Consider the following 127,162-nt stretch of genomic DNA (forward strand, 5'->3'; position numbering starts at 1 on the left):
CCTCTGCCTTCAGAAAATTAAGCATTGCAGTGCAGATATGAATAGAAAATAAAACCATAACAAATTTTGGTCAAAATTGCTCACATGAAAAATCTCATTAAATCAGAAACCATCTCAAGATCACACTGAACCCCCATCTGGGTCACAGAGCTGCTGGAGCCTATCCCAGCTACTTTTGGGTGAAGGTGGGCTATATTCTGAACAGGTTGTGATTCTGTGGCAGGAAGACCTCATACCAATGAACCCATGACGAATGTTTTCCAGAGTTCCCAGTAGAAACCAAAACATGAATGGGGAGAACATAGAAACTTCACGCAGAAAGAACCCAACAGGGATTTGAACCAGGGCCTTCTTACTATGAGGTGAATTTTAACCACTACACCACCTAGCACCCACAATGAGATGCACTTTAATTTCAATACGTAAAATTGCAAAAAAATAATTAAATGTTTTGTATTTTAGAGACAAGTTTAGTTTTTTTAAGAACTGCGATTAAGAATAAAGTAGAGAAAATGTGGTGAATGAAGTTGAGGAGGACACGGGTATCAGTGACTCTGCGAGAAAAGAATCAGTCCTTCAGGTCTTCCTGGTGTAGTAGATGATGCTTTGTATTCTTTCCTTTCTCCTGCTTGGATGAAGGTGTGTTTGCAGCAGCAGTTCTGCAGGGTTCTGCTCTGAGACCGTCCTCTGGACTCTGGTTTGTTGCACCTGTAGAAAGGCTGTAGAGGTCTGGCTCAGACTCAATCTCCGCCCCACTGTCATCACCACCGCCAAGCACGTTGACCCACATGACTCTATCTGGGTCTTCAGAGTGCCTCAGGCATGAAACTGTGGTGTGATGGAGAGAAGGTGGAGCAGAACTGAGTCCAAGTCATCACTCAGGCGCTCCCGAACCTCCCTGTGGTTCTCTTCACCCCCCTCTGCCAGCACCACTCTTTCCTGTTTCTCACCATCATGTAGTCCTTTTCTCTGCATGACGCTGAACTGAACTCATCATCATTCCTTCATTTCTCCTTCCTTCTAAACACGTTCATCCTGAAAGAGAAAACTGATCTGAAACAGATTTGCCTTCATGAGACTTGGACTTTGACTTATGAGCTGCTGTTTTCCAAACAGAACTGTTCCTTCTCATTCTGCAGGAGAACAGTGAGTTCCTAAAATGCAAAAACCCGAACGTTTCCGCCGGGTTTTAATATTAGTCAGTAATCCAACTGATAAATTCAGAAACATAAAACTTGGTGAGACTCGTGTGTCTCTGTCATATGGATCAAGTCAGTAAAAGTGCAAGATCCAAAGTCTTCCTGCTTTTCTGAGTTAACGTACTGGGCTCTCTCGACTCACAGCAGATGTGTCCACGTCTGTGCTCCACGGCCAGCGCTCCACAGTGGTGTGCTGGTTTATTCTCTCGCTTCTCTGCGACAGGGTTCTGGTTCAAAGCCGGTTCTTTCTGTGTGGAGTTTGCATGCTCTCCTCATTCATGTGTGGGTTCTCTCCGGGAACTCTGGTTTCATGGGACTGGACCTTCATCCTCATAATTTATTGGAGAATTTACATTTTAAAATAGACATTTGTCAACTATTCTGACACCTAGGATCCTAAAATTCAAAGGTTTGTTGCTTCTAAGTTATTGTAATAAATCAGGATTTTTCCTCTGTATTTATGTCCATTTATTGAGCCTGATGGCAGCAGTGGCTCAGGGGGTTGAGCAGGTTGTCCATTTATCAAAAGGTTGGCGGTTCAATTCTCACTCCCCCCACTCAGTTGTTGTGTCCTTGGGCAGGACACTTCACCCAGTGTGGCTCCACTGTTGTGTCAATGTGCATGAATGTCCTGGTGATGGTCAGAGGGGCCGTCGTATGAACATCCATATTTACTACTGGATTTGATTTTTATTTCTTCTTTCTAAATGAGTCAATTTGGTTTAAAAAATCCTAAAAATGTCCAGATGTGCTGAGAAACCAAAGAAGACCATCTTAAATAAATAAAAGCATTTTTTATTAAGAATTATGTACAAGAATATTGCCGTTTTTTTCAGGATGAGGACAGAATCTGTTCACTGAGCAGACATGTAAACGTCTGATCTGATTATCAGAAAAACTTCAGACGCCAAAAGTAAAATGTCAAAGGAAACCTTCCGATCTAAAGCTTCTCAGTTTGAGAAAAAGGAACATGTCTGAGGTTGGTTCTGAACGGATCCAGAGCTGTAGTGGTGAAGTCACAGTATCTCCTGTTGTGCTCAGGCCTCCATCTTCTCCCTCTTCTTGAAAAGCTTCATCAGCTGGTGGAACCTGTGTGCAATCTGGAACACAGAGTCCTGGTGAGTGTGCAGCTGGACGAAGATGAGGAGGATGAAGGCTGCAGGTGAGTCTACCTGTCCCGACGGCTTCTGCAGCCTCTCCGACAGAGCGGAGAAGGTCTCCCGGGACGGGCCGCTGCTCTTCAGCTCCATCAGGATGGCTCGATCTTCATCTCTGCAGGAGAACAATGGCTAAAATGATTTCCAGCAGAGCCACACATTATCCACGCGGGCTTTGTTTCTCACTCCAGACCATTTTAATACACAAATCAATCTCATTATTGATCACAGCTTGGTGCCTCTGGCAGGATTTTCCATCTGAACTCATCTTGACCAAACATGCGCTTTATTAGCGCTACAATCATCCTCATCCTCGCTTTTCACGAGTTCAAATAAACTCACTTCTGTCTTTGAAACAAATAAAAAGGTTAAATTGTCAGTTGTAAAAAACAAACAATCTCACTTGTCCTTTTTTCATTCGACCCTTTCAAAATACTAGCCTAGTGAACTCTGACTTTCCAAAATAAAAGCATCAGGTGGAGGATTTCTGGATATGAAGTGAGTCTGAATTCTCCAAAAGGACGACTTCTTAAGTTCTTCTGTTATCAGACACGGTTGTGGTTTTTTTCTCCATAAACCTGACATGTTTCGAAAAACACACAACCGTGTCTGAAAACAGAAGAAGCTATCAGTCAATACAGACGCTATGACCTTTATTGAAGTTGTGCTCTGAAGATGCTGCTGACCTGCTCCACGTCATCACCACCTCGCCCTTCTTCTTGACGACGTTGCGGGCCGACAGCCCTGCGTTTGGCTGCTCGTCCTCCATGCTGGGAGGAGACGCCTCCTTGAAGACCTCCTCCTCCTCCTCGTTCCTGGGCTTCTTGTTTTTGGACTTGTCGGTGTGCTTCTTCCGCTTCTGACCTTTCTGGTGACCTTCCCGGGCTTTCTCTGGCGAGCTGCTGGTGTCTTCTGTGACGCTGGAACTCTGGTCTCGTTCGGACCGGTTGGTCTGGTTCCTCTCTGAACCAGAGCAGAGTTGTTGCCGTGGCGCCGGGTTCTCTAGGTTTGCGGGTGTACTTCCATGGCCTTCCCTGAGAAGCGCCTGATTGGCTGAGACATTACAGGTAGCAGTGACTCCATCTGGAAGCTTCTTCTCTTCTGACACTGTTGGTTGGAGAGCTGAACTTTCCTCTGGAGGGGGGGAATCTGTTCGAGTTGGACTTTTCTGAACCTGCGGGTCTTCGGTTAGCAGATTTTCCTCTGTCAGCGTTCGGCTGAAGGTCTCGTCGGCGGTCGGCGTGGCGCCGCAGTCTGCTTGTCGAATCTTCACGATGAAGTGGTCGTTGGATCTCTCCAGCACCAGCGCCTCCATCTGGACGTCGGGCTTGAAGAGGAAAGGCGCGGCGGCTGCTTCGGAGGCGACGCTGCTGTTGGAGGCGCAGGTGGAGTTGTCGGTGTCGAGGGCGAGATGGATGTCTTGCTCGGTGGCGTCCTCGCCGTCCAGCAGGGCGTCTTCGCTGATGTGAGCGCTGAGGACGCTGTCGGGCGTGGACACGATCTGCAGGAAGCTGAGGTGGCTGTCAGACTTGAGCGGCGACGGGATGGTGAGTGACACCGCCAGGTCTTCGGCCAGGATGGAGTACGACTTGAGTGGCGCCCGGCCCTGCGACGGAACCTCGAGGAGGCAGTTGTCGTCAAACAGCGCCGGGTTCAGTCCGGCTGGATCCTTGGCTCGAGGGGACAGGACCCTGCGGGGGGAGATACTCGACCACGTGGCGATGAGCTTGGAGGGCGTGTCAAACTTGGCGGGGGACAGCAGCTTGGATGGGGACTCAAATTTGGATGGCGTGCTGATGCTGAGGAACCTTTCGCCGTCCTTCCTTGGAGTACCCAGGGACCACGTGGCGGAGTCCCCGCCCACCCCGCTGCTCTCCAGCAGGTCCGACCCCTGCAGGAGACACCTGAAGATCTCCCCCATCTGAGAGTCTCTGACCAGGTTAAAGGTCAGGCTGGAAGCCTGCTGCTCCGTCAGCAGCTGGAAGTCGGGTCTGTCGTGGGCCGAGCTCAGGTTCTTCTCTGGGTTGGAGGGAAGATTTCGCCGTGGGAGGAGCTCCAACAAACGCCCGTCTGTTGGATCATCTGTTGGATGAACATTCTCCAGTGTGTCTCCTTGAGTGATCCGGATGTCTTTCCCTCTGCTTCCAAGACCGGTTCTGTATGGAACCACGGGGCAGGACTTTGCCTGATCCGGGCCCGGGTTGGAGGAGCGCAGCTCCTTCCGCTCGGCCTGTGGCGTCTGTACGCCAGGCCGCCGGGCCTCCCTTTTGCCGCCGTCCAGAGCTCTGGCGGGTTTGCAGAGGCTCTTCAGCGCCTCCTGGATGTCCTGCAGCAGATACTCCACCTGCACGTCCACAAAGTCCCACAGCTTCTGCTTCAGGTCCACCGCCTGCTGCTCAAAGATGCGCTTCACGATGCCGTTATTCACAACTTTCCTGAACACGGAGCCAATCAGGTTCTTCAGCCGGGACTTAAGCTCCTCCCCCTGACTGCACATGTCGCCAAAATTAGCTCGGTCCACAAACTCCAAGTAGGACTTCTGGAAGTTCTCCATTACACCGCAGAAGCTCTTCTTGGGGAACGTCTTATGGAGCTTCATGTACTTCTTTCGGATCTGAGCTCGGACCGACTTGAACATCTCCATGACTTCCTCTACGGTGGAAAAGGAGGCTTTGCTCATCACGGGGGAGACGGTTTTAAAGCGGTTCCGAGGGCTATGGACCGGCCCCCCTGCTGGTTGAGGAGCTTCTCTTGAAGCGGCCTTCTTTTCTTCCGGTTTTCTTCTGGAAGCGGGACTCGGTTTGTTGAGGACCGGCGCCGTCAGCTTCGGCCTCTTGGGGGGAGAAGCGGGGGAAGCTGAAGCCGCCTCGTCGCTTTCGCTGACTATCTCCCCCTCCTCCACGTCGCTGTCGGGGCGGCTTGCCGATGGCTTCTCCAGGGGGTCTGCTGGGGAACCTGGATGCTTGTTCTCCTTGTTGACATCCAGCTTCTCGGAGCTTCCGGCAGCCGTGGAGTCGGAGAAGTCTGGAGAGTGAAGAGGAAACAAAAGCTGGCGTGAAACCACCGTTCTTCATCAACATCAGCAGGAGAAACATGTTTTCAGGAATCTTTCTACACAAATCCTTTAATCTTTACCTACAAGATGTAACGGTGAAGAAAAAAACGACGGAAACGTCTTTCCGTTTGGATTGGATGCGTTTCTTCAGAGATGCAGATCCTGAACTCACCTTTCTGGAGGCTCTTCACCAGCCCCTGTCGGTTCTGCAGGTGGACCAGGTGCTTGGCGACGCGCACGGGGCTCCTGAGGGGGCTGATGGCGTCGGGGATCCTGCTCAGGTTCCTGAGCGTCCTCATCATGGAGTCCTCGTCGTGAGGGAGGGGGGCGGAGCTGCTGGGCTCCGCTGCGGGAGTGTAGATCTTCCTGGGCGTCGTCGGCGCCTCCTCTGTGGTGCTGCTGACTTTGGAGACCGCGATGCAGCCGGTGGAGGAGGAGGGCTCTGCTGCGGCGGAGGCTGGGGCGCTGTCTGCCTGCGTCAGGACAACAATGGCGTCCGTCAGACTCAGCCCCTCCTGGGGAAGGGAGTCCAGGCTGATGGTGCTGGACACGGCCTCGGCGTCTGCAGGAGCGTCCTTCTGCTGACAGACGCTGGTGGAGGAGGTGGGGCACGGCTCCTGCTGAGGACAAGCTGCTCCGTCTTCAGTCCCGCTGGCTTCTTCAGGTGGAGCAGAACTTTCTGTCTTTGGATGAGTTTGGCTGGAGTCCAGGAGAGCGGGTGGATCAGGGAGGAGGCTTTGGTGGTCAGGAACGGCAACAGATGTCAGGCAGGAGTCTGCAGGAGGTCCAGCCTCTGCAGCTCCCTGCTCTGCTCCCTCTGAACTCCTCTCGGCAGGTTTGGAACTGAGACCTTCTCTGGACTCGCTCTGATGTGAGGCAGTTTGGTCCGAACTGTCGGCGCTGCAGTTTTTGCCCTCGTCCTTGTCGGACCGCAGCCCCACGCTCTCTGAGCTGGAGGCAGGGAGGCAATCCGCTTCTCCGCAACTTCCCAACTCGCTGCTGTCCACTTCGTCAATGACGCACATGTCTGCAAGGTCGGGCTGGCAGTTCTCCGCGTCTGGGCAGGTGTCTGCACTAAGGCAGGTGTCTGCACTAAGGCCGGTGTCAGTACTAAGGCCGGTGTCTGCACTAAGGCAGGTGTCTGCACTAAGGCAGGTGTCCGCACTAAGGCCGGTGTCTGCACTAAGGCCGGTGTCCGCACTAAGTGCGCTCTTGGGTTTCTTCATTGGGGAAATGGTCAGGTTCAGGGTTTCCATGAAGCACAGCTTCCTGTTGGGACTGTTCTCCTCCAGGTTTGGTTCTGCAGACAGTCTCTCCACAGATTTGTGTCTCCTCTCCCGTCTTTGGGTTCGGTCTTTCGGCTTTTTGTGTCGCTGTGGCTCCCTGGCGGATTCTGATGGATTGCTCCTCCTGTGTTTCCTGTTCTCTTCTTGCTGTCCTCTGTCCTCCTTCCTCTGGTGATCTTTGCGTCGATCCTCTTCTCGGCCTTCGTGTCCGGCGTGGGAACTCAACCTTTTCCACTCATGTGTGTTGGAGCGTCTGTCCTGCGCCTCGCTGCTCTTGGTCTTTCTGTGCTTGCGGCTGCAGTCGGGTTTGGCGCCGTGTTCAGGAGGCGCGGTTTTTGGTTGGTCGTGTCTTCGCTCTCGAATGCTCCCTTTGCTGCTGTCAGAGGAAGAGGCCGGTCGGCTCCAGCCAGTCCTGGAGTCGTGCCTCCGCATGGACTCTCGGTCTGGTCTGTGAGGATCTCTGGAGTTCTTGTCAGGACCTGAAGCGTCTCTGTGCCTCCGGTCAGCCAACTCGGACAGCCGCAGACCCGAATGTTGGTCGTCTTTGTTTCTGGACTTGTGCGGTTCTGATTTAGATCCTTTTTCTGAAGTCTTGTTGTCTCTTTTCAAATGGCGATGAGGAGATCCGTTAGAAGACTTGCTCTGACTTTCTGTTTTGGAAGGTGGATCCCTCAGATGATACTCCTCCTTGGAGGGTGGAGGTGGAAGAGGAGGTGGAGGAGGAAGAGATGGAAGCGGTGGAGGAAGAGGAGGAGGAAGAGATGGAAGCGGTGGAGGAGGAGGAGGAGGTCTTATAGTAGCAGCTGTTGGGACCCGACAGGAGGGATCTGGATTTTTTAAGCGCGGCTGGCAAGAATGTCGACTCCACTCTGCCCTGAAAGACAAAACGTTTTAAGAAAATCCTGAAACGTCCTGCCGTCTGCTTGGTCACAGCGAATCAAATCTTTTTTTTACTTAATAAATAAAAGTTGTCATTGTGTTGTGTAACCATCCGTCCATCTCCATAACCCAAAATATCCCTTTTAGGGTTACAGGGTTGCCAGAGCCTGTCCCGGTAGGGGGAAGAGCGGCACACCCCGGACAGGTCGCCGGTCTGTTCCGGGCCGAAGTTTTATTGTGTTTTCCCATTGTGACGAAAAAACCAAAGCAGAATTGGAACCAACCACTGATTGAGTCTCTGGATCTCTGCGTCTTTCCGCATCACTTCCAGTCTGGCTGTTCGTAGGAGTGCTGAGATGTTCTTCTTCAGTCTGTTGTTCTCCGCGCTCAGACCTGAGTTCTGACAGAAACGCGGGGAGAACGTCAGGAACCTCCGTCCTCTCAGGATCCACACATTTCCCACAGTCAAACTGCCAGCTTCTACCTTTGTTCTGAACGCATTTGGGTTTTTTTCTACACCCCACTTCCCCTCAGAATGTTGCGGTGGTCCATGTCCACCAGGATCTGCTGGTTTCCCTCAGATAAAATGGAGAGGTGGTTTTTTTCCCTTTCCTCATCAGTTCAAAGGTCAAATTCAGGTGTTTCTGAAATTGTTTTTGGGTTGTTTTCCAGCTGATGTTCCGACTTTAAAAATACCTAGAACCCAAACCACGCCAAGGATTTCAGATCCCTGTGAACACGGTAAATACTTAGCAAAGTCTTTATCTTTCAACCGTTTGAACTCTAGTGAGGCGATTCCAGAAAAATGATGGGAAAAGCTCTGAACCTCCGCAGTTACAACTCAAACTTCTCTGCAAAGTTTAGCAGAAAACTGGCAGTCTGACGTGAACGTGAAGCAGAAACCAAACGATCAGAAGAAACCTGGATCTCCATCTGCTCCAGTCTCCGCAGCAGCTCTTTGATCTGGTTCTGGGCCGCTTGGAACCTGGACTTCAGCTGCAGGAAGACATGAAAGGGAAGAAGGTCTGAAGCATCTGCCGATGGGAGATCAGTTTGGTGTTACGGTGGACTCTCACCTCCTGGTACGACGACTCTCTGCTCTGCTGCTCCTCTTTCACCAGATCTTCATACAGATCCATGGACTCTTTCAGCTCAGAGCTTCCAGCATCCCAGTTCTCTGCGAGACGCCCGGAAAACGCAGCACACTGAAACAACCAGTCTTTTCCCAACACAAAAAGAAGACGTGTAGCTTACCTGTGGTGCTGCCAGGGCCGACGTCCAGACCATCGTAGATGTCCACAGAGTCGTCACTGGCTGCAGGGACCACGGCTGCAGAACGTTCACACGGATCAGCGTTTCAGCACTAACTTTTCGTTTTGACATGAAAAACTGAGCCTGGATTTACTCTGAGGACAAACCTGAACACCACAGTGAGAGGCAGGAATGAATGCTCTTACCAGCAGCTTCCAAACTTTTCTCCATCATTTTAGAACTTTCCTGGATTTCTCTTAACTCCTGCAAAAACTACAAGAGCAAAAAATGGACATCAAAACATTTTCACAACATTTTCTATCATTGATTGATGGCAGAAAGCATTATTTCCATTTTTCACTGAGGCTAGTAATAAAACACTAAAATAAAGTATGGAATCCATTGAGCGCCTTTCCTTATGATTGTGTCTTTGTTGTGGCACCACATTGTTATTTGATCTGTTAGAAAAACGCACAGAACTGTAGCCAAAAACGTCTGAGTCTCTCAAGCCAACAGTGTTCTGTTTCAGAACAAATAATATAATCATGAGAGAGTAAAAAAAAGAAATGCGCAAAAAAACCCCCCCACCAAAGCTCAACAAAGAGACAAAAACTGTTTAACAGGAAATCTCAGCATTGCAGTAAACCAGGCATGTCCAAAGTCCGACCAAAGCAAGGCAGCCTGCAGCTTCCTTTCATCCAATTAATAGTAAGTGGCCCGCAGCAGTTTCTAAAAACTCTGGTGTATAATAATTTCTTGATAGTGAGTTTTTCACATCATGAAGAGACGAGCAATCTACGGCAACTGATATTTGAACGGTGAGAAACACTGAAATGGATGGTGATTTATTTGAAAGCCTGTTCTATGTAAAGGCATAACAGTATGGCAAGATTTTATATTAACTGTTAAGTTAAATGTAATGTTATTAACAAAGTTCAAAGGCTGAATGGTCAATCCACCACACTAACCTGCAGTAAAACTATTCACTTCAACTCAAGGACATTACACTAAAGCTCATCGAGGGACCCACTAAAAACCCGCATATTTCACGTCACTGACTTTCAGGCTAACAATGAAGATAAAATTAGGAAATCAAGTGCTTAAGTTAACCCCTCCCAAAAACACCAAACCCTCAATATGCGACATTAATCTAACACTCAACAAGCATATTTTAGTTTAACTGTCTGTTATGACTAGACCCGCTTTAACTGCCCACACCTCCGTTTCTTTTCTGTTGTGTTCAAACCTGTTTTAGCAAAAGAAAAATAACATTAATAATTATCAGTCTCGAGTTTGGAAACTGGTGTTTAGTTTCATAAACTTAGAAAAATCCAAAACAATTTAAAAACATTAAAGTACATTGGCCGTAAAAAAACAGAATTACCTGGTTTCGAGTCTTTTTTGTTTACAACTGTCGAATCGCGCCAAGACTTCATCACACAGGAAGTAACGACATTTTCCCGCGGTCTGTCACTTCCGTTTTCCCGCAGGTTTGGAACAGAGCAAATAAACTCATCAGGCCAGAACCAAGCCGTCACTGGTACCGGTGGTTCTGAAGATTTCGAGCTTCTCTAGAAGCTCGCATCTTTACCCGACCAACCGGAAACAAAAAAACAGAGTAAACAAACAAGCAAACCCGAAGCGAGCGCTTGAGCGACTGGTCTCGCGCTGGCTAGCTTGCGCGGCTGTCCTCTACGTCATAAACAGGTGACGGGAAGGGGTGGGCAGGCTCGACCCGGAAACAGTTCGGCTTCACAAACACACGCGCACACGTGGATGAGAAACTTACCAGAACGTGCTGTTGAAGCTCGTGATGATAATATTAATTCTCCTGGCTGGTCCGCATATTTAGACGTGAGGCGCGCGCCGTCCGGTTTTTACTCGAGCTTAGTGGCGCGTGAGCCACAGGTTAGTGGAGGATGGAGAATCTGGAGGTGAGCCTGTCATGCCTGGGCTTCATCTGCAGACATGCCGACAAGAGCCAGCGTGAGCTCAAACACCTCCTGTCCAAGCAGGTAAAAAGCGCGAGCGTTCAACTACTAGCAGGTACTTTCATGTCAAGCTGTATCTGCACAGTTACCCAGTATTCAAAAACGTTTCAGCAATCAATCTGTTTTAATTATGTATTTAAAAGCCACATTAAAGTGGATTTAGATTACAAAAATAAAGAAAAAACACCTTAAACTTAAAGCAATTTATGTATATTCCTGAACTAAACACTCAAATTACACTGGGGACTGGAAAATGTAGATACTATGTGTATTAAAAGCTAAACTAAACATTTGTTTTTAAGTATTTAAAGTTTTGTTGCATTATGATTATTAGTCACACTCTGAAGTGATACTAATTTTCCAACAGTACACCGGAACGTTTACAAACCAAAAAAGTCACACTTACAATAGAATTCATCATTATCCCTGACAAATGTGAGTAAAATAGAAATAACAATATAAATATGAAAAAGAAGTCTAAAGAGGAAGAGTACTGAATTCAGAGATTATATTTTGACTGGTTAAGGCAAAGAAATGGGATTTAAGATGTGGAATAACTGAATTATCTTATGTTAAAAATGATTTTTGTCCTAATCACTAAAATCTACAATCCCAGTAATATTTTAGTGAGACTGAAATCTGTTTTAATCTGATAATCATCTCCATTCCAAGAACACAAGATTCTTTAAATTTTGTTCTTTCAGATTCTTTGTTAGCGGTGTTAAAAAATGTGATACTTTGAACAGATTTTAGTAACTTTTTGGTCTTTTTTTAATATATATTTTCTTATTTATTGTTTAATCTGCAAACGTTTGTGTGTACAGACTGGGCCAGCAACTGTTGACTTTCTGTACAATTTGGTCCAAAAAGAAAATTTTGGTTCACACTTTTGTTTGGGTTACGTATACAAGTTGTGTATTGCAAAACAACAGCAACAAAATAAAAATTCAGAAAAAAAACTTTTTCAATTTGCTGATAAAGCAAGTTGCAATGAAGACGAGCCTCTCAGTAAAAAAAAAACAAAAAGTAAATAAGAAATCTTTCCTAAATCAGTTTTCAGTTGTAAAAGGGTAGAGAACCTCTGCGAACAGGATGTTCATGTTTGGTGGAGGATAACAACTCCTTTGTCCCCCCCCCATTAGATATGGAACCACGACGACAGACGGTGTATTCTGGAGTGCTTGGCTCAGCTCCTCCTGGAGAAGGAGCACACTTTGCTGATTGCTCGCCACCTGAGACCTCTGGTTTTGGACCTGTTGGAGCGCAGCGCTCAGCAGGTCAGAGCCGGGGGCCGGATCAACCATGACCTCCATGAACGCCTCTGTGTGGCCCTCAGCAGACTGCTGGGTATCTGCCCTGACGCGCACCTGTAAGCCGACTCTCCTCTGTGATCTGCCTCGTTCCGGTTGACTGGAGTCTAACTGCTTTGTCTGTCAAGGTTTGCTTTGAGGTACTTCAGCAGCGCCCCCCCAGTGTTTCAGAGGCTCTTCTTCACCAACGAGGAGGCATCAGCTGTCCAGTATGGCCCCAGGAGGATGAAGCTGCGAGACCTGATGGGCGCCACTCTGCGTTTCCTTCAGAGCGACTGTGCTAGATTTGCATCGCTGTGGGACTGGAGTCCCTGTGTGTCCCAGCTTCAGACCAGCGACGCCATGGTTCGAGGGTACGCAGCTGTGGCGTACTCCTGACACGCTCTTTCAGGCTTTACATGCTTCTTTACACACTTTGTCAGGAAACATTTTCTGAAATCTGACTGTAAAGAGATGCTGCCGGTTCATACTCAGTTTTCCAGACATTCAGAAAGATTCAGTAAGAGTGCAAAACGGATCTTTTTGGGTTTGACTTGCTTTCAATCTGCAAACTGAAAGTGTTCTTGAAAATCAGTCAATGACACCGTTTTCTGGCACGCAAACATGCTTTTTACATGCGTCTTTAAATGCATCTTTACATCCTTTTTACATGCATCTTTATATTCGTATTTACATGCTTTTACATGCATCTTTAAATGCGTCTTTACATATCTTTACATGCTTTTTACATGCCTTTACTTCCATCTTTACATCCTTTTTACACGCATGTTTACATGCTTTTTACATGCATTTACACACGTCTTTACACGCATCTTTACATGCTTTTAACATTTTTTTTAAATGCTTTTACATGCCTTTACACACATCTTTAAATGCAACTTTACATGCTTGTTACATGTGTCTTTACATGGATCTTTACATGTCTTGTATATAATTTTCCACATAGCAATCTATTGTTTATTTGTGTGTATTATGCATTTTTTTTTCCAGGTACACTGCACAGTGTTTAGCACTCGTATGTCACATGACTGATAACCAAAAGATGATTTTCCTGAGGAAGCTGCTGACGAACGAGGAGATCCTGCACATGAAAATGCAGTAAGTGGTTCTTTTATCTCTTTCAGTTTATTATTTTATAAGCTGCTTACACTGTGGGGTGAGAGGAAAGTAAGTTCATCTGTGCTGTATGTCATGTGTATGCAGCATATTTCACAAAAAAGCAGACTCTGACTTTTTTTCGTATGAAATCCATCGTCGTGTGTAGCTGTGCTCTCAGCACCAAGCCCTCCTTTCCAGCAGATTTCTGAGTTCTTCTTGCTGACCTTTTGTTTTAGAGCTTTGGAGGAGAGTCGGCACATGGAGACAGAGAAGGCCCTGGTGCTGGCCAATCAGAGCTCTGTCTTGTGGCACCAGAATGCGGCCAATAAGTTCACCAGAGGTCAGGTGGTATCAGAGGACCTTTCCCCAAATGTGGTAGCAGTTTGTGGTGTCGTGCTTCCCACAGTCACCCCCAGACAGACCAATCAGGTGAGGCGTGTCACAAAAGCTCTGGTTTTGTGATTCTCTCCATGCTTGATGTTGTTGTTTGTTCCTTTCAGCCGAACCCAAAGAACCTGGTGCTGGTGGGCTCAACCTGCCGGGACCTGAGGAGACTGGCTCTGGCTGTGGCCTCGCAGAAACCGGTGCTCCTCGAGGGCCCCATCGGGTGCGGTAAAACTGCCTTGGTGGAGTTCCTGGCTGCCGCCACGGGACACTGGAAGGCTTCAGAGATCATGAAGGTGCAGCTTGGAGATCAGACGGACAGCAAGGTGAGCAGTGTGGCGGGAGCCAGACGGGAACCATGCAGAGTTTTAAAATTAACATATTTATTTAGTTTGAGAAAGAAGAGAAATACGGAGTCAGTCAGTGCTCTACGCAAATCGACTCACATTCAGTCCAGTTTAGACAAAACGACTTTTTAAAAGCAGTTTTTTTTTATGAAAGCAACGGTCTTGGAGACCATGTTGTGTTGTAGTGAAGCATTATATGTCTTTAAATGTCCAAAAAAACTGACCAGAGAGCTACATTTACTACAGTACAAAACCTTTTTGGCAACATTCATTGTGACATGACAAACATTTTGGCATATTTATGTTTTTCCGCTTCCTCAGTAAATCAGTAAAACACTTCTGCCTTTTAAAATAAAGTCAAACTAGACTCCTACTCTTTGTCTGCTCAACTGTTACGGCTTGTAAAGCACACATTTGATTTGTTGGGTGGTGCCACGTATGATGGCTTAATAAAGAGTGTTTGACTTCTGCATAAAAGCATTTACAAAAGGAAAAGGCTCCCAACATCAATCCCTGCAGATCTCCAGAAGTGACTCTGAAAGTCAAAATCCTTCAAACAATCCGGGTTTGTGGGACTCTGAGGTTTCTCTCGTCTGTTTTCCCGTTTCCCAGATGCTGCTGGGGATGTATCGCTGCACTGACGTTCCCGGGAAGTTTGTGTGGCAGCCCGGAACGTTGACGCAGGCTGTGGCCAAAGGCCAGTGGATTCTGCTGGAGGACATTGACCATGCACCTTTGGATGTTGTACGTTTCAGAGATCCTGGGCACTCTTTCTTTTAAAAAGATAACATTTTATTTGATCGTGTTTTAAAAAACGTTTGCAAAGGTTTCTGTGCTGCTGCCGTTGATGGAGAGTAAAAAGCTGCTGATTCCTGGACGAGATGACTGCATTGATGTTGCTCCTGGATTTCAGTTTTTTGCGACAAGAAGGTACAAATAAACGTCAACAGCAGAGTTTATACTTTTCTTTCACTACTAAAACTAAACATAACATGATTATAATGTTTATGTAGTCAACTTTAGTGTTTTAGTGTCTACAACAACCAGAGAAACTCGTTTTTAAAATAAAACATTTCTCCACTTTGTTCTTCAGACGCCTTTTCTTTTCATTACTAAAACGATAATAAATGTTTAAAATATAAAATTAAAACGTATTGCAGTTATACCTAACAAATCTACACGGATCATTTTTATTCTATTTTGAGTGCAGATTATGTAGGCGGAGCTTCACTGGAGCATCTTTGATCTGTAGAATTGTCCACCGTCTTCATCAAAGCTGCGTCCAGCTTTCCTCAAAGGTTTCCAACAGGAAGTCTTGCTCGTGTCCCACAGGTTGTGCTTCAGTGGAGGAAGCTGGCACAGGCCGCAGAACTCCCATGCTGCTTTGCTGGACAAGTACTGGACCAAGCTGCAGATGGGAAACATGACACGAGAGGAGCTGAAGAAAGTGAGGAGGGCTTCTGCCTCTAGCTTAGATTTGCTGCTTTTTATTTGTCATTTACTGCTGAATTGTTTCCAAAACCCTCTTGAGTCGACGTGGTTGTTCTGTGTTAAGGTTCTGGTCAGCAGGTATCCAGGACTGAGCGTGGTGTCAGATCGTCTGTTGGACATCTACTGTCAGCTGACCGGGGACAAACACTCTGACCCGAACACCAACGACCTCCTGAGTCCGGACGACGACGACCCTCCTGCAGAAGACAGAGTCTCGCCTCTGGAGGGGAGAGCTCTGTCCCTGAGGTCAGACTCTGCTCTACCAGACGGTTGACGTCCATTAACGTGAAATCCCATCCTGTGTCCTTCTTCTCAAGTTAATCCAGAGCAACAGACCCATCCAGGAGACTCTACATTTCTTCTTCCAGATTACAATCCTGATTTCTCCTCTTTTGTGGATGTTTTTTGCGCAGGGACCTTCTGAAGTGGTGCGAGCGCATCAGTGTCGGCTTTGACAACACATCCTCAGCTACAGCACAGCACGTCTTCCTGGAGGTTTGTGCCTTTCCTTCACTTAACAGACAGAAATTCATTTATGTTTCTAAAAACCAATCAAGAGCCTGAGGGTTGTCTGAGGTGTCCATCCTTTAACAATTGTGTTTGTTTATGTGTAGTTGTTAATTGATGGGTTCAAGTCTTTAAGGTGAAAGCTGTTTGTACACAGTAATTGTTGGTTTTTTCAACCCTTTATGCAAGAAATTAACCAGTTTGGTTTGATTTATTAACAATTTTCAATTTAAAAATAAATAAAATCGATTACTGACAGCCAAACAGAACAGTGTCATCTGCACAAAATACATTCACTTGTATCGTAAAAATTGACCAAAACCCTTTTCAAAGCAGTAAAATGATAGGAGTCCTAAAACTAAACCCTGAGATACTCCCTGATCTAATGACTGTAAGGTCAGTTTGACATTCACATAGAAATGTTTTGGACTGCTCACATTTAACTTAAAATGTTCCATGCATGTGATTGTTTAGTAAAACCCACCTGAACTCCAGATTCCCATTTGAAAGATGCAGCTGCATTTCACAGCAATTCTGTAGGAGTTCTGTCAGAATGAAGGCTGTGAGTCAAATATACACCTCATCCAAGTTTAGTTTCCATTCATAATTCTTCCAGTAGCAGGAAAAGTACTAAAAAGGTTCAAGTCCAGGTGACCTTTTGTGCTATGGAACCATTCTGGATTGATGAGGTTCTTTACAGATGCCAATATTCCAGTAGTTTTTTTTAAAGAATGCTCTTGTATATTTCCAGCATCTACCACTGACTTGTCCAAGAAACATAACCTGAACATGTTTTGATGCTTCACATATGCAGAGACATATACACAAATGCAGGATTCAGCTCATAGAAATATGATTTCCATCTGATCCGTTAGAACTCCACAAAATTAATGTTGCATTCCCCCACAATGCATCACAATCTATGCAATTTAACAGAAATACTATGTTTATGTTGAATAGTGCTAGTTTATTTTGAAATATCCTGCTGATCCGGAGTTATTTTTCCGTGTGAAACAGATTTCCCATGTTTGAAATGTGTCTCTTTGTTTCAACTATTCTCAGAATTTCAGCCTTTTTGATGCAACATGTTTTTCCTTCGTCAGGCTCTCGACTGCTTCACTGCCATGCTGTCTTCTTCCAGCAGCCGGCTGCGATTGGCTGAAATCATTGGAAGTAAACTCAACATCTCCAAAGAGAAGGTTGGAGAGTGTTCAGGCTTTCTTCTGCAGAAGATGCTTGGATCTTCCTGCTCTGACCGCTTGGTTTGCCCTGCAGGCGCAGCACTTCTGTCAGATGTACCGGCCCGACGTCCGCCTCGGCGAGCTGCAGGCCTGCGTGGGCAGGGCCACTCTGCAGAGAAAGCAGGCCGAGGCCGTGATGCTGACGCAGTAAGTGGGACGCCCTGTTCACCTCCGCCGTCAGCTCGATGCTGTCCCACTGACACCCCCTGATGAGCAAACACCCTATTGATTGTAATTGCAAACTAACTCGTCTAATGGCTCGGGTGTCCGGCCGCGTCCAAATATTCCCATTCATCCCCTGGAAGGCGAAATGACGAGGTGACGACCTTTGTCCTGGAAAACAGATGCTTTTCAGCCTCATGGAGCCACAGTTTAATGAAGCAGTATGTTCCTGTGGGTGGAATTGATCTGTTTTAGCGATTCAAGTGATTTCTGACAAACACAGACAGTGGGGAGGGGTGTCATTTGGGGTGTTCTTCATCCTTTTATTACTTTTTCTTTATTAGGGACTTCTCTGTAATTTAGCTGTTCATCATTATTTTGTGAACAAATGCACCTTCCAGGAGATTTTTTTATCTTTTTGTATTATTGTCTATTTGCTCACTTCTGTCAATTCTTTTAAATTATTCAGTCAGTTCATTATGTTGATGACAAATGTACCTGCATACATGTTTATGTTTGCACATAATTAGAAGAAAACGTTCAAAATTGTAGCAGTGAGCGGCGTTGTATGACCTGCAGTAACTACCCGCCCCACCCTCGCCGCCTTCTTTGACCCTCCCTCATTGGCTGAGCGGGTGCTGCACACCTCTTACCCCCCACCCTCCCGTCTCTGCCACCCTGGACATGTTGAAACTCTCTTCAATATAGCAGCTGGACTGTTGGTTTTATCTCCATAGCAACCATTGTATATTTGGTCGCCTGGGGTTGACCAACAGGTCTGTCATTTTTAGAAGAATTGGCAAAATAACATTTTTTGGTTTCTTGTTAACCACATTCCTAATATGGGCATATCGTTCCATTCACCGTGAGCCATCAATTCATATGTTACAAATGATGTTCTGGTAAAAATGTGTGAAATTTCCCAAAAATTGGCGTCAAGTCGTAGGTCCTGTTTCCATCCCATAATAATTTCAACTCTTTCTTTGAATGTCCCGGACACATTTGTTTTAGTCTCATTTTTTGAGCCCCAAAGAGATTAGGACCTCATTCTTTTTCTTTTCAACGTTTTCTCCTGCTGTGTTGTCGTCATTTTTTTGGGTAGGCATCATCTACTTTGCCCCGAATTTGTTTACACCGCGTTATGAGCAGTGTTGCCAGATTGGGCGGTTTTGGTTCTAAATTTGCGGGTAAAATCGGCTTTGGGCGGGTATGCATAATTTGGGCGGTTTTAGGGTCTGTTAGGCGGGTTTTTCCCCCTCATTAATATATAATAGCGGACTACGTTAGGCTGGGTGGCTGTTGAGGTCTTATGTTCTGAAGCTCCGTGAACGCACCAGGTAGAGACGCTTAATGGGTTCTGTCATCTAACCTGTTGTTGGGGGTTTGCCGCCCCGCCCCTCCTCTTAGAAATTGCATTCTTTAAAGCTGACACCCCGGTCGCGTGTGGGCGGAGCTACGAGCTAACGTTATGGTCTGATCGCTGCATGTCTGTGTTTATCAGTGCATGGTGGACACGCAGAATGTGGAGAGATCAGGTCTATTATTTTGAAGAGTTCTACTTGGTAATCATGTTTACAAGTTTGAGTTCAGAAAATCATCCCAGAGAAAGTCTCTGCTTCAACTCCCGCAGGGAAAGCTGCGTCTGAATCTGACGCCCGTGTTTTCACCTCTCTGACAGAGTTTGAAGCCAAAGCCCCTCCTCCGCCTCTCTACCTGCTTTTCCTCTCCACCTGTTCACCTGTTCACCTGTTCATATCCTCTTTAGCTCAGAGTTGTTTTCCCCCGCGCTCCTCCAGTGTGTCCAACACAGAGAGCGCTAAATACGGTCATCATAGCAGCAGGTTGACACGGTAGTAGTCGGGGCGCATTGGCGCAAGCGCAGCACAAGGATGGAAGAGGTTATACATAGGTTATAGCGGGTTAAGAAAATGAATGGAAGAAGGCCGGTCCGCTGAAGAAATATTCAATACTTTACTCCTTTTATTAACAGTCTGAACTATCTTTGATTTTGAAAAATGTTTTAGTTTGAATAATCACCCTATCGGGTACTTAATCAGTCCAGTAGGGGAAAAAAATCTACTAAAGCTGTATATTGTTGTTTCTCCCAGTCATAGATAGATAGATAGATAGATATGTTTGAGCTTTTTGACTGGACAGGTAGCTGTGAAAAAGCCAGTCGAGTAATATCCCCTCTCTACATCTGTGATTTGTGAATGTGTAATTCATTTGACTTGATCTTATTTGCCCCCCCCTGTGACTCTATCTGGCAACACTGGTTATGAGGTGTGTGTACATTTTGGGGCGTCTGTCGGTGTGTGTCGGGGTCACATTTTCACTCAAAGACGCAGTAAGAAAGCAGAATCATTTAAATGATTCGGTCCTTGCGGTCCTCTGCAGCTCCTTGCTTTGCAGCTTAGCAATTTTTTGAGCTTGGAGTTTGGTGACCAAAAGCTCCAGACTAACGTTGTCTTCCATCCTCTGAAGGCACAGAGAGACATTTGCTGCCACGCGGGGCTCCTCGGTTCTGCTGGAGCAGCTGGCGGTGTGTGTGGCCAAAGGAGAGCCCGTTCTCCTGGTGGGGGAGACTGGAACTGGGAAGACCTCCACCGTGCAGCACCTGGCTAGAATAACAGGCAGGAGCAGGAGTTTCTCCAGAGGAGATCCTGTGGAGAAACTTGCAACTTACGACTTCCTTTCCACACGCAGGTCACAGACTTCGAGTCGTCAACATGAACCAGCAAAGCGACACGGCCGACCTTCTAGGAGGGTGAGCTGCCCAAGTCGTCTGTGCAGAAAATGGATAAAAAGCTTCATTCTGAAAGCGAGTTGTTCTGCAGGTACAAGCCAGTGGACCACAAACAGCTCCTGCTCCCTCTGCGCGAGGCTTTCGAGGACCTGTTCTCTCAGACCTACTCCAGGAAGCAGAACCTGACCTTCCTGGGTCACGTGCAGACCTGCTTCAGAGGGAAGCGCTGGCAGGACCTGCTCAAGCTCATGGACCACGTCTGCAAGTCTGCTCTAACAAAAGGACTACAGGAGAAGTGCAACGGTATTCCGGAGGATTCTCAGAACGCCACTTCTGTTGCTGCAGAACAAACCCTGAGCTTTTCCTCTGCTCTGGCTTTTAGCTGCTTCCCTGCAGGAACAGTGGGAGGCGCTCTCTTCCAGACTTAGTCAGACCCAGCAGCAGATCCGAACCTGTGAGACCGCCATGGTGTTTGCTTTCGTGGAGGTAAGTTTCTCAGGAGGAACGGACCTTTGTGCCGCGCAGCAGTGCTGCAGGTATTACCTATGCGCGGTTCACAGGGAACGCTGGCTCAGGCGGTGAAGAAAGGCCACTGGATCCTGCTGGATGAGATCAACCTGGCAGCAGCAGAGACGCTGGAGTGTCTGAGTGGACTGTTGGAGGGCAGCGCCGGCTCTCTGGTGCTTCTGGACCGAGGAGACACAGGTGAGGACCAGCACCGGCCCGGACTGAAGACTGATCAGTTTGGATGTTCAACAAATGAATTCCAACATTTTCATCGTATTTCGATTTTTGCCTAAAAAACGGCATAACCATAATTAAAAGACCACTGGGAATTGGAGTGGGTCTATAAACCATCAGAGCTAAAAGTGTGAATATTTAGAGTATTTTTTGGGGGGGATTTTGTTATTAATATACCTTATTTCTGTTGAAACCAAGCCTGTTTTGTTTTTTTCTACAGAGCCTCTGGTTCGCCACCCGGACTTCCGGCTGTTTGGCTGCATGAACCCAGCGACTGATGTGGGAAAGAGGAACCTCCCTCTGGGTCTTAGAAACCGGTTAGAACAGCGAGACGCAGACATTGTTCTATTGTTCTTGATTGAATTTTATTTAAGATTTTTTAAATAATGAAATCTGACTGATAACTGTTTTTATACATTTAAAACTACTTTAACATTTCCAAAAATGTGACCTCCTCAGGCTCACTGAGTTCTATGTGGAGGAGCTGGAGAACGAAGGAGACCTGCGCATCCTGGTTTCAGATTACCTCAAAGGGCTGAACCCACCCAAGAATGTGGTCACCGGTGTCATCAGGTTGGCTGACTTCAGTCATATTCATTCAAAATATTCTCATTTGTTAAAAACAAATGTCTTGTTGCAATTAGTCATGGTGTTCCACAAGGCTTTGTTCTTGAACTGATTCTTTTTATGTTTTAATCCTCATTTAAGTAAATTCTCATTTTTTTTTGACTGACCTAGTTTTTTTTGTAGTGTTGATGACAAAGGAGCACTACATTTATGAAGTTTAAATGTTTTCTGTCCCTTTTCTCTTCCTCCTGTGTGTTCGCTGTAGTTCAATCCTTCAGACTCTGAACTTGTGTCTTTTCTCTGGCCATTTCTTTCTTTCTTTTTATTTATTTATTTTTTTTGCAGCTTTTACCTGAACGTGCGAAAGGAGGCCAACAGCAGTCTGGTGGATGGTACGGGTCACCGGCCTCACTACAGCCTCCGTACTCTGTGTAGGGCCCTGAAGTATGTGGCGGGAAACCCCTGTCAGAGCGTGCAGCGCTCGCTCTATGAGGTAACGTTGGAATCCACCTATGGAGACACCTTTACTTGATTAACTTCATACGTGTTTTATTTCCTTTTTTTAAAGCAGCTGTCTTGCATTTCCTATTAAGCAAAAATGTATTTTTGTTGTTTTGAGCCATTTCTTATTTTTCTCGGTTAATTAAGGATAATTAGTTGTAAAGCAGTTAGACATCACTTCAGTGTTTTAAATAAAGCGTCTTTTAGGCTCAACCTTTTTATTGTATTTTTCTTTTTTCATTTCTTTTCTGATGCTTCAGCTAAATGAGCACATAGCCCATAGTTAATGTTCGTTCTGTTATCAGGTTCTGCTTAATCGTTTTTTTTTTTGCTTGCATTCCAAACGAGAGAAGAGAAATTCCTCCCAGTGTTTGTGTATTTCTACAGAAGAGGCTCGATGGTTTTGTCATCTAGTTGCTTGTGTCTGTGTGACCATCAGGGTTTCTGCCTGAGCTTCCTGACCCAACTGGACAGAAGCTCCCACCCCAGGGTCCAGAAGCTGGTCTGTCAGCACATCCTGATGGGAAACACCAAATGCTTCAAACAGGTGAGACTGTCGTGGCCTCAAAGAAGGGTTTCCCTCCTTAAAGACGTTCAGTGATGAACAAAAGCTGAAAGGCAGCATTCATTTTGGTAAACCTACAGACATTTTTGAGTGACATGAACTGTTTCACATTTTGGCTAAAACTGAGACTTATGAAGCTGTTCATTAGAATGAGTGTGAAATGTAAAAACGTGTTTGATATTCCTCCAACTAAACAAAAAACCATAAGTTCAGATCTGAAATGGATGTCTTGCCTTGCTCAGCCCATCCCTGCCCCCGCCGGCCGGCCCAGCGTGCCCATCGAGGGTTACTGGGTGTCTCAGGGTGAAATGGAGCCAGCTCTGGACCCGAGCTACATCCTGACCGCCTCGGTGAAGCTCAACCTACGCGACCTGGCCCGAGTGGTCTCAGCGGGGTAAGAGTTACCCCCCCTCTGAGTGACCCATTCTTTCTTGCTAATCTGGATTATTGTGGAGGAGGAGGAGGAGGAAGAGGAGGAGTCTATCCTCATGCAGCCAAAATCAATGCTGAACTGCACTGAGTTCAGCCTGCAGAGTTATGGCGACGGTTCAGGTCAGACAGTCATGGTCAAGCCCAGAGGGCCGGCCCGCTCCTCTGTGGTTCAGGACAGTGAGTCATCTACATTCAAACATCCTTTCCAGCATGTTATAGCTGTAAGGAAGAGACCTGTAAGTATGTAACTAACGACGAAACCCGAGACGAGTGCAGGGTTTGACTCGTCTCAACAGGGAATCCACCTAAAAACAGAAAAACAATAAAAGAAGACTGATCTGAAGAAGAAAATTACCAGAATGTGGTCAAATGATCCGTCCATGCGCAAGTCATTTTTGCTTCACAAGAAATGGGAATAGATCAAAATCTAGAAAATAGGAGTTTTTTTTATATATTTTTTTTTTTAAACAAATCTTGACTAAAAGCTGAAGCACACACATAGATTTTTTTATTTTTTCTGGCTCCAACTGATGTAAAACGGCTGCTACCAAAATGTTGTGACGAATCGAAAAACGAATCAATGGATGAGTCCAGAGCCATTACATGTCCTCTAATGGTTTCACTTAAATAAACACTAAAACAGAAAAAAACAACATAAGGTTCAAATGGAAGTAACACCACTTTGGAAATTTCTCAAGGTTCCTCAAGGATATTTAATTTTTGACATTCATTTGCACAAAAATGAAGCTAAATTCAATTTTTTAGTTTGGATTTGGTTATTTTGAAAGGTTCAAAATATTACCTTTTTATTTTAGGCAGTTTTACAAGTTTTTTATGTATTTCTCTTTGAGTCACACTTTAATAGCAGATTATAAAACACAAATTTCAGAATTTTTACCGTTATCCAAGTACAGCCTGTTAATAGTCTTAGTTTAGCCTCTAAATGAACCCGGTGTAAATATTTATTCATACCAGTGGAGCAGCTTTGCCGCAGCCTCGGCTGCGTTGTGACTCGGCGGTCTGTGACTCGATAGCGCTGTAGGTCAGTCTGGTTACAGCATGGGGCGACATGGAGCCGATGGCTGATCAATGCCCTGCCCTGATCAACCCCTTCGACCTCGCAGGACCCACCCAGTCCTGATCCAGGGAGAGACTTCCGTGGGAAAGACCAGCCTCATCCGCTTCCTGGCCGCCGCCACGGGCAACCAATGCGTGAGGATCAACAACCACGAGCACACAGACATCCAGGAGTACATCGGCTGCTACTCTTCAGACAGCCGCGGCAAGCTGGTGTTCAAAGAAGGTACGAAAACACGGCGCACATTTGTGTTTCTTTATGCTCAAAGGAAATAAAGGAGAACATTTAAACCAGACATTTAGTTTGAAGACTTGAATCCTCTTTCTCTGTACAGGTCTTCTGATGTAAAAACTCAGAGAATCCAAAAGAAATACTAACAAATTATCGAAGGAAAAAAAATGTAAAAAGCCAGATTTTACCGCCAGCTCAATGATGTTGGAAAGACTTTAAAAATGAGGACGTTTATGTCAAAGGCAGTGTGAGATGGAAAAATGTTCTTTGTCCACCAACCCTGTTTTGGGCTCATTAGCTTTCATCTAGGTCTTTCTCTTTGGCCTAATGATCTGCTGCCGGTTCCCTTCAGGGGTTCTGATCGACGCCATGAGGAAAGGCTACTGGATCATCCTGGACGAGCTGAACCTCGCCCCCACCGATGTCCTGGAGGCACTGAACCGCCTGTTGGACGACAACAGGGAGCTCTTTGTGGCCGAGACCCAGGAGGTGGTGAAGGCCCACCCCAGGTTCATGCTGTTCGCGACTCAGAACCCGCCCGGTCTGTACGGCGGGAGGAAGGTAATGCACACCGTGACTTGAGGGCGGGACAGGAAGAGGAAAGGACGCAGTAGCTTGAGAAACCGTAAATCTGCTCCACCAGGTCCTCTCCCGGGCCTTCAGGAACCGCTTTGTGGAGCTTCACTTCGATGAGCTTCCCAGTGGGGAGCTGGAGAGCATCCTTCATCAGAGGTGCAGCCTGCCTCCATCCTACTGCTCCAAGCTGGTCAAAGTCATGCTGGACCTTCAGGTACCTGCAGTCTCTGTGAAGTCACCTCCTCTGACAGACCCCAACTCTAAATCCACTAAAACCCCCCTCAGTCTTTACGCAGAGGATCTTCTGTGTTTGCGGGAAAGCACGGCTTCATCACGCTCAGAGATCTGTTCCGCTGGGCCGACCGCTACAGGCTGGAAGAGCAGACGGAGGCCTCTCAGGACTGGCTGCAGCATCTGGCAGACGATGGTAGATCGTCTCCCTTTTGATTTCCTTACCTGCTCCAGTTGGAGGCTCTGACTGGATGTCCGCTCTGCTGTTAGGATTCATGCTGCTGGCAGGGCGAGTCAGAAAGCCGGAGGAGGAGGTCACCATCCTGTCCACCCTGGAGAAGCATTTCAAGAGAAAGGTGGACCCCGAAGCCCTGTTCTGTCAGAAACAGGTCGCCAGTCAGTTCAGTGAGTAGAAACACGCTGACTCAGCAGGGGAATTCCTTTACAATTCCTCTCAGATCGTCTTTTGATTTATTGGTGACGTGTTTTAATTATGATGGTGCCGTTTTTAAACCTGTGTTTTCTAGGACATAGTTTCTGCAGAGCGGCAGGAGTTTGTTAGAAATTCACCTCTAAGGACTGTTGGCACAGAGCAACCCCGCCCCCACCTCTTGTCATTCACTTGTTTACACACTGTTTTCATTGGAGTGGGCCTTCACAGGTGGTTACTGAAGGGTCATCCATCCGCCTTTCAGAACCTGTAACTTTAGATTCGTAAGCTGGACATTTCCTAAACTACTGCAGCACGAGTTTTTACGATAGTGTTATTGAAGTCAGATTTCTAAAACTTACTTCCAACCCAGTTCCAACAGTCTATAGAGGTTGAGGTTCTCATTCATCCAGGTGACGTAGTCTTGAAGTCGCCAAGTCATGCTGACTGATCATGAAACTCAAACTGATGAAGCCACTTGGATGAAAACGTTTCTTTCTTGAAACGTTTCCCCCATTCCTCCCAGAGGTTTTGTCAGTCTGAGTGGTGCTGGGATCAAGTCCCACATGTATCCTCCAGGTGCATCACCCACATTCCTGCAGGTGGCTCCTTAAGGGGAGCAAAGAAGAGAAACCATAGACTGTAGAGTGACGTCATCCACAGAAAAGGCTCCAGCAAAATGAAGCCAATTCAGTCGCCATTTTTCCACAATACAGGCACCGCCATTTGGAGCCAGATGACCGTGATTGGTCCCAGTATCATTTTCTCTGTCGTAAATCACGAGTGGGCTTGTTTGGAGTCCACCGAAAGGAGAATCTGTCAAACGTTCGAGGTGGGGGCCAGCGGGCACCCCATGCTTTTAAGGAGGCATCTGATTGGGCAGTTTATGACTTGAATAACTTGCGATAAAGAAAAATTATCATGAGAAAGAATTAGGATTAGCAAGTAGATGTTAAGAAAAAAGTATGGGAGCAAGAGTGGTTATTCTGACAAATATAAGGACTACCGTCTATAGGATTTTAGCTTCTGGAAACCAGCAGGTACTTCCTATTTGGAACGCGAGGGGGGAGGGGGTCACTCTGTCCAGTGATATACAGTCTATGAGTTTGTCTGGTTGAAGGTTCAGCTCCTTAGAGTCGACCCGAAACCTCAGAACCATTGTTTCAGTCTTTTCTCAGGGAAATATTCAGAAAACCCTTACAAGTTAGTAAATGTTTGCGTTTTGGAAGTTCTAGTGGGATCTTGACGTAGAAGCTGAGAGTGCAGGTTTGATTCTCCGTCTGCAGGTCCATCTGTCGGCAGCGCCCCGGAGGGGTTTGGTCACGTGGTCTGGACCGGGGGTATGAGGCGGCTGGCCGTGCTGGTGGGTCGGGCTCTGCGCTTCGGCGAGTCTGTCCTGCTTGTGGGAGAAACGGGGTACAAACCACTGGCTTAAAGCAAAGTTCGAACACTTTTGACAAAAAGCCTTGAACCTTGATGCTTTGATCTTTGGGCCTCAATAGATGTGGAAAAACCACCATCTGCCAGATGTTTGCTGCTCTGGCTGGACAGACGCTCTACTCTGTCAACTGTCATCTTCACATGGAGACGTCAGACTTCCTTGGAGGCCTTCGACCTGTCAGACACTCCCATCAGGTACTGATGTCAGTCAGTTTGGATGGATCTCTGCTCATCTTTAACTCCTAGGTCTCCCAGACTGGAGTTCAGGTTCTGCTGCTTCAAGCAGCTGTTGCATTTGATTGAACGTTCAGGTTTTTCAAACACACTTTTTTTTTTTTGTAATTTAAGAGAACAGAACTACAGGTTCAAAAAAATCAAACCATCTTCCCATAATAATAAATGTAAGTGAATAAACCGATGCAACTCAGATTTTTGTGAAAGTATTAAAGGAGTTCTTTTTCTTCTCATAGACGGATGCTGATGACAGCAGGCTGTTTCAGTGGCACGACGGCCCTTTGGTCATCGCCTTGAAGGAGGGAGGAGTCTTCCTCATGGATGAGATCTCACTGGCCGATGACTCTGTGCTGGAAAGACTCAACAGGTACTAAAGCCAGTGAGGCTTAGCTGAACTGCTCATCTGAGCATCTTCTTACAGTGATCCCATACAGCTATATGACTCTCCTTTTGTCCACTTAATGGTCTGTTTTACATTTCCCAGAAATGGATCTAATCTGCCTTAAATCTGTCTGTGTGACTGAAATGAAGCACAGATTTGGCACTATTAGTTTGAAATTTTTTTAGCCTTCACCTTCAGATGGAACCCTGAGACAGGACTGTTTTGATTCAGCAGTAGATAAACCGATTGAACTGTACGGAAAAAACACTAGTCCCTCATCAAGATGTTGAGTTTATTTTAAAAGTATGAAAGCAGTTTTGGAGCAGTTCTTCCCTTTATTAAGACATAAACGTCATTCTTGTTGAAGCCATAAACCAACCAGACCACAGCTTTACAGCTCACATTTTCAATTTAAAGTTTTTTTTTTTTTAATGGTGCTGAAAATCTTTGTCTGTTACAGTATGTTAAAAATATGAATAATTTGCCCATTTTCATTTTCAAGTGATAAAAGAATAAATTCCAGAGTCTAGGATGCATTTTTAGTTCCAGCTACAACACACGTCTTCACTGTCGAGTCTAGAGTGGATTTGAAGGGCATTTGTGTTTGTAGCGTTCTGGAGACAGAGAAGTGCCTCGTCCTGGCAGAGAAGGGCAGCGGCGATGACGACGACGTAGAGCTGATCAAAGCTGATCAAGCTTTCCGTCTGGTTGCCACCATGAACCCCGGAGGAGACTTTGGCAAAAAGGAGGTATTTGTTGTTGGAACAAAGCCGGCAGCCTGAACGGTGTCCGATGTATGAAGCGAAGCTCTGGATGAAGCTGAGAAGTGACCTGTGTGTGTTTGGGCAGCTGTCTCCTGCCCTCAGGAACCGCTTCACAGAGATCTGGTGCCCTCAGAGCAACAGACGCAGTGACCTGGTCCAGATCATCAACCATAATCTGCACTCAGGCCTTTCACTCAAAGGTAGAGCAGCATCAGGAAATAATCTTTCTATTTAAAGTCCTGCTGTTATCCTTCAGCCTCTGTTGACCTAAACACAGGAGGGGACATCGCAGAGCTGATGCTGGATTTCATCGAGTGGCTAACCCATCAGGACTTTGGTCGGCGCTGCATCCTCAGCGTTAGGGATGTCCTGTCCTGGGTCAACTTCCTCAATGCCGTGAGCAAGCGGGACGAGGATCGCCTCATGACCACAGAACCTGTGGGAGACGAGGGAACGGACCTCAAACTGGACTCTGTCACTGCTTTCATTCACGCTGCATGTTTGGTTTACATCGACAGCATTGGTTCAGGTGAGCCAGCGGTTTTTGAATTCTGCTGGTGTGTTCAGGGACATGTTTGAACAATGTTCTCTGTGTCTTTGCAGGAACCACGGCGTCCTGTGCAGACAACGCTCTCCTGGCTCGACGGTTGTGCCTCGGCTTCCTGGAGCAGAGGTTAAGCAAACTGACCGAACTAGATCAAAGAATGCTGGATGCACTGAGGGTCTATGACAGCCGCCTGCCACGGGAGCCTCTGTGGGGAGAAGACTTCTTTGGCATTGATCCCTTCTACATCGCCTTAGGTTTGAATTCTCAGAGCACATATGTCCAAGATATATTCTGCCCCTGATTCATAAACGTCTGCTGTTTGGTAGGGGTGTGATCCAGGGGACAAATTTAGGTTAACTTTGAGATTTCTTCAGAAGAGTTGTCTAAGGGGACCTGTCTTCTTCCTGAACTTCATGTCTCCAGGTCCTTGCACTGATGGCCGTGACCTGGTGGACTACGCCATCACAGCAGGCACAACAGCAGTAAACGCCCAGAGGCTCCTGCGAGCGCTGAAGCTCCGGAGGCCAGTGCTGTTGGAGGGCTCCCCTGGGGTGGGAAAGACCAGCCTTGTGGCGGCACTGGCTAAAGCATCCGGAAATCATCTGGTCAGAATCAACTTGTCTGAGCAAACGGTAAAGATCTGCTTTAGCCCCGTTTGAAGGTGTCGAGGCTTGAAGGTCTGGAGGGCTGTGAGGTTAATGGTGGACTCTTTGGCAGGACGTTACCGACCTTTTTGGGACAGATCTCCCCGTGGAGGGTGGAAAGGGGGGCGAGTTTGCATGGCGTGACGGCCCCCTCCTGGCTGCTCTGAAAGCGGGGCACTGGGTCGTCCTGGACGAGGTAGGAACAACATCACATTTAAAATCCTTTGTGACTTCTAAGAGGAAGTCTGACAAACCAGTGATCCTCCAGTGTAAACTGACATGTCCTCTTCTAACAGTTGAACCTGGCTTCCCAGTCGGTCCTTGAGGGCCTGAACGCCTGCTTTGATCATAGAGCTGAGATCTTCATTCCTGAACTGGGTTTGAGCTTCCAGGTTCAGCACGAAAAAACAAAGATCTTTGGCTGCCAGAACCCTTTCACTCAAGGCGGGGGGCGCAAAGGACTGCCCAAGTCCTTCCTGAACAGATTTACTCAGGTGAGAAACTTCTCTGTATGACACACCTGCTCTCCCCTGAATATGGAGCTGCTCCTCTCTATGACCCTCAACGGGGCCAGAGAGCCCAAAAACCTCCAGCATCTGCGTGAAGCTGTGCATGAATCACATCATCCTTATAGGAAATGGTGTTTAAGCTGTCAGTATTATCATTGTTAGAACATCTACATAATCTAAGATGTATTCCATTTCTCAAAACTCCATTTTGCAGGTTTTTGTGGACCAGCTCAGCAGTGAAGACATGGAGTTCATAGCAGACTCTATTTTCCCCAACATTGATAAGGAAATCCGGGTGAAAATGGTGGAGTTCAGTAACAAGGTAGGTGTTTTCTCTGTTCTGTAGACAGTCGGGGGGCTTTAAAATCGGTTTCCTGAGCTATTTCTGCAACCTCGCCCTGCAGCTCGTTCAGGAGGTGTGTGTGCAGAGGCACTGGGGCCAGCGGGGCAGTCCCTGGGAGTTTAACCTGCGCGACATGTTTCGCTGGTGCCAGCTGATGCAGAACGACCAGACGCCTGGACTTTACAACCCGGGCCAACATGTGGGCTTGGTTTATGCGGACAGAATGAGGAGTGAGGCTGATAAGGCTCAGGTACGCTGCTCCACACTGCCCCTTGACCTGCAGCACCAAGAGTTCAGCTCTCTGACCAAAGCGTGCCAGTTTATGGCATTAAAGTGTATCCCTTTTGACAGATTTTATGTGATTCTGTATGATTTGTCAAAGTTTGATCTCCTGTGTCGTTCAGGTGCTGGTGGTGTTCAGGGAGGTGTTTGGTGGGGACTCCGCTCCTTACTGTGGCTCCCGGCACTTCCACATCACTCCTCTCAGTTTGCAGGTTTGTCCTTTCTAACCCCATCAGTTGTGCAACCAGCCTTGCTGGTGGCTCATGGGTTTTTGCTTGGGCGAATGCAGGTGGGGCTCTCTGTGCTGCCTCGCATTGGAGGCTTCCCGCTGGCTCTGGACCCCCCTCTGTCCATCACACACAAGGCTCTGCGGCCGCTGGAATCCCTGATGAAGTGTGTGGAGATGGGCTGGATGGCCGTCTTGGTGGGCCCCACAGGCAGCGGAAAGACCAGCCTGGTGAGGCTGCTGGCGCTGCTGACAGGACGCCACCTCAGGGTCATGGCCATGAACAGCTCCATGGACACCACAGAGCTGCTGGGGGGCTTTGAGCAGGTACCAACGAACCCCTCATCTTTAAGTTTCTGGACAAAAGGGAGAAAAAAAAGTCACCCTTTTCTTTCCCATCATCTCCAGGTGGACATCATGCGGCTGTGGCAGCAGGTGCTGGAGACTGTGGAGCAAGGCGTTGCCATGGTAACAAGGCGTGGCCTGATGTCGCTTGAGGTGGGAATGCGGGACACAGAGTTCCTGCTGCACAGGTGGGGCCTATTCTGCCAGTGGCAGAAGCACAAAGATCTGCAGAGAATCGGAGGAACGGTCGGCTCAGAGGATCTGAACAAGCTGGAGGTCATCATCGTCCTCCTGCAGAAGCTCAACTCCAAGCTCAAAGTCTTTGCTGGTAACCAGCTAAAGATGGAAACCTGATTGTTGGCTCTAGCATTCCTGGTTGTAATGCCGGCCTTGATCTCCAGACATGTCCAAGCTGGAGAGGAACTTCACGCTGCTGAAGGAGCGCATGGCTCAGCAGGAGGACGGATGGACAAACGGAGGCTTCGAGTGGTTGGACGGCATGCTGGTCCAAGCTCTTCAAACGGGGGACTGGCTGCTCATGGACAATGCCAACTTCTGCAGGTTAAACAGCGGAAACGTTGACCATCATATGTGCTGTGAAGGCCATATTGATGTTTTCTTTGTGCTCAGTGCTTCAGTCCTGGACCGACTCAATGCTTTGCTGGAGCCCAACGGATCGCTGACTGTCAGTGAGCGAGGGGTTATAGACGGAAAGACCCCCAAAATCTCCCCACACCCAGACTTCAGGTCAGTACTATTGGTAGCTTGACAGCTGCTCCAGTTGTCGGAGGCTTTGAGATACTTTTGGTCCTCAGGTTGTTCCTGACCATGGACCCCGTTCATGGGGAGCTCTCCAGAGCGATGAGGAACAGGGGGGTGGAGCTGTTCATCCCAGAGGAGCATGAAGATGTGTTCTGGGACACACTAGACATGAAGACCTTACTCCACACTGCTGGGGTGACCGGAAAGTGTGTGTGCAACCTGCTGATTGAAATCCACAAAGGCGTCAAGTCTGCCATCTGGGGTGAGTTTGGAATGTGGGATTGTGGACGTAGACGGAAGGTCCGATGGAGTCCTCAGACCCTTGTGCTTCCGCCTCTCAGATTCTCCGGCCTCATCCACGACTTCGCTGCTCCACGCCGCTGCCCTGCTGTCTAGCCAGCTGCACAGAGGTCTCGATTTACCCAGCGCCCTGCAGAACGCCTGCAGAGAGGCGTACGCTGTGTGTCAACGAAGCTCCGCCAGCCAAAAGGTATCCCCCTACCTGACGATGGCACCCCTCAAGGATCAGCTTTGGAACCACTGTTGTTTACCATTGTTTGCCAGCTTCACGACCATCTTGAGAAACGTTTTGACGATCACTTCTACCTGTTCTGCAGCTGGCCCAGCAGGTGATTGAGCAGCACCTGGCGGTCCTGGACTCAGAAGTGTGGGGGGGTGAGCTGCTGTGTCCCGGAGTTTGGCCTGACGGGCTCCCCTCTGCCCTCCTCTGCGCTGAGGACTCCTGCTTCTCCACCGTCCTCAGAGACGGACAGGTCCTCCTGTTCTGCCTCAACTCTCTCAGCCTGCAGGGGAAACGGTGAGAGTTTCACACACACACACACACACACACACACACACACACACACACACACACACACACACACACACACCCCCAGATGTGAAGGGAAGCTTTTCTCATCCGACACATTTCAACAAAACGCACATTATTACCATTGTGATCATTCATCTTCTGACTAAACGTTGCCATAGCAACCATGCAGAGTAAATCAGTGAGAGTTATTTTTTCTGTTTGGGTGTAGAAAGAGGGAATATGGTTGTTAGAAGATTGAAATCTAAAAAAACCAGTCATGATTTTTTTAAACCCCTCCCTGAAAAGATGTTTTCTATGGAATTTTGTAGGTTTGCCCCTTGATTCTCAGGGATCGTCTTGCGTTTGCTGATGTGTGTTTTCAGCATTTCTATCAGTGAAGTGTGACGCCTCCCTGCTGCTCTTCTGAGCATCACATTTATTGTTTGTGTAGGAATCGTCCTCTCAGCTTACATGACCTGCAGCGAGCTCTGCAGGGCAGCGGCGTCCACGAAGGCCTGCATTTCTCCGGAGGAGGGGGGGGGCCGGAGGATCCTCTGAGGCTCCTCCCCACGGCGGTGCAGCTCGTCACAGAGAGAGCCTCTCATGGAGACTGGCTCCTCCGCAGCAGCTGGCTCTCACATCTGGTGAAGAGCTTCCAATATTCTCCAGGTTTGTTCTCGGTTTGAGCGTTCCAGGCCTTCGTCATTGTCATCATCGACAACGGGCCGTTTGGGAGAAGTTTGTTTGTGATGCTGTTGCTGTGTTTCAGGTCTGGTGCTGGTTCAGATAGAGGCGGGTAACAAGGCTCTGAAGACGGCGTTCAACAGCAAACTTGGTGCAAAGGGGAAGTCATTGGCAGGGTTTCTGCAGCCTCGTGACACAGGTGAGATTTCAAAAATAAAACCACAGTTTAGTCCAGGGGTGGGCAAATATTTTGACTGGCGGGCCACATAGGGTTCTAAAATTGGATAGAAGGGCCGGACCAGGAGAAGATGTGCGGAGTGAGAAAGAAATAACATGGAATCTGGATGAAATTATTTGGATTGAAAATGATATTTAAAAACAGAACATTTGAGAGTTTTTAGGTTAAATCATTTGTTCTCGTTTTAGAGCCAATTGATGTTCCTCCTGTAAAACTTGGAGAAATGCTGCATCCATGTGGTGTTTCAATGATTGGAAGAATGAAAAACAACAAATCTTCCAACACCACATGGATGCTAGAGCGGGGTCCCCAAACCTTTTCTTGTGAGGCCACAATAACTCTTTTTCTTTAAAACGTGAAACGTCTTTTGTCTTTCTTTTATTGTGAAGCCCTTTAGGGAGTTGTAAAGTTCTATATGAATAAAGTTTCATTCATTCATGATCCTATTAATAAAATAACAATATTTATAAAATTTAAAAAATGACCAAATAACTCTCAGTAAAACCCCCCTCCAAAGCACGGGGTGGGTAGCAGGAAAGTAACATGTACTTTGCTTCAGTTCTATGTGAATAAGTTGAATAGATTTTGACTCATTTGTTTTGTTTCGCTTGATGCGCAGCATAGCCTGAAAAATAGGCTTCTTTTTAAAATGACAAACATTTTATTTTTCTTAAACCAGAGAAACAAATGGGGGGGTAAAAGAGCCACATGTGGTTTCACGGCCCTGTCCGAGACCCACTGGAGTTTTTACCCCTGCGATCCCGGACCGGACCCTTGACTTGATGCTGCTCTGCTGGACTTCACTTTAAAGCTCTGCTTATTTCATTTGGCGCCTTGATGACGCAGTCAGGAAACAGAAGAATGTCAGGAGAACATTCTTCTGTTGGGTGAAAAAGTGTATTTATGGAGCAAAAACCTGAATAGAATAAAGTGACCGTCCAGACCCTGAACACACGGCTCTGCTGCTGCTGTTGCATTTATTTTAGCTGTAAATTTGCTGCTCCAACAAAGGTAACCTCTCTGTGGAGAAGGTGTTGCAACACAAACCTCCTCTGGAGTGTTCTGATGGATAAGCTGGAGCTGTGGCTGAAATGTAGCAGCTTTTGGGGGTTTGTGCTAACACCAGCTGCTCTCTTTGTCTCCAGATGATTACAGGATGTTGGTGGACATGCGCTGGAACAAACAATATTTGGGGATTTTGGTCAATAAGTTCAACTTTGAGGATGAAGACAGCCGCGCAGAGTTTCTGCAGAGTCTGGATGCTGTTGCTAACAGGTAGGAACAGATATGAGCTCTTCTAGCATTTGCTGCTGTTGCTATAGCTCTGTGTAAAAAGTGCTCTTGTGTGGTAGGATGGCTCTGATGATGGACAGAGAGGAGAAGTCGGTTCTGTGTTCCTGTGCCCTCAACAAGTCTTCCCAGAATTGTGCCCTGAGGATCTCCAGCGCCTTCAGCAAAGGTAAACAGGTTCTCTTTTTCAGTGTTTTTCAACCTTTTTGAGCCACGGCACACTTTAACATTGAGAAAAATCCCGCGGCACACCAGCATCCAAAAATTCATAAAAAGGAGAAACTCCTAGTCTGTATTGATCTACAGTCCCTCCACAATCTTACATGCATTTTTGTGATAATTGTGGCAGAAAAAGCTGGAAGTTGCAGCTGTTTTTTCTAAAAGATGTAATGAAAGTTAAGTTAGAAGATTTAAAAACTGTTTGATGTGTGTTCGTTGTTGTTTCAAGACGTTTAACAAGGAAGACTCATTGTGCGCTGAGACGCTGTCACAACCCAATGCATCATGGGAGATGTAGTGCAAACAGCTGCCGAACACAGACAGACTCTGATCTTCATTGCTTTGTTCACTTGTTCCACGGTCTGACACCGGATTCTGTGGAAAGCTACACCACTACAGACGAGCTGCTATTTTTGTTGGAACTGAGAGACTTTATGAGCAGAATCGGAACAAGGAAATGAAGACTTTAACCACTTCTGATTGGTCAAACTGATGACATGTGATTAAGCCTCCAAGAATGATTGGTGGAGACAGGTAAAGGGGCCGGACTTTTCCAAAAACAGCTGTAGCTGCAGCTAACTACGGTACTCAGTGTTTTATCAGGGCCTGTGTGGATGAACACAGAGTTGATATCATGGAGATGGGAAATGTTTTTAGATCAGTTAATGAGGGCAGTTTCCCACGGCACACCTGACCATCTCCCACGGCACACTGGTTGAAAAACACTGCTCTTTAGTCAGCGTTTGCAGGAATGGCCTAGAGATGACATTATGGGCTGTAATGAAAGCATTCTCCTACTCAGGAATGGTGGACGTGGCTCAGCTTCCTCACCCAGTCCTGATGCATCTTCAGACCTTCTTCCAACTCTGGGACTCTTTTGTCCTGATGGCTGTGGAGAGCGGACAACTCAACATCTCAGATCACGTCATGTATGAGGTCAGAGCTTCCCAACATAATTATTACATCTATTATGTTGTTTTACCACCTCAGAAAAAAATGCATGAAATTCCCTCATGATAGGATTACACTTCATTGCGCGTCTGTTCTTTCATGCAATGTTTTTTTTATGGTTTTGCTCCAGATGACAAAAAAACGAGTTGATGGTTTGTTGTACAAAAGACAAACGGCTTCATCCTCCAATCACATTTCATGTTTTCAGAAGGGGCGGGCCGCTGTGGCTTCCCTGACGAGTTCACAGGTTCTGTTGTTCTTCATATTCCCGCGCTGTGTTTGTTTGGGTGGTCAGATCCTGCAGCTGCTTCAGTGGCGTGATCGTTTCTGGGACGTGTGCTGCTCTCTGCCGGCGGACCGCCAGGACGTGGCCGTGCTGTCGCTGCACTGGCAGTGGATGCACAAGCACCTCCTCCTCCGCCTGCCTCCTCTGCTGCTGGGACCCGCCCACTCCACCACGGAGTAAATGTTTCTCTGATAACCTTTTTAGGGTTTCACTAAACATACTCATTGTAAATGTATGGCTTCACCTTCACTGGATGAAATATGTTCATATTATTGATGCAGAAGACTACTTTTGTCAGCTTTATTTAATATTTTCATTAAAGTTTGATCCCCTTCAGTCTAAACCTCCGATTTAGACAAAACTGTAGTTTTTGAAAAGGGAGATTGGAAAGCTATACTCACTAATTCCACTTGGTAATCGTTGCAAACATCTAACATAAGCATGTTCTTGTGTTTGTGCGTGGTTAGAGGTCACCAGGAGCTGCAGACCGTCTCAGCAGCCATCCAGGCCGTCCTGTCCACCCCCGTCTCTGTGACCGCCGCCCTCAAAGGCCTCCAGAGAACTCTGGGAAAAATGTTACCTTTTAAGGTCTGAAACCAGTCTGCAAAAGTGAACTCTTTTATTGTAGAGATTACCATAACATCCTGAATGATTAGGAAACGTTTTGTTTTGTGTAAATCTGCAGAAAAATCCCAGCTTGTTGTTCAGATTGAGTCTTGGCTAAAAAAAGAAGAGTAGAAGCTGCGTAGGGCCAATCGGTGTCACATTCCATCATTGCTAGATTGCTTATAAACTGCAAAATGTTCAGGTAGAATTTTGAGACGGGTGAAATGAGCAGAGTGATGCTAAAAAGCTGCATCAGTGGCTAAACAGAGCAGAGAGGAAAGCTAAAAGAAATGCTGTGTTACGCCCTGACTGAAGATAAGTGAAACTGAAACCTGCTCACTGACTCAACATGGCTGTAAATACTACCTTATATATACAATCTAAGGAAATTAGCTGAACAATGCTAAGTAAAGTCAAAAGTTGTGCAATGTTCAAATTAGATAAATGCAAAATAAAAGTGTAAATGCTTTTTTTTGTCATTTTGGTTGCACATTCAATGTAAAATGTTAACATTATAAACATTTAAAACCTGAAGTAGATTTTAATTTTGGATTCAAAACGTAAATCAGTGTATTTCTAAAGTTAGTTCCCACAAGCGCCTCGGGTCGGCTCACCTGTTCTCTCCTGCTTCAGCTGGAGGCGGTGGCTGAGTGTGCGTCTCGGCTGAAGCTCCTCAGTGAAGCTCTGGACATCAGCGATCGGAGGCTGGAACGCTCTCTGGTTTCTCAGGAGCAGGAGCTGCTCCGACTGCAGGTTGCTGGACTCGGGTTTGAGGTTAAAGAAAGCCTCCTGGAAGCGCACGGCCTGGTTCTGCTAGCAAACAACCAGGTGGATACTGAGAAGTCTGGTGAGCTCTCACAAACCCAGATGTGGTTCTTTTGGACCAACTTGTGAATTCTAAAGTTTTTCTTCTCGTCAGGCGTTCTAGAGAAGTTGTTGTTCAATGTGGAGCAGCAGCAGAACCTCTTGACCTCCAAAGGGCTGCTGGAGATCCGGTCCATGTCTGATGAGGAGGACCCAGCAGGAGCAGCCCATTTGTCCAGAGAAGAGGTGCTGCAGCTGGGCCGCAGGATCCAGCTCTGGCCGATCACAGAGGTTCTGGCAGTCTTGAACCAGCTCCGGCTCAGCGCAGATCTGCTGAACATGGCAACTTCTCCTGGGTGAGATCCTGGTTCTGGCACAGATAAACCCAGAACGGTTCTGGTCTTGATGTTGTTGGTTCCTGTGTGGATCCTCAGTGACCAGAACCAGGAGGACTGCTTACGCCGTGAGCTCTCCAAACACATCAGTTACTGCCTCCAGTCCACCCCTATGAGTGTTGGACTGCTCCAGTCCATGTGGTTCCTTCTCCGCAGTGACCGGGTCAGCTTTGACAATCAGCTGCAATGGAACAGAACGAGGGAGAAGAGGAGTCTAGATATTTACGTTTTTTGTTTCTTCTCCAGCTGATGGAGGCATTACCCCTGGTGTGGTGCCAGCTGTTGTCAGAGGCCTTGGGTGGTCTCTGGACTTGCAGCTTCAATTCAGAACCGGACCGCTGGCTGAAATGGGAGCTTTTGGCCAATGAGACCCGGGCTTCTCCAAAGCTGCAGCATGGAGCTGCCAACACGGTACCGTCTGTCGCAGCCCGGAAGCTCCTCTGGTACTGGCTTGTCTGACGGTCGTATGGTTTTCAGGGTCCCCCCCTGCTGAGCAAAGCCGTGTGGTCACGGTGCATGATGGGAGTCCTCGGTGCCGATGGTTCGGGCCGGTGGGAGCCGGCCGGATCGGCCCTGCTCTCTCTTTGCCGTGTCGGCCTCGGGGAGTGGAAGGGGAGGATCCAGCAACTGCAGGATGTTTCTGCTATGCTGTGGGACAACATGGGTGTGGCCGCGCTGGCTGAATTCAGGTAAAACATCTCCTGACCTTCAGCTGGACTCTGGAGTATTTTGGCTTTTAACCAGAACTGTCTCCTCAGAGGAACAGACTTCAGGCTGCAGGGTGCAGTCCTGCAGCAACAGCTGCAGAGCATGGTCAAGCTGCTGCCCCCCAGCCTGCAGGAGGGGTTCATGGACAGCTGCAAGAACCTGGTGAAGGACCCAAATCCTCTTGCAGCTTCCCAAGAGATCCAGACAGTCTTCCGGGACTTCCTGCCTCCAGACCTTCTCCCTGATGGTCTGCTGAGGGCCTGCAGCACCTGTCTGCAGCAGTACGTCCAGAGGAAAACCCAGACCTCCAACACACTCACTCATTCCGGAGTTTTCTGGGTCAACATGGGCCTTCTGCAGATCAAAGTATGGACGCCACAAACCATCTTCGACCCGGCGTTGAAGCGGGCCTACAAACTCCGCTACGCTCAGCAAGAGGTTGGAGGGCAGCCCAAAGTTTACCGTGATACTTGAAACAAGAGCATGAAGACCCTGAGGTTCATCTTTTTCTCTTTCAGCTGGTTACTCTGGAGAATGAATGGAGAGCTCGAAGCTTCTCTTCTCAGCTGATGACCGGATCAGAACTGGAGGAGAGCAGTGGCACAGACGGTTTCCAGCATCCACGAATCGGGTCAGAACCACTCGCCTCCTCAAATGTCCATCCCCACACAGTGAAGGGGGAATCAGTTCATGTTAGTTGATCTGGTTCATGGGGAATATTCAGAGTAAAGCTCTGTCGTTTTGTAGAACCGAACTGTCAGTTCCTTTAGACGGCAGAACACAAATGTCTTTTTATTTAGAAAGTTCTGCTGCTTTGTCTGCAATAGGGTGTGTAAGTCAGCCTTTGATTTGTGTGCAGTTTTCTGTGGGTCCGCATGCAGCAGGTGAAGGAACAGATCTCAGAGCTCTCCAGGAAGCAGGCCCACCGCCCTCGTGATCCTCAGTACGGTGCGCTCTTCCAGGACCTCCAGCATTACCTGAGCAGCATCGGACGCATGTCTGCCATCGAGGAGCTGCTGTCTCGGCTGCTGAAGGCCCTGCACGGTTCCTCCGAGTCCAGGTCGGCGGTCCAGGCTCTTCTGAAAGAGGAGGCTGTGTGGCAGAACTCCCAGCAGCGATTCTGTCAGAAGTTGCTGGAGGATTACCCGCTGTACCCGGACGTGGTCAGCCCCGTCAGAACCGGCATCCTGCAGCTGCGGCATGGCATGAGGATGGTGGCGTCGCAGCTGGCCGCGTCTCTCACTCCTGTGCCTGGACTGCTCCAGCTGATGTCGTGCCTGCTGGCCTTCCCTTCCCCGTCCCCCGGCTTGCCTTCCTATCTGGCTCAGGCAAACTTCCTGTGCTCCACGTCCTGCATGGATGTCCTCCGCAGCCTGACGAAGCTCCTGCCTCAGCAGGACCTCAGCCGTGTGATTCCTCAGTCCTCCACTCTGCTGCTAAACGCTCTGCTGTACCTGCAACGCCACGCTCTGTCCACGGGGGAGTTGAATGCAGAGGCGCACAGCCTCTTCAGGCACATCTGTCAGGTCTGGTCTTTTCATCCGATTTTCCTCGACCCGCAGTGAAGAACGGCGTGTGAGAATGTGTTGGGTCGCGATGTTCCTCAGGCTCTGGTGAACGAGTGGGACGAGCAGGAACGGCGGAAAAAGGAGAAGGAGCAGATGGAGGCCAGTTTGTACCGCAACCGAAGCCGACTCCACGGTTCAGGACTGACCGAAGAGGAGCAGGAGGAGAAGGACTTCAGGTCCCAGTTCCCCCAGTTTAAGAAGGTCAGTGATCTGCTGGTGATTATTCATTAACATTTACCACAGACTTAAACATTCAAGGATTTTTTTTTTAAAGCAGCTTTGGAGTTAAAAGAAAACACACCTTTCCAAGACTACCTACAGTGAAGGAAATGAGGATCTGATCCCTTGCTGGTTTTTTAGTTTTGCCCTCTTAAAAAGAAAGTGACCGTCTGCCATCCTAATGGCAGGTTCATTTCAACCGTGAATAGAAAAGTCTACTTTAAAGAATTTATATACACTTATTTGCATTTAATTGAGGGAAATAAGTATTTGATAGACTTAGTACTTTATGGCAAACCCCTCATTAGCAGCACAGAGGTCAGACGCTTCTTGTAGTTGATGAGCAGATGTCTGCACAGATCAGGAGGAGCTTTGGTCCACTCTTCTTTACACACGACTTCTAAATCATTCAGATTCAGTGGCTGTTGCTTGGTAACTCGGAGCTTCAGCCCTCTCCATAGATTTTCTATAGGATTGAGGTCCGTGACCTTAATATGCTGCTTCTTCAGCCATATTTATGAAAAAGAACTCAATGAAAAATAAGCTAAAAATGTTCATTTAAGCTTAAGACAATTGGAAACAATTGGCATTGCTTTAAAAACTCAAATAGATTGTAGTGAGCATTTAGAAACAAACTCATTTAAAAGTTAGCTAAAAATGTACAAGATAAAAATAAGATAAAAGTGGGTTTGGCTCTGAAATTTAAGATGAATATTATTTTTCTTAAATGTATTATTTATTATCATATTTAGACAAAAAGCCTAAACTAGTAAGAAATAGAAACAGCTGAAGTTCGTAAATCAGAAACCTGCTCAGGTTCAAATCTGTGTTTAACTAAAATCCTAAATTGACTAAAGTATAAAACACCTGCAGTGTTAAATAAAAATAGACTATAAAATATTTACTTTCCTGAAGAATTTGGGCAGAAAGTAAAATATTTGGAGCCATTTTTATTGCTGCACCACATGCTTTTACTTTCTTTGCTAAATTAGCTAGACGGTGTGTAACACGTTCACGTGTCCCCGTGTCCGTCCACTCTTGAACCAGGACTTTGCAGACATCGTGTCTCAGCCCACTCTGGAAGGTCCGGCAGATTCTGGACTGGAAGAAGGAGAAGCCCAACCAGAGCCCTGTGAGGCGGGGGTCATTTCTGAGTCGGTGGCGAACGTGGTGATCGCGGTGCATCAGCGCATATGCTATGGATACGCCCGATCGCTGTGGTACCAGAACCCAACACCAGCCAACCACAGCAAACATCACATCCAAGCCCTGGTCTCCTCATATCAGATTGCATCACCTATAATGTTGCGCTTCTACTATCTGATTGGTTGGTACCTCTGCAGCTGTCATGGAGAATGGTTCAGGTCTGTGGTACCAAAGCAGAAAGTGGACTCAGGTTCTTCTCTTCCTCTTCAGGCTCAGAAGTGGACCAGCATCTGGCTGGCTGCGGACTCATGCTCTCAGCCCTCCTCCAGAACACTGTGCAGAGCTCAGGGGGTCTCCATGGTCTAGAGGTCACCTGGGAAGGTCCATATGACTTCTACCAGCAGCCCAACATGAGCGAGGCCCGCCTCTGCCTCCCAGTTCTGGAACAGCTGAGCCAGGCGGTGAAGCAGAGGCTCAGAGATTGGCCCGAACACCCAGCTCTCGTACAGGTCCGTCAATCTGCTGTCAGACTGAGGCTGCGTTCGACGAAATCTCCTTTATTCATGTTTATGCAACCCTTTTTCAGGCTTCTATAGGTTTTAGTAGAGGTATCTCAACAATTGCATGAGATATGAGATGTTTATGCAGCCTTTTTTTCCGTCTAGAACCTCAAAAGCTTTAATATTGGCTTTTTCCAAATGTGCCTATGTTTTTATTGCTTCTGTAGCTGATGGTGGTGATGGAGAGGATTCTGACCTTCAGTCTGGACAGCCCTCTGGCAAAGTTCCTAAATGGTTTGGAGATTCTTCTCTCCAAAGCGCAGGTGACGTCTATCCCCTGCTCTATCAAGCTCTTGTTTGTATATTTTTATTATCTATAGTTTCCAGGAGGTAGTGTTCTATCTAAATAAAAAAAACCACAAAAACACAGCTAAAGGGAACAAAACTGCATCTATACAAATCACATCTGGAATAATGGCCACATGAGAGCCAGCTGGAGATCTCTGCTCATAGAACTACTAGCAATGGTCAGGAAGGATAATGTCACTTTACCTGCAAACTACATCTGTTCACTTTACCTGCAAACTACATCTGTGGATCACTTGCTCACTGCTGACCCCTTCAGGACTGGGAGAACAACGCCAGCCGCGCTCTCTCTCTGCGGAAGGAACTGGAAGCCGTCACCCAGCTCATTATCCAGTGGCGCAAACTGGAACTGAAGTAAGAAGAAGAAAAACGTTTCGGAATCATTTGAGAATATTTTAAAATCCCTTACTAAAGCACTATTTTTTTTGCTTAAAAACCTATAAACCATCCTCTTAGTTGGGATAATTTCGTCTTCTGTGTCTTTACACAGAATTTCAGAAAGATGTATTTGTTGTAGTTAAAATAGACCAGTTCAAAGAGATGACGGGGTGCAATGAATTCTGGGAGAGGTCAAAGGTGAAGGCTTCATAAATTGATTACTCTATGTCAGGGGTGTCAAACATACGGCCCGCGGGCCTTATCCGGCCCGCCAGGTGGTTTACTCCGGCCCACACATGAAGAGTAAAAATCATAAGGATGATTAAAAAAAGAAAGCAAGTTTCTAGTCCATTCCTGTGGCGAGTTATGATTTTTTTAAAGAAAGAACCGAAATGTGCAATTCCGCCACTAGGGGGAGCAAAGGAAAGGCAAAACAGGTGAAACAGCATATCTCTGCACGTGCCAAAAGCGAAACATAACAGCTCTGCGTCTGGGTAGGATGCACCTTGGTTCCCTATGAGCTTTACCGCTGTTATCTTGCTATGAGGATGATCAGTAGCGACACCCTAATGACCAAAATGTTGTCAAACGTGAAGTGGAGTGAAGAGCCTTCCAGGAAAAGTGGACAGAGTTTTTTCTTTCGTTCACGAAGCTGAATGCAAAACCAAAATGCTTTGTATGTCATCAACAACGCAGTGTTCAAAGAATATGACATCCAGCACCACTTAGAGACTCACCATAAAGAAAAGTTTCTGGTTTGCTTCAGTGTCAGATATAAAACATTCAGTCTGTATTAATTTGAATAGACCAACTTTTCTTTAATTGAAATTAATTTTATTTGAGATCCAAGTGATTAGGCTACTATGTTGATTGAGGCATTTTTCCCAACTGAGTAAAAAACTAAAACAAAGCTGTCATTTTGCTTTTATGTTATGGTCCGGCCCACTTGAGATCAGACGGCTTAAATGTGGCCCCCGAACCAAAATGAGTTTGACACCCCTGCTCTATGTGATTTTGAATGTAACAGCGGCTTCTAGAAGGGATGGATTGCAGCGTCCATTTAGGGGAATCAATTTGCAGATGTTTGCAATGGAAAAGCACCAAAATAAGGATTACTTCTAAAGCTCAGGCTGTTCTGATATCGTTAGCAGAATTGACATTTACCATCAGTCTAGTTTCAGTGACTTTAAAGTAGTTTCTACATTTGTAGCATTCTGATATAATCGTATATCACTCCAGATCAGATGACGCTCACAACCATGGTTGGCGGCTAAAGCTGGATAGCATCTGCATCACTAACTCAACCATATTTTAAATCTGTGTGAGGATTGATTGTTTTCCATTATTACGGAGAAGTTTCTGTTAAACAAAAATGCAGGATGCCTTTCATGAACAATTCAAAGATGGTCCATATGGCACATTTTAGTCTTCTTCTAGTAGTGTAGATCTCTAATTTAATAAATAATGCATCATGTAGGCCTAATATTGAAACAGTTATCATCTAGTTAAAATCATAACTTCTCAGTATAAATTATCAAGTGAAATGCTTTGCAACAATCCCTCCATTTTTCCTGGTCTTTGGTGGGAGTTTGAGATGTTTGCATCACATCTGTTACATAATAACTGATCCATCAACAGACTAACTGCAGGTGATCCTGTGATTTTGACTTTGAATATGTATCATGATGGCTAAATTATGACTTGGTGGTCGCCATATTTGCCCCTTTGTGTTGTACATTCATATCTGTGAACTGGTCTATTGTGTTTAGAGGTGTAATGATTCATTTTAACAATTGGATTCCTGTCCTATTTTGTGGTTTCCCATATGATTCATTGTCAATTTGGTTCATTTTGAATGATGCGATTGGATCCGATTCTCTGACCTGAAATGGATCCAGATCATCTTTATCTAAACTTCCAGCAGTGAGACTCAGACAGAAATTCCTGCTACTGAACAGTGAAGTTTTCCAGATTCTTGGATTTCTTCCAGATCATCAAGTGGAAATTAAATATGTGTCCAAACAAACAAGTAAACTAGAATGAATGGTAATTCCTAAAGTTCACCACTGTTGAACATTCTAGACACTGGATGGTCACATGACTTTATTTAAAGTCTGTCCACACATTGGACTGGAATGATGGAATGATCAGTTTTTGCTGACGTCATTTGTGTGCTGTACGCTGATGCACTTGGTCGTTTTACAATATAGTAAAATAAACTTACTATGCCCCAAACCAGATGGTATTTTCTAAGATAGATTATCATCAGTTTATTTCATTTTAAAATGATTTTTTTAATGGTATGGTTCACTTTCCTCTGGCAGATCAAACAGGTTGGATTTTAGGAATATAAATCAATTCACTGATCAAGTGGTTTGATAGTTACATCCCTGATTGTTGTGGTTTGGCATCAGAGCAGTTCTAACTGGCTTGTTTCTCTGGAAAAATCTCTCTCAAACTGGTTTAATCTGGTTTTCCTCCCACTTTTCATGCGTGTTTTTAAGCCATTACCACTCCAGACTGGGTTTTCAATAAATGTGTGGATTCAGACATGCAAAATTGTTTGCAGGTGAAGAAGCTAAAGCTGTAGCTCAGATCTTAGCTGATGATGTTTTGTTTTTAGTTGTTGGTCAAGCAGTTTAGACAACGCGATGATCCGACACACGCAAAAATCCAGCAAGCATTGGTTTGCCATCTACCAGCTGGTGGAACGATATCTAGAGGAGCAGAGGACGGAGCACAACGCAGGTGAATATCACACCTTAAAAACCATTGATGCGGAGATCTTTCCACGGTGTGACATGAAGGGTTTCCTCCTCCTCTTCTTCCTCCTCCAGGTGAGAAAGAGGAGCGCCTGTCTCTGTCCTCGGCGTCCTCCACGCTCCAGGCCTTCATTGAAGGCTCCACTCTGGGCGACTTCCACACGCGCCTGCAGATGCTGCTGAACTTCCACTGCCACCTCCTGCTGGTGTCGGACCAGCCCGGACGAGGTAGCCCCCCCCCCCACCGAGTCTTGTAACAGTGGTGACAAAATTTGTGTTTAAAATCTCTTTCTGCTGTTACTTTTTTTGTGTGAAAAAACAAAAAAAAATCAGCTTCCAAATACTAAATGATTGCAGAAGGAGGCAGTTGAAGACATTTTTCATGCTCCTGATATTCAGATCAGGTCCAGCATCTGCTGCTGGCTCTGATGTTACCTGGTTCTCTGTGTCTGCAGAGTCTTTGTTGGCTCTCCTGTGGAACCTCCACAGATACTACAGCCAGTTCTCCGAGAGCATCCAGGCCAGAATCACTCAGCTCAGGCAACCCATTGAGAAGGAGCTCAGGGTACATGCAGATGCTTTGCCATGGTCCACCTTAACCATGAATGAATATTCCCAGCTTCATTGAGCTCTGCTGTGATGACAAACTCCTTCTTTTCAGGACTTTGTGAAGATCTCCAAGTGGAATGATGTCAGCTTTTGGTCCATCAAGCAGTCTGTGGATAAGACTCACCGGTATGATTGACACGTCCTTCTGAACTTCAACACTGAAGGTCAAACTCCCCCAAAAGCCCTGTTCTCCTCCTCTTTCAGCACACTCTTTAAGTTTGTCAAAAAGTTTGAGGAAGCTCTGAGCAGTCCCAGTGTTCCTGCTCTGGTGGAGCAAGGAAGCAGTTTAAACCCTGATGATGTGGACGCTAACCTGGAGGAAACCCCTCTTCATCGTGTCCATCGGGCGCTGAGGAACACCCCACCTGGAAAGGGCAAAGATCTGCATGTGGAGGTCTCATAAAGTCCACCGTCCTCTTCTTCAAGCTTCTTCTAATGAAGATGCTGTTCTCCACTCAGCTGCTTTCTGTGTTTCAGGGTGATGGTCCAGAAGGCGAAGCCGAATCCTTACAGGCCCGTCTGCCTGCTCTGTTCAGGAAGATGAAGAAGATGTGTGTTCAGCTGCTGAAGAAGAACCCGGTGCCTGAGCTGACGGAAGATCTCGACTGCTTCACTGGTACATTTATCCAAATTGCTCTTCCACTTCCCATCTGCACTCACAGCTATGAGTTCAGAGCCTTTTGGCTGCTGGATTGTGTCTGAAGGAAAATGCAAACCTTCTCTGTGGGCTTTTTCCAGGCGAGGTCATCACCAACATGCGTGAGCTGCAGAGCCTGAACATTGACCTGACTGTGGAGAAGGAGAAGCAGAAGGCTGAGGTGAAGCACATCCTGCAGCAGAAGCAGAGGGCTCTGTCCGACCTGTTCAAGATGCTCGCTGCCATAGGTCAGCCGCTTCCTCCTGGACCTTCTGCCTCTCAGTGCTTCAGATCTTCAACCCTTTTCTGGTCTTTCCAGGCCTGTCGTACCGCAAAGGCCTGACGTGGAGCAGAACCACAGACCCTGAGAAAACTCTAAGCATTCAGCCGCTGGAGATGAAACCAGCAGTGACTATTGGGAGCACCCAGGACCCTGCTGAGAACATGTAACTGTCTAACCCAACAGACTCCTGAGAACGTCAATAGCCGCGGTTACATGGACAGAATATCTTGATCGGATCAATAGTCGGGTTACAATTCAACCGTGCACATGGGCACAGAAAAACCTTTTTCCGATTAGAAGAAACATTCACATGGGTCACACTTTCGGTCGGAATGAATAATTTGGGCATGCGCAGTAGTGTCGAAAAACCGGAAGGGAAATGTGTCCCGTTGTAAACAAACCTTTCCTGTCGCATACATTTATGCAGCAGCTCGGTTATATACGAGGCGATCTTCCAAACTGGCTTTTATTAATGTTCTTAACATTATGAAGCGCCTGTTCGCTCATCATTTTATATTTAATCCGCGTGGTCAGTGCTTTTTTTGTGGAAGAAGTACGGAGCTGAAAGAACCCAGTGTTAGGAGAGGCTAACAACATTAGCCTTTTTTGATGGACACAAAATCCAGGACCAACCATGCGGGAAACGCTGCAATCTGCAGCTTGGCTGCAAGTAAATGTGTGGGAATAACATCAGCCTTTATTTTGTCGGGGCACAACTGGAAACACAAATCCATGTGACGGCTGTGTGAGCTGGCGGCTCGAGCTCTGCTCTGTCTTCGTGAGTCCGGCAGCCGCTAAACCAGAGCGGCGGTTCGGCTCGCAGTCCAGATTCTCACACATAACAAAACGCACACGTAACAAAGCACCCTCCCCTCAAACACATTAATAAATCCAGCTGCTCTGCTCAGAGAGGTTCACTCGGTCCACTGGCACCGGAGCCCGAACGCAGAGCTCGGTTGCCGGGTCCAGACGTCAGTGGACACGCATCCCCCCCGCATCTCCCTCGTGAGGGGTGAAAGAGAGGGGAGAGCCAGCGGGGCGAGAGCGGAGCGGCGCTTTTCACGGGGCGTCCACAGAGCAGCTGGTCGGTCCCGTATGCGCTCCAAAGCTTTCTGTCAGTGAAACACCGTCTATGCGTGACGTAAACCAGAGCAGAAGTGACACACGATCGGAATGACCGTTTACATGATCCACGATCGGATCAACAATCGGTATAACCCACCAATCTCGATCGGAAAGAAATTCTGATCCGAACGAGTCTGATCGGGGCAGAGTATTCTGAACGGCGCGTTTACATGACGCATTTTCTTTCCGATCAGGCGTTCTTTCCGATTACTTTTGCCCATGTAAACACGGCTACTGTTTTACTTATTCAGTTATTTAACCTCTTAAGAACAGCACAGGTCAGCAGAAGGTAGCTGTGGAAAGGCCTCACCAACAGAAGGAGTCAATTATGAATTAACAGAGAGTGAGCGAGAAATTGGCGACACGTAGAGGTGAAACTCTAGGTTGAAGGTCCCAGTCCGATCAGCTTTTGATCTATTGTAAAATCATTCCCAGTGTTTTTTTGTTTTTAATTATGATTGTCATTTTTAGGCAAAAATCAACAAACCAGGGTCGTTTTCTAGGACATGGTTTCTGCAGAGTGGCAGTAGTTCGCTCAAAATTTGTCTGAGTTGTGGGCGGGAATATTGGCGCAGAGCAACCCAGGCCCCCCTTCCCGTCACTTATAACCGTTACATTCTCACTTGCTAGCTTACAGCCCCTCACAACCCCAACCTGACATTAGCGGTGCAACAAAAATGGTGAGCAATATTTTAGCTATCCAGTTCTGATCCAGATTCCAGCTCAGACGGTCATGGATCTACTTGTCCAACAGTGGATGATCGGAATAGAGCAGAGCAGGGAGACTGTTTTTTAAATCACATATTTTCCTCTGCTCCTGATTCACAAAGATTTAAGTAAAGAAATATTCCAAAATGCAATTTGGATAAATGTCCTCCATCCGAGCGCGGCCAGTCTGCAGCCCCCCCCCCCCCCCAAGGGATGGGTCAAAATGCGGAGAAGAATTTCCCCATTGTGGGATAAATAAAGCATTAATTATTATTATTATTATTATTATTATTATTATTATTATCATTATTATTATAAGAAATATACCACGAGAACATGTTAAGACAGAATTTTTATCTGAGTGGGTCTTTAGGAGCTGAACCAGCATCCTAATCTAGGGGTCAGAACAAAAATCCACCCAAAGAGCCAATATTCCAGTCTGTAATCCAAAACCAAAGCAAAGGTCAGAAACTGTTCAGGGCTTAAACAGATAAACTTGAAAACAGACTAGTAAGTAGGATCAGAGGGTAACAGGCTAGAACTGAGCAGATACTGAGATAATCTGACAGGGACTGAAGGAATCGAGGCTGAACATAAAAAGACAGCTGCTGAGGAGGATCAGAGGATAAAAGTTTCAAAATGATCCCCTAGGTGACTTTTAAACACATGGAACACATACACTTAGGAGATAAAAGTCAATGTTTTCCTTGTAAACTTCTGGAATGGAAACTAAAAGTCTGTTTATAGATGATTAAAAAATGAAGTGCGGACGTGACCTTTGACCTTTTGTGAGAGACGCTCTTGGATTTAAATCTGGAGTCACGCCAATACTTTTAACGTGTGCAAACTCCTCCCTGAAGATTTATCCCACTGACTTGGTTGCTATGAACCGTTTCTGCCATTCACTGCACAAATAGAACTTCCATTGTTGCAGGTTGCTGACAGAGCTGCTGACGGCGTGGGACGGCTGTCAGAAATACTTCTACCGTTCGTGGGCCCGGAGAACAGCCCTGCAGACGGCTCTGCAGCACGCAGCCAAGGTGAGGAAGCAAAGCGCCGGCAGGGCGTTCACTGAAGAGCATCTGCTTCACACATCTGTGTTTCTCCGTGGCTGAAGGAGCTGGGTGTGGCGAACATAGACCGCTGTCGAGGCTTCTCTTCTCACCTGTTCAAGCTGCTGCTGGGACAGAGGCGCCGGCTGGTCCGGATCACCCAGCGCTGGGTCGACCTGCGGTGAGTCTGGATGGTTTTTAGGAGTTTTTCATTACCGAGAAGGGGGTCAAAGGGCAGGGATGCCCTGTTTATTTTAGTCTGTTTAGTTTAGCAATCAGCTATTGTATTTTATAACCGATTTAATGTTTTGTACGATAGGTGAAGCCCAATATGATCTATATAAATAAAATTGAAATAAAAACTGAATTAAGGTTTCTTCTCTTCCAGAAAGTTGACCAACGGCATCCAGAGTATTAAAGCTCACACCCAGACCCCCCCTGTGGACTCAGGGTGCACCCTCCCTCCCCAAGATTCCCTCCAGGACTGGCTGATGAGGGGCCGGGCGCTGGCCGCTCAGTGTGCCACTCTTTTGCAGCAGCTGTGCTGGCTGCTGCAGTGCTGTCCTGAAGATGGCCAGCAGAGGGAGCAAGCGAGTAGCCAGCCCCCTCTGAGCTGTGTGTCTCCAGTGGAGGCCCTGCGCCAGCCCCCAGGCTGCCTCATGAGGAGGGGGGATGCTGTGTGGACGGAGCTCCACCAGCATGTGGTGGAGATGCTGCAGAGGACCCAGAACCTCCAGCAGGACCTGAGTTCTGTGGATCAGGGGGGCTCAGTTCTGCTCACATGGTAAAAGCCGCTCTGACATCTGAGGAGCCGGATGGGAAAACCAGTTTGGACCATGGCGTATCTGTCTGCAGGAGCAACTTTGACACGTGCTGCTCTGCAGTGGAGCAGCTGGGAGGCGTGGCGGCTCAGATGTCCGGCATAGAGAAGCTCTTCTCGTTGTCCACGTCTGTGGGTGGTCCTGGTTGTCAGCCGGCTGTGACCCAGAGCCTGCAGTTCGTTCGAGCGCAGACGGAGGCCTTCAGCGCAGACTTCACAGCCTGGAGGACGCAGCTGCTCTGCCTGGGACCTCAGCCGTCAGGTGACTGCAGGAACAACAATTCACGGCAACAGATCACACGCTACCTGTGAGCACTGACGGTCAATCTACTCTTTTTCAGACGATCAGTCGAGTTTTTCCTCCGAGTTCTCTGCTGAGCTGGAGGCGAACATCAACACGGTTCTGTGCGCCGTCCAGACTCTAGTCAAGAGACACAGAGACCAGGGGAAAGACGGGAAAGGTGAGGCCAGCTGACCAGCAGCCATGAGGGCTCATTTTAACACCGATCTGACCTGCATCTACGGCAGCAGCAGGAGGAAACCATTTGATGTCAAAGATATTGTTGAAACATTAACCTCAGGCTATGAAGAAAGACGTCAGGAGTTAAAATCTGAACCTTCAGTTTAAAACTTGTTTCTGCTGCTGATTGTCTTTGTCTCCAAATAAGTTATTTTTTGCAGCTGTATTTTATTTGGAGTAGTTGTTCCCTTGAGCTTTTGTAGAGATAAGGATGTAACGGTTAAAAAAAAGGAAAAGTTTGGACCCAAAACTGAAACATATGCCTTTAGTCAGAACCCAAAAATGCCCTTTATCAGTGTAAAACACGACATTTGCATACAGCGCACTCACTATATCACGGTTCACCTTTTGTAGTCTCGCCATTTCAGTGCAATTTTGCATGTTTTAATTATTCTTTTTACAGTGCAATGTTCTCTGTGTCCTAACTGCCCATAATCTGCTGTCAAGTGATCTCCTCCGTGCCACGTGTCCTGCACAGAATATGGTTATTTTGCCAAATGTATATAAGTCTTCCATCAGAGCAGATCTTTGTTTTGAAGAGAAAAGTGTGAAAGTGTTCATGCCTGTTTGAGAAAAGTGTAGAAAGTGTGTAGTGAGGAGTTTTACAGTCTTAAAACATCATTATTTATTGTAAAACTTCAGATGACACCTGTTGTTGCACCTTTTGGAGGGTTATTTTCAGAACGTAACCCCCATGATAAAGAAGGGAATGCTGCATACATGGATGTTCTGACTGCAGCCACAGTCTACTCTGGGATGTTCACCAAACTCTCAAATGGATTTCTCTCAGACTGCAGTTCTCTCTGGCAGTGAAGGGGTTTTTCCTTCCACTCATTCTTCTGTTATTGTGCTTGGATGCAGCAGTCTGTGAACAACCAGCTTGTTTAGCAAGGACTGTTTAAGCTCTGTGAATGGCGTGGACGACTGTCTAATAGACATCTGTTGAATCAGCAGTCCCTTTCATGATTGGGGTTTAAAGACTCTGGGAATATTTTAGTTAATTCACTGTTTAGGATTTAACTCCATGAGTTTCCAACACTGAATTTTGGTATTTCCTGTAAACCATAATCATCAAGTTAGTTTGTTATGATTCTACATGATAGATGACTTTCCCTGTTTCTCTGACAAACGATAACCATTGGAGTTTTTGATGAAGTTAATATTTTTGGAGATGTTCCTCAAAGATTTTTTATTCTGTCCTCAGATGATGCCGAGGAGGAGGAGGACCTGCTGAAGCCGGGCCACCTGACTCGCCTCCTGGAGGAGGAACTGGAGGCTGAGCTGGACTCTCTCTCTGCGGGAGACGTTTGCGTCCGTCTGGAGAAACTTCTGCAGACCCTGAGGGGGCGCAGAGACTCGTGTTCTCCTCTGGAGTTTCAGGTGCAGACGGTTGGGAGTGTCTGACTGTGTTCAGACTCCTCTGGGTGTTAATCTGTCTTCTGGTTCACGCTTAGGAGGTCAACGACGCCTGCAGGAGGGTGGTGCGTCTGCATCCACTGCTGGAGATTTACTGCGACATGCTGCGCTACTATCTGACTGTGTTGGTGGGAGTCCACCGGAGCACCGGGAAGCTGCTGTCCGTCCTGGCCAGCATCTTCACAGAGCTCGCTCAGAAGGTCCTCGCCACTGAAGTGACGGTGCAGCCAGAGGACGCGGCTCAGCCGAGCTAACCAGGTCTGCGGTGTTTCCTCAGGGCTTCTGCCTCCCTCAGGAACTCATGCCGGGAGGGGATGGGGAGGGCGCCACGGAGTTCCACGACTACGAAGGGGGTGGGATCGGCGAGGGCGAAGGCACCAAAGATGTCAGCGACAAGATTGAGAACGAAGATCAGGTGATGAGTGACCTCCACGCAAACACACACACACACAGACACATCTGAATACACAACAGACTGTATAAGAGAACTGGAGCTGAGTGTGACATCATCCATAGAAAACAACTTACTTCCAGCTCCAATAAAGTCAATTCAGTCGTCATTTTAATGCCGCCATGTTGGAGCCAGACGTTATCTGTAAGCATTGATTGGTCTAAGTCAATGTTTCTATGGCAACCACTCTTGCCAATCAGGACTGAGCTTGTTGAAAGGCCACACCCCGAAAACTTAAAAGCCGGCTTCACAAAATCTGTCAAACGTTTTGGACCATGTTGGACATGTCAGACATGGAATTCAGAGACGCACAGACGGGATCGTCTCCTGTAAATGGGATGATTGTAGCCTCCTGTTTTCTTCTTCCAGGTGGAGGACACTTCACAGGAAGGTCAGGAAAAGGAGGAGCAGCAGGAGAAGGGAGACATAAAGTCAGAGGAGAACGCCATAGAAATGTCGGAGGACTTTGACGGCCAGATGCACGATGGAGATGAGAACGAAGAAGAAGGTGGGTCGGTCAGACCCGGAGATGATGGGAGGGTCCGGCAGTTTGGGATCTGTAGGATCCAGATAGGTTTCTGAGCGCATGTTTTCCTCCAGATAAAGACGATGAGTCGGACAAAGAGGACAATGAGGAGCTTGACAAGAAGATGGGAGATCTAGGAGAAGGTCAGACGGACACCCTAGATGAGAGGATGTGGGGGGACGATGAAAATGAAGACGAGGATGGAAGTGACAAAGAGGAGGAGTCTGGACAGGGCATGGACCAGGTTTGTCCACTTTGCTGAGGAAAACACGACCTGTCGGATCTTCATCTGTAGAAGCTTGTGTTCGATTTTCTGCTCTTGTGCTGAACTTCAGGGAGAGTCCGAGCTCGTGGCCAAAGACGAAAACTTGGACTCTGCAGAACCAAACAAGGAGAAGAAGAATGAAGAAGAACAAACGGATGAGGATGACAGAGAGCAGATCAATGAGCAAGGAGATCAGGTGGGACCTCCACCAAGTTCACTCAAATCCTGCCTTAAAGACTTTTTTTTACTTTTTTAGCTTCAGACCCGAAAATTAAGCTATTTTGATTTTATAGAAAGTTTCAGGTTTAAACTGTGCCAAAAAAAACTAAATGATTAACCAGAAAAATGGAATTAATGTATTAAAGAAATGACCCACAGCACCTGGAAATGAGGCTTCGTCACAAACGCAAATTTATTATTTTGTGCCTTTTTCTTTGATCTATGTTTAGTTTTATCATGTTGTTTTACTTAAACATAATTTTTCATTTATGTCTAAATTGAGGATTTTATAGCTTAGCTGGTAAATGAAGCTTAATTCATGTCAGTTTTATGTCTATAGTCTAATATTACAACAATAGGCGTCTCAATGGGCTTCATACTGGTAATTGTGTAATAAACATGAAATTATGAAGAATTCAATAGCTGATTACTAAACTAAACAGACAAAAATAAACTGGGCAACCCTACCTAAGACCCTCCTTAACGGTAAAGAAAGGATCCCTCCTTCCACATGAAGGAGGGATCCTCCCTCAGGACGGACAGGCGATGTACCAGAACCCTTAGAGAAGAAGTCTGTGGGTACAGTCGTGGATAGATTGTAGTGCAGGTGGGATCTGAAGGTCCCTTGAAAATATTTGTGTGGTTGCAATGGGATCAGATCATCCTTTGAAGTGTGTGTGATGCAAGAGTCGGGTCAGGTCGTAGATGGAGGCAGGATCTGCAGCAGCCTGTTAATTTTAAGTTTAATTTAAATACATTAACAGTAAGTTACATATTCTCTGATTACTAGCTAGTCTGACAATAAGCCTGTCCACAGATGAATGTTTTCAGTCTAACTTTGAATGTAGAAACTGAGTCGGCCTCTCTTCCATGAGCTGGGAGCTTATTCCATAAAACGGGCTTGGTGGCTAAACGCTCTACCTCCAACCGTAATTTTACTAATTCTAGGAACCACAAGCAGTCCTGCATTTTGTGAGCGAAGTGTTCTGTTTGGTTGGTAAGGGACTATGAGGTCTTTAATTGTAAGTTGAAGTTTCAAAACAGGAAGGATTTTTAATTTGATTCTAGAATCAACTGGGAGCCAGTGAAATGAAACTTACACATGTGATCTCTTCTGCTAGTTCCTGCTACATTCTGAACAACTTAGAAAAAAGATCATCCAAAAAGCAGTTTTATTCAATGCAGTTGTTTATTTAGTCTGGTTAAAACAAAAACCTGGATGGGGAATTTTTGTGTTAGTTATTACATGAATGATTAAGACAGTCGTTGAAATTAAAATGATTCTTTGCTTTTCTCCAAAATAGAAAACACAATTTTTCTAACCTTTATCAATCAGCTCCTGATGCCTTCAAAATAAAATTTCTTAAAGCACAAATGTTCAGCCAATTTGCCAGACAAGAGAACCTCACGAGGGAAACAATTTGTTTTTCAGAATAGAGCCCTGAGGTTCTCCACATGCCCTCTTGAAACAGACTAACTTTTTTTTTTTAGTTTTGCAAAAGAAACAATCGTTTCATGAAGAATCCAACATTTGAACGTGCATCAGAAATGGGTTCTGATTGAGAAACGGCTCAGAGTTCTGCTCTGTCGGTTCCAGAGGGACTTTGACGAGAACGAGGTGGACCCATATCACGGACAGCAGGAGAAGGCGGCCGAGCCGGAGCCAATGGACCTGCCTGAAGACCTTGCCCTGGGCGACGATGAGGAGGGGGGCGACGAAGAAGAGGGTGAGTGTGAGGGTTCTCCTTCAATGGAGAAATGTCGTTGGAGTCCAGAAGAACATCTGTGCTTGATTTTCTTTTTTTGACTGAGGCCTAACGTCTCCTGCTGGCTCCAACTCCTTAGGGGAGAACCCATTTGACCTCGATGAGAAAGCCATGGACCAGGAAGTGAAGGAGGAAGAGCCTGAAGACGGAGGGGAGGGGATGGAGGAGAACCAGCCTGAAGAGGCAGAGGGTCAGGAGCCCAAAACTCAGGAGGAGGAGAACGAGGAGGAAGGAGGCAATGGGGCAGAAGTGAAGGAGGAAGAGAAGGAGCCAGGTGAAGAAACAGAAGAGGCGAAAGAAGACAGAGATGCAGGAAATAAGGAGGAGCCGGCGGTTCCTGTGGACAAAGGAGACCACCCAAAGGTGTGGATGGAGATCCAGAGAGGAAGATGGAGAGGATGTAAACTCAGAAACTGCTCTCACAAAGAATGTCTTTTATTTAATTCTGGGACTCGTAGGATGAGGAAGAAGGTGAGGATGAGGAGCACCCTGACTCAGCTGAGAGGAAGGAGCACAGCACAGACGGTCAGACTGGAGAAGACAACCTTCAGAGTGACGCGGCGGTGGAGGTGGCAGGGGAGGCGTCGCAGAGAGACCAGGCCAAAGAGGTAACCTCAAAACAACCCACAACAGGACTTTTTACCCATAAGGCTTTGCCTCTGCCTCTAAGGGCAGTGTACCATGACAACACATTGCACCGCGTATCAAATTAAAAATAACTAAATTAAAGTAACAAACATGTGACCATGGTATAAGCAGGATGATGGTGTTTGAGGTGTTCATAATCAGAAATGATCGGACAACAGAAGTAATAGTCAGACGCGATCAGGCCCCCACATCATCATTTAATTTATGATAAGACTCCTCGTTGAGCTTCATCTCCCTTACATAATAGACAATAGCTATAGATTAAAGCGAGATTAACGTGATTAAAAAAAGAACGGACACAATCAGCATTTTTTTTTTAGGAGAGAAACAGAATATTGAAGCACGGAGGTGGGAGTATAACAATTGGGCTCACCGTTTTTTAGAAATTACTGAAGTATTCCTGTTGAGGCTGGCTTCAGACTGCTGCAGTTAAATCATCTTTTCATCCATTTTCAAAGCGTTCCCAGCGGCCTTCTAATTACGATTCTGCCGTTTTATCCACAGTCAACAAACCTGCATTGCTTTCTAGGACATAGTTTCTGCAGAGCGGCTGGAGGTCATTAGAAATTTACCAGAGTTATCTGGTGCAGAGTAAGCCTCCCACATTTCCCATCATCCGTGTGTTTACATGCTCTCCCACTAGCTTGCATGTCCTCACAACCTCTAACTTACATCTGTGGTGCAACAAAATGTTGGTTAATATCAGAGCTGTCCAGGGGGTATTCCAGGAAGCAGGGGGGTATTCCAGGAAGCATGTTTAAACTACCCTGTCCTCCGCTTCGGCTGCGGGGTCTGGGGGGGGGGGGGGTCTTGTCGGCCCTGACCTGTGGGTGGGCATTCTGGGGGAGGGGGGGGGGGGGTCCACTATTGGTACGGGGCAGGGGGGGTTGACGGGTCGGGGTCTCCGCTGAGGCCATCGGCGGTTTCCCCGGCCGGTTGGCTGCCTCGGTCCCGTCGAGGCCTGACCAGAGCTCTTCTAGGGCCGGCGTTTGGGGGTGGGGGCCTGGGCTTGCTCCGGGGGGGGCCGGCGCTTTCTGGCTCCTCTCTCTCTGTGTGGGGGGGGTGTTGCTGGGCCTGGGGTGTCGGCGCCTCCGGGGGTGGGGCCCCTGGGCTGGGTGGGCCTGGCCCCCTTGCTGGGGGGGGGGCGGGGGACAGCTGTTTGACCACCGGGGGACAGTCTATCAGCTGTCCCCATCTTACCCCCTTCCTCATATAACCTCATAACAGGGTGAGGGGGTGGGGGGCTTAGCCTGCGATGAGCCTTGGGGGGGGGGTTTACTAGGCAGTGGCCCCCCTCCTATGGTTGCCGTATGGAGTGGGCCCCCCCCTCTTTCGGTTTTATTTCCACCTTAGACATGTAGGGCCCTTGGTAGGGGGGGTGCTTGGACATCACTGCCAGCAAGCAGCGGATGTCCTCCTAGCACCCTACCCGCCAATTTTAACCGCACCTTAGACATTTAGGGCCCCTTGGTGGGGAGGGTGAGGGGACGTCACTGTGAGTAATCAGGAGATGTCCCCTTAGTGCCCTACCCGCCAATTTTAACTGCACCCCCCTTAGTACACACACCCCTCCCCCCTCAATATATACATCCCAACATAAACACACACACATGCACACACACACCATCTCAAACACACATACACGCACACACATTTTGCAAGGAAGGTGGGACCTGGGTCCATCTGTCCCCTGCCTCTTCCCTGGTGGGGGGTGCGGGCCCCTTTGCAACGGCGGCCGTGTCCCCGGGGTGCCGGCTTCCTGGGCCCGGCGGTGGTCTCTCCGCGCGGTGGGGGAGTTCACATTACATCTGAGCCGGGGTGTCTGGTCCCTGGGGGGTGGGTTCTGGTCCTTGCTCCTGAGTGCTGGGCCCCGCCAAATTTCCAACTGTGGCCGAGCCTGGTCGGGCCATATTTATAACACCCCTTGTGGGCCCTCTTTTTTTCCCCGGGGTTCCCCCCTCCTGGGCGGGGGCGGCGGGCCCCCTGCCTCGCTTCTCCCTGGACCAACCGTGGGCCGGGCGGATGGCTGCCTGGAGTGCGGAGCGGGTCTCCCTTGGGGGGTCCTGGCTCGTACCTGGGGTTTGGGCGGGGGGATGCCCGGAACTCCTGGGTGGTGGTGGGGTGCTCGTTTGGGGCTGTGGGCGTCCTTCTCCGGTGGGGCTCTGCGTTGGGTTCTCCCGGCGCGGCGGGGGGGCTGCTCTCCTGGTTGGGCTGGGGCGGCGCTCTCTTTCCCTCCGTGCTTCCCTGGCCTCTGGCTCTGGGGGCCTTGCGGCGGCCCTGCTGGCCCTGGCCTGGGTGGCGGGCTTGGTCGCCCGGGCGGTGGTTGTTCCCTGCCGGTTCCCGTGTGGCGTTGGGGGGATTCCGGCTGCCGCTGCTGCTGCGGTGGGGGTCTTGGGGTGGGGATGGCTGGGCACTCTCCCTCCTTCTTTTCACGTTCCACCATCCATTTTAGAAGAACATAAAACCTCACCTGAGCACTGGTGTTAGCTCACCTTTGCACTAATAGCTTGCATGACTGAATGACTGAAATATTTCACACTAGTTGGTTTTAAGGCATGAGTATGCGTGTGTGAACACTATCTGTTTTGTGTACATGTCGATAGGTGGACATTTTTGCAGCTAGCAGGTGTGTTTATAACATTTGAGTGTGTGTGTGGAAGGGCCCCGCCCTTTTTGTACTGCATTTGAACCTTACCATAATGATTAACAACCAGTAAACTTGTTGCTGTATGCTGCTTCATGGTCTTATCCCCCTTCCCCTCCTATTATCACCCCCTACCCCCCCCTCTCTCTAACGTCCCTCTCTCTTCTTCACCTCTTTCCTTTTCCGTCCGGTCCAACACCAAAGATTTTCAGACATGATTGAAATTAATAAAGTTTGGCCTCAATTACAAAAGGGGTTTATTCAGACATACCTTTGGTTTGTCAGAAGATTAATAACCCCTCTTGTTAAAGCAAAATATGTCCAACACAAGAGGCCCTCAGCTCTCGTCTGTCTGCCCAGCTGTTGGACAGGACAAGTAAAAAAAAAAAAAAAAAAAAAAAAAAAAAAAAAAAAAAACTACCCTGACTTCAACCCTGAACTCTGGCTGAAGTCCACCTGAACTTGCTTACTCTGGGTAGGTCGGTTCCAAAAGACCCGATATGAGTTGGTGTAATTACGCTCGACTTGGTAACCCTGGGTTAATGCACGTGCACAGCAAGTACATAAAGACATTCTCAATGGATCGCCAATTTCCGTTGTCACCATGGAAACACGTGGAGAAAAAAAAAGAAAGCGCTATACTTCAGTGAGACGGAGTCTGAGATTAATGACGGCATATGAAGAATAATAAGTTAAGTTATATATATATATAACTTATCCAATTTAAATGAATTACTTCTATTGGTAACAAGTAATTGAGTTAAATTTTTTTCAACCTAATTTCTTACATCTATAAAATTCAATAATTTTTTTTTACAACTCAAATTTACATATTTATCTAACTAAATGTCATTTTACTCGAATTCAATTAAATGATTTTTCCATCTTAATTTATTGTACCACTTGAACTCTCATATGTCTAAGTTTGAGCCGGCAGATATTCTCATTTTTATAACAATAAAATGGATTTGCAACATAAAACATATTGTCATGTACCATTTCTCTGACTTTAATATTACACTACAACACAGTAATGGTGCTAAATAAACTCATCATCCTCTCCCTCCCTCTCACTCATGGTTCAGAAAGAATTAAACATAACAGGACAAATAACTAGACAAAACACAGTAAAACAGCTGAACAACTAAACACATTTGGTCAAAAACCCACACTTAAACCCAAATCCGTCCAGACAGGCAAAGGGAATAGTATCCCATAATTCCTTGCGGTGTCAATCTAACAGCAGCACCAAAGTTACACCGACTTGATTGAATTAATTTGAATGAAAGTAAAATAACTGTCTGAAAACTACGTGTTATTTTTAAGCTGACTTAACTAAAAAAAATATTTATCTTAACTGAAGCAAATAATTAAGTTGGATCAAAGTAAAAAGTTTCTCTTTCCAACATCCATGTGTGGTCTTATCACCCTCTTATGGTGGAAAAAGTATTATTTGAGCTTCTTCATCCACTAAATCATCTTCAAATGGACACGCCATGCTGCTTCACCTCTCTGTAAACAAACTAACCTTCAACTAAACCTGCTCCAGACCAGGTTATGTTCAGAGTATGAGTTGCTATGGCAACTTGACATACTGTACCTCCATTTTTGGAACCGAAAGCTGAGGTTATCAACTTCCTTAGCCTCAAACTTACCGTGGGAGCTAGCATAACCTGCTCTCTGGAACACCCCCCTGATCTACAGTTCAGATCCAGATTCCAGCTCATACGAGGAAAACAAAGATGGACAAAGTGGATGCTTTGGAATAGAGCAGAGCAGGGAGCTTGTGCACCTCCCAGCGAAGTTTCTACGAAACAAATGCAATGTTTTTAAAAAACTTGTTTCTCTGCTCCTGATTCACCACATTTTGAATAAAGAAATGCTCTGAAACACAATTTTGAATCATTTTATCATCAGAAAAATGCAACAAAAACATTTCAAAAACGCAATCCTATTTAAAGCAGGGTGCTTAAAAATGTGTCTCATTCCTTGATAGGAGCACGGCAGCGGAGCAGCGGACGCCAGCCAGTCAGAGGGTCACGAGTCCAAACTGACGGCCAGAATGGCCTCTCAGTCGCAGACGCAGAAGAAGACCCAGGTCAGACCTTTGGCTTGTTTTTGCTTCATCTCCCCCTCTGATCGTCGTCTTCAGTTTGAATCACCGCAAGTCTTTTTTTCCCCGCAGAGCTTCAAAAGGAAACCGGGCCAAGCGGATGAGGAGCGGTCCACTGGGGACTACAACGAGCGCGTCAACAAGCGGCTCCGGATGGTGGCCAGCAGTGAAGAGCGCTCCAAGAGAAACAAGCCGAGCGACGGCAAGCAGGAGTCGGACCTGCACGAGCACGTCAGAGAGGGGGAGATGGACCATGATGCTCAGACTTATGGTCAGACAGGAAGGACGTCTGGCCGTTTATGTGCTCTGTGATGATCTCTGTAGAAACATGGCCTCCTGATCAGGGACTGCTCTTTCTGCTTCAGATGTTGCCAGTCTGGAGCAGCAGAAAGCAATGGGGCTGCAGAAGAATTTGAACGAAGATCAGGAGGATGAGGATGTAGCCATGGAAACAGAGCAGCCGGAGGAGGAGCTCAAAGCCGCTGAGGTCCAGGAGCTAAAACCGGAGCAGTTGGACTCCTCCAGATCCTCCCAAAGAGGTTTCAGCGTCTCCTCCTCTGCCTGACTCCATGAGTCAACGACGTTCTGATCCCCTCTTCATCATCTGGTTTCCCAGGCGCAGACAGCGGGGAGATGGAGGTTCAGCGGCAGGGAGAGGAAGAGGAGGACGAGAGGCAGAAGGACCGACAACAAGTTGGAGATGAAGAGCGAACTCAAAGGAGCTCTGAGTCCACCGTTCACACGGTTCCAGAGCTGCTGATGGAGGCCACACAGGTTTACTGAATACTTCTGAGCCTCGCTCATCTCAGGAGCTTTTAGAAAAGCATGAATGTTGCTGCTTTGAGTCTCATCAAAACTAACAAAATGTACACATTTCATTTGTTTTTTTTATTTATTTACTATGCATTAGAGGAGGAAACATTCACTCATGAAGGATTTCTCACTTACGGCTCAAATATATCTTTTTTAAATGAAAAAAGGCATTTATGTTTATGCGGTCATCATTAAAATGCAACCATGGGCGCATTTTAAATATATGTGGGTCCACACGTGGCTGCATGCATTACGTGTGAACAACATGAATTTCCATCACCTTTGTGCTGGTCGCGTGTACCAGCATCAACCTTTTTAAAATGCTTTAGAATTGAAAACAAGGTTTAATACCTTTAAATAAAACAGCAACAGTTAAGTTTACTACAGTTTTGCAGTTTATTCAAGTTTAAAATGAAATTTATTCGCATAAAGTGGAAAATTTAAATGAATTGGGTCTAAATTTAAAAGTATTTTAAAAATATTTTTAGTAATAAAGTTACAAAGGTGCAATAAAAATTAGATAAATACATACTCACAAACTAGAATAATTAAATATGTTGATACACAGCACCTCAAAGGCACCAAATGAAGGATTCTGGCAGAGACAGAGACTTGCATTTTTAAAAAATCCACATATTTTTGTCCTCAAGAAAAAAAAAAAAACTTTCAGATATTTTAGTCCCGCGTTGAGATGAAGCTTGTGGGACGTTTCTGACCCTTCAGGCTGGGCTTTGCATTCCACCCGTTTCATTTGCATCTTTCTGTGCAGAGAGAGGAGAGCGACCCAGAGGAGCTGAGGAAGGAGATGGAGCTGCAGCTGGAGCTCTGGAGCAGACTGGGACCTGGGACGCAGGAGGAGGTGAGGCGGAGCAGGACTCCTCTTCCTCTCAGGCCGGGGCTTTCTTTTAAATCCTGCTTAGAATCCTTCTGTCAGCATAAAAAACCCAGAGAAGCATGGAGGTGGTAGTGTGATCATGTGGTGACACAGAAGATCATAACTGATGTAAATCTTGTTAAAGTTTGGTTCCTAAGCGTCTGGATGGTGGAAGCTTTCCATGAAGGATCAGGTGTTTTGTTGAGTTCTGGCGTTCTCTCACGTCTGCCCCAGAGACCAATGTCTGCAGAGCTCAGACGTTCTGGTTCTGCTTGTGTTCCAGGAGAGCCAAGCAGCTTGCATGTGGCACCGGTACCAGAACCTGACGGCGGCTCTGTCGCAGCAGCTGTGCGAGCAACTCCGCCTCATCCTGGAACCGACGCAGGCCGCCAAGCTGCGGTGAGTGCAGAAGGCCGCGCCCGTTTGTTCCTTCGGGGGTTCGAGCACCAATGTGACGCGTGTGGTGCTGTCCGCTCCACAGGGGAGACTACCGCACAGGCAAGCGTCTGAACATGAGGAAGGTCATCCCTTACATCGCCAGCCAGTTCCGCAAGGACAAGATCTGGCTGAGGAGGACCAAACCCAGCAAGAGGGAGTACCAGATCTGCCTGGCTGTGGACGACTCGTCCAGCATGGTGGACAACCACTCCAAACAGGTGAGAGCCTGCAGACCTCCTCCAGAACCGTCCATGAAACTCCCGAGATGATTCAAAGTGTTGCTGTGTTCCAGCTGGCCTTCGAGTCGCTGTCGGTCATCGTCAACGCTCTGACGCTGCTGGAGGTCGGACAGGTTTCCGTGTGCAGGTGACAACAGCACACGCCTCACTTTAGACATGGAGAGCAGACACTGGCATTTTCCCCCAAATAATCAGAAATGTCTTCATTCTGTCCTGCAGCGGTACTGGACCGCAAGGACCCGCTTATTTTGGCAATTCAGCTTTTCTTACTACATCTTTGAACGGACATTTCTCCCCCCACATATTCACAAAGTCACCAAAATGTGGATGCACCCGCTGAAAATGGATTTTGGACTTAGGGATTCACACTTAAACACACACACACCTGCAATAGATAAAAAAAAAAACAACATAGCAGGAGAAAACGTCAAAGTGAGTAAGGCCAAAATCTCATATGATGCTCAAAAATAGTTTTGAAATCATTATGGGATGGCCACAGGACCTATGGCCTGCTTTTGATTTTCCCCACGATACGGGAAATGAAATCTTTGTTTGAGTGATCTTCACAAATTCCCACACACATGCTGCCAGCTTAAGTCTACAACCACAACCAAAGCTTCGTTGACCTTTGACCTCGAGAGGAGGCCGACTTCTCAATTTTTCCACCAAAAAAATAAATAAAAAAATCCCCTTCAGTGCCAGCCACAAATTTAAACTCCTTCTAGGGGTTTTGGTCCATCACCTTCTAACTCCGCGAGCATCACTGCTCATAGCTTTAATTTACGAAATGATTTCTTTGGTGAAGTTCATATTTAACTGAAGAGAAATGTAAATGTGTCTTTGGTGAGACTAAGATTTAGAAAGATACTCTTAAATCCTTCAAGAGACAAGAAAACTTTGACTCCTCCTCCTTTTTTCTTTTTCTTAAAAAGACATTTTAATTGTCCTCACCTTAAACAACCAAACTGAAAAAACTGATCAGAAGAAACGCTTCCTAAAGTTTAAGAGCAAATATCAACATGAATTACATTGGGAAGCACGACGGTGGGAGTATTATGCAGCTTCAGATGCAGGAATATTGCTGACATTTGAGGAATGAACACCGATGTCCTGCAGTCAGGGTTTAGCTGAACTTCTATGACTAAAAATGAGGAGCGTGGTGACATCATAGACACATTCTGTTTGTGTTTTCCAGCTTTGGCGAGCAGATGCAGCTGCTGCATCCCTTCCAGCAGCAGTTCAACGACGAATCAGGAGCTCGCATCCTCCGGCTCTGTCAGTTCCAGCAGAAGAAGACCAGAATCGCACAGGTGGGAAGCAGCTTCGGCGTTTCCACACGGGGATCATGATAGTTTCCTCTTTGATGCAGAAGTTCTTCTAACCTCTGTCCACATCCCTGTTCTGCAGTTCTTGGAGACGTCCACCAAAATGTTCCTCTCAGCCCGTCAGCAGATTCCTGGATCTTCCAGCTCAGGTAAAACGTCCTCAACCTGCTTCTTCCAACTCCATAACATTTCAACTGCTTCACTGTCTTAGCCCAAAGGAAATGATCAAAAGATGTTTAAAAGGGGGAAGAAATCTCTGTATGCCAGGCACAGTTCCACACTCTGAATGTTGGTTTGTGACCCTGATGTTCCTCCTCAGAGACGGCTCAGCTGCTGCTCATCGTGTCTGACGGCAGAGGCCTCTTCCTGGAGGGGAAGGAGCGCGTGACGGCGGCGGTGCGAGCTGCACGCAACGCCAACATCTTTGTGATCTTTGTGGTTCTGGACGACCCCAACTCACGGGTAAGAGGCGTCGACGCAGAGTCCCCTGTCTGGACCGGAACCTCCTGCTAAACTCCAGCTCTGTGCTGCAGGACTCCATCCTGGACATCAAGGTTCCCATCTTCAAAGGTCCAGGAGAACTTCCGGAGATCCGCTCCTACATGGACGAGTTCCCTTTCCCGTTCTACGTCATCCTGCGGGACGTCAACGCGCTGCCGGAGACTCTGAGCGACGCGCTCAGGCAGTGGTTCGAGCTGGTGACGGCGGCAGATCCATGACCGCCGTTCACGCTCTGGTGGAGAAGAACAGCTGCAGAGGATTTTCCTGATCTGCTGTCCTGCAGGTCTGAGCTCCATGGAGCTCCATGCGTTCACCTGTGATGGAAGTGACCCCCATACCTGAAGCTCAAACTTATCTCAAGCACTTTGGAGCAGCCGTGGTGTCTGTCAAGGAAGCATCTCAGTGAGCTTTAAAGCAGAACCAGAGCCTGATCAAATCACACTTTCACAATAAAAGAAGGCATGTAGTGCTGGAAAAGAATGAGAACATTCAGCTGATCCAAAAAATGTGAACTCAGTCATTGACTTGAAGCTTTGAACTTCTGATCAGAGAAAAAGGGATGAATCAGGAGTTCTGCAGATGTTTTAATTCAAAAGTCACACTGAAGAAGAAGCCATGAACTTTTATTTTCAGTCCTTGTTGTGCAGGTGTTTTTACCTTTAAGACAAAAAGGTGAAAAGGAGCGTGTGATTTGCTGAGCTGTTGTCTACAATTAAAGTCGATGACAAAATGTGTTTCTGAAATACATACCTTTTTTCGGACTTGAAATAAACAAAGTTTATACACATTGTAAAAAAAAAAGCTCCAAATCATTTATTAGACTTTAATTCAGAAAAGTTTTTTTGAGCAGATTAATAAGAAAACTTAATTAAGCAGCCCATTCATGGACATGGAGCTTATTTATTAATGTACATTAAAACAGATATTGCATAAAAGCAGCAGGTATCTACTCACATTTAGCTGTCTTTTCAAAATAAAAGACATCGATACATTTATCTTGGAAATGATATATTTCAATATTTTCAATTTAAAAAAACTGTTGGACTTAGTTTCTGCAGAGCGACAAGAGTTCATTAGAAATTTGTCTTTTAGTTGTGGGCGGGACTTCAGGCAAACTGTTCCCTCAGTCACCCAAAGCTGAGAGCTCTGCGTTTACACCGTCCCCCACTTGATTACAGCACCCCCCCCCCCCCCCCCCACACCTCCAACCCAACATTACTGGTGCAACAAAAATGGCGATCAGTAGTGGAGCCATCCAGCTGTCTGGACGATGTAAAACAAAAGCGTACATGGAAGTAAATGCATCAGAATGGAGCAGAGCTGGGAGACTGTTTTCTACATCTCAAATACAATCTTTTTCCAACTGCGTTTTTTCACATGTTGTCGATTCACAATCATTTAAATAAAGAAAAACTCGTAAATTAAATGTTCTTTTCTTTATAAATGTCCTCTATCCTCTGAAAAATGGCACAAGAACATGTTAAAATCTCCAAAAACACGATTTTCAGAGGAGTGGGTCTTTAACACAGGTTTTCCGGTCCTCCCGGCCGCCAGAGGGAGACATACGCTCATCCAGCGGGGTTCACCAACACTCCCGGCGCCCTCATGAAAACAGCTGTTGTGGTTCTGTTGGGCATGTCCGCCTCAAGGTTACCGCCGGCTGCGCTTTCTCTAAAGCAGGTAAACGCTGTGAGTGGACCGGGGGTCTCTGTCGGTACCGCCGCCGGCTCTAACCGTTGGTTTCTGTGTCAGTTCCTGCAGAGGCAGAAGGTCCTGCAGATCTACCGGACCTTGCTGAGGACAATCCGACAGGTGCCGGACGAGGCAGACAGGAGGTACCTGAGGGACTGGGCCCGGGGGGAGTTCAGGAGGAACAAAGAGGCCACGAACCAGGTGAGCCGAACCGGTTCTTAACTCCTCTTCGGTCAGACGTCCCCAATCAGAGACTGGATTTTAACTCCAATGGGATCTATTTTTTATCTCCAGAACTTACGTTGTTTCTTTTTCAGTCCGTTTATTTTTTTTACGTAAGTTGGTTTCAATGCAGCTGCAGTTCACCGCTGTTAAAAAAAATGTAGTTCAACCCCTGACCAGCAGGTGGCGGTAAATCCACTCACTGCTCTATATTTAAAATTTGAATTGGATAAATTCCTACAAAACTAAAAATCTGCATTGATTCCGTTTTTTTAGTTCAGGATTTGGTTGTATCCAGTACATTTGTATTAGAATTTTGTCTTTCCCTTTTCTTGTTTTGAATATTTTAGAATATATGATCTCTAAACTTTTTTTTAAGCAGAAACTGATTTATTTTATAAACAAATGAGAATAAAAGGAAATGAAAAGGTTTTCATTTAAGATCCAAAAATTTTGAGATTAAAGTAAAGGCAATGCAGTCTCAACTCTACTTGGAATGTTTTAATCCTGGCATCAGCAGCCGCAGCTTTAAATAGCAGATTTGTAAAAAAAAAAGTTTATAAATAAAGTATGAATGCAAAGGAAACCATCCCAGGCGTGACCTCTGACCCTCAACCCTGTGAGTTCAGTTTTAGGGGAAACGTGATGACCAGAAGTACCCATCTTTATTAGGCCAGTTACCAAACAGTTACGTCTACAAATATTCAACTTAAAGGTGGAAACGGGAAAAACTGACGCTGGTCATTCAAAGAGATTTAGAATTAAAATGAGGCTTCGGTCACCTGTTTGCTGTTAACTGAAGTCTCATTTAGGATAAAACTTTTCTAGAAGTCATGAACTCGTTCACCTCAAACGCACCAGAAACCAAACAAGAGCTAAAAGTGATAGATTCTCTTCTCCGTCACTCAGGACGCGATCCGCATGATGGTCACTCAGGCCCGGAACCATCTGGAGGAGCTGCAGAAATCCTTGGCGTTGGCTCGGAGTTGACTTCTGAGGAACGTTCTGGACGTGTGAGGAGACCTGAGAGGGTCAGAGTGGGACTGTTTGAACACAGAACCTCCCTGGAGGGCGATGAGGGCCTGAAGGCTTCATCGTTTGGACTGTGGACAGAACTCCTCTCTAAAACCACAGACGGTGTGGAGACGATTCTTTAATACAAAACCTGCTTCCTGGGAGAGGAAGAGTGCATCAAGATCCAAAACAAACGGGTTCTAAAAGCGTAATGCATGTCTGTGATGAAGAACCGCTCAGCGCTGCAGCAGATACGATGGGATGCTCCTTCAGGTTCATCTTCAGCTCAGATCATCAGCTCTCTCTGCTGCAGGAGAGTCGGTGAAGAACTTGGACAAAACAGTTTCGTTTCCCTGTAATCTGTAGTTTGACTCAAAATGATATGAAAAAGATTCCAAACAATAAAATTCCTTCAAAAGGGAAAACGAAATTTGATGATTTCGATTTACGAAACAAACTCAGCTTTGAAAATGGAGCTTATCTGTGGTGCTGTCAGACGGATTTTAGCTTCAAAGAGAACAGCTGGTATAGAATTTCCATCAGATCCATGGAACTGTGGCTCAGCTGTTCTCTCGGATCCAGCCAGCGGTTGTCCATTGGATCGAGGCAGCTGTAGCTCAGCTGATCCAGGTCTCTTGTCTGTGTGAGCTGTTCAAACTAGCAGCTTGATTAGCATAATCACTGTGAAAACAGCAGAAGTGGCTTCATCTGGTTGTATTTTTCTCTGCATTAAGCAGAATCTTTTTCCAGCCTGTTATAGAGTTTTGTGAACTTATCTGCTCCTCCTTAGTGAGGAGCGGCCATCAGCAGAGGGTCCTCAGACTCCTGCGTGCCGTCGAGCTTCAGAGCTGCTGTTTACTTCAGGACCTTCACATTCTCCGAAGATCTGCTGGTTCCGTCAGGAGCCGGCATGTTTCCGCTCTGAGGACTTCAGCAGCCGTCGTGGCGGTTGGTCCTCAGTGTGCGCAGCTCGTCCTCCAGAAAGGCGATCCTGTCCATCAGCGCCGCCCTGTCGGCCTGAGCTCGTCGGTCGGCGTGCTGCCGCGCCTCCTGAACCTTCCGCTCGTACCAGCGTTCCATCTGTGTGGACACGGCCTCGAAGAAGTACTGCGTGACCTCCACGGCGTGCATGTTGTCCCTTTCCTGAGCGAAAGACGCCTCCCGCGGCGCCTCTCCAAACACCTCCAGAGCCCTGACCCCCCCTGCCCCCCTGGGCTTAGTCTTTCCCTGCGAGTGTTTGCGGTGGTGCTTCTGGCGGCCACAGCGGCGCTCCGCAATGGGAGACGCCTCCTCTGCTGCTTCCAGGTCCTGGGTCTTTCTGTGGGCGACGGCTGCTCGCTCCTTTGGACGAACCACCGGGATTGAGGAGGCGGGGCTTTTGGCTGGCTCTGCCTTGTGAAGCATTTCACCATCTGAAAGGAAGAGGTCAGTCAAGCTGTGCTGTGATTGGTTCAGACCTGCAGCGCTCTGATCACCTGGAGAGCTCTCTGCATGAAGAACAAAGTAGTGGTCGGAGGCTCCGCCCTCCGCCGTGCCCGCCTCTCCTTCACTGGGCTTCGAGCCAGCGCGTTCGCTCCTGTCCACCTCATTCAGACCCTCGGAGACCGACAGACAGCGCCGCAGCGTGGTGGCGCCGGGTTCTCCACTGAGCCGGACCTCCAGGTTCTGCAGTTTGGACAGACACCAACTCTTCAGCTCGCTGACCAGAGATGCCTGCGCAGAGGACACGACAGCATAAGCACGCCGCTGCGCTCCGGCCGCTGCGCTCCGGCCGCTGCGCTCCGGCCGCTGCGCCGCCACCGCATGCCTCACCGCATGCCTCACCGCATGCCTCACCGCATGCCTCACCTGTCTGCTCTGGGCCTCCAGTCGCTCCTGCTGCGTCCACTGCTCCATCCTCTGCAGACATGTGCTCCTCTCTGCAGAAACTCGCTCCAGGGTCAGCTTATCTAGAGCCCCCATCTGTGGGGGATCAGACGGGTCAACAGCTGTCCTTCAAACAGGTGAGGTCTGACCTCTAAACCACCTCTGCTCTGATCTCCGCTGATGGAGACCAGAGCAGGACTTTTCCAGGAGGAAGATTTAGCTCCTGTGAAATTCACAGTTTGGGTGAACTTCAGGTTGAGAACAATCATCTTATTAGCTTCTTTTTTGACACTCTCATTAAAAGCAGGAAAAAAGGTTTCGCATTTGCATAAATTTATGTTTTATGCCCATTTAAAAAAAAACGGTAACAAAAGGTTAACTGTGATTTCTTTTTATTTTATATCTAAAATGGATTTTTCTTTTTTATACAACAACTTCATAGCATTTTATAATTCATACTTGTTAAAGCTAGTCAACAAATCATTAATAAACTGATAAGTTACACATGAATGTTAAATAACAGTTAAGTTTAAAGATGGCCACTAGACGCCTAACCAGTCAGCGAGGTCTACATTTTCTGGGAGGCAGTGCAGCAGCATCACCTGATGTTTGTTCTTGCGGTCCATCTGGCCCATCTTGCTGTTCACCAGGTCCTGGACGGTGTGGATCTCGCTCTTCATCTCCTCCTTGGTGGCCTCCAGCTGGTTTTCCAGTTTGCTGATGAGCGGCTCACAGCGGCAGCCGTTCAGCGGCGCCTGCAGCAACAGCGGACTGAGCACTGCTGGTTTTGCTCTGAAGGCCTGACGGCTGACGGGTTCCCACCTGCATGATCTTCCCGTCCTTTCCTCGGTACAGGGTGTACAGCTGATAGGCTTTGAAGCTGTGAGGGGGGGCGGGCCCGTGGGGGAAGGCCCCTTGCAGATTAGCCGTCTTCCTGCGACCGACTTCGCTGGGCTTCGTCTCTCGGCGGCGAAGAGGTTCTGACAAAGACGGCTGCAACAAAAGTCATGTGTTATCATACTGAGGAAGACCAGAGCTCTTCTTCCTCATCCTCCCTCTGCACGGTTTACCTTCTGCTTCCTACTCCGGCTCCTCCGGGGGGGGGATTCGGCTGCGTCGATGTTTCTGCAGGGGTCGCGCTCGCTGCTCTGCGTATCCTCTGCAGCAGATGCACTGTCCTGCAGAAAACCGGGAAGACGACACCTCAGGCTCCTGAATTATTTAAAAATTACATCTTTCACTCATTTGGCATCAAACATTTAAGGTCAAAAGGACAAAAACATAAAACTGAGTATCATCGGCATAAAAACTGACCTACGAGAAAACAGAACAATTAAAGAACAGGTTAAACTACATGAAATTATTATCCAAAAATTGTAATAATTGTTTAGACAAACAGCAACTCAACCTCCTTTTGACCCAAAAACAGGCAAACCAGACAGTTTCATTTCAATAAAAAATTAAACAGCTCTGCGCTGAACTGAAACCGCTTTTCTTTCTTCCTTCTCTGGTGTTTTTGTTTAAATGCTTTTATTTACACAAGGTCAACAACTTTACACCAACCTGGGAGGAAGGAAGAAATGTGGCAGTTCCTCAAATGACCAGCAGAGACTGCTTTCAGTCTAATGTAAAAATAATTTCAAATCTGGAATTATTTTTTTATTCAAGACAACTGTGGAATTATGCTTCCGTAGCTCAGAGTTAGAGATTAGGGGTGTGTTTGTTTGATTGGCAGGTGGGAGTACTAACAGACTCAAAACCTACCGTTAACTCCACCCATTTTTGAAACATTGTTGAGGTGGGCAGAGCAAATTTTGGTCATGTCCCACTTGATGCTTGAACTTTGAATGCTGATCAGAATTTTTAGATTGATTCAGTATAAATTTCTGCTTAAAAGTAAAAACAAGCAAAGTCTGTTTTGTTTTGTTTGACTGTAAATTAAAAGAATAGACCAAATCAGAATAAATTAACAAAGTTCCTAAAAGAAATCCTGGAATCAATTTATAAACCAAAATGGACTCAACTTTTTATTCATCATAGTCATCATGTTGATCTTGTAGGATGAAATCCTGACAGATTCATACCAGAAAGAAGTGCATGGAGATGCAGAATGATGTAATATTACGCAGACTGCCTCTGACAGCATAAAGATTCGGCACAACAAATCAGAGATTTCCAAATATGGTTCATGGGTGCACAACAAGCTCTTTGATTCTTCAGTCCAGAGTTTTTGGATAAGCTGCTGAGATGAGCCTCTTTGTCCTTTAATGCATTCTGTGGCTGCAGCTCCAAACCTTCTCTTCACGCTTAAAATGAGACTTAAAGCGATCACAGTGAAGCTGTTGTTCCGTGAGCTGCCCATCATGCAGAAGTTCATCTCCGAAATGTCTTCAATTCACATAATCAGGTCAGAGTTTCAGCTTCTAAGCCCCTTCTGAAGCTGAAACCAAGGCTAAGTTTCTTTGCAGTGTCTTTTCAAGAAAAATCTTCATTCCTCAGTGTTACGATGGTCCGTGTGTCCTTGGTTGTTGTTTTATTTCATGCTGCTTTTAAAAACAACTCGGAGCTTTTAGCTGAAATGAAAACGGTCCAACTGAAGCTGTGGAGGGTTTGATACCACAGTGAGTTCCACCTCTGCTTTGATGCAGACAGAGAAGGTTTTAGGAAAAGTTGGAACCCCTGCAGGGAAGCCTTTAGGTTTGATGAAACCATCTGTTCAGTGTTTCCTGAAAAGGTTCTTGTTGTATAACTCTGACATAAACCGTAACAGTTCACCCTTTCTGTACCACTGTGGTGAAGATGGTCCACCCCAAACCCTTCAAATGGTACAGTGTGTGTTTGTGGTATTTACCTTACAGGATAACATTTGGTCTCTGGGCACTGACTGAGCCCTCCTCTCTGATTTCAGTTTGTCCCTCCTCTTCCTCACACTCCTGCCTCGCAGAAAGCTCTGGACCCAAACACAAACAGGTGGTTCCCACGTCTTCTGTCTTCAGACCTGTTCATGCTAAAGCTCACCTCAACGGGAGTCTCACCTGTGGGGCTTTGGTCAAAAGGAGAGCCACCTCAGGGTTGTTGTGGTCTCTGGCCTGATCCAGAGCTGTCTGACCCGCCTGCACAAACAGAACCAGAACCATCCAGCTGCTGTCACATTTTGGTACAATATCGAACTTTTTTGTTTTTGTTTAAAGATGACAGGTGCAGTTATATTTTTCCGGTTACTGAGAAAAACCCTCAGAGCTTCCTGGTCTGTCAACACGCGACGTTGTAGACTGCAGGCTCTCACATTGTTGCAGACGTGGCTGTCGGCTCCGGCCTCCAGCAGCAGACGAACCGTTTTCTTATGATTCAGAGCAGCAGCAACGTGTAGAGGAGTGTCTCCAACCTGCAGGACAAATATAGACCTTTGATATTCACAAGCACTTCAGGTCTGAAACGGCACTGCTGCTGTTAAAGCTGTTCTGACATAAACCCTGATGGAGACACAACAGCTGAACAAACATAAGCCAAGGTCCTCCCATAACTCTTTCCACTTTAGAAACATTTTGTAAAGAATTTTACAATCTTTCTTCATCTTTAATTCTGTATTAAGCCTCTTAAAGACATTTCTTTCATAGTAAACTCTGTAAAAGACCTGATAGCAGTTACCTAAAGCAAGAGCTAAACATTCTTCCAGCTGATCTTTGAAATGTGTTTATGTCCCTGTTTCAGATATTACAAGCTCTTTAGCAGACACCAAATTTAAAGTAATACATTTAATGTTTGAGGGGTTTTTCAGCACATATTTTGATTTCTATGGAAATGAAGAGCTGCGCACAGACCAGGTCAAACAGATGTCTCTTTACTTTTATAGGGTAAATAATTCTAAATACAGGGGGCTGGAAAAGGCAGATGGCTAAAACCTTCGTCACAGGCACCCTTATGGGGGTTGACCCGAATGGGTGTTCGTGGTTTTGGGTCGTCATTGTCTGAAGAAGGTTGTAGAGAACAGCGGCTGCATCTTAAGAGGAGCGCAGGTGCGTTTCACAGTTCTCTTGTACGACCGCCTCAAGGGAGGTCATGAAAACGGAACACACCATTGTCATGCATGTGGTAAGTGTATTGTAAAATATCCTTAAGGCTAATGGAAGTTACACACATTTATGACGTATGGGTGAGGCTGTTGTATGGCGCCCTTATACTGCACTCCAGTCAATAGTAAGGAACGCTCACTCGGTCCTTACTGACCATGCGCAAGTGTTGCATGCATGGCATGTGCACGTGATGTGCAAGTGCCCATAGGACAGCAACACAAACTACACTCTGTCTAATTTCCCAAATCCCAACAGTCAGGCTGCATGGAATCTTTAAGTACTTTAGCGCACACTTATCACTTGAACCGCACTAATGGAGTCCTTGCTGTCGGCGGGATTTGAGGGGATTTAAAATTTGTAACACACCCCTGCGTCTCTTCTGCTTCACCCTCACCTACCCTTCCATGTTTTATAGTTGTTCACTATGATCTGTCACTCCCAGCATGCCCGTAGTAAAAATGTGCATGGACATTTTCAATCTACGGGTTCTCAAAGCAGTCTTGCAACTTTAATATTTTGTGCAGACAGCCTAAATTTAGCCTTAAGGGCAGTTGTGACCAAGACATAAAAGAACCAAGACTTCTCACAAGTCAACTTCAAATATTCTACGAACAATCTGAAAATGTTTAGCATGAACGAGAACAACATTTTACTCTGCAACATATAAACTGTTAATGAATCAAAAATGTTACTGGGGCCTTAGAGACATCTATAAGGAAGGAGACTCACCAGGTTCTTCTCCGACACAGAGCAGAAGGCTCCAAGTAAGATGCGAATCATGGCCACATGGTTGTACCGAGCGGCCACATGCAGACATGTGTCTCCTGCCTGCAAAAACATCCATATGCAGTTTGAATGAAAGACCTGAGACGATCCAATCCAGAAGAGCTCTTCATTATTTCCAGACTTTAGTGACTGGATCATCAAAAAATATCTTAGTAGGAGTTGGAGTTAACCAGAGCTAAAGATGAGGAACTCATGGCTCTGTAAAACCAGCAGCAGACGCTGTCAGACCTGTTAGAGAAGAGCTGATGACAGTCAAGACATCTGACAATCACAGAGATATTTCTGAAGCTTTGAAACTCCACAAAACCACCATGGAAACCATCACCTACAAATGGAAAAATGCTAAACCAGCAGAGAACCAGGAATGATCGGAAGAGCCGGAAACCAAATGGTTCCAACAGCAACATCATGAAATACATGGAAGGAAGAGCCTTGATGGTAGTAAGTCAGAGTTTATTATGCAGCAGTCAGAAGGACAGCAACACAAAACTGGGATATCCTCAAAGACTTTTGGATGAATGCAAAAGACTGATGCAAAATGAAGAACTTTCTGGAATCTTGGAGTTTATTTGCATCCAGATTCAAACAAACTGCACAAAAAGATTGCTGAGATGTTCTGAGAGCATGGTGTGGACCTCATCCAGCTTCCATCAGACAGTTGGAACTTTGCGTGCTGTGTCTGTATCCATGCTGTAAAGGTCATCCCAGCTGGAGGAAAAACCAGAAACCTGCAAGGGACTTACTGTATTCTTGCTGTCAGGCCTGCAGCCTCCAAGAAGCAGAACCTTGGAGCTCTGAGCATGACCGTTCTGACATGCGAGGTGGAGAGCCGTGTTCCCTGCCTGGAAGCAAGAAAAGGGAAAAATCATCATAAGATCATCGTAAGATCATGTCACTGGTCCATAGAAACATCTGATAGTCAGTGACATCAAAGTGATGTCCAGGTGTAGGAGCACCTTGTTCTTGGCGTGAACGTTGGCCCCAGCCTTCACCAGCAGCTTCACAGACTGACTGAAGCCATGCCAGGCCACTTCATGCAGAGCCGTGTTTCCATCCTGACAACATGAAACAGTCGCTGCAGACTCATGCACTGACTTCAAACATTTAAAACTTTTTCAAACTCTACATTTTTACTCAGGAATTCAAAAAGACAGCCCTCGAAGCAGCTGAGCTATATGTTCTATGCGTCAAAAAAGGATCTGTCTGTCACAGATTCTACAAATTGTTCCACTTAATTGATTTGTTACTTTTTTATTAACTGTTTTTAGACTACTCTATTTTAACTTTCAGAGTCTTATTGTATTTTGTATTATTGTCATTCTTATTGTTGATTTGATCTCTTTTTGGTGTTTGTTGGTAAACCTGTAACTCACCCTGGGACTACAGTTAAAAACTAGCTTTGTAGCCAACACTGGCACATTTACAAAAATGTTCATGAATGTGAACTGTCTCCGTTCAAATAAATGTTAAATAAAATTAAATAAATATGACGTGAAAAGTTGATTTTGGTCTGTTATGTTCATCATTGAAACATTTTAATTATTTAAAAAAAATAGTCCCAAGAAATCACATTGTTTTATTTTATATATATATTAGTATAATTGAGCAGTAAAGTATTTGATCAATAACAACATTTTCTCAAAATTTCAATGACGGAGGTCAAGGGTTTTCTGTAGGTCTTCTGCAGGTTTATTCATGTTGTTGCTGTTACTTTGGTCCATTCTTCCATGTAGACCTTCTCAAGAGCAGTCATGTTTTGGGGATGTTGCAGGAAAAAACAGACTTTCAAATCCTGCCATAGATTCACTTTTGGATTAAGGTCCAGAAACTGTCTGCAACACTCCAGAACCTTGACATGATTTTTACATAGCCACTCCTTCGTTTCCCAGGTCATGTGTTTGGGATCATCGTCATTCTGGAAGATCCAGACAAGTTTCATCCTCAATGTTCTCACTGATGGTAGGAGGTTCTTACCTCAAATTTCGCCATTCATGGATCCATTCATCCTCTCCTCCATGTTTTGGGCTGCTTGTAGAAAGCAGTCCAAAACATGATGTTTCCACCACCATGCTTCACAGTGGGTATGGTATTCTTAGGATGTGGTCCATTCTTTGTCCTCCAAGCACGGCAATTGGCATTTACACCAAAGGGTTCGATTTTGGTTTCATCTGAGCACATGGCCTTTTCCTAATCCTACTCTGGATCATCCAGATGGTCTCGGAGAACTTTAGACGGGCCTGAACATGTTCTGGTTTAAGCAGGGGGATCCTTAGAGCTCTGCGGGATTTGAATCCATGATGTTGCTGTATGTTACCATAGAAACCACTGTTGCTAAGAAAACAAAGATTGTTGGTAACCTTTATAACTATAGCAACTTGTTATAGCAACCTTTGTTTCTATGGTAACAAAGGTAACTATGGCTCTCTTGTATATGTGAACACACTACGTCACAGCTTTCTTCAAGTCACTGATCAGTTTCCTGTGCAGTTCTGGGCTGTTTCCGCACTATTCTCTAGAACATTTGTTCCATCAGGTGAGATGTTGCATGAAGCCCCAAGTGGAGGGAGATTGTTTTAATTGCACAGTTCATCTATTCTCCTCTAGCTACTGGTTCCTTTCAGGTCTACAATCTTGTCCCTGGTGTCCCTTGACAGCTCCTTGGTCCTGGTCATGGTGGAAAGGTTGTAATCTGACTGTTTAAGGGTGAGGACATGTGTCGTTTATACAGATAACTAGTTCAAACAGGTGACATTAGTACAGGTAACCAGTGGAGGATAGAAGAGCTTCTTAAGAAGTGATGGGGCTGTCAGGAACAGAATTCTTGCTTGTTTGTAGATACTTATTTTCAGCAACATGATACAAATAAAATAGTGTAAAACTCAAACCATGTGATTTCCTAGATACATTTTTGTTACATTCTTTCTCTCACAGTTGAATTGTTTTTATGATGACCATTACAGACCAAACTCACCTTTTTAAGCGTCAGTGACGGGCACAGACCTTTTTTTTACCCCCAACATATATAACATGAGATATTTTGTCCAATAAAACTGGCATATTGAATTTGATCAAATGTATTTTAAAAAGTCTACATAAGGTTTACATAATCAGCACTTCTGTAGCTGTTTTATCTATGGGTGTCTAACAAAATGACCAAACACATGCATGCCCACACAGCCACAGCCTTGCTTCCATGTGATTGGTCATGTGACTCCTGAGCCACAGCCATAATGAAGCTTGAATAGAATGTAGCTTCTTTTTGCCTTTTTGCCCTATCCTATGACCCCACCCTTACATTGACGTGTTCTCCCTACCATGACAAAGGTGGATGAAGGTGGAAAGATTTCATGTAATCCATGGACACCAGTGAAGATCACAAATCATTGAAGAAAAAAGGTTCAGCGGGTCTAGATGACCCAACTCCCAACGGTAAAGTGCCTAGGATAGCACAAGGGTTACAGCTCCTTCACCACTATGTTTTCCTGACCTGCGCCCCTTTTTTCGGATTAAATTTGTAAATTCAGATGCTGCACAGAGTTAGTGAGCAGCAGTGAAAAGCTAGCTTCACTTAATCCACTGTGGTGTTACTGGAAAGATTATCCAGCCCAGTCACTAATACGTACACTATTAGCCATCGTCCTTAATACACTTTAAATGTGGAACATTTCAGCACCAGAGTATAATACCATGAAGAGAATGAAGCAGATTTGTCTTTGATTCTTGGCTGATCAAAGTTAAGCAGATTAAAGCTGTCATTGTCATGTGGACTAACTAATGCTCCAGGAAACAATTTGATTTGAAAAAAGCAAGCTTAGATCTTTATCATCATTTCATTCAATACGTTTTAAACCAAATTCATCAAAAAGTTGCACCCAACCGTGCTCAGTCATTCAAGACTCTGATAAAAATCGTGTTTTCAACATGTTTTTGTAGCATTTTTCTCATGACATATATCAAGAAAATTAAGATTAAAAGGGCACTTAAGTATATTTCATTATTCAATTTGTTGTGAATCAGGAGCAGATGAAAACATGCTGTTTGAAAAAGATTGTTTGTGATGTTGCAAATATGCGGGGCCAGCAACAAGCTCCCTTTTCTGCTCCATTCTGATGCATCTACTTGTACGTCTTAATTGTCCTCGTCTGAGCGGCCATCTGGCTCAAAACTGCACAGCTGGATAGCTCCCATATCGCTCGCCTTTTTTGTTGCACCGCTAATGTTAGCTTGGGGTTGTGAGGGGCTGTAAGCTGGCAGGAGGGCATGTAAACTAAGAGATGCTGGAAAATGTGGGCAGGCTTACCACGTCCCGCCCACTACTCAGAGATGGATATCTAATAAACTCCTGCTGCTCTGCAGAAACTATGTCCTAGAAAACGACACAGGTTTTTTCAATTTAGGCTAAGATTGCATCATCATAATTAAAAGACCACTAATACAATTAGATTAAAGATGATTGGATTGGAGCTTTTACTCTTTACTGTTGTGGAAAACATGTTACTGATACATAACCACTGTCTTTGCCACAGGTCCCATGAGCATCTGCATGTGCTTGTGGGTGTGTTTTGACCCGCACCTTATCCTGCCGGTCCAGAGCACACCCTTCCTGGATGAGAGCTCCGATGACATCAGTGTTTCCCACCACAGCAGCTCGGTGCAACGCCGTCTGCTCTCCCTGCCACCGACACACAGACACACCGCCGGTTCAGAACTCCCAGTAGGAAGCAGCCATTTTTTTTTTTGTTGGCTCCTTATATAAACAACAACTGACAGAGTAGCCATAGCCATGAGGAGTTTGAGACGGAGACATTGTCCTCCTGCTGGAACAGGAGCAGATGAGATGCTGCTGCTATGTCAATGAAACAACACATTTGAACACATTTTTGATGCTAAATACAAAATAAAAGAACAAAAAGAAGCTGATGGGAATGCTGCCTCCTGTGCTGCTGTCATAAAAAAATACACAGGAAAAAGACACAAAGATGATCTTTTCTGCTTTAAAGCTGCAGTGTTTTGGCACTCATCAGGAGGTCACTTGTTTGGGTAACCTGCCACCTTATGATGAAATACTTTGTCTATAAACGTGTTTCAATCTGGAAGTCAAAAGGTCCTTACTAATGACATTAACATCACAAAAAGAGTAGAATGTTTGCTCTCAGATTAAAAGTCTCAGCCTGTATGATCACACTGCCCAACAGAAATACACTTTAGTCTGGAGATGTTCAATATGTCAGAATTTTTATGGACTAACGTCTTCATCAAGGAAAATAAAAAACAAAATGTTTTAAGGAAACGTCAATACTATCTTTTTGACTTGATCCTACTCAGTTCAGTGCAATTATTTCCACTTTGTTCTATCAAACAATGTGGTTAAAGACACCTTCTCTCAGCCCATAATAAGCTAAATAAGTCAACCCATCCAGACAGAACTTAGTTGATTTATTTCTGACTGCAGTCTTTCAGAAGGTTGTGCAAACCGTTTTCTACTGCTGTTGATTTTCTATTTTCTCTTCCCTCATCTGTGGTGTTGTCTGCCTTCTGTTATCCTTGATTTAACCTTGCTTTTTGTCCAGGGACCTTCATCCTGTCTATAGGGACTAAAGATGTAAATTAGCCTAAAAGGCTATGATATTGTAAATTTACATGTTTAAATCTTATAGTAATACATCCTGTTCCTCCAAAAGGGAAATAGCGGAAATAGAAAGTGGATGGATATATGCTGTCCCTGTCTTTAACAAATAAAACAAACAAGATGACAAAGAAATTGTACTATACTGCTGCCTCTGCATAAAAAACCTGCACAAAATCATGCACATTTCCTCCAGAACAGTGACATTCGGAGAAACATTTGTTTGCTTGAGTCTCCGTCTCACTGCTGTCTTGAAAACAAAACTAACTGCAGTTGCAACAGCTGCTCTTATGATGGCAGTGTTGTGCAAAGGAAGAACAAACTGGACAGAAAATAGTAGAAAAGGAAGAAAGAAATTAAAGTTTTCTGACAAAAACAAAAGGCAAATGTCTTCATTTACTAATACATGTCGGTTCTGGAGATATTTTGAAGACTCTGCAGATTGTGTTCTTGGTTTCCCTCGTCTTACAATCTAAAATGTCTAAAACTCATTCAGCTTTTTGTGTCTTTGTCTGGTCTTCAGAGCACATTTGTGAAAAAGACAAGTTTAAAGTTAGTCAACATGATGTTTTTTGTTTTAGTCAATTTGCATCAGTAAACCTCTAACAGGCTTAAAATGACTCAAAAGAATGAGTCTCCAGCTCTGTTCTGAAACCACAGTCATCCGACAATCAAACACTGAAAATCGGTGGAAATGTTCTCTGCATCTGAAGGCTGGAAAGCCTTTATGTTTGTGTTTGTGATGCCAGAAACAACTGCACTGAATTAAGAGATCACAACAGAAACACTGGGGTGACGCCGCCCCTCAGTTTCTGTTGCCGGCACTCAGTTGTGGAATAATATTATGCATATCAGACCTAAACAGCTTTAAAAGGCCAATATCATGCTATTCTAAAGCTTTTTAGAGTAAACTTTATCCATATATATGATAATATATTACCTTTGGCACACTAAAGAACAATTTAAAAAAAAAACCAATACAAGTTATTTTCCCAGCTCATTTCCTACCCTAGAGTAAGACGACTCGATCTCTGAGGCTCCGCCTTTTTTTTTCTTGTGGGTACCGCCCATTTCATGAAACAGACAACATCCAAACTTCTACAAAAGTGGATGTGCGTTTTATGGAGCCTTACAAAAGCATTTAGTCGATCACCGCTAGCTCCATGGAGAGAGTGCGTGTCTTAGCCTGGGGGCGGGGCTGGGAGACTCTTCCTGGAAGGGGCTGTTCCTCACTTTATGACATCACAATGTGAGGACCCACTCGTTTTAATGAATTATGAAGGGGGGGGTCCTCAGAGAGCAGGTTTTTTAGAGGAATACTCAGAAAGGCGTGAATGGATCAAAATTCTGCTTTGGGGTTTCTTTTAGCAAGGAATGAACATTATAATACACATAAAAGCTCAAAAATTGGATTTCACATGATACAGGCCCTTTAAATGTCAACTAAAGACTTACTTTTTGAAAGTAGCTTTTAATACTCAATATAGTGGCATCCAATTTTCATTTACATTTATTCTTGTCTCTCTGTTACATTTTATATTGCCTGTTTTTATTTCATTCAGGTTTTTTTTAAATTCTTTCTTAATTTACTTGATTTTAAGTTCTCTCATTTTATTGTAAGGCACTTTGGCACTCTGGTGGCATTGTAAAGTGCTAAAGAAATACAAATTCATTAATTCATTCAACCTTTCTATAGGAATTTTAATGAACTCTGAAGATTTTACTTAATCTTTCCCAAAACAAACCGTTTCCTTTTCTGGAAGGTTAGTTTGCCTCACAAACGTCTGACAGAAATGAGCTGCAGATCTGTTTGGGTGCATAAACAGGAACACATTTCTGCTGTTTTTTTGGTCAAAACTTTTTGGTTAATTTCTTCAGCAGAGAGCTGCTCTCTAAACTCTCATCATTTTCCAAGAACTCAGATTATCAGTGATTCAAGCGGATGACATGTTACTTAGATAGAATTAGAGGGCGTCTGAGGTTCGTGAGCACAGGGTGACTGCACTTTCGAAGGAAAAGGTCGAGCTTGAAGCAGATTAATAGAAGAGCAACGTTTTGCCAGCCAGATCTGCCCTGGGAGCTCTGGAAGAAAAAGCAACGTGCCACATATATCCACGAGAAAAGAGGAGAAATGGCGGGGAAATGCAAAGAAGCCAGAGAAGAACAAAGCTAAGCGCAGCAAGAGCGATGGAAGACTGACGTCTCATCAGAAAAGGAAGGATGGGGGGGTCAAAACTCCACCGGCTCAGTAGCATTAGGTTAGGCTAACCTCCTTCACTCCCTCAGATCCTCCAGGCCTTTCCCCAGCCTTTCTCCTCTGTCCTCCTTCCTCCTCCTCCTCCTGTCTTAGTCTCCAGCTTCCCAAAGTCCCAGAGGATGCGGAGCAGTTTGTTCCAGGACTCAGAGACCACAGAGACTGAACTCGACAGTGCCAGAGATCTGGGCTCTCCCTCTCTGAGAGGAAGAGGGGTTCAAATCCTGCAGGGAGACCCACAAGAGGGCAGTCCAGCGGGTCCCATTCAAGGCCACTGGAGGCCATCAGAATGCAGCGATTTACGGGACAAGAAACAATCTACAGTTTTAAAGTCATTCCAAAAAAAAGGATCTGAAAGCCAAAGGAGAGGCAGCCAGTGGTGACCAGGAATCTGGAGTGGAAACCGTGCAGCCGGAGAACAGATCCACTCACATCATCCTCGATGTCCAGGTCACAGCCAGCTTTCAGCAGGATGTGCACCACCTCCAGGTGGCCTTTGTGGGCGGCCAAGTGCAGGGGGCTTCTGCCGTACTGTGAACACCAAACACACAACACGACACAGTAACCAAAACAGCAGAAAACCGCAACACCAACTCTAACAGAACCAACAGGAAAAATCTGCATCAACCTCTGAGAAAAAGCTGCAGGAAGTGAAGAGGGTCTGTCACAGAGGACGATGCACACGGATAATGACTGAAAACAAACAAATCCCTAATCCAAGCCAGAAGAGAACAGAGAGCAATCTGCACAGCTATCCATGTCAGGGGATAAAACCTCTACTGTGCATCCTGTCCCAACACGGAGCCGGAAACCGCAGGAAGGGGCTGCGCGGCAACAAACCACACAATGAGCCGCTTCACAACCTGTCTGCTCTTTTGTTATCAACAGAAATGTTTTTCCACCCACCAGCAAAGCGCTGTGCACCAGCGGGACCCCTGTGGGGGCAGAAGCCAACATTGTCAGTGTGTGCACACTGACAATGTTGAGCTTCTTCTATCGCTGCAATGCAAAAACGGTCAAAATTTCTCAAATTTTAAAAATATTTTTTTTTAAAGGAGTAAAAAAAATCTGCCAATGGGTTAAGAAAAATAGCCTCAACAAGAATTCCTCAAGAATTTTTTATGTCAGGTAAAAAAGAAGACATTTTATTCTTGACACTATGGTCTTTTTACTTTCTTACGATTCAGTTTTTCCAGTGCTAAATGAAGCACTGAATTTAACAAAAGACAGACTAACCTGAGATTACTGAAGGATGCAAACATCACAACTCACCAGAATAATAAAACAAAGAACAAAATCAATGATTTTCCTGTTCACAAATTCCATCATTTTCTGAAAGCTCAGTTCAGCCTAAAGTCAGGTGAGATGACTTTATGTTGTGTTAAGGTTTGTGAGAGGCACTGTGATGTGCAAAAACATATTTCCCTTCATCAGTCAGTTTCTCTCCACCATAAACCCTTCTTCACGGCCCGTGTGACAAAAAAAGATCACTTCATGAATGAATTCGACTGATGACACCGACTGGAAGGATTAGCTCCAACACAAAGTCTTTATCTAACCAAGATGAATGAAGGAGCCGGATGTCGGTCCGTAGGCGGAGACTCAGACCTCAAAGAGCTCCAGGTAATCCAGGTGATCTCTGTTAATCTGATTTAGATTACAGATGTGAGCAAATTCCCACACAGCAGCTGTAACCGCTGTGTGTGGAGGTTTGCTGCTGCTGTTTGGGTGGCTGAGCTTTGGGATCTAGAGGTCAGCTTTTTAAGGAACATCTTTAAAGCAACACAAGTAAAACATTGTTAATAAAACATGAACCATTTTTTTCTAAATTAAATTTTAATAGCCTTAGAACAAAGGGGAGTGGCAGGGGCGGCTCCCAATTCCACGTTTGAGTTTACCCCCTTGACTGGATCTGAGAACTAGGCCAAGTGAGTCTGCCATCACCCACTGAAAATGGTTTACCTCTGGTTCCAACCAAACGAAGTCCATTCAGTGGCCATGTTTTCATGATAAGTTTGAACCAAAAATCGTCAGTAAGCAGTGATTGGTCTGAGGCCACGTTTCTGTAATAGCCACTCTCTCCTGTGCCCACTTTCAAGACACCCCCTCCACTTGAAAGTGGGCACAGGAGAATCTGTCAAACGTTCAAGGTGGAGGCAAGAAGGCACCAACCACTTGTATTAAGACGAAACAGACGAAATGCCATTAAAAATATGAGGATTATCAAGAACGAGTTAAACGTGTAACGTGTTGTCTTGATTGACGCTGCAGCACTCAGATGAGTGATATCCCAAATGAAAACAAAAACTTGTTCTCTTGATCCCATCCCCACCTCACTTTTTAAGTCAGTTTTCACATCATGTGAGGAAGAGTTACTAAACATTTTGAACTGCCTTCTTCAGACTGGAGTCTTCCCTGCATCCCTAAAGACTCCTTTGGTGAGACCCATTCAGAAGAAGAGTGGTTTAGATGTGTCCAATTTAAATAACTACCGGACGGTATCCAACCTGTCATTTTTAAGTAAAATTTTAGAAAAGCTTGTTTTTACGCAACTGAATGATTTTATTAGTGAAAATAATATTTTGGAGAAGTTTCAGTCTGGTTTTAGATCTCATCACTCAACAGAAATGGCACTTGTCAGGGATCTCAGTTCCAATGCATGAAGAAAGTATCTGTACTAGTTTTACTGGACCTGAGTTCAGCCTTTGACATTTGTTTTTATGTACAGCACCTTGAGCTGTGTCTTTCTTGTCATGAAAGGTGCTATATAAATAAAATTAATTTAATTTAATTTAAAAAAAGGTATCCGATCAAGACAGGTTAGCCTGACCAATAGAATGACTGAGTAACAGCTGTTTATTTCTCTTTGGGATTTTGGCTTCTTGGAGCCAGCAAGTACTTCCTGTTTGGAATGTCAGGGGGAAGGGCCCTCAGTTCAGTTCTCATATACAGTAAATGGTTTGACCAGTCATTGGCCCTTAAAAATGGGGGGATTGCTACAACAGGATCCAAGGTTACTTCCATTTTCTCATCTGTGGTCCTGAAGCGTGTCAGTCTTTCGGCTCCTGCTGGCTGGCGTGGTGGATGCATGAAAGCAGATGCTATGTGACACCACCTCCATCATCGAGGATTACAACTTGTTTTTAAGCACAGGAAGAACAATTGATGGGGTTCCCTTGACCCCTCCCCATCTTCATTTGGAACGCTTGGTCCTCATGTGAAAACCAAAACTGTTGGTTTTAAAGCGGACTGTTTCCACACCTATGCAGTCAGTCATTGCCAGATTTCTTTTTGCAGAGCAGAGGAATGCTTATGGAACTCTGCCCCCCTTAATCCCAGATTAAGGTCTCATGATGGCTTCCTGCCAAAATGGCTAAAAACAGCAGGTCAAACTACAATCATCAGTGTTCACTCTAATACTGTTGTATTTCCCATTTAAACAGCATGTGTTCATGTTCCCATGAAAACACAGAGCTTTATCCTAATCCCCTGCAGGATGGAACCGGAGCTGCACGGTTCTGGCCCGCTTCAGACCTCTGAAACTCTAGAACCACGTGGATTCATTTCTTTAGACGCGAGACTGAAAGCACCTGAACGCAGCAGAGCAAACGTCCTCCTTCGTCATTCATGATGCTGATAGATTAAGTGGGAGAGAATTAAAGTGAGTTCCTCAGATCTAATGTGCCTCAAATGTTTTTTTTTTTTGTTAATCAAATGAACATGAACGTGGTAAATGAGTTGAAGTTATGATAAAACTTAAAGCCGCAAGCAGGTACCTGCTCCTGCCTCCCTTTGACCCCCCCTCACTGGCTGAGTGGCTGCTTCAGGCCGTTTATTCTTTCCCTCTGCCTCTGGAAACCCAGTCATAGCTGCATGTAACAAATTGATAAAAAGAAACAGAATGGTGGCTTTTCCGTCAGATTTATAGAGATCAATGGTCAATTAAACTTTAGTTGTGGTTGTAAACTTAAGATTGGAGCACTTGTAAAATGTCATGAAGATCGCTTGAACTAAAGTTTTCTTCATATTGTGTGAAAATTGACACTTTGCCACAAAACATTCACCAAGCCGTAGGTCCATCCCGTAATTATTTTGGACAGCTTCTTCCGCCGTGATGTCATCATTTTTTGGAGAAGTAAGGTAATCAGAGGCTTTTCTTGGATTGCTGTTTTCAAGTAAACTTGAGCGTCTCCTCACCTTTGTGAGCGCTACCTTTGCCCCCTTGTTGATGAGCTGGACCACATTGTCAGCTTGGCCCTTGTGTGCCGCTATGAGGAGGCGCTCGGAGAGTGCGAGGACCTCAGCCTCATCCTGCTGGCTCATGAAGCAGGGCGAGTGTTGCAGCGCTGCAGGGGAATACCGCCGCCACCTTTCTCTACCTCATGGCTCTGCTGCGGGGAGTCAAACAGGAGTTGCCGGAACGCCTCCTCGTCATCCTCATCTGATGGGAGAAGCACAGAGTGAACACAGTTTGGATTGTAGAACCTTCACTTTTGCAGAGCTTAGACCAAGTTGGAGATCTCCCGGTTCTTGTCCAGGTGTTGCTGCTGCAGAAACTGGGAGCTGTTCACTCCGTGAGTCAGGTGAAGGAAAGCCTCCTCAAGAAACAGCTAAGTAATACATGAAGAGATGTAAAAAAGGAGGGAAATCTTTTTTTTCTTTCCTTTTTTCTGCTGCATTTGAAGCCCCAGAAGGTTAACTGTGGTTCTGGTGTGACTGGAGGACATGCAGATGAGCAGCAGCTTCTCATCTTTCCTCCGATTTCATAATCAAAGTTAGCTGAGCCTACAGACACCTCTGTCTCTGCGTGCCGATGACACTTTGATTTAACACGCTGACATTTAAGAGCACATAATTACTTTCATTGACAAAGTGAATCATATTTCATTCATCATTATTTAATGCACATGTTGGACCGCAAATGAATCCCGCCAGGAGAAAAAGTATTAAGAGGAGCCCCTGTCTGTCTGCTGTACGTGAAGCACGTCTCTTCAAATCCCATTTCAACTTCATTTCCACAGAGAATTTATTCTGTCCTTGCAGCAGTCCTGGACTGCAAGAACCAGATTGTTTTCATCATTCTGCGCCCGCCACACACTCAAAAGCTCGGTGAAAACGAGATTTAGTCTGTGGGCCATACAACCTTATTCCTAAATGACACTTTTTATACGCAGACAAACAGAAAGTGGAGGGTTATCAAGATGAAAAATTAACTATCCCAGTTAGTGATACTCCAGCATAAAATGTGTTACACAAACATGTTCTCTCAGACCTGCATTAAATCCTTCACTCCCAGAAGCCTTTCTTCAGGGACATGATCCAGAGGGGGATGGTTCTAGACGTTTACAACCCTGCTCACCTGCAGCAGCAGGTGGTCTTGCTGCTCCTCTGCTTCAAAACCTTTTAGTGCATCCACGAGTTAATGTGATAACAGCCATTAGCGCAGCAGCATTCAGTGGAAAACTTCATAAGGCTCTTCGTTTTTCCTTCAGCTCCACAGCAACACACCTTAGAGCGCTTCAGCTTGAGATCATGAATCAATTTCCACGCTCCCGCAGTCACCCGTGCTTGTGAAACTGAGATTTCACAAGATAAAGACCTCTAGGGAACCCAGTATGAGCCTGCATGTATAAATGTATTCCACTTTTAATGTAGATCAATGGAAAACACAACTTTTTTTTAAAAATCTTTCATCTTGGAAGTATTACAAAATATTTTGTGCCGTTTGCGCAACTTTTATTGCTGTTATCAATGTGGAGTCATGGAGCGAGCAGATCGTAATGCGGTTGGAAGCAGATGCTTGCGGCATGTCCCGGCACGAGGGCCATGATGAATGCTGCCTGTGGTGTCAGAGCTCCCGCTCGTGCACCTTCCCTTCATCAGTTCAACCAGAGCTGTTACACAGATAATGCAGGCTCATTAAGTCTGCAGAAGTGCATGCATGGAAGCGGAGGGACTCTTCTTCCGCTGCTTTGGACATGGGAGGTTTCAAAAGCTAAACAAGTCACTAAAACCTCTGTAAAAACAAACAAATTGTTTTAAAGAATTTCTTATCCAGTTTCTCTCCAATTGTAACGTTCAAACTTTATGGAAACAGTCTCAACAGCAGCTCATGTCGGGCTGGACGGTCAAAAACACGATCTGACAGGAAGGGAAGAAAAACAGGACACAAAAAGTAGTATTTTCTCTGGGAACTCCTGTTTCCTCCCACAGTCCAAAACATTCTTCCTATGTTCATTGATTACTCTAAATGCTCCCCTGTGTGAATATGAGAGTGTGTGCGGCCTTCTGGACCAGCTGGGACAGGCTCCCCATGGAGGGATGTTACGCTTTCAACTGAGCATCTTTACCTCTTTGCTCCTCTGTGTGAATCTTTCTTTCTTGATACTTTTGTGATTTGTTCCCTTTGGGTTTCTGGAAAAAGCATGAACATCCACTTTTTCTTTTATTCCCACGTGTGTTCACTTGCATTACAACTACACCAGAGTACACTTGACTGTTCTGCACGAAGGGGGTAGATTTTCCCAGAAAACTGACCAAACAGCCCAGTGTGAAAGTGAACAGTCTTCAGTGTTATTCAAACCAATCCAAAGGTCCTGCAGGGGGTTTTCTCTTATCTTCATTTAGTTTTCCTTTCTTCTGTCGCCCATTGTTTACTACAGAGACCCGTGCAGGATCAATGCAATCTATTAGTCTTTTATTTAAACTATTATATTCAATTAGGACAATCTGGACTGATGGGAATTATTGAGACTAAATCTGCTAAAAATAATCTGCACTACTTCTTACAGTGGAATTATTAGCAGTTGCTTTTTGTAGCTTTTATGCTTCCTGAAATTTTGGAATATTTATTTTCTCTAAATCCCACAAAAATTGTTGAGCTTAGGGTTTCCATCCGTTTTCTAAAATCCCAGGATCCCTTTCGAGGTCACGGGGAGTTAAGTATTTCAATTTATATAAGAACATTTATAATATTTAGCAGACAATTACTTTGACACATGACGGAAGATTAAAACCTGACTAGGCTGTGATTTTGTTCTACGATTCACATTTGTCACAACATTAATCAAATACACCCCACTTCTCTTTCAGACATCCGACAATTTCTTTACTTATTTTAGTATTTTGTGAAAAACATCACGTCAGCTTGAAAATGTGAAAATGTTATGTCTGAAGCTGTAAAACATTCCATTGTTCTTGGTAATTTTGTTATTTAAAGTTTGAAACATATTTAACTTCCATCTAGATCGATCTTTAAATGTTGCTGAATCCTTTTCAGGGTCACAGGGATGCTGGAGCCTATCCCAGCTACTGTTGGGTGAAGGCGGGGTTCACCCTTTTAGCTGAATTAAAAGTTAGCACTAGTGCTTATTTTTTAAGTGTTATTCATTTATTCTGTTTACTTGTTTTTTTTATCTGTTTTGCTCACATTTAGGACGCATGTTCAGGCAAGAAATCTGCCAAAGGATGAAAAGCTGAAATCAGTTCTGATCCAGTGAAGCTCTAAACCAAACTGGGTTTCAGAACCTAGTCCGTTTTTTCACACAGCAGCAGGTATGAATCTGTTCTCTTAACAACAACCCTCAAGGATACTGTGTGGAAAAAAACCTCATGAGGGGACGCCTGCTTTTGTGTGAAAGTCTCTTTGTATCTTAATTAGTTTACAAAGTTCAAATCAAAGTTTCAGTTTCAAAGCTTTTGGAAATGCTGCTTCAAGGCCTAAAACATTCAAACCCACCTGAGGTACAAAAGCCGGATTCAGTAAGTCTTTTGGTCAAACAAACTGACACCTTCAAGACATTAGAAAACCCCTGAATAATGACAGTTTTACACAGGTATAGGTTTCAGCTTCACATTCAAGCAGGTAACCCGAGTCAAAGATGGGATGTGAGGAATGCCAAAAACTTTTCAGTGATTCTTCAGCTCCGATCTGTAGAGGAAGAGGTTTTTCCCATCCAATCCCAAGAATCTAATCTGTGCTGACAGGCATTCTAATAATATCGTTTTTCTGATGAGACACAGCAGCAGCAGCAGCAGCAGACAGGGCTAACCCAACCACACAGACAAGACCGATTCACAGCACTGCAGGCCTACATGGAAAAGAAAAACCTCAGCTTTTCTTCTGGATGTAAAAGCATAGCTGCATACACAACCTCCATGAGCGGAATAACTCCAATTCATGTGATTTCAGTCTTAAAATAAAGCTGTTTTGTCTCAGACACCATCAGATTTGAAATGAAAATAAAAACTTAAAAAAACATCCAATAGTCAAGAAGAAAATCTGGCTTCACTCACATTTATCCATCTGGTCAAAAATACAAAGGAAATACTCGAGTGTTATAGGCCAGCACAATAAATCACAAATGTATCTTTATTGCAATATCAAGCTGTGCAATATGCATATCGCAAAAGTCGGCAAAAATTGCAATTAATGGTAACCATAACTGTGTCTCATGGCACCACGAAGTATTTAACGAAAGCATTTATGCATTTAACAAATCAGAAGGACGCCTTCACATTGTTGACCAATCGGATGGAGATCTTTTATTTATTTATTTATTTTGATTGAAATTATTAAGATGCTTGCCTCCCATGTAAATGAGGGTCATTTGGAGTATAATTTAAGTTATGTTGAATCTTATTTAAATTAAAATGTTGCATGGAAATGAAAATGATGTTCTTTTGTGTTTTTTTTTGCTATTTGTTCATATACCGCAAGTTATATCGTCATCACAATATTGATCACTAATATCGTGAGTTTTCTTCATATTGCGCAGCCCCTGAGTGTTATCTTCATAACACTTCAGGAGACGACCTTCACAGACCATCCCACAGTCTCAGCTGCCGTTATCAACATTAGAAACCCTTCGGCATTCTGTCCTCTGGAACCTTCTGGAACATAAATCTTTTTCCAGTTGCTGCAGACTGGTTACTATGAGCCCTCTATAATATATCCGTAAAAATACAAAGTTTTTATTTAGGATCAGATTCCTTTTTAGAACAATAAAAAGCACATGCATGAACAAAAGCACAACAAAGATAAGGAATAACTTACTTTCTTGGCGCCGCTTCGTTTCCACAGCAACAGGACGTCTGACAGATTCACTGTTATCCGGGCCTGTTCTCGTCTCAGCAACGGGCAACTGTTCAAGCAAAACCACAGGAACACCATATCAGCTTGACTGAAAAGATTTTTAAAAACACCATTTCTTTCTGTAAAAAAGCTGATTCTCCCCATAGATCAGCAAGATGAAAAGTGCATGTGCTGTGACAGTTTCATGAACCATGTGCAGCTTCCATTGCGTTTTCTTATCAGATGAACTTGAATTTGACTTTTACCTTTAACCTCACCACTTTATCATTAGTATTCTTATCATGTCCATTTTGTTCTTTAACTTAAATATAAGCGGTTGTTGATCAGCTTTTGTTTTTGGACAACAAAACCAGATAATAAATGTGTGGCGATGACCCAAATGTAAGACGGACAGAGAAAGCCCTCACAGCTCTGGTCTCACAGAGTGCTGGACAACCATGGAGATGCTTGAATGCATCCCTCCTGCCAGCAGAAAGCTTGAATGAGATCAGGCTAAAGGGGGGGATTCTTTGCCTGACTGCATTCCAGATGATCCTGCAGCAGATCCCGCTCAGTCACCGAGCACACAAAGCGGGCCGGCCATCTCCGCTGCAGCCAGGCAACCCAGCTTTTGTGCTCCCGCTGAGGAACTCAAAAGAAATGCCAAAGTCCTGCCCGTTCAACGAGGCTGCCATGGAGAGCAGCAAACCCTCCCCCACCAAGCACTCCATCTGTGGAGTACCTGGAAACAGCAAACATTTAGTCTGATGATGTGGAAAAAAGCTTCAAAGATGTTTTTGTGAATCGACTAAACCCAACAAGCAGGCAGCCGTTTCAGAGGGAGAGCCCCCCAGGTGGGTCACAGCCAGGTCACCGGCTCCTGTCTGACCTGAAGGACCTGACCTCTTTCCTGACAATCTTTCCTGCAAACCACTTATAGGATCCAAGTTTTCTAGAATGATTTTGCAACATGTGCAGACGTCATATCCTTCAGCTGCCGTGTTTCTTTGCCGGACCACGGCAGAGACATTAATCCCACGATGCTGCTGGACTTTAGACAAACCACCACCTCTCTATTGCTGTAAAAGGATGAAGGTCATTTCAAACATTTTTCTCTTTGAGTAAATGAGTCTTCCTGACACAGCAGAGCAGTCGTGGTTTGGTCAGAACTTATTTAGAGATTTCCACTTAAAAACAATATTGGCCGAACAGCTTTATGCTGATGATACCCTGCTATTCTCTAGTAAACTAGGAGATGTCACCCACTTTTCAAGACTTCAGGGTAAATCTAAAGATACATGGAAATATACCTTTAAAGGCAAAAAAAAAACCTGATGATTATCTAGACCTGATCAAAACATGATCAACAATATTCATTTAAGTTCAACTGGATTTTAATGCAATTCCAACAGATGCTAACTACTTTTTTTAAATTATTTTAAAAGGGCAAATGTGACATACCCCATTTTCAGAGGGGAAAAATTAATAAACATCAACATTTTATAAAGACTACTTATGAATTCTATGTCCTAAAGATAAAAACTTGGAGGATTTAAAAAAATACATTTGTTCATATGACAAATCATTCAAATGCGTGGCATTACATTCTGTATTGGCCACTCCAGTGAGCATTGGTTACACTGGTTTTTCACATACTTTTGGGACATTTCTAGGGCACTGCATATTGGCCAACATAAAGTATAGTGATAATTCTCTCTATAAGTTTGGAACATCAGAGGAAGGAGCGGTGCCAACAAGAGATGCTGTTCTGGAGCTGAAATCACCAATGGGCTCAAAGCCCCACCCCCAAATAAAATCAATCAACTCAGAAAAAATAAAAGTTCTGAATTTAAACTGTAGATTAGGACTGAAAGTAAAAAGGACAAGAAAGAATAAAAGAAAAATTGAAAATACAAAACAGTATTTGTAACATAAATATAATTTTTCACTTGGTAATAGTTTTAGGTTTATAGAATGTATTCCAATTTTAGTTTTTCTTCAAAATTATTTAGATTTATATGTTTTGGTAAAGTTTACAATGTGAGCTTTCAAAGTTTTTTTCATATAAACACCTTATGTATAGCACATTAACCGAGGAGCAGCAAGTGAATCCGAATAAAGCCAATGACTTAAAATTTTATTGAAGAAAAGGTTTGAACATTCTTAAAAATATTCCCCAGCAACTCACATGCAGAAAAACCTTATAGCTGTCATCCCCCAAAGGCAGACAGCTATTTTGAAAAAGTGATTCTGAAGAAAATCAAACAAATTTAACTTTCTTTATATTTGTTCACCCCAGACCTTTAATGTGTGTAAGTGTCACATTAGCTGAACATGCGGCCGCACAGCCGTCATAATGAGCGCCGTTGCCCGGCTGAGGCGACAGCTGAACACAGAGCCATGAGATAATTGGTCATGATGCGTGTCCTGTTCTCAGATGTTTGGGCTGCAGAGTTCAACCAGGCAAGCAAGAGCAATGACCAGAAACATGAAAACAAGGAGAAAAAGAGTGAAAGAAACCACGCCCCATCTTCAAAACGACATAATATTTGTTTTATGCAGCGACAAAAACCTACTTTGACCCGTTTCTGCACAAAATGCAGACTGACGTCAACCTCTAAGAGGTCCAATCAGACAAAAACACCACGCCCACTATGAGGGGATAGAGGAGTTCTCAGATATGAATACAGCAGTATGATGAGCAGTGGTAAATAATGAGATAAACACATTATGACCCCTACTCAAGTAAGTACTAAAAAATCAAAAAACAGTTGGCTATCAAATAAAAATCATGTTACTAGATTAGATTTTTTGTTAATTACTAATCTGTTTTCTGCTCCCATGTTTTAGAGCTTAAAATCTAGTTTTCTCTTTTGTGACATCTTTTACCTTAGTATGGCCTTTGTGTCCTGGTTCAGTTTATGATGATTTCAAAAAACTCTTTGCCAGAAGACAAGGAAGCCGAGACGTTTTCTCAGAACATTCTGAAATTCCTGACCACAGATTGTGAGTCATCAGAAAGTGTTTGCATCGTCATCTTTCAAACACTTTAGATGTGTACAGCAGTGAGTTCCTGGACACGAAACTGTAGAAAAACACACTGAATTATTACTGTACAAGTTCACCGACTCTCTATACTCGCCCAATTTGAAGAAAACTATCAAATACAATATCATAAAGGTTCTTTGTCTTTTAACTCCTCCCAGTCGAGACATGAAAAAGGAAAGTTAAGCTTATGACTGCATTTCTGAGTATTTATGAATCACAGTTCTGCAGAAACTACGTCTTAAAGAAAAGTCAGTTTTTTTGGGCTAAAAACCACATAATCATAAATCAAAAACCACTGGGAACACTTTTACAATAGATCAAACAATGATCGGAGTGGGACTTCAAGGGTATCTTACTGCCTCTGCTGGAGTTTCAAATTATTACAAAAAAATAAAAAATAACAAAACAGAAGGCCACACGGTTTAATTATCTAAAAAAAAACAGCTCCATTTGAAGGTTTTTTTCTTGTTTTTTCCCCACACTAAATGTTTACAGACACTCCTTTCCACACAAACTGCAGATGTATGTTCATAACGCCAGCGTGTGACTCCTTACCAGAACGAGGCACTAAAAACCAAACATATTACGTTTGTGCACTGAAGCACAGGCCAAATGCACTAAAATTAACCTCAGCGCTGCGAGCCACAACACTGCTGCACATCTCCTGTAATGTGGGTCAGATGTTCTCTGTCTGAGCTCTGCTAAAGAGCCACTCGTTCCTCACTGTTCACGACGGAGCGCCAACATTTCACCACATACGGTGTGAAAAATGAGCCCCAGTCATGGCCTGGAGAATCAAAACTGAGCATCTGACTGGAGAAAGCCATCAAGCCTCAAAACAAACACAAATGTGCTTTTAGGATAAAAACAAACAAACAAAAGATTTGTGATCTGAGAGACACTGAAGATTTAAGATGATGGTAATGAAAGCACAGAGAAAGCTGAGTGAAACTGCTCAGAGAGAGAATGCTCTTTAACCCTTGTGCTATCTTAGATGACCCCACCCTTCCATTGACGTGTTCTCCCTACCATGACAAAGGTGGGTAAAGGTGGAAAGATTTCATGTAATCCATGGACACCAGTGAAGATCACAAATCATTGAAGAAAAAAGGTTCAGAGCACTGTCTAGTGGGTCTAGATGACCCAACTCCCAACGTTAAAGTGCCTAGGAAAGCACAAGGGTTAAAAGAAAGACAGGAATTAAAAATGAAACACTTGAAAGGGTTTCTATGCAGCATCTGAAACTACATAAAGCAGAAAATCAAACCAGATTTGAAAAATCTTGAATGGAAAAAACACGACTATGGTCTGTCTTCCTTTTTGTCACTTTTTTTTTATCTTTCAGTGACTTGCTAGTTATATTAGAAGAGAAAAGGGACTTCTAAAGCTCCTTGCTCCACTCCATTCTGATCATCCACTGTCAGACCAATAGATCCATGAACGTCTTTGTTTGCCTCGTCTGAGCTGGAATCTGGATCTAAACTGTACGGCTGCATAGCTCCGATATTGATCGTCATTATTGTTGCACTGCTAATAATAGCTTGAGGTTGTGAGGGGCAGTAGGCTAGTGTGAGAAACTGTTGGGTGACGGGAAATGGGGGCGGGCCTACTCCATGTCGAGCTTACTCAGAGGTGCATGTCTACTGAACTCAAAACTGTGTCCTAGAAAACAATTCAGGTTTTTTGGTTTCTGGATAGAAACGGCATAATCGTCATTAAAATGACCACAAGGAACGCTTTGATCATAGATGATCGAAGAGGGATCTTATGCAAATTTCCTGGCAAATTTAAGCTTCTAACCAGAAATGTAAAACCAAACAATAATGTTGGAAAACTTGGAAAGTGAAAACAGAAAAGTGCAGATGGTTGTTTATTTTTTCTGATCCAGAAATACTTGAACTGCAGCTTCATTAAGCCTGAGGTGACTTTGTGATGTGAGCAGAAAATGTAAATGTTGAGTGACTAACTCATAATGAAAAATATAATAAGAAATTGTATTTTTAAAATTCAGAAACCCCTAAAGCCAACACTGACAGAACCATCTGTGTTTTCCACAGCGGCCAGAGAGCCAAAACTAGATTAAAACAATACTTTGACCCGCTCCCTAATCCCAGGATCTGTTTCAGCGCAGCAGCAGAAATGCAGCGCAGCCTGAGGAAAGCACAAGAGGGGAAAATTGAAGAGGAGGATGCAGACCAGATAATGGAGGGAAACTGAAGCTTCAGCTGCTGTGGCATGGATTTACACAGATCCACTATGCAAAGGCTCATCCAGACGAGAGACTGCTGAAAACAAAGACATCTCTACATCACCACAACAATCACAGAAAGTCTCAACAAACTGATAATGTCGAACTCCAACTCTAAACAAATCTTTGTTCCTGTGGGAACCAGTATTAAGGATCAGGCAGAAGATGCCAGCAGTCTAAAGAACAAGTTCCTCAGCTGTTGTTAAATAAGATAAAATCATATCAAAGTTGCATTAAAGAGTCAGAGACAAGCTTCTGTTTATGCGTAAACACAGGACATGTTTGCAGCAAAGAGGCTTTGTTTTCTGATCAAAGAAATCGCAGAGACTTGGTGAAAAAAACATCTTCAGATTTAATCAGAGTTAATTAAATCAATACGCAGAGATTTGCTGATGATGTAATGTTTGTCTCTTAGGTCTAACTTCTGGGATTCTAAAAGAAAATATTTTCATGTAACTGAGTTAAAAGTCAAACCTCTTATTGGAATCGATCATTTTCATTGGCTAAAAAGAAAAAAAAGAGAGTCATGTCCTTAACCATGTGTATGACGAACCTTTAAAAAACCCCAAAAGGACTCATTTATGTTTTTTAAAAACAATGCACGTCAACCAAGTTTATCAAAAAAATGCAGATACCCGTCTATGAATTCGAATTGAATTTAGACTGAAATATTCTCATCTCAACCGTAGATTGTTGTTACACTGATGTCTCTTGAAAAATTTGCAGATCTGTCCACATTGAAGGCACACAGATGATGGCAGCCATGAATAACAACTGCATTTGTTCAACCAGGCAAAAACCTGATGCTGCAATGGCTTCTGGGATAGGGTCAGGGTCGATGGTTTCAGCAGGGATTTCTTCAGTTGACAATGCCATGCTTTTAAAATGACAGGTAGGCTTTCGTGGTGCTTTTATTTTGAAGGGTTGAAGGGGAAGGTTTGTTTATTTGAGTATTAATGCTGTAAAGTCATAAAGATTCCTGTGGATTTGTGGACAAAATATGTGTGGGGAATCCTGCAATCCTAAAATGTTTCTTAGCATTGTTTTAGGTGATTGGGCTCTGGGCCACTCAGAGATGGATGGACGTGACCTGCAAACTGACATATGAATAACTGTTCTAATGCACAAATAAATGATCAAACGTTGGTCTCTCAGATCTTTGAAGTCTTAACATCAAAGTCTCTTTCATCTGAACTGCAACCCACCACCGTCATTTAAAGATGGACGGGTCTCATTTACAGAAAAGTCAGACATTAGTAGGTCATGACCTGTTAGTCTGAGGTCAAGTTGGTTTTCTCCAGTAATCTGCTTCAGGTGTAAGCGCTCACTGTAACAGCCAGCCCAATGTCCAGATGAAGCACAAGTCTCAGTTTTATTAGACTGCACACTAAAGTGGATCAAATGAGGGAAAAGACACGTCACAGGTCAAATAAGAAGCATGACTCATGCAAAAGTACAAAATGGTCACATCTGTAAACATGGATGTGTCATGACCCATTGAATATTTGTGTAAACAGGTTTGAATCTTTGTGTGTGTGTGGGGGTGGGGGTGGGGGGTAGGGGTAGGACCATTTCAGACAGTTTCCCCTGATGAGAAAAGGCCCCAACACAGCAGCTTCCTTTTTCCTGTGGAGTTCCCCATGGTTCCAAACTGGGTCCACTGTTTTACAAACTTCTGCTAAAGAAACATTAACTTTAAAGTTCAATCATCAGGACTGGGCTGGGAAAATCCAGGACTCAAGGCTACAGATTGTGTTTAGCACTCCTGTTTTTTTTAGCTTCTAATTGACTCCACACACCTCATCCAGACGATCACACTAACTCAAGATGTCTGGAACAAAGACGTTTCTGGATCAGTCTCAGATTATTTTTGGAAGTTTAAAAAAGTCTGAGCTCCAAAACCATAATCAAATCAACCTTTCACGGCTTTTAACTTAAATAAATAAAAAACAAATGCACAGATCGTTTGGGTTTGAAAATGGTTTTTTACATTGACGTGTTCTCCCTACCATGACAAAGGTGGATAAAGGTGGAAAGATTTCATGTAATCCATGGAACCCAGTGAAGATCACAAATCATTGAAGAAAAAGATTCAGAGCACTGTCTAGTGGGTCTAGATGACCCAACTCCCAATGGTAAAGTGCCTAGGATAGCACAAGGGTTAAGGACATTCTTCCAAAGTACCACTCACACAGTAATCTGAAAAACAAAATGTGAGCAAGAAGATCATAGATAAGTTGGAATGATTCCCCTTTTTGAAGAAATAAAATGACAATCATGTTTGAAGGAGTTTTTAGCTAATCCAGAGGAGGTTAATCCCAGCCCTAAAGGGCCAACATCCTGATGTTTATGTTGTTTACCTGATCCATCCATATAGGTGATTTCAACCAGGCAAAAAGGCGAGGAGTTAACGGGAAAAAGGTAGACGAGCAGCCATCCAAGACTCCTTCTGATCATGGAGGAGGAGGCGTGCTCTGAAAGGAAGCGGCTGCGCAGCAAGACTCCTCCCAGCACACTGACTTTAAAGACCCACCTGGTCTGTGGCCGAAATCACCTGCCAGCTCCTCCTTCAGCACGCAGGTGCTGTGTGGAGCAAAATGAATGGGTTTTTCCAGAGAGGCCTCTGATGTTTTTATTATAGATAGTTATTTGGTTGGGTTTTGTTTTGTCTTTACCTGCTGGTTACCTGGATCAGGTGCGTTTTGCTGCTTAGAGGCTGCGAGAGCAGGAAAACATGAAGGACGCCAGTCAGAGCTGCAGGGAAGAGTCGGTGAAGATTTCAGGGGCCTTCAGTGCCCCGATTTGACCTAAAGATTTACCTGATCATTATATATTTCCTGTTGTTATAGAAAAATAAACCTTTAAAAAGGCTTTTCCCTGCTGGGCAATTGGGCTAAAGCTAAGCAGTTTCTTCTTTGGCATCAGTTTGAGATTTAAATTCATGGTGTTTGTACCACTGCTTCAGATTACTGCCATGTTCTGTGTGTTAAGACCAAACAGAATTTTTAGATCAGTTCCAATAATTATTTTTATGTGAAAACCTCTTTCAAAATGTTCAGGACGCTGAACAAAGCAAGAACTAGTCTAAATAACAATAAAAAACAATATGAAACCAACCAAGAAAAACAGAACTGACAGTGGGTTTTCAAATCAGATTTAAATAAATGTAAGGGGGGCAGCCGGAGTGGTGCTGGGGAGGGAAGACTCAAAGGGTATGAAGGGGCAGGATCATGGATGGCTTTGGAGGTGGGGAGATGGATTTATTTTTCTCTTTGAGCCTCAGTGAAGAGGAGTGATGGGGAAGAAGAGGGCAGGTGAAAAACGGGCAAATCTGTACGGGGCTCACAGGTGACCAACAGGAAATATCAAGGTCGTAGATCACTCAATGAAACCTTATAGCAAAAATGTTCATGCACATTTTTTGTGACCGCTCGTAGTACGACACATAAATAAGTAAGGCTGAAGTAGATGAAATGCCAGCCTGTTGTATGGATTTTTCTTTTTTTTTTAACCCTCCCAAATCGCAGGAATCGTACCTTACTAACAACTAGAGCACGGCGTCAGGGCACCGTAACAGTTTGAGGAGGCTGCACAAGCCTCTGCCCCTCTTAAGATGCAGTTGCTCCTCTCTATGACCCTCTACAAGCCTGGACAACCCAAAAACCTGCAGCACCTGTAGAGGTCAACCCCTTTACGGGTGCATGTGATTACGGCATAAAGTACCGTTGAGGATGCCACAACACACCTAGATATCCATTGAAGTTTGGAGAAAAACTGATGAGTTTGAAGAGAAGGTTCTGTTCCAAAGAGCTGGTGTGTTTTCATGTAAGTTTTCAAACTTATTGATTTCAATGGGTCCTAAGGTTCGGCCTCTGACTGAGCTTACAGAGAATTTGATTCGTCTCCATGGTGGTCGGTGTGGTGGAGCTGTTGTGTTTGGTTTTTCTGAGCCTTGATGGATTCATTCTACATCTGTGCTTTGGCCCTCTTCTGCATGCTGCCCCCGGGACGGTTTCCTTTAGTTATGTGCAGTATAGAAGCTAAAACATAAATGAAACAAGTCAAAGGAATTCCCAGAACAGTTTTCATGGATCAGAGGTGAAAGAAAGACCTCCAGGCTGGAACTTTTAGATGTCAGTGCTGTAACCAATACTCTGTATTCACAACAGAATCCTGAATTATACCTTTAACAATACAGATTTTAAGAATCGTGTTTAACGAGATCACAGAAACTTTGGTGTCTATTATTTCTCAAACCAATAAACACAGAAATGCAAAAAAAGACACAATGATGTTAACACAATGCATCAGTGCACATAGGTTCATGAAGTTTATGCAGCAGCTGATCATCATGTAAATGTGAGGCTTTTTTTAGGCTGAACATCAACGAAATTCAGCTTTCTGCCAATTCTGCCCACTAATGATGATGGTATTGATCAATAATATCTATTTAGGTATTGAATGTTTAATAGTAAGTATCTCACTCCACACAAAGCACTATCAGAGCCAGGCTATGCGTTTGTCTGCGAAATATTTTCCACTGGTTTACACAGATGCTTTGGGTAAAAATCCCCCTAGTGGCCACTTGGTGAATGACCTGGCTTCAGCCATTTCTCTTTAGAACTCAAAGAAAGTTGGAACCAGCATGAAGACTCATGACTTCACTCATCAACTATCCAACCCAGAGATGAAAGCTCTTCACCCCACGAGAGTAAATAATTTACCCAACAGACGTCCACTCTACCCTCTGCCACACTAATCCGACCACAGCCTCTAATGCAGCGTGACATTTCCAGCCTGTGAGAGAATAACGACCCCCCGCCCTCCATTAGCCCATTAGACCCCATCCTGAGGCCATTATACACCTGGTGACCTCTGACCTCGTCACCACTGTCCTGCACTAATCAGCTCCCCCAGGGAGGGGAGCAGATGGGCAGACGGAAGTGTCTGAGAGCATTCATAATGTGGCATTATTTCATTTGGTGTAATCGGTTCCATTAACTGGCCGGATAGGCGATCTGGAGGACTGTCACATCCTGGGGGATGGGGTAATCTCTGCTCCTTTAAATTGAGCTCATCTGAAATGACTAAAGTCAGAAAACTGCACTGATCCTCCCATGATATGTGAACGCTGAAGATCCAAACGTTCTCCGGAGCAGGAGAAGGAAAGCAGGTTTCCTGTCAGATCCCTGATGCTTAAAGGTGGTCAGCCCTCATGACCCTCATGTTAAAGTTAAATGTCGGCCCTGCTGAAAGGGTGGGGGTCATTATTCCTGCTTAATTTCTAATTTTCATCATGTTTTTTAAGAGGTTGGAGCTGAATTTGGACCATCATGACGGTGGAAATGTCCAGATTTTCTCCTTATTTTCCCTAAAATTTGTCTAAAACATCATAAATACTCGAAAACAAGAATTTAAATGCTCTAAAAAAATAGAGCGTAACTTTTAAAGTGAATTTAAAGAAGAAACGCGCAGAGAATGCGCATTTGAGTCCACCGGCCGGGGAGTTCTGTTTTTTGCGCGTAATCTGACTTGGCATCCACAAACGTGGTTTTGGTCCGGAGGAGCTGCGCAGTGCGCACGCGTGTCGCGTCCTTTCAGTTCAGCTCGGTAAACAGGAGCGAAAAACCGTCACTGCGCGGCGGACACTGGAGCGCCACAGTCTCCCAAAACATGCAGAGACGAGGGTTTGAGAGCTGGAGGCTCGTCGGAGGCGTCGCAGAATATCCCGGAAAAGTACGACGAACTGGAGACAAACAACAGAAACTGAGCAGCAATGCGTGAAATGGACCGACCTTAGCGAAGGGAGGGGGCCCCGAGGTTCAGATCCGGGTCCGATGGTCCAAACAAAGTCCAAGGGAAGAGTCCAGTTCGGGAAACGTGACGCCAAATGTTCGGTTGCCTCTGTGGCCGCGCCGCCTTTACGCGTCCTCCTGCTGCCACCTCCTCCCTCTGATTTCCATATGAGGAGCTGCGGACGAACCGCGACCTCCACAGGACGCAGCGACTAGTCCAAACTGGAGCTCATCCTCAGTTTTTGAGGGGAAAAAAGTCTTAAAAGTAAAAAAGCTCACTCTTTTGGAAGAAAAATTCACGAAAAGACCATGATGGAGGAGTTACCACTGTATCTGGACAGTAAATAATATGAGACTTTGAAACACGAGATGATACAGACGATAAATTAAGAGACATTAAAAAAACAAGCACTGGAGAAGGACTTAAAAACCCACTCTGATCAAAATAGTCATTTGGATTTTTCTAACATATTCTATTAGCTTTTTCTGATGATGGAGGACATATATATAAATAAATATTGAAATTGCATTTCAGAGAATGTCTTTATTCAAACATTGTGAATCCAAGAAAATCCCATTTTGTAATTCTGCCGCTCTGCAAAAACTGTCTAGAAAATGACATCGTTTTTTCTTTTTGATTATTGAAAGACCACTGGCAAAATAGATCAAAAGATGTTCTTTCTGAGTGTGACTTTGAAGCCTTTTGGGGCTGGGGGGTCCAAAATATTCCAGAGTTTGGGCCCTTAGTGTCTGGACTTTACTTCATAGTTCCAAAACAGTCCAGACATGAGGATGTGTGTTTCTGCTTCAGAGGGTTCAAAAACAGAAACAAGTTTCTGATGGAAACTTTGACAGGTTTGAAGTCGCCATAGAAACTGCTGCGAAACTTGAATGAATCCATGTGGACAGAATTTAGGAATAAAGAGCCTCGAGCTGAACAATCAAACCATTGGGATTGAAAATGAATAGACAAGTCATTAAAGTGGTTTAAAAAACAGCTTTTACTGCTCAGAAATGTGTTCTTTCTTTTGAATGTGAACTCCATTGTATTATCTCTGATTAATCCAAACTGAGGATGAACTCTGGTGGACTCAAGTCTTTGTAAACTCCTTTGAAACTGATCCCACACTAACTTCAGAGGAGGTTCAGGTTTCTCCTGCATCTAGAAAGTGAGGAATTTCTAACACGCTTTCTTTTCCTTTTCTTCAAAATTTTAAGCTGTAACAATTATTCCAGATCTGCTGGAAAGACAAATATTACATCAAAGGTGAAAATCTGACACGAAGATGAGCGGAAGACATCTGTCCATCAATACACTGTGGGTTAGGAGGAGGGATGAAGCAGACAGGGAACAGTGTGCACGTCCACGTGCACGTAGGGGTGGAGATACATGCATGCTGCCAAAGTGAACTGTTTGTTCATAAGGGGAACCAGATCCTACCCAGCCCGACCAGCCAGACCAGGAGCAGGGGACCGCCCACCCACCCAGCCAGGCGCAGAGGGGGCTCCCCTACAGGGGCCCCCCCCTGGCGCCGAGAGGTTTAGGCGAACTCGACTTCTGGGCCCTCAGGCCACAGGACAGGCATGCTTGGCCGTACCAGGCGGCAGCCATGGGGGCCACCAGGCGCCAGACACCGAGACGCGGCCAAGGACGAAGCCAGGGCCCCAAGAACCCAAGAGCCGCCCACCACCCAGCCGGAGCCCAGTCTCCACAAGCCAGCCCCGGCACCTGACCCCAGCAACCCAGAGATCATCGCGCAACCACAGCTCCACCCCCCTACTACTACTCTACCCTCTACAACCCTCCTCACCTGCCATATTGTCCGACCCCTCCTCCCATACCCCCCCTAATGCCCTCCCCACTCTGCGATGGGGAGGGAGAGCCCCAGAGGAACCAGGTGAGCCAGCCCCAAGGTCTGCCCCACCCATGCGCTCACACACACATGCTCACAAGCTTCTGGATGCCCCCCACCCCCCGTCGCCCCCGTCAGTAACCCCGTCCGGCCGATCGACCCCCCAGCGCCGCACGCCCGACCACCACTGCTGCCAACAGGATACCCACAAGCCCGGCCGCCCTGAGAGGACACACTTTTTTTTTAATGAAGCCAAATAAAAAAGATGTAAATACAAATGTTTTAAAGAAAAAAAGAAACCTTTGTTGTTTTTATTTCAGGTTTATTATCTGTTAGTTAAGATTTTTGCTTGGTTGTCATTCTAATCATGCTTTGGCTGGAGGAGCAGATGTTTCCAACATCTTGTGTCCTAGCCGTTTCTCCGAAGATTTTCTCAAGATGTTTTCCTCACGTCATGCTTGAAGTCAACGACAAAACCCTTGAGCGGCGAGCAAACAGCTGTCTCAGACAACAGCCTAGTGATGTAACAGAAAACAGAGATGCCTGCAGATGCTGCACCAACAAACACAACTGTTTCACAATGAATGTGGGTCACTTTGTGTATAGAACAGTGGCTTTACAGTAGAGTCCTAAGGTGGCAGCAGAAGCCCTCTCAGGTGGGTCTGAGTAAGCCCCCGCCCCTGAAATGGGCGTGTCCATTCTCTTTTCTCCGTCTTCATCTGCTGTCAGAAGATCACAATGGTTTCCTGACAAAGGAACCAGATATGAGAGCCACACTGTCACTTCTGTGAGTTCTCCTCAGCTAAAGCAGTCATTGTTCTGCCGGGTTAGTCAGAGGAGCGGGCCCTGATCCAAAGTGTGAGGCAGTGACCCGAGGGCTGGATCTGATACACCCAGGCCGCAGTGAGTCAGCCTGGTGATCAGGCCGGGAGTGTGAACGCCTCCGAATCTCAGAGAGAGGAGAAATGTAAACATGAGAACACATTTCCATAGGATTTGAAATAACAGAATCTTAGAACGTTGCTTTCTGTGGACTGAAACTGCAAAAGAGGAAGTTTATACTTTTACTTTCCAAATTTTACTTCCAAGTTTTTACAAATAACTTAAAAGATTTGACACCTTGTTCAAACCTACCTACAAGCACAAGCATGGGCACAGATAGAACTAACAGATTAAAGACAAAAATCCTCTGCTTTCAACTTAATAGGTCTGTTGACATCACCAAACTTTGACATTTTCTTGTTGATGCTTTTCCCAGTTTTGCAGCTTCTTTGTGTTTGCTTTGGGGGTTACCCCCCTTCAGTCTCCTCGTTTACGAGTGAAAGGCTTGTTCAAATATCAAAATGGACTTATCTTCTGGATGCTGGTGCACTGCTTTGTTGTTTTGGGTTATTTGCTTTCCTAATGATGAAGGAAGTTTGGTTTCATTAGCAAAAAAAGTGTTTTTTGTACACCTCTGCCATTGTGAGTGACAGAGGTGTAAGGTGTAAGGTATTGTATGCCCTGGCCTACTCGTCTGGAAGCTGTAAGAGCCCCAACACTCTGGAACCGTCTCCCTGAAGAGATCAGGCTCGTATTTTAATCTCTTGTAAAAACCTACCTTTGTAGGCGTGCTTTTAATGATTTTACTGGTTCTTAAATTTAAACATTTGATTTTATTGATTACATTGATTTTATCGATTTCATTGTTTGTATTGATTTCGTTGATTTTATTGATTTTAATGATTTATCGATTCTTATTGATTCTAACCACTATCACCATTTCATGAGTGTGCTGGGTTTTATTTCTCCATACTGGAAACTGTTTTTAATACTGATTTTGTCTCATATTAATTGTACAGCACTTTGTAGTCTGGATTTCGAAAAGTTCTATATAAATAAAGTTTATTATTATTATTATTATTATTATCATAAGTGATATTAAGGCAGGACTCTGCCACTTTCAACCCTTACAGAGCAGTTTGGGTCCATTTCTTCCTGACTACCACCCAGTAGGAGCTACACAGTCTCACGTCACCCTTTAGAGAAAAGAAAAGAGACTGCACAATTTCTTTTACAGCTCTAGCTGCATCTCAGCTGGAAATTTATAAATCATATCTAACTAAGCGACTGTTACTATATGCTTTTGGACCATGAGGCACTCATACAATCGTCCCAACAGCGGTCAGGCTATACAACAACACGGTCTACGACTGCTGAAACCGCTGCTGTTATTTTACCACTTGACTTGTTATTTTGACGTGTACTTTCACTCCAATTTTTATTATAACAATTTTATTCTTACTTAATGGTACTTTTTTTTCCTAACTGCTACATTTCTTGTTTTTGCTGCTGTCACAACTGAATTCCCCCCCCCCCCGGGGATCAATAAAGTCCTTTCTCTCTATCTCTCTTTCTTTCAATTTTCAATAAGTGGAAACCAGCCTTTAAGTCTGTCTGTGCGTACTGACCTCAAACTGAGTTTCTGTGGCAAACACGCTCCAAAATCTGTCAAAATGTTTGGTAAACTGTGAAGCCGCACTGCTTTCTGGATTATTGGAGCGTTTTGGGTACTGTAGACAGGAGCCTCATGTCCTGTGCTTCAACTGTCTGTGAAGGAGACAAAGTTTGACCTATGGGACTGGTTTTGTATTTTTTGATGTCCCTTGATGTCCAAAAATATGTTATTTTTTAAAATACTTTTTACACTTTTCTTCAGCCAGAGAGCCTCAATAGAGGAGTTAACCTTTGTGCTAGGCACTTTAACGTTGGGAGTTGGGTCATCTAGACCCACTAGACAGTGCTCTGAACCTTTTTTCTTCAATGATTTGTGATCTTCACTGGTGTCCATGGATTACATGAAATCTTTCCACCTTTATCCACCTTTGTCATGGTAGGGAGAACACGTCAATGTAAGGATGGGGTCATCTAAGATAGCACAAGGGTTAAAGAGCCCCGTGTGGCTCCGGAGCCTCAGGTTGCAGATCCAAGAGCAACAAAAAGCTATACAAGCCCACACCATGACATTACCTCCGCTGATTTTCACATCTCATTCTCACAAAATGATCTTTTTAATTTTAGGTTTGAGGTGAAATTTACTGATTTTTTCTCAAACCTTGTGGATTCAACGAGACCCAAGTCACCTGACAACCAAATATCAAAAACTGTAATATTAACATATAAAATAGTAGTTCTAAAATAGAGTGGTACCTACTGCAAACGTCTATTTTTGTCTCAATTTTGTCTTGTGTTGCTTGAGGTAAAAAAAAAAAGCTGCTGCTTTGTCAAAAACTCTTGTCTGAACAGAGTTCTGCTCTGTGGGCTCTCCTTGAACTTCAGGTTGACCTTCAGACATAAATAAATGAAACGCTGAACACAAGGAACCTTTTCATGAAGAGCATGAAGCTCATTGCGGTTTACCTTGAGAGTGAAGAACAGAGAACGCTGAAGGTGGATTTAGCACAGCTGCAGGTGGATCTCAGAGGGTTCTCTGACCTTTGAGGCTCAGCAGAAACAGCTTCTCTGCTCTCACACTTCAGACGACCAGAGTTACTCTGCAGAAGAAGACGCTCTTTTCTCTGATATTCTGCCATTGTGTGTGAACAATGTCCACCTCTGAGGAATGTGACACACTATGCTGCTGCACATCTTCCTGTCTGACCAGTTTGAGACATGAGGGGTAGTGAGGGGTTGGGGGGGTCAGCGTGTGGCCAGGTTTCAGTTCTTAATGTCTGATTGTTGAGGTCATGAGAACGGGACTGTTTTTTCTCTCAATAGTGTAGAAAAAAGGGATAGAAAAGTTGAATATTTTGAATCTGCTCATCAGTTTCATCACAGACAACAGTTTTAGGAGGGCTTTTTTTATGACAACATAGTTTGTGGCTTTTTAATTGATCTGGACAGTAAAAAAAAAAACAACAGACAGAAGAAGTGAATTGAGCAAAACAAAACAACAAGAATCTTCTCAAAACCAAGAAACTTCCTTCTGTTCTCCAAAATGTTAAAACTCCACTTTGATCATCTCCTGATCTATTGTAAAATTATGATTGGGCTGTTTTTAGTCAAAAACAAAATGTTACAGAGTATTTTTACATTTTGATTTAAAGAAATATAAAACATACATTTATAAAACGATAACCATCGTTCCAACTTATTTTTTTTTTCCTGTTTTGGGAGGAAACGTTCAATAAAGCAGAAAGCAAGGATCTGGATGTACAGCAATGTCAAACACAGTTCGCGTGTCAGCTTTGACAAAAACCTCAGCGGTACTCAAACTGTCTCTGATAGCTTCAAGCAAAAGAAATGCTCGATAAGGGAGCAGAGTGTCAGCCTGCTGTCTCTGATGATGAGTCATGAATCAATCCTAAACTTCAGGAAAACACAATCAATGACAAGTTCTGATCCTCTACACAAAGTAGTTAGAGTAAAATCAAAAAACAAATGCATTTTTGCTCTCCGATCATTCAGAAATGACTGAATGACCGTTTGACATGAATGCTCAATTGATCATTTGATTGAACACTTTTCTTAATCTTTAGAATCAGAATCAGAATCCTTGTATTGTCCTTTTATAGAGAAGATTAGATGCAAGAAAACTGTTCAGTTAACCCTTGTGCTATCCTATGGGATGTCCTGATGACCCCCCCTTACATTGACGTGTTCTCCCTACCATGACAAAGGTGGATAAAGGTGGAAAGATTTCATGTAATCCATGGACACCAGTGAAGATCACAAATCATTGAAGAAAAAAGGTTTAGCGCACTGTCTAGTGGGTCTAGATGACCCAACTCCCAATGGGAAAGTGCCTAGGATAGCACAAGGGTTACAGGTAAGGCTACATCATAAAAGGATGACGATAGGATAGGATAGGATAGCACAAGGGTTAAAGAGCACTTTAATTAAAGAAACCAGTTAAACCTGCTGTTCTCCTTCTAAACACTAAGACATTTGGTGGGAATCAGTCTTTTTTGTATTCAGTTTTTTCTTCATTTAGTCAACATTTGTGCCACATTTCAGTTATTCTCTACGAAACACGGCAGCAGAGGCCTGCAGTTTGACCCCCACTATCTACAAGTTTACCTGAAGCAAACAGAGCTCACACTGTCACCAAAAACATCCTCATTCATGTCATCATCCAAGAAGAAAATCTTGTTTTGTTTATGGGGGACTGAGATCGTTTTGGACATTTTTGCATCACTCATTTCTGTTCTGGCTGTTTAGTCTGGTCGCCAACTGCAGCAAACAACTGTGTGACAGTGCAGCAAAAGTGCAGCAAAAGGGAGAGATATGAACAGCAAATGTGCATCATCCTCCAAAGTGGCTACTTATCAGAACAGAACAGACCTTTGTCTGCAGCGGGAGATGATTGTAACCATAGATGACCTTCTGAGGCCACAATCTAAATAAAACTGGAAAAGTGGACAACATTAGTGAACGACGGGAGCTTCTTCATTGAAATAACTGTGTGTTTTAGCATTAAACCGTACTTATGAATGCGATATTGGCCAAAAAATATTGTAAAAAAAGGTAGTTAACAGACAAAAAAGGTCACAAAAATGCTAAAAATCTTCCAGAAAAACTGATAGTTTTGACACCATGGCAATACAAATAGCCGAAAACAGCAGCCAAAGGAACCAGACATGGATCTTAAGTGTGACTGTTCCTCAGGAGCCACACATTAAATAAAAACGCGCTGGGAAAGATTGATTTGTGGTTGCAGAATTGGTTGTGTGCTGCCTGCGGCCACATGCGTGTTTAGACTGTCAGAGGACACATGCTGTCAGTGCCGAGCATCAATCACCTGAACACATGCTTCAGAGGAAGTCCAGGCTGCAGGTTTCCTTCGGCATTGAAATTAATGGACAAATATCATTAAGAAACAGTGGGAAGTTTCAGAAATCACTGATTGAAATTAAAAAAGAAGCAGGAACACACAGAAAGTAAAGAATAAATGGAAAATATGGGAAATAATTGACTGATGTAAACATAAAATATTTTAGACTTTTTCATTTGCCTTGTAAACACCGTTAGCATTTCTCTGCCGCATTTTATTGTTTTTTAAATGAAGTTAAAAACATTATTCTGAACATTATACCTGAAAAAATACACACATACACACAAAAAAACAAGAATATGTGAAGAGAGTAGAGACCATTTACCATGAAGATGATTCAATACATGTGTTCAATATTTCTTTTGAAATATTTTTTTTTCTTACAAAAACAGCTTTGTCATTGCCAGTATGACCTTTTGAGTCATGACAATTGATTAATCAGTTTATTCTGGATTATGTCCTTCATGAGTTTCTGTTAAGTTGGATGTATTTGTGTCAGTGAAAGTCTGCATCTTTTCAATTAAAAGCTTCAAACACAAAACTCAAAATATAACATTTTAGTCAATGAATGTCAGTCTGATGCAGTGTTTGCTTTATTATTCATTCTTTTCCTATTCCAAGCTGAATCTTTACATGTGTTTGAAAAAATAACAAATGGTGACAGGGGAAAATTAATATGAGTTTATGAAATATGATTATTATATGTGAGACCAGTCAGGTCAGATTTTGATTTTTTTTTTTTTTTTAGAAAAAACAAGAACGTCAAATAACTTTTGCAACCAAATAACATCAGTGCTTCAGAAAGACCAGCAGGTGGCGACAGAGTGCTGATCTGGAGCTGAAGCTTAGCAGAAACACGGACATCCTTTTTTTCTGTCAGATTTGCAGAATTTTTCCGCTGTTACTGTTTAACCTGCAGATTACAGAGTCAAGAGAAGTTTGAGACAAAAAGGTTTCAGGGTGAAGACTGTTAACCCATGTGCTATCATAGGCACTTTACCATTGGGAGTTGGGTCATCTAGACCCACTAGACAGTGCTCTGAACCTTTTTTCTTCAATGATTTGTGATCTTCACTGGTGTCCATGGATTACATGAAATCTTTCCACCTTTATCCACCTTTGTCATGGCAGGGAGAACGCGTCAATGGAAGGGTGGGGTCATCTAAGATAGCATTTATTTTAAATGAGGTATTTAATCTGACTCAAATTGACGTTTTTGAGTCAAAATGTCAACACCAGTTTGTCAGAATGGAGACAACAATCAAATTAGACTTAAATTAAAGTTCCTTCACGCATAATCAAGTGTTCCTGGATTGCCTTATTATTCATCGAGGTTTAGAGTGAAGTGTGTTTCAGGGACACCATTGAGATATCTTCACTCCAGTCCATCTGTACGGCTGCTGTTCAAAACTGTTTTAGACACAGAATGCAGAAAAAAGATCAGAACAAGCAAAACTGAAATCATTTTATCTCTCAGTCTTGTCCAGATCTTTCCAATTAGCTATTTCGTTTAAAGTCTATTTCCAAGATGTCTTCAATAAGTGACCAACAGATTACATTCAAAGGTTTTCAGCCAGTCAGTTGTGCAGAGAAAAACCCAAATTTCCAGCAGAATGTGGGCAAAACGTTTGGTTTTGACCACCCATCCATCCTCTGAAACCACCGAATCCCTTTCGGGGTCACAAGGATGCTGGAGCCTATCCCTGCTACTGTTGGGTGAAGGTGTAGAACACCCTGAGCAGATGGCTACTGTGTTGCAGGACCTGGCATTTTAACATTCACACCTAGGGACAATTTGATTTGAGATTTTTTTATGTATTTATAAGAATTAAAAATAATTAAATACTGTAATCAAACATTACATAATGCAGATACACAAAGCCCATTTCAGATATAAAGTAATACAAAAAATGAACAAAGATGATAGCAGATGATAAGATTTATTAAGTATATTGATTATCAAAGTCAAACAGAGTTTGATTTTTATCTTCAATGATTTGTGATCTTCACTGGTGTCCATGGATTACATGAACTCTTTCCACCTTTATCCACCTTTATCATAGTAGGGAGAACACGTCAATGTAAGGGTGGGGTCATCTAAGATAGCACAAGGGGTTAAAATTAAATTCCCTTCTTAAATTTTTTATTGTGATTTTCTCAATTTCTCTTTTTAATGCTTAACTTTTAATTCAGGTAACAACAGACTTGAAAAATATGACGAAACATAAATGAAATCTAACGTCCATCAAGACGTTTTCCCTCAAAGGGAAAAGTTCAGTTTTTATTCTGTGCTTCACCTTTTTTGTCTGTTTCCGTATCAATAAAAACGCTTAGTAGTGAAAGCTGTAGGGTTTATCCTTGACTCCCAAGTCCCAGACCTTCTGTATCAGAAGAGAAGAGGCAGAGTGACCCTGAAAGCTGCAGTTCAACCCTCAGGTTACCTCACCAAGCTGCTAATTCCGCTCTGGAGAGCAAACCCCAGGAAGCTGAAGGCACCAAGCTGCAGCGTGGAATGAGAATGTTTCCCTTCAGAGCAAAACCTGAGGAGCTCAAACAGCATCAACTGACCTGTAGGGTTTAAATTACAATGAAGAGAAACAATAGAAACTGAAAAAACTTCTCAAAAACTGCCTGTTGTTATGAAGCATCTCCTTTTCTAACTATCACATATTTATTGTGGGGTTCAGAGAATTGAGGATGATGGGAAAATAGGCCCAAATCTTTTTTGTGAACTAATCTTGAATGTGCACAGGGCCACACAATGTGGAGGAGAGTACAGTCACTTTATAACAGGAGTCCCTGGTTGGATTTCTTCCTGTCTGTCTGCATGATCTTCATTCTGTCATTATTGCTTTGAAAAGTTTGAATATTGCAGCTTCTTTATCAGTAAAATTACCCATGAGTCCCTGCGGTGCTGCAAATCTGGATCCTTCCAGAACCTGAACTGAAGGTTTCAGAGCTTGATCATTTCTTCTGAGTGAACAAACTGCTTAACTTTGTCTTAGTTTTTGATTTTTATTACTTTTTGTGTTTTTAGTGTATTTGTTTTTATGTTGCTATTATGGCACTAAGGTTTCACATGAAACAGACAGTTCCTAAAAAAAGATAACTCAAGAGACAAAAGGAAATGTAACATCAGGTCTTTGTTAGCAGAGGAGGTCAGAGATGTCTTACAAACACTTTCCTCGAACTTCAGATGAAAAAAAACATTTACTCTTACACTATTACACTTGTGAACTGTTTTTTTGTTTATACCAATTATTCATCCATGAAAGTCTCACCGTTTTTAAACATTCTTGATTTTCTTCAGTGAAACATTTTTGCTAGTTTCTGGGAACTCTTAAGGATGATGCTTCTCGAGTTACTTGATGACCTAAATGGATGATTGCTTGTTACTTCAGTGTCATTGTTTGAAAGCAACACTTCTGTTGGCTGAGGTCAGTTTTTGGTCATTGAACCCACCTCTTTCTGTGAACAATATGCCAAAAAAAGAACAAGAATTAGACGTGATAAAAGAGAGGCTGATTATGAGAAAAAAGGATTAAGGTGATTAGTTATGGTTAAAGATGCTCTTGCTGATTAAAAACCCGCCGAACTTTGTGGAACGTCTGGCTATGTCATGGTGCCTCTGGCAGCTCTCCTCCCCCTCCCCTCTCTGCTCTGCTTCTGACTCAAACCAGATGTGGCCACTCACCTCATCATCCTCCAGACCTTCTTAAGGAGATCCAGTGCCAGCATTCATCGCCAGTTCGTTGCCCCTGATGGTGCATAGTCTGCAGCTAACTTTATTCTCAGCTCATGTGGTTTTGCTCTTGCCTAATCTCACTTTACGCCTCGTCTGCAGGACTACTAACCACGAGTGGTCACCTGAGCCTCCCGTCTCCCAGAGCAGAAGTTTCCTCTCGGAGGTTCCTGGAAACATCCCTTCACGCCTTGACCTCCAGCCACGCCACGAGCCACTATTAAGCTTCCTGCCTGGCCATGACTTCAAGCCACGCCGGATAAAATAAACTCTATTACTTACCTCATAGCTCACCTGTGTTTTCCTTCCGGGTTCCAGCGCCTGGGTCTGCCTTGCTTAGCATGTCATGACAGGCTTATTAAAAAGCACAAAAAACAAACCTTTGGTGTATATGATCAGATTTAATGTGTAAAGATGTTGGGAGACTGCACAGATTTGACCCTAAATATTGTCTAAAATATCTTTCTTCAACAAAGTGACTTTCTCCTAAGTCTTTGTGCTGTTTCTGAGGTCTGCTTCATCTCAGCTTGTTCTTAAAACCTGTCATTGTTCACAGAAGGAAAGAAATATTTAAAAGAAAGCAGGAAAAAAAAAGATCTGCTCATTTGCTAAATTTAATGCAACCGTTCTTGCAATTGTGCAAACTTAACGCTTCAACTCCATGTTAATCTACAACCGTGTAAAGATGAGATGCAATAAAAGCAGATGCATCATGCAAAGCATAAGCTCCTGGACAAACTGAAATCTGTTGGTGCTTTGAAAAAAGTTTAACCCAGTAAAGCCCACCACATCATAGAATTAACAGATTTTTTGGAATTGAGATGCTGTTTAAAATGGATTGGTGTACTTATATTGAAGAACTCCACAAAGCTGTCAGCAAACTACTGAGTGTGAAACAGAGCTTTTGATGAACACAGAGCGAATACTCTGGTGATGATCAATGTTTTTAGATAAAATTATAAATTTCCTGCGGCACACCTGACCATCTCTCGGCACACTGGTCGTTATTTTCACCTAAAGTTTTGAAAATGTGCAATTGTGAAAGTGTTTTTGAGATTTCATGGGAGCAGTTGTTTTGAAATGAGCAGAAAAAGTGCTTCTACTGCCCCTAGTGGAGGGATGATGAGCCACACGGCACGTTATGGTTTTAAAGTAAAGTTTGGACCATGCTGGGAAAAGGGTATCAAAAATGTGTGTATCATATATGATATGTAGGTTGTATGGGGTTAAAGTCAGATCTCATGACAAATTTTAAACAATGTAGTGTTTTAAAATAAGCCGGCTGTTAAATTCATCCACAGAATTACATTCAATCCTTAAACACAGATGTACAACCTAAAACAGCCCATCTTTGAAAGTTTGGGCGCTATTCATTCTCTTCAACATCGTGACTGCAAAGAATTGTGGGATTGATGTGTTTCAGAAGAATGGTCTGATGTTTCCTCTGCTGAAGAAAAGGAAGCTCTTGACAGTCGTCACTTTTCAGTTTGCTGAGTTCAGGACCTTTTCAAAGGAGACTCAGTCAGAGAGAATCCTTCTTCAGAAGAAAAGTTCCAAACACTTTTTTGCATCCATCTGCCCTCAAACATTTAATTTCTCAATAGTAATGCAGATCATCTTCTTCACTAGAGTACAAATAAACATCTAAATCAGGGAGGATATATCAGCAATAACTCACAACATTTTTCAGAATCTACAAAAAGAAGTGAAAAGTTGCAAGTTGAGAAGATGATTACAGAATAAAAACGTCACCAGGTCCAGAGAAGACAGAGCGGCCAGTCCACAAACACACAACCCGCAGATCCATCTCTGCTTTAGGAGTTCCACCTGAAGGTGCGCAGGATTGATCTGTATGCTCAGAACAGGCTTTCGCTGCACACACAAAGAGAATCCTGAACATAATCAAAGTCATGAGGCCACAGGAGGAATCAGCAGAGGAGAGCAGCAGGAGGTCTCCATTCACTCACCATCTTCAAAGCTGCTCGCTCCAAGTTCTGGCAGATTGGATCTCGCTCACACAAACTCCAGCTGCGAGCCGGGCCAACGCTGCTGGATCTGGCACATAAGTGAAGTGTCGTTCTCTTAAATAAATGCGCACTTCTTCCCAGTGAGCTCCATTAGCCTCATCATTTGTCAGCACGTCTAAAAAGATCTGACCCCATCAGCTGGAGAGGCGGAAGCTTGCCAGCCAGGTTCCTCTGTAGCTTCCTCTGAAGTCTTCCTCAGGTTCAGGTTAGTAATTCCTTCTTGATCAAATGAAGAAAACTTTCTGAAAAGATTTGCATCAGTTTGTCAGGATATGAGCTTTGAAGGGCGTGCAGACCAGAATAAGAGCAGATGAGTAAAGATGCAGCAAAGCCCACTTTAAAATCTACAAACCAAAGAAAGTGATTGTCATTATTTCAATATGTGTTTGTCTTTGTGAACTCTTGAACCATGAATGCATCAGAGCGTCTTCTCTCACATATTTTTTTTATTGATATTGTTTAAACATTATGAGCAAAAAGCATTTAAATTCAGCAAAAAGAGAATATTTTCATGGAAAGAATTATGTTGAGATTTACAAGAAAACAACTCAAAAAAGCTTTTTTACAAAAAGAACACCAAAAAGATGCAAACTGTTTTTTCAAGTAAAAGAAGAATTTGAAATGAACTGAATGAAAAACAAGACATTTTTCAACATGTTCTTGTTACATACTTTTCATGATGAAGGAAAAATATAAAGAAAATTCATTTTAAAAATGCGTTTCTTTATTCAAATAGTTTTGAGTCGGGAGCAGACGAAAAAAGAGGGTATTGTGACTTAAAAACGCTCCCTGCTCCACTGCTTTCAGATGCACCCACTTGCAGACAAACACAGTTCACTCCCATTTATTATGCTTATTGTATTTAGGGTCAAAAATATAAAATTCTTTGTTTTTCAATTAAATTCATGGATAATATTGTGTCTCTGGGCTCTTTGGATCACTGACATTACTCTCAGACACCTGCATGTGATAATTACTTTGACAGGCGAGTTCAATGAAAAGTAAAAACTACATAAGAAGGATGTTTCACATTATCAGTCTTGGAAGAAAAAGGATTTCTGCTGCTGAAAAGCCTGAAATAGTTAAATGCCTTGGACAAGGTATGAAAACCCTTGATATTTCACAAAAACTTAAGCGTGATCATCGTACTATTAGAGATTTGTGGCTGATTTAGAGCACACATGGGTTCATGCAGAAGGAGGTGGCGGAGTCGTGTTTTGGGCTGGAATCATGGGGATAGAGCTGGTCATCCCCTTTAAGGTCCCCGGAGGTGTGAAAATGACCTCTGAAAAGTATTTGGAATTTCTAACTCACCACTTTCTACTTTTCTGCGGACACCATGTCCCAGAAAATGGACTCCGTTTTTTACAGAGCATAATCTAAATTAAAAGACCACTGAGAACACTGACAATAGATGATGGGAGCAGATTTAAGGATAATCACTTTAGGTCACCAGTAAGTGCTTTAGAAGTAAAGTTTAACGTTGGATTGTTCCTTGAATGGCTTCAATATTTTCAGCATGTCCAAGCTCTTCATCTTGATGTAGATGCTGTGAAAACGAATACAAATGAATAAAAAGCTCCTATTTTGGGTTACTTTACTTTTTTTTTTTTTTGGGAAACGTCGCCTCTTACATGATAAAAAAGTACAGTAATGAGAGTAGACCCAAAGAGGTCACTGTTCCACTGCTTCCCTTCAGGCATTCTTCCTAAAGATGCAACACTTGCAGCTTCACGCGAGAGCAGAAACCCCGATGCAACAGGAGAACGGGGAAGCTTCAGATGCTCTTAACGTCTTAGCAGCAACATATGGCTTTGACTGCTGCGGTGACGTCAGGGTTCAGCAGCTTAACAACTGCAGCCTCATTTGACTCCAAAGCGCTCTGACTTCAGCTGCTGCCTCCGGCTTTTCCTCACTGGTTAATTTGTTAGCTTCACCGCTGGATTCCAAGCATGGAGGTGACCTTTGTCAGCCGACAGAAACAACACAAACAGAACTCATCACCTCCCTGTGACCCACAGAACCCCACAGCACAGAACCCATGAGTTGAACTCATCCATCTATCGCAGCAACAGGAAACAGATCTCTGCTGTTAATTATTGGCTTTTCCACAACATCTTCATGGCATGATGTTTACATTTCAACATTCAGAACTCAGAATACAAAATATATAGACTGAACAAAACTTTACTTCAATTTGTTTTTTTTCTTCATTTTATTTAGATTTTCTATTTACAGATGAAAACAATCCAAAATTTCCTATATCATTCAAAATAAATTTTGGGGGCCTTTAAGTGTTTTATAATGTTCATTCCTCACATAAAACTCCCCCAAAGCGGTATTTTTATCAGTTCACGCATCTCTGAGCATTCCTCTAAAACACGGCTCTCTGAGCACCAGCCCCTCCCAACCCACAAAAACGAGCAGGTTCTCACATTGTGACATCACAAAGTGAGAACAGCCCCTTCCAGGAAGAGGTCCCAGCACCGGCCTCAGGCTAACACACCCGTCCACTTTCCCCACAGGGCTAGCGGTGATCAGCAAAACACTTTTATTTTATCTGCACATTATGCACATCCATCTTTGTCAAAGTTTGGATGTTGTTTGTTTTCGTGTTTTTTATAATGCAGAAACGCTGTTGGGGCCAGCTCTATGCTGACATCATGAAATGGGCGGTACCCACACGGAGCGAAAGGCAGGGATTGAGGTGTCTTACTTCAGGGTTGGAAATCTAACTGTAAAAAGTCATATTTAAAAAAAAAGTTCTTTAGTGAGCCAATAGTAATATCATCCTAAAGATGGATTTAGTTTACTCTAGTCATTAAGATGTTCGCACTGGCTCCTCACTGACTGCATGCAAATGCTGCACGCATGATGTGTGCACATGATACCTGCAGGACGTCTACGCAATCTACACCCTGATTGTCTAATTTCCTCATTTCTAACAGTCAGGCTGCACGTAAGGATCGCACTTACTACATCAGTGACAAGGATTTTGGGGGGGTTGGATCTCACCTACTTCCTCGTCACTTACCCTTACGCAGGGGTCTCGAACTTGCGGTCCATTTGCGGCCCCCAAGACGATATTTTGCGGCCTCGCCTGGATCGTTAGCGAGACCAGGCGGCATTTCTAGCTGCAATTATTTTTGTGATAATTGACAGGTTGCGTTCGGAGCAAAAACAAAAACATACGTCCCACACTGGGTGATCTGCACAGCGTTGCATCCACCTGGGTGATCTGAAACACACTTAATGTGCATCTTGGATGCACGTATTATGTGTCGCCAACATGAATTTCCCTCTGTTTTTGAGCCTTTCTTTGATCTTAGGTATGTGTAACGCTTGTTCCGATCTCCAATGAGTAGTGCCTGTTCTTTTACCAACAACAGTTTGAATTCAACTAAGAAAATATAGGAGCGGCTGACCGGCTACTCTGAAATAACTTGTGACCAAAATGTGGGTTTAAATGTGCAAAAAGTCATGAGAAAGAAAATCAAAAAATGGATTCTGAATTTTGTTTCTCCTGTATTGATTTGCGTTTTAAAGAGCAAAACATTTAACACAGATTTAACATTGGGAGCACATGTGCGAAAAAAAGCTCTTCTTCACTTTGAACTTCACAAAGTCCAAGTGCAGGTCCAGATTTACTGTCAATCATTTTCAAGCCACACTGAGGGTCTCAGCCTCTCTGCTGTATCAGAGGAAGCAGCTGCCAAGTCTTCAGCAGGAGGAAGAAGACAAGAGAAGCCGTGTTCAGAAGAACCGTTGATTGAGTTTAAAGAACTGTTAAATTTAATTCTTCTTTTGTCTTTAACAGTTAGAATTTAAATTGTTGTGTAAACTGATCTGTGTTAAAACGGACGTTTAAATCTGAAAACAGTAGATACAGAAGACTGAATAAAAATAAATTTATTACTGATTTTTTTACTTATTAATTTTTTTATTTAGGTATTTTATTTCATCTGATTGAGAGTTTTTTTTAGTAAATTTGTACAGAAAACAGTTAAAAATACAGTATAGTTAATGGTATCGTACCTATTCCATACAAATTTACTACCAAAGAAGGGATTTACACAGAGCTTTTTTACAATAGGGTCCTTGTTCATCTTATTTTGTGTTATAGAATAGAATGAAAAGTCTGAAAAGATTGGATTTTTTATCATTTCTGATTTCAACTGGCATTGGCTCTCAGACACTCACAAGTTTAATGTCTGATTGTCCTAAGTTTGATACGTCTTTGTATGAATGTATGAAGGGTAATTGTTTTGTTTTGTGCATTATTCTTGCTTTGATTGCTTGAAATAAACCATTTCAAATCAAAATCAAATCAAAGTTGTGCGCGCAAGCTGAAGTTCCGGCCCAGCCTCAGCTAGACCCTGCCTTCAGTGGCCCCAAGGTAAATTGAGTTTGAGACCCCCCTGCTCTCACGTCTTGTATAAGTGTTCACTACGACCCATACATTTCACACGCACACATTTTTCACTCGCAAACAGCCCACCCGAGGGCAGTTGTGACTAAGCGTGGACTTTCTCCACAGGTGACCAGAAGCAAACATTAAACTTGAAGGCATTAAAAAGTTTCAACACAGATTCGTTTGCTGTTTGTTGGAATCAGACCCATAAACAAAGTAGTGTGGGCCCTCCTGTGGTTAGTTCCTAATTAAATCCCTGCTTTCTTTAGTGCTGGGACCAGACCAACCTGCAGCTGCTCACCTGCAGAGCTCTGGGCTCTTTTGTTTACCCTGAAAAGAGTCGAGTCCCTTCTTGCTCGGTAGTTCTTGTTTATTAGTGAAAAACCCCAGAGTCGCTCTGACCGAGAATTATCTGACTATGCTTCCCTGTATTAGGAGGCCGTCCTGCTCCAGCAAACAGCAGACGTCCTCTTGATCTTTTTCTCTTCAGAGCAGATCCTTAAGGTTCTTCATTGTTCCTTTGTCTGTCCGGAACAAGCTATTAGTAGTAGTGGCAGTCTGATTGGTTATTGTGAAGTGAATGCTCTTATATGAATGTGGATGGAAAGGACTGATCAGCCAACATCTTCCAAAAACACTCAAAAAAATGATCAGGTATTGAAGTCCTTGTTAAAACTTGGACATCCACGCAACTAGCAAAAGATACACTCAGATCCCAAAGCAGGAGCACATTTTCTGTAGGCCATATATTACAATTCTGAGACATTAGTTTTGTAACTTTACTTTCAAACAAGTAATCTGTAATGGCTTACAGTTTGGAAACAACTTCTATGTCCAATAAACTAAACAGCAAAAACCAAATAAATGATGCAAGCAGAAACAATTAAAAACAAAACCACCCACAGCCCGAACAAAACACTCTCCACCCGTTCATCCATCCATTCTCTACAGTCAACAGTCTGACTTGAAGGACATCATGCCTGAACCACCTAAAACCTTAGTCCAAACTGTCTTTACAGTACCGGTGGATACGGGCTTTCTGTAGGTGAAAATGGACCTGTACGGGACCCACACGAAACATCAAGGCAGTAGACCCCTCTGTAACCTGTCAAGAGAAAATGTCCTTGTACATTTTTCAATGGGCATGCTCCGGGGGACTTAACATACACATATACATGAAGGGTAAGTAAGGGTGTAGTAGGTGAGACGCATCACCTGTCATAATTGTGTGACTTACAATATCCTTATAAATTCGTAAAAATACGTTTACCACACCCAGGACAATGGTACATTCTATTTTCATGACGTCCCTTGAGGTGGCTGTAAGAGCAAGACAGGCCTGCATTCACTTAAGACGCAGCCCCTCCTCCCTATGACCCCCCATGGGCCGAGACAACCCAAAAACCTCCAGCACCCGCACGGGTCAATCCTTTGCATTGAACAAACCAGAAGTCTCTGCGAAACACCAGTGTGCGTCAATTCTCACTAGATTGGTGAACATAGACCATAATGCATTGCGTTTGAATAATTTTTGTGAAAAAAATGTATTTAAATGTATTTGTTTTTTAAACCATCAACATTTTTACCATCAGAACAAAGTAGATTCATCAACAGTCATTGGAAAATGTTTGTATTTATTAGGATTTTACTTTGCAAAATCTGTGTTGTCATATTTACCATTAAAAACAAAAAAGAGTATTGACCATGGCGTCTGACTTGTAAAATCCAGGGCACTAGATGTTTTATAGTTTTCATTTATTTATTAGGGGGTAGGGAGGGAATTGGGACACAGCCCCTCACCCCAGAAAAAAAATGTCTCTGCAGACCTGTAAGGAAAAATAAACCTTCAACCACAGAGCTCCACCGAGTTCTGATGAAACCCCTGCATTTCTGTTCAGAACCATCCAAGTAGCCAAAAGCTGAACCAGGATTTGTAAAACAATTTATATTGGGTTTCCTTCCTGGCTTTGGAAAGAAATGTGCTCTAATTCTAACCTAACCTAGTCATCGATGTCCTGCTAGGACAATTAAACCCCGAGGCTCCAAAACGTAGAAATGAACCCCAGCCAAACCTCAAGGAGCATGAGTCAGAGGGTTACCTCAAAGCGGCACTGAGGAGCCACACAGATGAGAGTGGGAGTTGTTGATTTACTGCATCCCTCTGCTGGACGTGGGAGTATACATGTTTTTTCTTTAATTTGTGGATTAAATGTTGCATGAGTGCTCTTGAAAATCCGGATTAAAGATGGAAATGTGTTGCACAGGAAAAGCATGTGGATGAGTTGCTGTTCTTCAGACTCTGGAACACAGCAGGGCGCTGAAACCGGTCTTACCGGCTTTTCTGTGTTTAAGGTTCTTGGTTATCTGTTTGTCCTGCATAAATTGTCACGTTTTGTTGCGTTTTTGTTCCTGTTTTTGCTTTTTTTGAAGACATGCTGAAGCTTGCATTATCTTGCCTCTGTGTTTGGCAGCTGTAACCACATTTATCCTGACAATAATAATTAAAAATATAACGGAACGAAAAGACAAAAACTGGTTTGCTGCTGATACGTGATGCACTAATGCAACTGAAGAACTAGACTGCAGAACTTTTCTCTTGACCACTATTCCGTTTCTACCTGGAGCTTTTCATTGTTATAGATGGAGTAGAAAATAGAAATTTTGTAACAATGATTCATCTAGGTTCAAATTGAGTAACCAGATGTTTACCACATTTTAAGAACAACCGTGCTGCTTTTTTTTTCCAAACAGCTACTCCAACCCCTGAAGGTCCTTATCAGCCAAACACAACCCTGAGGTCAGTGACTCCTCAGTATTCATCAGTTTTGTGGTTTGGTTTAATTTACGTCACAGAACAGCAACGTTTCCAAACAGATGGGGCACTAATCTACCTGACAGTTTTTGAATAAAGTTGAGTGCTATGGGATTTAAAATCTTAATTGTGTGCAACTTTGATCCAAATGAGCAGATAAGAATTTACCTTTCAGTCCAGTTATCTTAAATATTAAATGTAGCCACATTGCTCAAAAAAAGTTTTTTCATGTCAAATTGAACGGGAATTATCCAGTCTGACTGACTTATCTGCTGAACTGAGCTGGTCCTTGATATTTTGCATTGCCTAATGGGAATACTGATTCCAAATTCTGGAGGAGCAATTTTCTTGGATTCAGGAGTTTCTATGAGACCCCCGAATCACCTGCAGTAGGTTTCTGCAGAGAGCTTAGTGCCTTCATGTGTGCTTCTGTGACACCATCCAAATGACGGTTGATGAAAATGTGATACCTGCTGGATGTTCTTCAATCAACTGTTGGACTAATGAAGTGTTTTGGAACAACAGCAACCCATAAAAACTGAAAAACCAAACAACTTTTTGAAATCTTTTGCAAAAAGTTCCCCTCCCTTCGTGGTGGGAACCAAAAAAGTGACAGGAGCTTCATTTGATGGGTTTCCACTGCCAAACGTGAGACCCAAACCACTCCAGGATGGAGTTGGAAGCATGTTCTCTTATGTGGGGCAGGTCCATGGCTGTCTGGATTTGCAGGATGATAGGAAGCCTGTTGGTGCGGGGCTGATTTTGAGAATTATGCCATCTTGAAGAAGATGGAGGGATTTGAACACTAAGCATGGATAGACCAGAGTTGCATTTCACCTGACACCAGAACCTACACTTGTAAATTCTCTAAAAGATACTTATGCAGAAATTTACACACCAAAACTCCTGTTGTTGACCTTTAACAAGAAAGAAGGGATGAAAGTCACACCGGGGTATATTTATTGAAACACATCATCACTGAAGTCTGCAACACTTTTGTTCAATTTGTGTCAGATGATATCATGAAAACATTGAACCTTAAGCAACATCTGGTGTCAAGAATTTTAGTATTTTTACTCAAACTGAACTTTCTTCAATAATCTTATGGAGTCCGTTATTGTTGCTTATACCTAAATAAAAGATCCAAGTGCTCTTCGTTGATTTTTCTTTGATCAGCTTCAAAAATATCGAGTTCTACATAACAAGCGCTGTTACTGCTTCTCCAGATGACTGACTGCAAAGCAGCAAAAAAAACGCCACTCACTTTAGATTTCTGTAAAAAAAAAAAGCTGATGAAAGTGTTGCATCCTTTCAAACAGAAACATTAACAACCAAAAGCAAAGGAAGATAAGTCAGGTACTCAGTGGCTTTCTGGCAATTTGTTTAATTGCTAATTAAACCAAAAGCACCCTCATTAGTTTAATTAGGATTCAGTTTACTGTTTTCTCCACCTTTTCCATCTTATCAGAGCACATGTTCTTGTTTAGAGGATGAATTTTAAATCTGTAGCTGTAAAGCTGTTAATTGTTTCTGGTGAAGAGTTTACATAAAGTCAATGAAACTGAAGTAAAGCAGGATTTGACATCCAGGTAGAACTGAAATTGAGGGAATACAAAAAGCCCATTTGTGCACAAAAAATATGTTATTACCGCCTTTTGTTACAACAGGCTTTTCATCTTTTTTGCTCAGTACCCTGTAGTGACAGTTGCCATTATTTCTTTGACCTGATTACTCGGATGCCCACATCTAAAATATTCCCAAAAATAATAAATTAAAATATTATTTTGTCCTTAAATTCTGCCTGCATCTTTTCATTTTCTTGTTTTGTTTGTAAAATTAATAATTTTAAGAGTTACAAACTAAAAACACCTTTTTTTTCTTAAAACAAGTGTACAATCCTATATAAGATGTGTTTTAAGATTAAAACTCACAATGTTTTGGATATGGACCCCAATAAAACAGGCCAAAGCACAAAAAGGTTTATTTTGGGACTCAGGTAGGACAGGAAAAAGGAGCCTGAGGGAGCGACACGGATGTAGGCCAGCAGGTGGAGCAGGAGTCTCTGCACAAGAAAAGAAAGTTATAATATGTTCAACCACAGTAATGGATGATGGCAGGGGGAGGGGCTTACTTTCATTTGCGAGGGATTCTCATGGCATCAAGAGTCCAAGGCGAGAGAAACGGAAGGACCGCGTGAGGCCAGACCACAACCTGAGCAGGATCATCTTGTTGGGGTTTTGTTTGACATCAGCAAGTCTCTCCTCTTGAAAACCCGTGGGGAACAAAATAGACCCACAACTCCAAACACTCCTGAGAGAGGCAACAGGTCAGCACCAGTGGAAAGCAAACTTGGAAGGGGCAGGGGGGTTGAGAGGCACGAGACTTTCAGGACTTGGGAACAGGACGGGGGCAAAGACGACCTGATACTAACTGAAGTGCTGCAGCTCTTTCTGAAGGCATGGCACACAGGTGGAGTATATCAGCTGATAGCACTGCTGAGATGAGCTGCGAAGGGGGAGTGGCCCAAGATCATGGCAACTAGTGTCGGGTACATTGCTCAGTGTCAGATCTTGATGTTTCATAAGCACATATCTACAGACAGAAGATTGAACAACCTCCACAGATGTGAGCATAGATCATAACCATCTTAGAGATTTAATTACTGTAAAATGATTATGACCTTTGATCAAACACCTGTTGACACTATCAGATTTTCTGAATGTTGTTCACTTTTTTTGGCGATTCTAAACTTGTTGAACAGCTGAATATAGACTGTGGTGTTGCTTTAATTCCTTGCATGGCAACAACCATCCAGAATGGAGCAAACATCAGTCCTTGACTCAGATTATGCAGCAGCATTTACTGCCACTTTAATTGAAATGTCAGTGCAGTCAAACTGCTGCTCAAGAAAGAAGCCTGCTAATGGGCCCACTTATCGCTTCATTAGACGG

General features: G+C 44.4%; 4 protein-coding genes across 12 annotated transcripts; 2 read left to right on the forward strand and 2 right to left on the reverse strand.

The window, feature by feature from the left end:
* Window positions 1-1,973: 1,973 nt before the first annotated feature.
* On the reverse strand, window positions 1,974-10,748 carry casp8ap2 (caspase 8 associated protein 2). 4 transcript variants are annotated; one of them, XM_078942749.1, is made up of 10 exons: window positions 10,617-10,748; window positions 9,034-9,100; window positions 8,831-8,905; window positions 8,653-8,753; window positions 8,498-8,572; window positions 7,861-7,976; window positions 5,584-7,571; window positions 3,043-5,380; window positions 2,372-2,471; window positions 1,974-2,299 (listed from the first exon to the last, which is right to left on the reverse strand). In XM_078942749.1, the coding sequence occupies exons 2-10, from the start codon at window positions 9,059-9,061 to the stop codon at window positions 2,237-2,239; spliced, it is 4,884 nt and encodes a 1,627-aa protein (XP_078798875.1). In that variant the 5' UTR covers window positions 9,062-9,100; window positions 10,617-10,748; the 3' UTR covers window positions 1,974-2,236. The 4 variants fall into 4 exon arrangements, with proteins under 4 accessions (XP_078798875.1, XP_023808706.1, XP_011490353.1 ...); XM_023952938.2 differs by having other exon boundaries at window positions 8,995-9,100; XM_011492051.3 differs by lacking the exon at window positions 10,617-10,748 and adding an exon at window positions 10,212-10,574.
* On the forward strand, window positions 10,621-66,591 carry mdn1 (midasin AAA ATPase 1). Of its 2 annotated transcripts, none has more exons than XM_078942748.1 (102): window positions 10,621-10,761; window positions 11,961-12,187; window positions 12,257-12,481; window positions 13,119-13,226; window positions 13,463-13,655; window positions 13,727-13,936; window positions 14,570-14,701; window positions 14,784-14,887; window positions 15,290-15,404; window positions 15,513-15,694; window positions 15,862-15,943; window positions 17,059-17,154; window positions 17,231-17,343; window positions 19,843-19,991; window positions 20,065-20,125; window positions 20,196-20,407; window positions 20,487-20,590; window positions 20,665-20,809; window positions 21,066-21,162; window positions 21,305-21,418; window positions 21,758-21,905; window positions 22,353-22,460; window positions 22,721-22,872; window positions 24,035-24,213; window positions 24,572-24,780; window positions 24,863-25,009; window positions 25,081-25,222; window positions 25,297-25,431; window positions 26,743-26,872; window positions 26,959-27,091; window positions 27,367-27,497; window positions 28,123-28,261; window positions 28,362-28,476; window positions 28,554-28,805; window positions 28,880-29,077; window positions 29,247-29,455; window positions 29,541-29,663; window positions 29,764-29,961; window positions 30,191-30,298; window positions 30,381-30,569; window positions 30,724-30,813; window positions 30,891-31,154; window positions 31,236-31,500; window positions 31,574-31,733; window positions 31,803-31,919; window positions 31,988-32,196; window positions 32,276-32,424; window positions 32,552-32,751; window positions 33,197-33,414; window positions 33,515-33,628; window positions 34,813-34,942; window positions 35,020-35,126; window positions 35,979-36,112; window positions 36,423-36,589; window positions 36,881-37,001; window positions 37,653-37,866; window positions 37,939-38,179; window positions 38,258-38,381; window positions 38,465-38,629; window positions 38,696-38,907; window positions 38,977-39,364; window positions 39,445-39,557; window positions 39,786-40,452; window positions 40,534-40,695; window positions 41,761-42,040; window positions 42,130-42,368; window positions 42,587-42,682; window positions 42,985-43,079; window positions 45,727-45,851; window positions 45,941-46,093; window positions 46,321-46,430; window positions 46,527-46,600; window positions 46,679-46,868; window positions 46,952-47,090; window positions 47,213-47,359; window positions 47,431-47,557; window positions 50,162-50,267; window positions 50,345-50,460; window positions 50,668-51,063; window positions 51,135-51,361; window positions 51,441-51,560; window positions 52,824-52,999; window positions 53,074-53,235; window positions 53,313-53,450; window positions 53,856-53,994; window positions 54,087-54,256; window positions 54,348-54,473; window positions 56,094-56,223; window positions 56,342-56,625; window positions 56,721-56,870; window positions 61,551-61,652; window positions 61,740-61,938; window positions 62,033-62,206; window positions 62,284-62,441; window positions 63,250-63,339; window positions 63,638-63,753; window positions 63,836-64,010; window positions 64,085-64,158; window positions 65,227-65,341; window positions 65,439-65,505; window positions 65,676-65,818; window positions 65,890-66,591. In XM_078942748.1, exons 1-102 carry the CDS (start codon window positions 10,747-10,749, stop codon window positions 66,073-66,075), a joined length of 16,374 nt encoding a protein of 5,457 aa, XP_078798874.1. In that variant the 5' UTR covers window positions 10,621-10,746; the 3' UTR covers window positions 66,076-66,591. The 2 variants fall into 2 exon arrangements, with proteins under 2 accessions (XP_078798874.1, XP_011490449.1); XM_011492147.4 differs by having other exon boundaries at window positions 10,700-10,842.
* A 787-nt stretch (window positions 66,592-67,378) lies between these two features.
* Window positions 67,379-69,215, forward strand: lyrm2 (LYR motif containing 2). The gene is made up of 3 exons (XM_004083908.5): window positions 67,379-67,537; window positions 67,610-67,750; window positions 68,681-69,215. Exons 1-3 carry the CDS (start codon window positions 67,463-67,465, stop codon window positions 68,759-68,761), a joined length of 297 nt encoding a protein of 98 aa, XP_004083956.1. The 5' UTR covers window positions 67,379-67,462; the 3' UTR covers window positions 68,762-69,215.
* On the reverse strand, window positions 68,258-103,713 carry ankrd6b (ankyrin repeat domain 6b). Of its 5 annotated transcripts, none has more exons than XM_023952940.2 (17): window positions 103,555-103,713; window positions 92,446-92,533; window positions 87,588-87,831; window positions 83,823-83,921; window positions 80,084-80,182; window positions 76,467-76,565; window positions 76,254-76,352; window positions 75,454-75,552; window positions 73,938-74,036; window positions 73,687-73,764; window positions 73,503-73,601; window positions 71,722-71,829; window positions 71,474-71,644; window positions 71,254-71,406; window positions 70,634-70,747; window positions 70,261-70,498; window positions 68,258-70,197 (listed from the first exon to the last, which is right to left on the reverse strand). In XM_023952940.2, the coding sequence occupies exons 3-17, from the start codon at window positions 87,711-87,713 to the stop codon at window positions 69,716-69,718; spliced, it is 2,163 nt and encodes a 720-aa protein (XP_023808708.1). In that variant the 5' UTR covers window positions 87,714-87,831; window positions 92,446-92,533; window positions 103,555-103,713; the 3' UTR covers window positions 68,258-69,715. The 5 variants fall into 5 exon arrangements, with proteins under 5 accessions (XP_023808708.1, XP_078798877.1, XP_023808707.1 ...); XM_078942750.1 differs by having other exon boundaries at window positions 68,905-70,197; window positions 70,261-70,450; XM_078942751.1 differs by lacking the exon at window positions 83,823-83,921.
* Between the last annotated feature and the right edge of the window lie 23,449 nt (window positions 103,714-127,162).

Source organism: Oryzias latipes, chromosome 24 (assembly GCF_053564925.1).
Source record: "Oryzias latipes strain Hd-rR chromosome 24, Olatipes_Hd-rR_3.1".
NCBI classification, from domain to species: domain Eukaryota; kingdom Metazoa; phylum Chordata; class Actinopteri; order Beloniformes; family Adrianichthyidae; genus Oryzias; species Oryzias latipes.

Excerpts from the sequence above, each read along its gene's own strand:
- casp8ap2 (XM_023952938.2), bottom strand. The coding sequence starts at position 9,061 with ATGATGGAGAAAAGTTTGGAAGCTGCTGGTAAGAGCATTCATTCCTGC. Across the intron at positions 7,977-8,497 it reads TGGAGCAGATGGAGATCCAG|AACTCAGGTCTGAGCGCGGA; the intron begins GTTTCTTCTGAT and ends CGTTTCTGTCAG. Across the intron at positions 2,300-2,371 it reads TGCAGAAGCCGTCGGGACAG|ATTGCACACAGGTTCCACCA; the intron begins GTAGACTCACCT and ends TCTGTGTTCCAG.
- mdn1 (XM_011492147.4), top strand. The coding sequence starts at position 10,747 with ATGGAGAATCTGGAGGTGAGCCTGTCATGCCTGGGCTTCATCTGCAGA. Across the intron at positions 20,591-20,664 it reads TGGTGTTTGCTTTCGTGGAG|GGAACGCTGGCTCAGGCGGT; the intron begins GTAAGTTTCTCA and ends CGCGGTTCACAG. Across the intron at positions 37,867-37,938 it reads GGTGGATACTGAGAAGTCTG|GCGTTCTAGAGAAGTTGTTG; the intron begins GTGAGCTCTCAC and ends TCTTCTCGTCAG.
- lyrm2 (XM_004083908.5), top strand. The coding sequence starts at position 67,463 with ATGAAAACAGCTGTTGTGGTTCTGTTGGGCATGTCCGCCTCAAGGTTA. Across the intron at positions 67,538-67,609 it reads CTGCGCTTTCTCTAAAGCAG|TTCCTGCAGAGGCAGAAGGT; the intron begins GTAAACGCTGTG and ends TTTCTGTGTCAG. Across the intron at positions 67,751-68,680 it reads ACAAAGAGGCCACGAACCAG|GACGCGATCCGCATGATGGT; the intron begins GTGAGCCGAACC and ends TCCGTCACTCAG.
- ankrd6b (XM_023952939.2), bottom strand. The coding sequence starts at position 83,675 with ATGGCCTCCAGTGGCCTTGAATGGGACCCGCTGGACTGCCCTCTTGTG. Across the intron at positions 75,553-76,253 it reads GGCCTGACAGCAAGAATACA|GCAGGAGACACATGTCTGCA; the intron begins GTAAGTCCCTTG and ends ATGTTTTTGCAG. Across the intron at positions 71,830-73,502 it reads ACCAAATGTTATCCTGTAAG|GACAGTGCATCTGCTGCAGA; the intron begins GTAAATACCACA and ends GGTTTTCTGCAG.